This window comes from Oncorhynchus nerka, linkage group LG27 (genome assembly GCF_034236695.1).
Source record: "Oncorhynchus nerka isolate Pitt River linkage group LG27, Oner_Uvic_2.0, whole genome shotgun sequence".
Classification (NCBI taxonomy): domain Eukaryota; kingdom Metazoa; phylum Chordata; class Actinopteri; order Salmoniformes; family Salmonidae; genus Oncorhynchus; species Oncorhynchus nerka.
Genome location: NC_088422.1, coordinates 45,453,537 through 45,597,715, shown reverse-complemented (window position 1 = coordinate 45,597,715; position 144,179 = coordinate 45,453,537). Strand labels below are relative to the sequence as shown.

General features: G+C 41.6%; 5 protein-coding genes and 1 long non-coding RNA gene across 10 annotated transcripts in view; 4 read left to right on the top strand and 2 right to left on the bottom strand.

Annotated features, from left to right (window-relative positions):
• Positions 1 to 10,541, bottom strand: part of oxct1a (3-oxoacid CoA transferase 1a) — a 109,629-nt gene extending 99,088 nt beyond the window's left edge. Inside the window, exons 1-3 of one of the 2 annotated variants that reach the window (XM_029638389.2) lie at positions 10,343 to 10,541; positions 3,924 to 4,032; positions 3,223 to 3,313 (exon numbers count right to left, since the gene is read on the bottom strand). In XM_029638389.2, coding sequence (XP_029494249.2) covers positions 3,223 to 3,313; positions 3,924 to 4,032; positions 10,343 to 10,447 — 305 coding nt within the window. In that variant the 5' untranslated portion in view covers positions 10,448 to 10,541. Of the gene's footprint in view, positions 1 to 3,222; positions 3,314 to 3,923; positions 4,033 to 6,585; positions 6,693 to 10,342 lie in introns of those variants that run through there. The other variant, XM_029638390.2, reaches the window with a different exon arrangement.
• Positions 10,542 to 10,932: 391 nt separating this feature from the next.
• Positions 10,933 to 15,514, top strand: rimoc1 (rab7a interacting mon1-ccz1 complex subunit 1). The gene is made up of 6 exons (XM_029638393.2): positions 10,933 to 11,049; positions 12,186 to 12,295; positions 13,274 to 13,420; positions 13,955 to 14,086; positions 14,208 to 14,322; positions 14,504 to 15,514. The coding sequence occupies exons 1-6, from the start codon at positions 10,956 to 10,958 to the stop codon at positions 14,737 to 14,739; spliced, it is 834 nt and encodes a 277-aa protein (XP_029494253.1). The 5' UTR covers positions 10,933 to 10,955; the 3' UTR covers positions 14,740 to 15,514.
• Positions 15,515 to 15,565: 51 nt separating this feature from the next.
• On the top strand, positions 15,566 to 19,227 carry fbxo4 (F-box protein 4). The gene is made up of 7 exons (XM_029638391.2): positions 15,566 to 15,894; positions 16,792 to 17,036; positions 17,399 to 17,622; positions 17,987 to 18,062; positions 18,193 to 18,365; positions 18,629 to 18,834; positions 18,943 to 19,227. The coding sequence occupies exons 1-7, from the start codon at positions 15,736 to 15,738 to the stop codon at positions 19,024 to 19,026; spliced, it is 1,167 nt and encodes a 388-aa protein (XP_029494251.1). The 5' UTR covers positions 15,566 to 15,735; the 3' UTR covers positions 19,027 to 19,227.
• Positions 19,228 to 38,590: 19,363 nt separating this feature from the next.
• Positions 38,591 to 114,685, top strand: ghra (growth hormone receptor a). Of its 3 annotated transcripts, XM_065011704.1 has the most exons (11): positions 38,591 to 38,923; positions 49,681 to 49,776; positions 51,545 to 51,623; positions 86,751 to 86,883; positions 87,090 to 87,262; positions 102,021 to 102,199; positions 102,518 to 102,671; positions 102,862 to 102,952; positions 103,028 to 103,097; positions 104,724 to 104,956; positions 107,278 to 114,685. In XM_065011704.1, exons 2-11 carry the CDS (start codon positions 49,738 to 49,740, stop codon positions 108,083 to 108,085), a joined length of 1,959 nt encoding a protein of 652 aa, XP_064867776.1. In that variant the 5' UTR covers positions 38,591 to 38,923; positions 49,681 to 49,737; the 3' UTR covers positions 108,086 to 114,685. The 3 variants fall into 3 exon arrangements, with proteins under 3 accessions (XP_064867776.1, XP_029494247.2, XP_064867777.1); XM_029638387.2 differs by lacking the exon at positions 49,681 to 49,776; XM_065011705.1 differs by lacking the exon at positions 49,681 to 49,776 and having other exon boundaries at positions 51,540 to 51,623.
• LOC115111873 (uncharacterized) lies at positions 72,704 to 77,829 on the top strand. Its single transcript, XR_003860848.1, has 2 exons — positions 72,704 to 72,871; positions 76,161 to 77,829. It is a non-coding gene; the product is annotated as an uncharacterized LOC115111873 (long non-coding RNA).
• A 9,010-nt stretch (positions 114,686 to 123,695) lies between the features above and the next one.
• Positions 123,696 to 127,327, bottom strand: selenop (selenoprotein P). Of its 2 annotated transcripts, none has more exons than XM_029638384.2 (5): positions 127,218 to 127,327; positions 126,238 to 126,468; positions 125,862 to 126,074; positions 125,612 to 125,729; positions 123,696 to 125,521 (listed from the first exon to the last, which is right to left on the bottom strand). In XM_029638384.2, the coding sequence occupies exons 2-5, from the start codon at positions 126,438 to 126,440 to the stop codon at positions 124,850 to 124,852; spliced, it is 1,206 nt and encodes a 401-aa protein (XP_029494244.1). In that variant the 5' UTR covers positions 126,441 to 126,468; positions 127,218 to 127,327; the 3' UTR covers positions 123,696 to 124,849. The 2 variants fall into 2 exon arrangements, with proteins under 2 accessions (XP_029494244.1, XP_029494245.1); XM_029638385.2 differs by having other exon boundaries at positions 124,868 to 125,521.
• Between the last annotated feature and the right edge of the window lie 16,852 nt (positions 127,328 to 144,179).

The following is a 144,179-nucleotide window of genomic DNA, read 5'->3' as shown; positions in this document are numbered from 1 at the left end:
ATCCACAGTAAAACAAGTCCTATATCAACATAACCTGAAAGGCTGCTCAGCAAGGAAGAAGCCACTGTTCCAAAATCGCCATAAAAAAGCCAGCCTATGGTTTGCAACTGCACATGGGGACGAAGATAGTACCTTTTGGAGAAATGTCCTCTGGTCTGATGAAACAAAAATAGAAATGTTTGGCCATAAACAGGGCTCCGGGCAGCCGAGCGGAAATGGAGGAAAACTTGCCTCCCTGCGGACCTGGCATCCTTTCACTCCCTCCTCTCTACATTTTCCTCTTCTGTCTCTGCTGCTAAAGCCACTTTCTACCACTCTAAAGTCCAAGCATCTGCCTCTAACCCTAGGAAGCTCTTTGCCACCTTCTCCTCCCTCCTGAATCCTCCTCCCCCTCCCCCCCTCCTCCCTCTCTGCAGATGACTTCGTCAACCATTTTGAAAAGAAGGTCGACGACATCCGATCCTCGTTTGCTAAGTCAAACGACACCGCTGGTTCTGCTCACACTGCCCTACCCTGTGCTCTGACCTCTTTCTCCCCTCTCTCTCCAGATGAAATCTTGCGTCTTGTGACGGCCGGCCGCCCAACAACCTGCCCGCTTGACCCTATTCCCTCCTCTCTTCTCCAGACCATTTCCGGAGACCTTCTCCCTTACCTCACCTCGCTCATCAACTCATCCCTGACCGCTGGCTACGTCCCTTCTGTCTTCAAGAGAGCGAGAGTTGCACCCCTTCTGAAAAAACCTACACTCGATCCCTCCGATGTCAACAACTACAGACCAGTATCCCTTCTTTCTTTTCTCTCCAAAACTCTCGAATGTGCCGTCCTTGGCCAGCTCTCCCGCTATCTCTCTCAGAATGACCTAAAGCTAACTCTCTCTCCTCTGCTCTCATCCTTCTAGACCTATCGGCTGCCTTCGATACTGTGAACCATCAGATCCTCCTCTCCACCCTCTCCGAGTTGGGCATCTCCGGCGCGGCCCACGCTTGGATTGCGTCCTACCTGACAGGTCGCTCCTACCAGGTGGCGTGGCGAGAATCTGTCTCCTCACCACGCGCTCTCACCACTGGCGTCCCCCAGGGCTCTGTTCTAGGCCCTCTCCTATTCTCGCTATACACCAAGTCACTTGGCTCTGTCATAACCTCACATGGTCTCTCCTATCATTGCTATGCAGACGAAACACAATTAATCTTCTCCTTTCCCCCTTCTGATGACCAGGTGGCGAATCGCATCTCTGCATGTCTGGCAGACATATCAGTGTGGATGACGGATCACCACCTCAAGCTGAACCTCGGCAAGACGGAGCTGCTCTTCCTCCCGGGGAAGGACTGCCCGTTCCATGATCTCGCCATCACGGTTGACAACTCCATTGTGTCCTCCTCCCAGAGCGCTAAGAACCTTGGCGTGATCCTGGACAACACCCTGTCGTTCTCAACTAACATCAAGGCGGTGGCCCGTTCTTGTAGGTTCATGCTCTACAACATCCGCAGAGTACGACCCTGCCTCACACAGGAAGCAGCGCAGGTCCTAATCCAGGCACTTGTCATCTCCCGTCTGGATTACTGCAACTCGCTGTTGGCTGGGCTCCCTGCCTGTGCCATTAAACCCCTACAACTCATCCAGAACGCCGCAGCCCGTCTGGTGTTCAACCTTCCCAAGTTCTCTCACGTCACCCCGCTCCTCCGCTCTCTCCACTGGCTTCCAGTTGAAGCTCGCATCCGCTACAAGACCATGGTGCTTGCCTACGGAGCTGTGAGGGGAACGGCACCTCAGTACCTCCAGGCTCTGATCAGGCCCTACACCCAAACAAGGGCACTGCGTTCATCCACCTCTGGCCTGCTCGCCTCCCTACCACTGAGGAAGTACAGTTCCCGCGCAGCCCATTCAAAACTGTTCGCTGCTCTGGCCCCCAATGGTGGAACAAACTCCCTCACGACGCCAGGACAGCGGAGTCAATCACCACCTTCCGGAGACACCTGAAACCCCACCTCTTTCAGGAATACCTAGGATAGGATAAAGTAATCCTTCTCACCCCCCCCCCCCCTTAAAAGATTTAGATGCACTATTGTAAAGTGGCTGGATGTCTTAAGGTGAACGCACCAATTTGTAAGTCGCTCTGGATAAGAGCGTCTGCTAAATGACTTAAATGTAAATGTAAAATAATGACCATTGTTACATTTGGAGGACAAAGGGGGAGGCTTGCAAGCCGAAGAACACCATCCCAACCGTGAAGCATGGGGATGTCAGCATCATGTTGTGGGGGTGCTTTGCTGCAGGAGGGACTGGTGTACTTCACAAAATAGATGGCCCCGTGAAGAATGTAAATGTGGATATATTGAAGCAACATCTCAAGACATCGGTCAGGAAGTTAAAGCTTGTTCACAAATGGGTCTTCCAAATGGACAATGACCCCAAGCATACTTCCAAAGTTGTGGCAAACTGTGGCAAAAGGACAACAAAGTGAAGGTATTGGAGTGGCCATCACAAAGCCCTGATACTCAATCCTATAGAAAATGTGTGGGCAGAACTGAAAAAGCGTGTGCGAACAAGGAGGCCTACAAACCTGACTCAGTTACACCAGCTCTGTCAGGAGGAATGGGCCAAAAGTCACCCAACTTATTGTGGGAAGCTTGTGGAGGCTACCCGAAACGTTTGACCCAAGTTAAACAATGTAAAGGCAATGCTACCAAATACTAATCGACTGTATGTAAACTGACCCACTGGGAATGTGATGAAATAAATAAAAGATGAAATAAATCACTCTCTACTATTATTCTGGCATTTCACATTCTTAAAATGAAGTGACCAAAGACAGGGAATTTATGAGGATTAAATGTCAGAAATTGTGAAAAACTTGGTTTAAATGTATTTGGCTAAGGTGTATGTAAACCTCCGACTTCAACTGAATAAACAATACTGAAATGAGAGGAGAATTTCACCACACTTAAACTAAAATGTAAACAAACAAATGATGTGATGTGAAAATCAATCCAGCCATGGCAGAAATGTACAAAAACGAATTGATCCTGTCCTTTCTCAACTTGGCCATTTATTATTGAAACAAAGAGAGTGGGATTTGAGTGTGTTGAGGATGTCGTGACAACTTTCAAAAGCATGGCCACCACAATGGAATGCACCCACGGTTTTGGGTTGCATGCAGGAACCTGCACATGTGAGCAAACACACATGAAGACACCCACCCCCACTCACTCACTCACTACTTACCCAGCATTGTTGCTGACGGCTGTGAGGCTCTTTACACCAGTCTTTAATAAACTGTTGATAAGGTTCTCTGGGATGCCACACAAACCAAAACCTAGTGAGAGACAAAGAGAATCAATCAATCAATCAATGTTTACAGTCATTTCTATTAAAAAGGAGAGCATGGCCCATTACTATGAAGTGGACACAAGGCAATGTGTGAGTGAGAATTTCCCCTGCTGAAAAAGATAAGCAGCATGCCATGAACTGGTTCATATAACACATTTGCCCATATCCAAGTTTATCTATACCCTTCTCTTACAGCTGTCACTGTAGACTGTTTACCCCTTAACACTTCATAGATTTGAAAGAATTTGATAGGAGTGTAAGCAAAAAACACTCCACCAAGCCTATCAGAGGGCAAGGTGGGGCTATTATAATATTCTTAATACCCTTCTCTTACAGGTAACACTATGAAGTGTTAAGGGGTAAACAGTCTACAGTGACACCTGTAAGAGAAGGGTATTAAGAATATTATAATAGCCCCACCTTGCCCTCTGATAGGCTTGGTGGAGTGTTTTTTGCTTACACTCCTATCAAATTCTTTCAAATCTATGAAGTGTTAAGGGGTAAACAGTCTACAGTGACAGCTGCATTTGTAATGCATCACAGGAAAAAGCCCTTTCAAACCCCACAGTGAAGTCCTGATGGTCTCCTGATATTACCTCCCACTAGGATAGTGGCTCCACTGGGGATGTCCTTCACAGCGTCTATGGGGTCTGTGTAGAACTGGGAGTTTCTCTGGCTGGAGGTGGAATAGGAGCAGCCACACATCTGGGGAACACAGAGGAAATGTCCAAGTTTACTATAGTAAACAAAAACTAAGTCATAGAAGAAAAAAAAGTTAGTAAACTGAGATAAAACAACAAACTATACTGAAACCACTTGAATTACTCTTAAACTAACAAGAAATAATAATACATAGAGGGCAAAAAACCTAATGAGGTTTTCAAGCTACTGAATCTGGTGGTCACATTGAGATTGACTTTCAAATGTAAAAAGGTAGACTCAGCTAAATGACGTTGCTATGAGCAGCTATTGGACGCATTTGAGTGGTAAGACTAAAGCAACCGAATGTTTAAAAAAAGTAGAGGAGTGAAGGCGGGGGAGGTGCATCTGTGACAGCAGGGCCAAAAAAACAACAAATGATTGGTTGCCAATAGAGCCTCCCACAATGCAGGCGATGGCTCCAGGAGCAAGTTGGTGAAGAGCAACTGCTGAAACTTGCAGTTGACTGCAGTCAAAACTTCATGACCTTTGATCACATCAAGTTCACGAAGTTGGCATGGTGGCGCAAGTCTGACCATTTTTATCCGCTGAACGCAACACACTTTGAAAGGCCAACGATAGTCACCGACTTCACAAAAGTGATCCGCTCTAAGGAAGCCATTGAGATGAGCACGATGCAAGACTTTGCTCTCACACAGAGTATCAAGCGCATGTGGATGGTTCGCGCTGCTACAACGTGGTAGCTACAAGACCAGCTACAAAACAGCTGAGAACTTTAGCCTCACAGGAGGTGGGGAACGAACTCAATATACTTGAAAATTACTAAAACCAAATCAACCAGCGTAGTAATTATAAATGGACCTACATTCATATAGTTTCTTGACTGTGTCCAGCTCACTAATAATCACTGAAATGAAAGCTAGAAAGTCAGCGAGCATCAAAAATTCCAAGAACGATGGATTTTTGGGGACAATTTTGACAGGGAGGTAACCAATTGCACCGGGGGCCGCATTCGTACCTCGTTGAAGAAGACCGAATGCTGCCCCTGGTGCAAAATGAGTTTGACCCCCCTAAACAAGGCAATCAGCCCTATAAAATCAGCACTTCACATTGACCGCAGTGAGATAAAAACCCAGGCCTATAGTAAAGAATGTATTCAACTACAGCACAGGAAAGAGAAACAAGAAAGGCAACGGCACAACAAACAAAGTGGACGTGTGGCAAGGAAACAACAAGCTTGAACTGGTGGGATCTTGGGAACTCTGCAATGAAGCAAATTTCTACCGCTGAGACGTGGAGAGCAGACGGAAGCCGTTTAACCTCATCAAGCTTTTTATTTTCAGCCATTATCCCACCACTCGCTCATCCATTAACTCCTCCACTGTAACTAATTATATCCACCGTAACGGACTACTGTAGATGGAAGGCTCACTGGAGGAAATCGGAAGCCTGGTGGATCCGAGACGGTCTCTGACAATACAGAAGTTATTTTTCTTAGCTCTGACATTAACCTCAAGTCCCTGAAGTACAAAATAAAATATTATTCAAGTGTCTGCAATCACCCCCTGAATGTAATTAATTTAGTGGTCCGTAATAACCAGCTTAAGTTGACATCCATTATCCCACCTTCCACGCTACTATGATCCATTGAACTATCGGGCAGGAGTATGATGGATTTCTGTCATTTGACATACATGGCTCGACTTGGCCCTCAGCTCATGTAAAAATGAATGAGATATTATGGCCAATCAAGTGGAAGGAATATGATCCCAGAAGGAAAAAAAACTTTCCAAAATAGGTTTGACTGTAAACCCTGGACCAGCATCTTGTGTTAAAAGGCCCAGTGAAGTCAAAAACGTGACTGTTCTGTGGTTTATAGGTCCACACTATGGAATAATACTGTGAAATTGCATACACCAGGAGGTAAATTAGTTGATAGACCAACAAGAAATATAGTTCCAAGCCTCCCTGTCAATAACAGCTAGATTTTGTTTTTCCAACCCCTATCAGACCACTCCCAGTCGTAATAAAATTACTGCTTGAGAAATTGCTATTTTTTTTTTTTTCCGAACCTTTAAAATTGAAAACAATCACATTAAGGTACTTGATTGTTACCGAGAAACTATTTGTTATCATGGTAAAACAAAAACAGTGGCATTGGGCCTTTAAGGGTATATACCCAGGCTGACCTAGATGGAACCTTTCAGGAAGATAAACGACCATTAGCTTTATTTACTGTTATAACCTACAACACCTTATCTTAGGGTCAGTCTACACACACTGTACTGTGGCACAAATAACACACAGCAGCGACTGCATTACATGTGACTAAAGGAGGTCAAAACACAAACAATACAACACGTTATAGGATTACTGAGAGGCTAACTTCTATTGGTAATGGGATGCACAATAAAATGCATAGAACATGAATGGCATTGTGTCAATGACTGTAATTCCCTAATCATTGTAGTGTATAGCAAAGCACCTCAACTCCTCCACAGAGTTGAGAGCAGACTAGAGTTTTTGAAATGAACCTCCCGACTCCTTCGAGTCGCTATGCAGTCGATACTTCAAAAACATACTTTCTTAAACCCTTACCTTGTTCTTATGTTTGTCCTCGGTTGTTGTGTGCCTTTCTGTTTGCTGAAATCCATACTTTTTAATAAAACCTTAATCAAACACAATACTCGTATCGTCTGACAGCGACTCGATGTAGCCGGAGGTACACTCCGCCCACTCATGTCTCCACACAACTCCGTTGATGTGAAGTGCATCGTTGAGTCTTACTTTGCTATGTAATGTGCTGTACACACTCAAAAATTCCCTTATTCTATAACAGAAATGCAAACATAGACAAGATTAACAATATCCTTATTGGAGAACTGTAGGCATTGCTTTATTTTCTATTCTACTACCGGTAGACTACACCTCAGTTTACAGACTGTTCTGCACTACAGTTTTACGTGCCTCTAATTTTGGCTGTCCTTTTAGTGCACATGGCTTGCAAAGGGTCCGGGGGCACTGGGTTGCAACGCAATGGAAACATTCTTGGGCTTCTGAGTTATACTACATCGGTAGAGGTCAATTCTTTATACAGTCTAGCTGGGGGAGTGTCTTCAATAGGAACTAGCTACTGTACACAATGAACACAGTGGCACTGGCAAAACAAACAATTGGTCACATTGAATTGGAATCCTAAGTCCTTTCTCAACCAAGGTCATGTGAGTGTGTAAGGGTGACAGACTCGTTATAGTAGCTACAACAGTAGCCAGCTAACATGCTGGGAAACATGTATGTGTCCAGTTGCAGGTGGTGCATTTTAATTTAGAAAATGCTATGTTACAAAAAATATATATACAGTACCATTCAAGGGTTTTTGTTTATTCATACTATTTTCTACATTGTAGAATAATACTGAAGACATCAAAAGTATGACATAACATATGGAATCATGTAGTAACCCAAAAACAAAACAAAATATATTTTGGATTTGAGATTCTTCAAAGAATCTCAGTTGAAACCAGGATTCATCCGTGAAGAGCACACTTCTTTAGCATGCCAGTGGCATCCGAAGGTGAGCATTTTCCCACTGAAGTCGGTCACGATGCCGAACTGCAGTCAGGTCAAGACCCTGGTGAGGACGATGAGCACGCAGATGAGATTCCTTGAGATGGTTTCTGACAGTTGGTGCAGAAATTCTTTGGTTGTGCAAACCCAGTTTCATCAGCTGTCCGGGTGGCTGGTCTCAAACGATCCCGCAGGTGAAGAAGCTGAATGTGGAGGTCCTGGGCTGGGGTGGTTACACATGGTCCTTGGTTGTGAGGCCAGTTGGATGTATTGCCAAATTCTCCAAAAACGATGTTGTTAGAGAAATTAACATGGAGTGCTGCACCAGATGACCTGGCCTCCACCATCACCCGACCTCAAACCAATTGAGATGGTTTGGACCGCAGAGTGACGGAAAAGCAGCCAACAACGCTCAGCATATGTGGGAACTCCTTCAAGACTGTTGGAAAAGCATTCCAGGTGAAGCTGGTTGTGAGAATGCCAAGAGTGTGCAAAGCTGTCATCAAGGCATAGGGTGGCTACTTTGAAGAATTTAAAATACTACATGATTCCATATGTGTTATTTCATAATTTTGATGTCTCGTCTTTGGCCACATTCACGTGCCAAACAAAAACAACTTAATGATTAGTTGACAATAGAGCCTCCCACAATACAGGCGATAGCTGCTGGATGAAGTAGGTGAAGATCAAATACAGAAACTTGTAGTCAACTGCAGTCAAAACTTTGACCTTTGATCACATGATTTTTGTCAAGTTCGTGCAATGTAGTCTGACCATTTTTATCCCCATAATGCAACACACTTTGAAAGACAGTGACTAACGATGGTCACCAACTTAACAAAAGTGATCCGCTCGAAAGCACAGTTTTCAAAAATAGAAGGCAATCGGAAGGAGGCAAGATCAAGTGGGACAACTGGCACAACGATTTCTACTAGTTACCACAATCACAGAGTAAAAATTGTCTGTATCGTAAAAATGTTGCTTTTATGGTAGGTTATTCATAAGGTTAGCAGTGTGGTCAAGGTTAGGTTCAAAATCACATTTTAAGATAAGCAACTGTAGAAATAAGCAGGGTTTGTGACTTTGTGCCTGTGCTAACTAGTGACGACCATGCACAACTCCGATATAAAGTGTTTTTCCTCAAAGTTGCTGGGATTTCACGTGTCCTACTTATATCAGTACACTTGTAACAACCTAATTTTTGTTAACCAAATTCGACACTCATTGACCTCCATACAAAAACTCCTTGCTTGGTGTGTGAAACCCCTCCGAAATAACATCAAAATCATGGGCATTCATATGGAGTTGGTCACCCCTTTGCTGCTATAACAGCCTCCACTCTTTTGGGAAGGCCTTCCACTAAATGTTGAAACATTGCTGCGAGGACTTGTTTCCATTCAGCAACAAGAGCATTAGTGAGGTCGTGCACTGATGTTGGGAGATCAGGCCTGGCTTGTAGTGGCGTTCCAATTCATCCCAAAGGTGTTCAATGAGGTTGAGGCCAGGGCCCATGTGCAGGCGAGTCAAGGTCTTGCACGCCGATCTTGACAAACCGTTTCTGTATTGACCTCGCTTTGTGCACTGTTGCCACAAAGTTGGAAACACAGAATCGTCTAGAATGACATTGTATGTTGTAGCATTAAGATTTCCCTGGAACTAAGGGGACTAGCCCAAACCATGAAAAACAGCCCCAGACCGTTATTCCTCATCCACCAAAAATTACAGTTGGCACTATGCATAGCGAAAGGTAGCGTTCTCCTGGCATTCGCCAAACCCAGATTTGTCTGTCAGACTGCCAGATGGTGAAGCGTGATTATCACTCCAGAAAACGCAGTGTCCAGTTGCAGGTGGTAAGTTTGAATTTAGAAAATGCGGTTATAAAAAGAAATCCATTATTTGCTTCATGAAGTAATCCAATGTGTATGCCACCATCTTGTCTATTTCAAATCTTCTCCCGAAAGGATGAGGCGAGAGGGACAATTGGGCCAAAAATCTGTCTAATTTCTTTTCTTTTTTTTTCGCTCACCAAGTAAGGAGTTTTTGTATGGTCAATGAGTGTCGAATTTGGTTATTAACAAAAAATGTAATGGCTTATTTGTCTAATGTGGCTTATTTGATTGAATGGAAGTTTCGTAATGATTAGGTTGTTACAAGTGTACTGATATAAGTAGGACATGTGACATCCCGGCAACTTTGAGGAAAAACACTTTATATCGGAGTTGTGCCTGGTTGTCACTAGTTATCACAGGCACAAAGTCATAAACCCCGCTTATTTCTACAGTTGCTCTTGTTCTACGAACATGTGTCCACATACTTTTGGTCATGTAGTGTAGATGTTTGACCGAATCGAGAACAAAGAAAGAATTGCCAATACCAGCTTAGAAGAAAAATAAGGAGACGTTTTGCATAGGCAAACCTGTAACATCCAGTTATGGATAAAAACATATTTGGTTACATCACATTGTCTGGTGTACAATCTGTAGCTAGGAAATACCTATGATGAATAGCATGAAATGGAAGCATCAAAAATCACCCGCATTTATAAAAGGTATCATCATTACTTGTAGCCTGACATTAGCAACTTCATCCAATATTGTATGGGGCAAGCCTATATTGTAAATGAAAATAATGAATTTGGATTTCAAATTTAGGGGTTAAAATTGAAGGTGCCCTATGTGTCCCAAGCACTAAAGGCAGTCTCCCAATCGCTGTAGCTAGTTAGCTAGCTATATAGTGGTCTATTCGTATTTAGTCTAACGTTATTTCATTGACGCATTTTGATACTGACCTTGAACATGGAATGGGTGATGGAGTTCAAATTGGGTCTGCAGGTAGCATATATATTTTTCAATAATAAATTATCCGCTCTTGACAATACTTTGAGGGCCGCCATGTTTTTGGAGCTAACCACCAGTCTTCAAAATGATGAGCAACGTGGGCTACCGGGCGTTTGTGTTGTGTTGTGTGTGTGTGATCCCAGCTGGTTAAATGACACTGAAACTAGAAGGGTGTACGGGGCGGGGCTAGCGGAGGAGAGACAGAGGCTCGGCGAAGCTCATTACAATTTAACCGTTTCGCTGCTAGCCACTCATGGGTCTAAGTGCTGTGGGCTTTTGTTCTAGCCTAGCCCATATGCTATCAACCGATTTAAAAATAACTATTCATTTTGTTATACATGTTCTTGGCTGGAACAAGCCGTCACTGTGGGTTCCCTAAACCAGCATTGACTGCACTATATAAATGCTATCGCCAAGAACATAATTATATGCAATTAACAGAGTGGACAAATCCATGGATATATTTGGAGCAAACATGTCGTGGATCAAAGTGCCGCAGAAAAATCAAATAAAGACCTTTCATCACGTGAATAATCATAGCGTCACGTGACAGTGTATTTAGTCATGGCGGACGACTGCAGACGACAGGGGTTTGAGCTGGAGAGAAGGATTTTTGAGTTGGACAATAAGTGCGCCAGTCTCAGAACTGAGAAACAAGGTATGTGTACGCAAAGTTACAGTGATCAAGAAAGGTAATGTCGCGTTGATGCACCTCGTTCAGTTGAAAGCTATTTTCCGCTAGCTAGCTAAATTCGCTAGTGCTACCTAATTAATACCATGTACACTTGTCCAATGTCGTAGCTAGCTACTATACTAATCGAACGTAGCTGGCGTAAAAAGACCGCGTTACTTCGTTGGTCACCTTGGTATTGCAACAACCCTAAACCACAGTTATGACAAAGCATACGTTTGCTAGATAACTAGCTAGCTTGGTGGGTTTGCTGGGGTACGTAGCTAACGTGATTTAGCTAGTTAAGTTAGCTTTAGCGAGCAAGCTTGGTAGCTAATTCTGTACTAGGTAACGTTTAGTTAGGTATCGTATAGCTAACAGCGTTAACTTAATGTCGACAAAGATACTGTCGAGCTATGGTCCATTTATGTACTTTTCGACATTCAATGCCTATACTAGTATTGTAGCTAGATTGCACAATGCCCTTTGTAACGTTAGTTTAACTAACAACTTCAACAACCCATCGACTTGCCACAAACAGCGATGTTATCCTGTTCAGATCCGCTGAATCAGGAGAGAAACCGTTAACTATTTGGCCGCAGAAACCGTGCACACCACCCCGTGCCCTACCCAACGTTAGTGGTTCAAGCTGTTTTATAACTAGTCTATTCTTAAATACTGCTATGCTGCATGGATTAACTAGCCTAACACGGTTCACGTATTCCACGTTGTGTAGTTCGTGTTCACGGCCAATTATCCAATTTAAATTACTACCATCTCTGATTTTGACATTAGGCACTGCATACACTACTACTGATTCTGGTGAAATAAAATGGGTGTCGCTAAACTAATGTTTAATATGTGATACGAGTAATAGTTAGTCTCTAGGCTATGACAGTGTAGACTATGTCCACCGTTGTACACACGGTTTTTTACAGACTAACTCAAGGGGGAATTTCCTTACATTCTATGCCACTCTCTGTGAAACGACTTAGTAAAGTCATAGATATGATCGTTCTTTATGATGACTAACACTAATTGATACATTGAACTCTGTAAACATGAGAGGCACTGTTTACATATAGGCCTGTAATATGTCCTTAACATACTTTATTTTCTCCTAGATGATGACTATTTACAGAATGCTTCTGCGATACTAGACAAGTTGAAAAGCTTTTACAGACAAGGGGGAGAGAGTAGCAGTCTGCCTAAACTGCTTCAGGATTACACTCAGGTATTGCAGTTCATTAAATATAATTGTTCTAGATAGATTCTAGACAAAATGTTTTAGGCTAGGTGTAGATTCCAATGTTATTATTCAATTCCCTACATATCTGATAAAGGAAATGGTTACCATTTTGTTTTGGTGAGATATATGGCATGCTCAGGCTGGATCACAAGACTAGCAAATTCCCCCAAATGTCTCTTTGTGTCTGCACAGAATGTTCCACCTGCTGTTTGAAATCGGATGATAGTACTCAATTGTATTAAGTTGTTGTCATCCAATGACATGAGCTTAAATTAGCCTGAAGGTGTGAGAGCGCATACACACTTCTCTGTCCTTGATGCTGGAAGTTTCAACTGACTAGTGTCCTCTCACTATGTTCACACATTTTTAAATGTATTCTTCCTCGCTGCCTAGAAGCAACTCAATCACAGATCTGTTAGTGAATGCAATGTTTTCATCCTTTCACCTGTCAGACCATAGAAGATCAGTGACTACTTTCAAAGATGAAAGGACAGAATGATGGACTTCAAAAAAAAAAGTAGTGGGGCTAGGCCACAAATATGGAAATCAGAAGAGTTCAAAAGATTTGAATGTTAATTTCAAAGTACAGTGAAAAGCTGTGACTTGACACATTTGCTACAGACATTGACAACTTCCAACCCACAGTCTGAGTTAACCACATCATCCCCACCCACCATAACCAACATATGTTGGTGACAAGAGCCAGGTGGAGATGGAGATTTTCTTGCACCCTTCGCCTAATTGATGGAAGAATTGGCCAACAGCTTGTGGACAAATCTAGGCTCTACAAAAAGTCTGCAGTTCACCTGCATTAGAGTTGAAGGTGGCATGTGATACCTGTCAAATGTTAACCAAAAATAAGCACACCAGACCTCAATGGATGAATTGCACAACTATAATTGTCAAATCATATTTGTGTTAAAGTGAAGAATGAGACTAGTGTGTATTGTTCGGTGTGTGTAGGTGATCCTGGACATCACGTTCTATGAGGAGAACAAGCTGGTGGACCAGGAGTTCCCAGAGGACTGCTCGCCATTTAAGATCCAACAGCTGCTGCAGGACCTCACAGAGCCAGAGGTGTTGGCAGGGAGGCTGGCACCGGCCCAAGAGGTGTGTGCAAGAGATTCAGCCCATCATGAAGGGCAATGCAAGTGCCAAGGTCCTCATATGCACATAGAGTATTTTGTTCACTAGTTAGCAATTTGTTATTCTTCAATAACACAAACTCCAAAGCAAATCGTGGGGGAGGAAAATGGTTTTATTCAAAGAGGTCAAATCATACAGGGCGGTAGATGGTCATTCTCCCCTGTCCTCAGTGATGCTCTGTAAGTGGTTCTCTCCAGTGATTATCTCGCAACAGAACAGAGGAACAGCATGTAGTTATAAGACCCATCCCTAGCCTGTGGTTGACCAATTAGAATTCCTTGCAATAATACTAGCCAATGGCCAAATAACAAGTATCCTATTTCAGAAGACAATGTCCTCACATGTCTCTGAACCATTGATCAATAATTCCCTATTGCAGAAATAAACACTTTACATTGATCATTAGTTCTATTCTTGTACTCTGTCTCTGCGTTGTGTATTTATCGTCCAAATATTATTACACACACACTTGTTAACTGACAGCTCTCCCTGTTCCAGGTGCAGTCAGTCTTGGGGCTAGAGGTGTTGGAATGCCTCTACTGGAGACGTGGAGCACTGCTCTACATGTACTGCCACACCCTCCACCAACGCAAGCAGTGGATCAAGAAGAACAAGGCCACTTTCCTCAAGGTAGGGGCACCTCCACTCATTTGGCCAACTTCTAACTTGATATAGCAAGCATGACTTGAATTTCAGTGCTCCTACCACTAGCAGAGTGCCTGTTATTAATTCTCAGTTTGTCTTTTTTCAGTGTCTTCAGGAGGGTGTACGCTACCTGATGAGGATGCTGCAGGTGAGGAACTCTGTGAAGCTCAACGACGGGGTGGTGTTTCATGACTCTGCTACCGCCAACTTCCTGGCTGAAGGTATGCATCATTGGATTGTTATGGCTTGTTTTTAATAGTGTGCCAATGTTGCACATTTGTTTACTTGACATTATCAAGACAACCTTTTTCTTTACTTGATTTATATTACATCCTTGTTTTGTTGACTATTCTTTTTTTCAAGGGATGAGAAATTGTCTGATTTATTTTGTTTTTCCAACAGGCATTTTCTCAGACACACACCTGTTGACGATGATGTACATCGGGGAGATGTGTTTCTGGGCAGTGAAGTACGAGGACTGCAGCGTTGATTCCACAGAACGCAAAGAGGACCGGCTCCACTTCCGGGACATTGGGACACAGATCCTGCACAAATACGTGCTGGCCTGTGAGGGCCCTCTTCAGGGCCAGGGCTGGAACACTGAGAATGCCAAGGAGATCCTTAGTATCTTACAGTGAACTGGGGAGGGCTCTGTGGACAAGTTCCCCATAGGGACTGATATTGGCTCAGATTCTCAAACCCCAAATTGTAATGCTAAGCATTAAGAGAGGGGGAGGGGTAATCTGACCTTAGATCCGTTTCTATGAGGAACTTTTTCCCGTTCTGAAAGGCTCCGGCTGAAATGGGTGGGCAAGGTTGGGGAAGAATGAAGGGGCAAGGGTATGGAGGGATGTTAACAATTTTATTCTCCGTGTCTCCTGAAAGAAGCACTTATCTTCCAGATTCTGGACTGTTGGACAGGCATGTGTTATGCTCTGAGAATGTGGTAGAATAATAATATTAAAAGATTAAGAAAATAACACATTGTTACAAAAATAAAACAAAGATTGTTTGAAGATTAATGATAATCCACCTGGTAATCAGACATCGCACAGCAACTGTTTTTATTTATTTGTTTTTATTTTTAAAATTAATTGCATTTATATAAATATATATATTAAAGTTAAGGTGGGGAATACAGAGTTGGAGACTGATGGATTCATGAACCTTTTCGAGTATGTACAGTTTTGTTTAAGATATCAGCTTTGTAATATGCGACTTCTTTTTCTCACTTATAAAACACAATTTGTTTTGCCCACACTTTGGCACGGAGTAATGTCCCAGTGATGGAAACTTTGATATTTTGATAGTATGCATTTAAATGGAGAATCTCTGTGGTGTTCGTTTTGAAGGAAAATGTTTTTCATTTAATTTTATGTCATTGAAAATAAATACTGTATGTTGGTTTCAAAATGAGTTGTAAAACGTATTGCACTGTATAACTACAATAACCACAATGCACCTCTTTCACGCCAACAACAAGGAAGTGGGCGAACTACCAACTACAAGAAACGTCAGCTTCGTTGTCAACTTCACTTTTCGCAGTACTTAGCACCCTATTTGAGCTTTTATAAATGTTTAGCACATAGAGGACAGCGTAGACGCATTATCATTCTTACCAAATCAAAAGCAAGATGTCAGGGAAAAGTCAGAGCGACGAATCTGTAGTTATACGAAGTCTCAGACATTTCCGAGAGAAGTACTTCAATGCAAGGAAAAACGTCAGTGATCAGGCGCATGCAGCAGAAGTCACCAGTGAAGATGCACCGCCGGGCTTTTTGGACTGTTTACCCGTAAGATACAGGCCTTATAAACGCCATTTGGCTACTCCACAAGATTAGATTTTTTGTTGTTGGGATCAAATCAGAAATGCCATAACATGCTGTGAGTATAGGGCAAGTAACGTGGAATATTTTAATTTATCGGACATTTGATAAATGTACTGGTCATCCTTATGCATTGGGTGGGTAACCTATTAATCAAATGTATTTATATATCACAGTGCTGTACAGACACCCAGCCTAAAACCCCAAACAGCAAGCAATGCAGGTGTAGAAGCACGGTAGCTAGGAAAAACTCCCAAGAAAGGCCAAAACCTAGGAAGAAACCTAGAGAGGAACCAAGCTATGAGGGGTGGCCAGTCCTCTTCTGGCTGTGCTGGGTGGAGATTATAATAGAACATGGCCAAGATGTTAAAATGTTCATAAATGACCAGCATGGTCAAATAATAATAATCACAGTGAACAGGTCAGTGTTCCATAGCCGCAGGCAGAACAGTTTAAACTGGAGCAGCAGCACGGCCAGGTGGACTGGGGACAACAAGGAGTCATCGTGCCAGGTAGTCCTGAGGCATGGTCCTAGGGCGCAGGTCCTCCGAGAGAGAGAGAGAAAGAAAGAATTAGAGAGAGCATACTTAAATTCACACAGGACACCGGATAAGACAGGATAAATACTCCAGCTATACCCGACACATAAACTACTGCAGGATAAATACTGTTTGGCCAGAGCCTTTCTTATTGGACCAGTTCAGGTAGTCCAAGTCCATTTTCTTTCGTTTGGTGGTGCCTATGAATGTTTGGTGAATATGACCCTGATGTGTATCATCAAAACAGTCGTATGCACCATCATCAACCAGCAGATTCAATACTTTCAATACTCTCCTCCTTCTCTCCCCATCTCTCTCACTACAGGTGGACCTACAGTTCCTGATCATGACCCTGCTGTCTCCTGTGGACCTCTGTCGTCTGGGGGCCACTAGTAGCTACTGGAGGGCTATGGTCAGAGACCCCTTACTATGGAGATACTTTCTGGTCAGGGACATGCCTAAATGGCCCTCCATCAACCATGTGACCATGCCCCGGTTAGAGGCCTTACACACCCCTCTGTGTGTGGGGGAGAAGGAGATGGAGGAGCCAGGTCATGACTTCATGACAGAGTAGGTACTGGTCTGAAACTCAGGTATTGGGATGCATGAGGAAGACAAGGATTTACTGTGATATTTGGTAATCTTACATAAGTTGAATGCACTGACTGATGCTCTGGACAAGAGTGTCTGCTAAATGACAAACATGTAAGTAATGAAGCCTTGTCGAATGCATATATAGTTTAGTACCCAGGCTATGGAAAGATTGTGAATGCATTTGGTTGGTAGATTGATTTTCCAGGAGGCCATATAAGTCAGACTTGTCAAGACATTTTGCTTGAGTCATTAGTCGTCCAAATGTATTAGTCACTCACTTCAGCAATGGAACTGTCCCTCCCTGCCTACCTAAGTAATAATTGCCTGTCTCTTCTTAGTTATCTAAAGGGCTACCCAGCCTGCAGACAGCAATGGTTTCCCCAGAGGCCGCCATACAGCGTTGTGACTTCCTTCCTCCAGTCGCTGGTGCCCACCGCCACTGAGCCGCGCTACGCCATGTTTGGCCCCGGCATGGAACAGCTGGATGTCTCCATGGTGACCAAGCTCATGCACACCCCAGATGTGCTCCTTGTAGCAGGGATACCCCAGAGACAGATCAATGGTGGGTTACCCACTGTCCTCTCTGATCCATCCTTTTACAGGGTGAACCTCCTCAAGACTTTCTGTTGCAGGCGAAAGCAAAATCAGAGTTACAATAAACATGTTTATTGTAATCCACAGTTACAATAAACATCCACCATATTGGTGTTACCTGAATTGTATTTTCTTACAATAATCTCAACAGTTGAATGCTGAATAGGTAAGTTAGGTACAGTACATGGTGAACCGTAGTAAAACCATCCGGCACTAGTACTGACCAACCAGAAGCAGTTGCCAAGTTCTGTGCTGTGGTGGGCGGCCCACCTAAAGCCTTTGTTTTTTGGGGGGGCTCACCAACTAAACAAAACCAATGTTGTTTTTTCCAGGTATTGGATCTGGGATTAGTTACGTGTACAAAAACCAGCACAAATTCAACATTCTGACTCTCTACTCAACCAACAGGTTAGTGTTATCACTATTGTCCTCCTATGACTGATAAGGGATGTAGAGTTACCATTCAAGGTATTGCAATGGCGCTCATGTGCATGCGTGTGTGTATGTCTACCATTACCCGTTGTGGTTGTGTGTACAGGGCAGAGAGGGAGAGAGCCCGCATGGAACAGCAGAGTGTCAGCAACAAACTCTTCATCCAGGAGGGAAGGGACCAATCAGGACACCCACATTTTAGCCCCACCCCTCAGGTCCAGGAAGTGTGTCAGGCGGTGGATGGGTTCATCTATGTGGCCAACGCAGAGCCAGGAAGAGGTAATAGCAAGATTCCATTACATTCCTCATACTTGCTTCTATTCCTAGGGCCTTGTTGTCTCCTTGCAGGCTTTTTGGTCATTTAGCAGATGCTTACTCTTTATTCGTGACACAATGTAATCGCGATTTTCTGTATTTCAATCTCATTTTCTATGACTGTATGTGGCATGCCGTGTATTTAGAAATGACGCAGCTGTTTATGGCAACATCTTTACAACTTCCCTGTGAAAATGTCACCATATGATGTGTCTGTCTCCTATTAGGTGATGATGGGGAGGTGGAGTGGGCTCAGATCCAGGCGTTGGTGGACCCTGCCTTAGGCTCATCCTCCAGACCCCTCCTGGTCCTGTCCTGTGTGTCCAGAGAGGAACCAGACCAGATCAGAACCACCAGCTCCAATAGTACCAGAACCCCCTGTGTGGATATGGCTCAGAGACTCTGCCTGCCCATGCTGCCCAACCCCTGGATGGTGAGTCAGTCTCTCTCTGTCTGTCTGGTCTGGTCTGGTCTGGTCTCTGTAGTGTGTCTGTCTTGTCTTTGTGAAATACCCTTTATATTTGGCCATGTCTCTTTCCAGGTTCAGGACACAGTAGCAGAGTCTCTGTCTGGTGTCTTAGATGGGATCTCCTGGCTGCTGGGGTGTTCTGGTCTCAGGCTGTAACTACCTGTCCAAGGAAAAACCTTCAGGACCGAAACAACACACTAAAGAACCGGCACAAATGCTTCTGAAGGAATGTTTTCCCTCTGATGTGCCTTGTTTCAATGAATCACATAAAAAACGTTATTATTGGGTAAATAATACAGTGTATTGTTTTTTGCCAATAGTGGGTTGTACACAAATAAAACATACGTTTTAACTGTAGCTATCAAATCAAATCAAATTTTATATGTCACATACACATGGTTAGCAGATGTTAATGCGAGTGTAGCGAAATGCTTGTGCTTCTAGTTCCGACAATGCAGTGATAACCAACAAGTAATCTAACTAACAATTCCAAAACTACTGTCTTATACACAGTGTAAGGGGATAAGGAATATGTACATAAGGATATATGAATGAGTGATGGTACAGAGCAGCATACAGTAGATGGTATCGAGTACAGTATATACATATGAGATGAGTATGTAGACAAAGTAAACAAAGTGGCATAGTTAAAGTGGCTAGTGATACATGTATCACATAAGGATGCAGTCGATGATGTAGAGTACAGTATATACGTATGCATATGAGATGAATAATGTAGGGTAAGTAACATTATATAAGGTAGCATTGTTTAAAGTGGCTAGTGATATATTTACATAATTTCCCATCAATTCCCATTATTAAAGTGGCTGGAGTTGGGTCAGTGTCAATGACAGTGTGTTGGCAGCAGCCACTCAATGTTAGTGGTGGCTGTTTAACAGTCTGATGGCCTTGAGATAGAAGCTGTTTTTCAGTCTCTCGGTCCCAGCTTTGATGCACCTGTACTGACCTCGCCTTCTGGATGATAGCGGGGTGAACAGGCAGGTAGCTATGGTACTGTAATTAATATTACAAAGATTAATGAATGGTTTTGATATTACTACTACTGTGTACTTTAGAATCGTATTGAATTATATTTTTTGGTACCTTTTTATTTAGGGAAATCATGCAGTTATTCATCTGTTTCTTTCATATAATTGATGGAATTTCATACTACGAAATGTGCATTGTTTTATTTTCTTTAATTATTCATATGGTTATTTACCCCTCTATAAGTTGTTATAAAGGAACTGAAAATACATGCATGTGTATGTACCTCAGTGAAGTGTTGTTTCTTTCAGGACTGTGAGTTTGGAGTACATGTGGAATAGTCCACTGTTTACCAAATGGTGTGCTGTGGCCGATTTTGTTTTCGGTTGTTGTTAAAGACCACGTTTTGTTTATTCATTGTGTCAAAGTAGAATTCCAAACGCTTTTGGTGGGTCACAGCACAGAAACATTGGTGAGCTGAGTGTGTGGAACAGACAGGCATTTGCTCTGTAGTTCATCTTATTTGTCTAAAGTGGCTTCCAACCCTTTTCATTTCTTCCTTTATCTGCACCAATGTATATATATATATATATATATATATATATATATACAGTATATAATTCAAAAGTTTGGGGTCACTTAGAAATGTCCTTGTTTTTGAAAGAAAAGCAATTTTTTTGTCAATTAAAATAATATCAAATTGATCAGAAATACAGTGTAGACATTGTTAATGTTGTAAATGACTATTGTAGCTGGAAATGGCAGATTTTTTAATGGAATATCTACATAGGCATACAGAGGCCCATTATCAGCAACCATCACTCCTGTGTTCCAACGACATTTTATGTTAGCTAATCAAAGTTGATCATTTTTAAAGGCTAATTGATCATTAGAAAACCCTTTTGAAATTATGTTAGCACAGCTGAAAACGGTTGTTTTGATTAAAGAAGGAATAAAACTGGCCTTTAGACTAGTTGAGAATCTGGAGCATCAGCATTGTGGCAAAATGGCTTAAGGACAACAAAGTCAAGGTACTGGAGTGGCCATTACAAAGCCCTTACCTCAATCTATAGAAACTTTGTGGGCAGAACTGAAAAAGCGTGTGCGAGCAAGGAGGCCTACAAACCTGACTCAGTTACACCAGCTCTGTCAGGAGGAATGGGCCAATATTCACCCAACTTATAGTGGGAAGTTTGTGGAAGGCTACCCGAAATGTTTTACCTAAGTTAAACAATTTAACTCAATTAGATTGTTTATGTAAACTTCTAACCCACTGGGAATGTGATGAAAGAAATAAAAGCTGAAATAAATCATTCTCTACTATTATTCTGATATTTCACATTCTTAAAATAAAGTGGTGATCCTAACTGACACAAGACAGGGAATTTTTACGACAATTAAATGTCAGGAATTGTGAAAAACTAAGTTTCAATGTTTCGGGTTGAGGTGTATGTAATCTTCCGATTTCAACTATATTTAGATATGAAGAAGAAAGGGACACCTTTCACCTCTTCCATGTTTTCAGATGAGTGTAGACTGGAAGGAGAGGAGACAAAGAGAGGAAGCCATTTTAAAGTTTTGAGATGCACCCCCTGCCTCAGGTTGCTATACCAGTTCTGGGTGGTTATTTTTCTCTGAGGTCAGCATTGGCACGCTGAAATGAATTCACATCTGTCTGACAGGGGGAGGCGAATGTTCCTGTTTCCATCACCAGGGAGCAGGCCTGCTCCTGCTTCTCAGGGCCAGGGGAAGCCGTGTAGAATGTAGACTAGTTGGAGCTTTTTGTGTGAAAAACAAAACCTAAAATGTCTAAACACAATCAAGAATGAACTGTTTGCTGAAAGATAAAGCATGGATGTTATTGTCTGATACAGTACATTAAGAGCCTGAGCCCCATGAAACCCCTGGCTGGCATAGATTGAAAGAGGTGTATAAGAGAGTTGACTAAATGACCTCTCATAAACCCTGTTCAAATACAGTTCTTTGAAAATGCACCAGATTTGTCTATTTCCTCTAACGTCTCTCTGACGGACCATGCTTTGGTAGGTGACCATGATACTACAGTAGCACCTTTGCTCTGACCTATCCATTCATGTCAGATATGGGCGGACAGGAAACCGAGTGCCTTTTATCATTTTGTTTTATTCATGTCCCTTGTGGACGTAAGCAACTGATTTTCATCCCTCCCTTGCACACACTGTCAACTGTAATAGGATAATGTGCCAAATTCAATGAAGCACTGATGTACTTTAACACCTGTCTTTTGTTCTAGTTCCCTTGGCAACAAAGTGGAGAATCGTCTCCCCAACCTTCTCTTTTCTGCACCCCGTCTCAAAAGGTCGCAAAATTGTAGTAATCATCGTCACGGAAATACAGATTTAGAATGCAGTCATAATTGGTGCAATTTGGGTGCATTAAATCCAGTGTGAATAGAGAAGGGAGATGGCAGCAGCGCTCTCTAGATGGTGAAATCAGACTGGGCGTAATAGAAGAAGAGTGAGGGCTTTACTGTGACAACTGCCCCTTTTATACAGCAGGCTGCTCTAAACAGGATGTACAGTTGAAGTCGAAGGTTTACATACACCTTAGCCAAATACATTTAAACTCAGGTTCTCAAATTTCCTGACATTTACTCCAGGGAGTAAAAACTCCCTGTCTTAGGTCAGTTAGGAACACCACTTCATTTAAAAAATGTGAAATGTCAGAATAATAGTAGGGAGCATGATTTATTTCATCTTTTATTTATTTCATCACATTCCCATTGGGTCAGAAGTTTACATACACTCAATTGGTATTTGGTAGCATTGCCTTTAAATTGTTTAACTTGGGTCAAATGTTTCGGGTAGCCTTCCATAAGCTTCCCACAATAAGTTGGGTGAATTTTGGGCCATTCCTCCTGACAGAGCTGGTATAACTGAGTCAGGTTTGTAGGCCTCCTTGCTCGCACACACATTTTCAGTTCTGCCCACAAACTTTTTATAGGATTGAGGTCAGGGCTTTGTGATGGCCACTCCAATACCTTGACTTTGTTGTCTTTAAGCCATTTTGCCACAGCTTTGGAAGTATGCTTGGGGTCATTGTCCATTTGGAAGACCCATTTGCGACCAAGCTTTAACTTCCTGACTGATGTCTTGAGATGTTGCTTAGATATATCCACATAATTTTGTCTGCCTTTTTTATGGCGGTTTTGGAGCAGTGGCTTCTTCCTTGCTTTAGCGGCCTTTCAGGTTATGTCGATATAGGACTCATTTTACTGTGGATATAGATATGTTTGTACCTGTTTCCTCCAGCATCTTCACAAGGTCCTTTGCTGTTGTTCTGGGATTGATTTGCACTTTTCGCACCAAAGTACGTTCATCTCTAGGAGACAGAACATGTCTCCTCCCTGAGTGGTATGACGTCTGCGTGGTCCCATGGTGTTTATATTTGCTTACTATTGTTTGTACAGATGAACGTGGTACCTTCAGGCATTTGGAAATTGCTCCCAAGTATGAACCAGACTTGTGGAGGTCTACAATTCTTTTTCTGAGGTCTTGGCTGATTTATTTTTCCATGATGTCAAGCAAAGAGGCACTGAGTTTGAAGGTAGACCTTGAAATACATCCACAGGTACACCTCCAATTGACTCAGATTATGTCAGTTAGCCAATCAGAAGCTTCTAAAGCCATGACTTCATTTTTTGGAATTTTCCAACCTGTTTAAAGGCACAGTCAACTTGGTGTATGTAAACTTCTGACCCACTGGAATTGTGATACAGTGAATTATAAGTGAAATAATCTGTCTGTAAACAATTGTTGGAAAAATGACTTGTGTCATGCACAAAGTAGATGTCCTAACTGACTTACCAAAACTCTAGTTTGTTAACAAGACATTTGTGGAGTGGTTGAAAAACGGGTTTTAAGGACTCCAACCTAAGTGTATGTAAACTTCCCGACTTCAACTGTATCTCCCTGCTTCTCCCTCTACTCAGTCACTTAAACACACACGGACACAGTCAGCTGGATGTTTTAGGGGTGTAAATGTAATATTGAATAATATTGAAAATGAAACTTAATTGCCCCTTCTGCCTTTTCTTCAGTTTCAGTAATATTCAATTATATATTGACAACCTCTGTAGGAGGTTGATTTTACACATTTACAAACTCATGAGAGATCCTTAATTTGAAAGTGTGTGTGTGTGTGTGCATACACCTGTGTGGGTGTTCCACCTAGTGTGGGAACCCCCCCCCATTATGCAGGGAATATTAATATAATTTGTTATTACTGTCTGGCGGTCTGCTGGAACCCAGTAGGGGCAGGGTAGTCTTTTTCGCCTCTACCCACAGAGGGAAATGGAGATGGCTTGGATTTGTATGGAATAGGGGTTTAGGGACTGGAGGTTGGACCCAAGGCAGGGACTGAGACTGGAACTAGAGCTGGAGCTAAATCTATACACTTGGAGGGTGGGGCTGGTTCAAGGGTCATGTTCTGGAAGGGGGATGGGTTCCAGATCGACGGCTGCTTCTGGTTTCCTTCCCTCCAGGATATGTGACGTCTTGTGGAAGAAGAGAGAAGAGAAAGAGAGTATTTGTGTGTGTGAGTGATTAAGTGATTGATTGTCTTTCTCTCTTTCCGGGCTTGGTTTGTGTGGCATCCCAGAGAACCATTTAATAAAGACTGGTGTGAAGAGCCTCACAGCCATCAGCAACAATGCTGGATAAGTGTGTGTGTGTGCGTCAGTGTGAACAGTGAACAGAACACTACGCACAAACCAATTTACTTCTTCATGCAGTCAATAGTCAGCTGTTACATGTATACAGAACCTGATGTAATTACACAACTGTTATCAAAAACATTACAATTCAATGCAACCATGTGCTATTGGAGAAACTTGAAGTCCCCTGGTAGGCTGGAATCCCCTGGTGGGATATATTTGTGCTGTATTAGGAGGTGACACAATGTGAACAGTGTTGCACAGCTTAACCAAACACAACCATAGGTTTCTAGGTCAGCTCCTGGAGAGGGTGATTAGTAAAATATAGACAAATAAAGGGTGCACATGAAAGGGAGGGAACAAGGACAGCGAAAGAGCAAAGGTCAATGAGGGAGAGCAGAGAAAGACAGAAAGATGTCATTGCCATGATTGCAAAATATTGAAATGTTCAGTACACGGCATAAGCGACAAGCTGCTCTTAGCTCGTCTCTTTGTCTCTCTTCTCTGAGTAAATAAGATCAGACCAGGCTTACCTCAATTTTTATGTAATGTAGGAAATGTATTGGACAGAGAAGTGTCTCCTGTATAGACTCAATAGTCATATTTGACCCCTTCCTAGTCTAGCTAGATTTCTGTATGAGTATGTTTTCTCAGTATATAATGTAGATACTGTAGTGATGTCAATAATGGTTTGATTAAAGTTTGTTAAAAAAATATATATATATTTTAAAACAGTTACAATCAAATATTGGTGGTTTAAACCCCAAAATTGGCAAAACCCTAAATTCAAAGCTTATGGTTGATTTTGGCATGAGCTGCTTTTTAAAAAATAGTCTCTTTTACCTTGTCTACCACTCATACATGCACATTGAAACGCACACACACACTTCCCAAAGGCACTTTTTCTGAGCGTCTCGGGTAAGGTTCCCTTTTCAATCAAAACTGCGAACTGACAAGCAGAATAAATCACTCTTACCCTGGGAGAGAGCATGTTTGAATATGCTGTTTGTTGTCGCGTGACTATTTATCCCGCACAGACAGCAAACATGGTTTCATTGATTTCATTGAATCCAAAGTGCAAAAAAAACATATTTACCTCACAAATATGCGCATTGAGCATGGGAAATACAGTCTACAGTTGTTGTTTTTTTATGATTATTAAATGTGCTGTGCATATTCTCCAGTTTTTTCTTATATAACATGACTCAAGTCACTTTTATACATATTGCATCTATGAATCTTATTTTACACATCTAAATCCACCATATGTGGAAAACAGAAACAGGTAAAAGTCATCAACCCTTCATTCATCCCTTTCTCTCATTTGTTTTCCCAATCTTTCACTCCTGCACCCGAAGTTTTAGCTTGTGGATTTTTTTCCTTTCTTTTAAATGTTCTATCTTTCCATTCTTTTTTTCCTCCCTGGGTGGCTTCCATAATGAATCACTCTTGCTCTGGGAGATAGGATGTTTGAATATGCTGTTTGTTATTGCCTGGCTATTTATCTCACACAGACTACAAACATGGTTTCATTGATTTTATCGAATCCAATGTGCAAAAAGTCACATTTACCTTACAAATATGCAGTGCACATTGTCCAGTTTTTATTTAATAGGAGCCAAGTTCTCTTTATAAATGAAGCATCTATACATTTTATTTTACAGAACTATATACACTAAATATAAAATACATTTTTTTTAATGACAATAAAGAGAACCCCCTCAGTCACCACCCCTTCATTAATCCCTTTCTCTCATTTGACGTTGGATGGTGTATACCATGTGTATCCCGTACATATGACAAGTACATCTTCAAACTTGATTATGTCAAGCTCCTTTCAAGATAATAATAAAAGTTAGCCATGTAGTAATAACAAAGTAAAAGTGATAGGAAAGTAAATGCAATTCTATTTTGTTTTCACAATGTTTCAGTCTTGCACCATGTTGTTTTAGCTTGGGGGATTTTCTCCTTCTTTTAAATGCTCCATCTTTTTCTTTCTCTCTTCCTCCCTGGGTTCCTTCCTGTACTCACTTTCCACCCCCACCTTCCCTCTTTTCATCAGTGTTAAGTCCTTGATTTATATTCTGTGATAACAGCCAACATTAAAACACAAACAGACTCTTATAAATGAACATTTGCATGATGCATTCAGTGATTAGAGTGGGCGTCTGTTTTAATTGTCTTGTTTTGCCACTGACTGGGGCTCTAACGTTGCTTCTCTGTAGATCCTCCACATCCAAACAGAAGCTACACCAATTCACTTCAATTTTCCCAACTCAGTCCATCCCTCCATAAGTCCCATGTGGGTTTTCTTTATGCGTCTGACTGGGTAAGGAGTCAAGATGCATTGCGCAAATGGCGGGTGAAACCCATTGTCAGACCCGATGTGAGGCTATTAGTCTTCATCAGATATAGACATGTGTTCTCACATCTTCTCGGTCCCATGAGATGAAGTGGACTTGTGTATAGGGTTCACTTCTTTATGACTTACGTCAGTTCTAAGTATGCAAAACCCGGTATATGACTTTTTATGCTTTGATTATTGTCATTTCTAAACAAACACACACACACACACACACACACACACACACACACACACACACACACACTCTTGTCCTTCCCAATGAAAGCATGAATGCCATTAGGTTGTGCCTTTGTGGTACAGTTGAAGTTGGAAGTTTACACACGCTTAGGTTGGAGTCATTAAAGCTCATTTTTCATCCACTCCACAAATTTCTTGTTAACAAACTATAGTTTTGGCAAGTCGGTTAGGACATCTACTTTGTGCATGACACAAGTCATTTTTCCAACAATTGTTTACAGACAGATTATTTCACTTATAATTGACTGTGTTACAATTCCAGTGGATCTGAAGTTTACATACAATAAGTTGACTGTGCCTTTAAACAGCTTGGACAATTCCAGAAAATTATGGCATGGCTTTAGAAGTTTCTGATATGCTAACTGTGGATGTATTTCAAGGCCTACCTTCAAACTCAGTGTCTCTTTCCTGACATCATGGGAAAATTTAAAAAAATCAGCCAAGACCTCAGAAAAAAAATTGTAGACCTCCACAAGTCTGGTTCATCCTTGGGAGCAATTTCCAAATGCGTGAAGGTACCACGTTCATCTGGACAAACAATAGTATGCAAGTATAAACACCATGGGACCACGCAGCCGTTATACCGCTCAGGAAGGAGACGCGTTCTGTCTCCTAGAAATTAACGTACTTTGGTGCGAAAGTGCAAATCAATCCCAGAACAACAGCAAAGGACCTTGTGAAGATGCTGGAGGAAACAGGTACAAAGGTATCTATATCCACAGTAAAACGAGTCCTATATCAACATAACCTGAAAGGCCACTCAGCAAGGAAGAAGCCACTGCTCCAAAAACGTCCATAAAAAAGCCAGACTACGGTTTGCAACTGCACATGGGGACAAAGATGATACTTTTTGGAGAAATGTCCTCTTGTCTGATGAAACAAAAATAGAACTGTTTGGCCATATATACCATTGTTATGTTTGGAGGGAAAAGGGGGAGGCTTGCAAGCTGCAGAACATCATCCCAGCCATGAAGCACGGGGGTGGCAGCATCATGTTGTGGGGGTGCTTTGCTGCAGGAGGGACTGGTGCACTTCATATAATTGATGGCATCATGAGGTATGAAAATGATGTGGATATATTGAAGCAACATCGCAAGACATCAGTCAGGAAGTTAAAACTTTGTTGCAAATGGATCTTCCATATGGACAATGACCCCAAGCATACTTCCAAAGTTGTGGCAAGATGGCTTAAGGACAACAAAGTCAAGGTATTGGAGTGGCCATCACAAAGCCCTGACTTCAATCCTCTAGAAAATGTATGGGCAGAACTGAAAAAGTGTGTGCTAGCAAGGAGGCCTACAAACCTGACTCAGTTACACCAGCTCTGTCAGGAGGAATGAGCCAACATTCACCCAACTTACTGTGGGAAGCTTGTGGAACGCTACCCAAAACGTTTGACCCAAGTCAAAACAATTTAAAGGCAATGCTACCAAATACTAATTGAGTGTATGGAAACTTCTGACCCACTGGGAATGTGATGAAAAAAATAAAGGCTGAAATAAATAATTCTCTTTACTATTATTCGGACATTTCACATTCTTAAAATAAAGTGGTGATCCTAACTGACCTAAGACAGGGAATCTTTACTACCATTAAATGTCAGCAATTGTGAAAAACGGAGTTTAAATGTATTTGGTGTATGTAAACTTCAACTGTACATACCAATTCAGTAGGAGAAGATAGTGGCAGAAAATATCCCATTTGACATGTGTATTCACCACAAAGTATTATTCTATAATTTTCTTAGCCATCATGCAATGCTGTGGGACATCAATCAAATGTAATTATTAGCACAGACATATCACCGAGATAAGACCCAGGAAAGATTGACAGCATCTATGAATCCTAGGCATTCCCAACCTCCAGGCTGTGAATGTGATCCATTTGATCATGTGATGGTAAAGAAATGCTGATTGGTTCAAAATTAATGTGGTCTAAAGGTGACACTCAGAGCCATGGTGATGCTTAGTAAATGTTTTTCTGAATCTCCGGTGTCCAAGCCCTATTTAGATACAGTATGTGTACCCAGAGAAATCACAGGCTACATGATCAACAGTCCCTGTCTGCTTTAAAAGGACAGCAATAGCAACAGCACCTCAACGCTCAAGCTTTAGGACATGCAACTTCAGGACTGCTTATTGCTATAGCAAGGTTGACAGGAATGTTTTATTTGTCTTCATTTTCTTCAACTGACCACAATAACAGTGATTGAGGAATTAACATTGTATAAAATGTTCTAAGTAATTGTAGATTTTTCTCTTTTATTTACAGTAATCCTCAGATCTGATCAGCTACAGACATTGTAGTGATACATGGCCACAGAAAAAGGGTTGTGGTTCATCATCGCATGAAGTAGGCCTATGCAACAACACATCTGCCATACTGATCCTCAACACTGGGGCCCCTCAGTGGTGCGTGCTTAGTCCCCTCCTGTACTCCCTGTTCACCCACGACTGCGTGACCAAACACGACCCCAACACCATCATTAAGTTTGCTGACGACACTACAGTGGTAGGCCTGATTACCGACAGCGATGAGACAGCCTATAAGGAGGAGGTCAGAGACCTGGCAGTGTGGTGACAGGACAACAACCTCTCCCTCAATGTGAGCAAGACAAAGGAGCTGAACGTGGACTACAGGAAAAAGCGGACCGAACAGGCCCCCATTAACATTGACGGGGCTGTAGTGGAGTGGGTCGAGAGTTTCAAGTTCTTTGGTGTCCACATCACCAACAAACTATCATGGCCCAAACACACCAAGACAGTCGTGAAGAGGGCACGACAACACCTTTTCCCCCTCAGAAGACTGAAAAGATTTGGCATGAGACCCAGATCCTCAAAATGTTCTACAGCTGCGCCATCGAGAGCATCCTGACCGTTTGCATCACCACCTAGTATGGCAACTGCTCGGCATCTGACCGTAACGCACTACAGAGGGTAGTGCGTACGTCCCAGTACATCACTAAACTAGCTTCCTGCCATCCAGGACCTACAGTGGGGAGTACAAGTATTTGATACACTGCCGATTTTGCAGGTTTTCCCACTTACAAAGCATGTAGAGGTCTGTAATTTTTTATCATAGGTACTCTTCAACTGTGAGAGATGGAATCTAAAACAAAAATCGAGGAAATCACATTGTATGATTTTTAAGTAATTAATTTGCATTTTATTGCATGACATTAGTATTTGATACATCAGAAAAGCAGAACTTAATATTTGGTACAGAAACCTTTGTTTGCAATTACAGAGATCATACGTTTCCTGTAGTTCTTGACCAGGTTTGCACACACTGCAACAGGGATTTTGGCCCACTCCTCCATACAGACCTTCTCCAGATCCTTCAGGTTTTGGGGCTGTCGCTGGACAGTATGGACTTTCAGCTCCCTCCAAAGATTTTCTATTGGGTTCAGGTCTGGAGACTGGCTAGGCCTCTCCAGGACCTTAAGATGCTTCTTACGGAGCCACTCCTTAGTTGCCCTGGCTGTGTGTTTCGGGTCATGTCATGCTGGAAGACCCAGCCACGACCCATCTTCAATCTTGTTGGCCAAGATCTCGCGATACATGGCCCCATCCATCCTCCCCTCAATACGGTGCAGTCGTCCTGTCCCCTTTGCAGAAAAGCATCCCCAAAGAATGATGTTTCCACCTCCATGCTTCATGGTTGGGATGGTATTCTTGGGGTTGTACTCATCCTTCTTCTTCCTCCAAACACGGTGAGTGGAGTTTAGACCAAAAAGCTCTATTTTCGTCTCATCAGACCACATGACCGTTTCCCATTCCTCCTCTGGATCATCCAGATGGTCATTGGCAAACTTCAGACGGGCCTGGACATGCGCTGGCTTGAGCAGGGGGACCTTGCGTGCGCTGCAGGATTTTAATCCATGACGGCGTAGTGTGTTACTAATGGTTTTCTTTGAGACTGTGGTCCCAGCTCTCTTCAGGTCATTGACCAGGTCCTGCCGTGTAGTTCTGGGCTGATCCCTCACCTTCCTCATGATCATTGATGCCCCACGAGGTGAGATCTTGCATGGAGCCCCAGACCGAGGGTGATTGACCGTCATCTTGAACTTCTTCCATTTTCTAATAATTGCGCCAACAGTTGTTGCCTTCTCACCAAGCTGCTTGCCTATTGTCCTGTAGCCCATCCCAGCCTTGTGCAGGTCTACAATTTTAACCCTGATGTCCTTACACAGCTCTCTGGTCTTGGCCATTGTGGAGAGGTTGGATTCTGTTTGATTGTGTGTGTGGACAGTTGTCTTTTATACAGGTAACAAGTTCAAACAGGTGCAGTTAATACAGGTAATAAGTGGAGAACAGGAGGGATTATTAAAGAAAAACTAACAGGTCTGTGAGAGCTGGAATTCTTACTGGTTGGTAGGTGATGATCAAATACTTAGGTCATGCAATAAGGTCATGCAATAAAATGCTAATTAATTACTTTAAAATAATTTTAAGTAAAGTGATGTTCTGTGATTTTCTGGATTTTGTTTTAGATTCCGTCTCTCACAGTTGAAGTGTACCTATGATAAAAATGACAGACCTCTACATGCTTTGTAAGTAGGAAAACCTGCAAAATCGACAGTGTATCAAATACTTGTTCTCCCCACTGTATATACTAGGCGTTGTCAGAGGAAAGGCCAAAAAATTGTCAGACTCCAGTCACCCAAGTCATAGAGTGTTCTATCTGCTGCCGCACGGCAAGGGGTACCGGAGCGCCAAATCTAGGACCAAAAGGCTCCTAAACAGCTTCTACCCCCAAGCCATAAGAATGCTGAACAACTCATCCAATGGCCACCCGGACTATTTACATTGACCCCCCCATTTGTTTTTACACTGCTGCTACTTGCTGTTTATTATCTATGCATAGTCACTTTACCCTACCTACATGTACGAATGACTTAGACTGACCTGTACCCCCACACATTGACTCGGTACCGGTACCCCCTGTATATTGCCTCGTTATTGCTATTTTATTGTGTTACTTTTTTATAATTTATCATTTTTACTTTCGTTTATTTCGTAAATGTTTTCTCTTTCTTGAACTGCATTGTTGGTTAATAAGGGCTTATAAGTAAGCATTTCACATTAAGTAACTTGTTCTGACAAAGCCTGATTATTTTTTTCATGTCTTGTTCAGCCTTAATGCTATATTTAGTTGTGTGCAATTACTCTTCTTTCATCGCCCACTGTAGCCTATTGAACCTATTCAGCAAGGTCAACAACACTCATTTTGCACTATCTGTTGTTGTGTTGTGGAACATGATGCAGTTTTTCACAGTCATGTTAAGTACCATCTAAAATTGTTGGCCAGAAATCCAATAAAAGGATTGTAAGCAGGGCCCAGAGGACAATACAGAAAAACAGCCAGACTTGCACTTCAGCACAAGAGCGAGGTGGACCCAGGCCATATGAGTCAGCTGTATTGTTCTCATGTCACATTTAATTTACTCTCACCCCCCCCACGATCATTCAGAGGTGAACGAAAAGGGAACAAAACATCAAAATAATATTTTCTTTCTTTTATTTTTTACCCCACCACCCTTCTTTTTTTCTTTTTTTTTACATGGATTTAATGGCCCTCCATCCAGTCAAAGCTCTGGTATACTGTGCTTTTAAATATCACAATTGAAAAGAGGGTTGTTCCACACACCTTATACCCCAAGTGTTTAGAGGAAAAAACGTGTTGGTTTAAACGACCCATTAAATATATTGTGATGGATCATACCAGTGTAGGATTGCAAAACTCCGTTAATTTTCCCACAGTCCCAGGTTTTCCAGAAGTCCTGGTAGGAGGGTTTCGGATTTCCTGCTTATTCCCTCCGTTCAGGGAGTCTTCCAACCAGGTTTTCTGGAAAACCAGGGAATTTTGGGACAGTTGCCAGATCTTTGCAACCCTATATAAGGGTAATAGATTTTCTTTGCCAAATATCACACTGTCTTGAACTCAAAGCAATAGTGTCACGTGTAGCCCCAATCTCTGACCTCACAGAAAAATTCAGTGAATACTCCCAGTTTGAATTGCAAACAGAGAGATGCATTTCTCTAAAACACATTAACAGATGCACTGGGGTCGGGGAGTCCTTCCCCTTTTACACTCAATCCTCCATATTTTGCTACATCGGATCCATCCCGCTCACCTGCACAGCGTTTTATGCACAGCACAGAAAAAGAAAAACAGGGGAAGCAGTAACTTCTGAGCCCTATAGATCTATCCTTCTGCAGCACAATTGATATCAGCAGAGCAATCTGGAGGCAAACATAGAAATGGCACATGGCCAGAAAAACCGGGCTGCTGCCCTCGGCTGCTGAGCACTTTGGATATTACAGGCATTTTCTACCAGCCATAGTTATGCAGGCCGAGGCATGCATGCAAAATGCAGCATGGCAAATTCCACACCAGCAAGCAAATGCCTGGATTGTCAAATTAATAGGGCAAAAGTCGATGCATGCATTGATATATGAGATTTGCATTTTATGTGGGAATTTGGAAGAGAGAGAAAGAAAGATAGTGTTCCAAAAAGGGCTGCAGTATAGTTTGTAGTTTTCACAGTGTAACTATCCCAGCTAGCACATAATGTTCCGAGAACCACATGTTTCTTAGAATGTGGTTGTCCTATGGTTATGTTGCATAAAACATTCCCACAACGTTCTGGGAGGGAAAGGTGCAGCAAAGTTGCTTGGCTTTTTAACATTCTCAGCACATTTCAGGAACTTGACAAAATAACGTTATTTTCTTGGTTTTTCATTACTTTAACAGAAAGTTTCCTAAAAGTTTAACATTGTTATATTTAATTAAAATGTTGGTAATGTTTTAGGAATGTTATCCAACTGGTTTGACATTGGGAATGTTCTCAAATAGTTCAGAGAACGTTAAGAAACAACGTTCTCCCGTGGGAATTGAAATACATCAGCATAACGTTTCGACCAGGTTTCCTCATTGTTCTATTTAAAGTAATGTTCTCAAATTGTTCCGAGAACATTAAGAAACAAAGTTCTTCTGGGGGAATTTCAATAATTCAGCATAATGTTTCCTACAGCCTTTCCTCGTGGTTCTATTTAAAATCATGTTCTCAGAATGTTCAGCGAACGTTAAGAAGCAACATTCTTCTTTGGGAATTTCAGTACTTCAGAATAACGTTTTCTGCAGGTTTGTTCGTGGTTCTATTTAAAGTCATGTTCTCAGAACATTATGAAAACTTTCCATAAGAAAACACAAGAAAACATGAGTAATGTTAAAAAACATTCTAAGAATGTTATAAAAATGTTGTTAAGTGTGTTCAGGAGTGTTGGCCACACCCACTAATTGGCCGCATCTGATCTTAATGAGTGCTTGTATGGGGTCCATACAAGCACTCATTTGAAATGGGGTCCATTTAAAACGACTAAAATGAAAAGCTTTGTATGAGTTTTAAAAAATGACATGCTAACTATATCCTGGTGGTGCAGTGGACTAATTCCATAGATAGGAAACAGAAGATCATAGGTTCAAATCTCACTGATTGATGCCTTGCTACATTAATAAAGAAATGTGTTTGCATGATTATTTTTTCAGCAAATTCATTTCCATGTGTCACTATCTGTGCTTCGAGTATGAAACATTTAACCTAAGCTAGCGGTATTATTAAGTCTGATTGAAACATTCAGTGAAAGTTCAAAAAAACTCAAAATAACCTATTATTTCTGTTCTCAGAACAAAAATAAAACCTCCCAGGAAGATGTTCAGGGGTAAAATGTTCTCAGAACCTCCCTCCAACCCAAAAATATACGTTCTCAGAACAGGCTAAATGTTTACAAATATGTGCCTTGCCGGTAGGCCTATGCCAATGGGCACTGTTACAAAACATCCCCTCTTCAATGTGGTATGTGTGCAAAGAAGTGCTGAGTTTTTTCCTCTCACGAGCAGAGGCAGGGCTTGCAGACTTGAGGCAGTGCAGCCCCGCCCCTACATGATGGCTGTTGGGGTCAGAGGTCATATTCATTGACAGCTGAAATTCAGGGACCACAAACAGCCATCCAGTAGGACCTCCAAGTGATCCCGAACAACCGTTTTTTCAACTTTTATTAAATACTGCAATCTCACATATCAGACAACATTTTCTCTTTCAACCACACCGGAAACAAAATCAGTTTCACTGCATTTGGCAGTGCTTACTCAGAAATTTGGTCACACAGATATTCATCATAGACTGTCTCACAATCTGCAATTTCTAGATGATCCATGATTTTTTACTGTCAGCCTATTCTTCTGAAGGATGACATCAAGGAATGAGGCTACATTCCAAGCTACATTCTTGTTTTTTCTTTTACCTTAATTTATTAATTCAACTTCTGACTTTCAATAGCTCCTTGACCATGTGACCTAGTGACCTTAAACCAACTTTGTATTGTTCACAGGGTAGGGACACACATTGCACAGCCTTTGGTTTTCCCCATAGAGCACAACATTATCAAATCAAATCAAAGTTTATTTGTCACGTGCGCCAAATACAACAGATGAAATGCTTACTTACAGGCTCTAACCAATGGTGCGAGGGGAAAAAGGTATATGTGTGTGTGTGTGTGTGTAGTGCCTTGCGGTCGGAGGCCGAGAAATTGCCATACCAAGTAGTGATGCAACCGGTCAGGATGCTCTCGATGTTGCAGCTGTAGAAACTTTTGAGGATCTCAGGACCCATGCCAAATCATTTTAGTTTCCTGAGGGGGAATAGGCTTTGTCGTGCCCTCTTCACGACTGTCTTGGTGTGTTTGGACCAATCTAGTTTGTTGATGACCAAGGAATTTGAAGCTCTCAACCTGCTCCACTACAGCCCTCTCGATGAGAATGGGGACATGCTCGGTGCTCCTTTTCCTGTAGTCCACAATCATCTCCTTAGTCTTGGTTACGTTGAGGGATAGGTTGTTATTCTGGCACCACCCGGCCAGGTCTCTGACCTCCTCCCTATAGGCTGTCTCGTCGTTGTCGGTGACCAGGCCTACCACTGTTGTGGCGTCAGCAAACTTCTATGGGATCCAAGGATAAAGCGAACAACGATGGTCTTTTAAAGGTTTAATAAGAGGAATTCCTATGTAAGAATGCTGTTCATTGACTATAGCTCAGCATTCAAAACCATAGTACCCTCCAAGCTCATCATTAAGCTCGAGGCCCTGGGTCTGAACCCCGCCCTTTGTAACTGGGTCCTGGACTTTCTGATGGGCCACCCCCAGGTGGTGAAGGTAGGAAACAACACCTCCACTTCACTGATCCTCAACACTGGGGCCCCACAAGGGTGCGTTCTCAGCCCCCTCCTGTACTCCCTGTTCACCCATGACTGCGTGGCCAAGCACGCCTCCAACTCAATCATCAAGTTTGCAGATGACACAACAGTAATAAGCTTGATTACCAGCAATGAAGAGACAGCCTAAATGGAGGAGGTGAAGGCTCTGGGAGGGTGGTGCCAGGAAAATAACCTCTCACTCAACGTCAACAAAGCAAAAATGATGATCGTGGACTTCAGGAAACAGCAGAGGGAGCACCCCCCTATCCACATCGACAGGATCGCAGTGGAGAAGATGGAAAGCTTCAAGTTACTCAGCGTACATATTACTGACAAACTTAAATGTTTCACCCACACAGACAGTGTGGTGAAGAAGGCGCAACAGTGCCTCTTCAACCTCAGGGGACTGAAGAAATGTGTCTTTGCACCTAAAACACTCACACACTTTTACAGATGCACAATTGAGAGCATCCTATCGGGCTGTATCACTGCTTGGTACGGCAACTGCACCGCCCGCAACCACAGGGCTCTCCCGAGGGTGGTGTGGTCTGCCCAACGCAACTACCTGCCCTCCAGGACACCTACAGCACCCGATGTCACAGGAAGGCCAAAAAGATTGTCAAGGACAACAACCACCCGAGCCACTGCCTGTTCACCCCTCTATCATCCAGAAGACGAGGTCAGTGCAGGTCCATCAAATCTGGGACAGAGAGACCGAAAAACAGCTTCTATCTCAAGGCCATCAGACTGTTAAATAGCCATCACTAGCACATAGAGGCTGCTGCCTATATACATAGACTTGAAATCACTGGCCACTTTAATAAATGGAACATTAGTCACTTTGATAATGTTTACATATCTTGCATTACTCATCTCATATCTATATACTGTATTCTATACTATTCTACTGTATCTTAGTCTATACTACTCTGACATTGCTCATCCATATATTTATATATTCTTAATTACAGTCCTTTACTTAGATTTGTGTGTATTGGGTACATGCTGTGAAATTGTTAGATAATCACTTGTTAGATATGCACTGTCGGAGCTAGAAACACAAGAATTTCGCTACACCTGCAATAACATCTGCTAAACACGTGTATGTGACCAATACAATTTGATTTGACACACACACAAACACAGTGATTTACTGATCCTATTGTTGTATATTGTAGGTAGAACCATCTGCAAAGGTTTCTACCTAGCACCAAATGTGGTTCCCCTATATGGACAAGCAGAAGTAGACTATAAATTCTACTTAGCACCTTTTTTCCTAAGAGTGTACAACCATAATCCACTCTCATTAGCCATTCAGTTCCTGTGACGTGTAGTGATGTGTTCATTGTGTTGCTGTAATTATGTTATTTGTCATAGTTTGTTTTGTTAAATAAATTGAATATGTAAATGTATTTGGTATATTTAGTGGTATATTTCTCTTTCAAGTCCTTCTGTAGTTTGAATATAAAAGGTGTTGTTCATCTCTTCTAGTAGTCTGACTCCATAGACTCCAGTAGTTTGTAATGTTGTGATGTCCCATGATTTCCCCCACGGGAATATATCCATCTCTTTTCTTTCTAGTGATCCAAAAACATTGTATTTGATGCCAGTGAACATCCTGATTTATTCAAACAGTTATTGAAGGATGATATAAATAGGTACTAGTGCTGTCAAGCTACAGACTTAAGGTATAATTTCAGACAGAATCAAGTCTGAGTGTTAGTTCATAAGGCATTTTGTGAATGAAATCTGAACTTGTGTAAGGCCTGCAGCTATACTCAGAGCATTTCGTATTATTCTGTACATAAATCCGAGACACTCCATCTAGTATGATATGTTCCGTTTCGTATGGTATGTATTAATTTGTAGATGTCCATCACCCATTTCGTATGATATGTTAAAAATTACAATTCGTAGTATATTTACGAATTTGCTAAACGTACAATTTGATACGAATTTGCAAAACTTTCTTTATGTTTAGTAATTCTAGCTAGGTGGCTAACATTAGCTAGGATAAAGGTTAGGGTTACGTTTAGGAGTTAGGTTAAAGAGTTAGGGTTAGCTTATCTGTAGAAATTCTGACGATTTCAAATGTATCTCACCCTCTTGATTTCACGGAGAAATTTCGTGAACATTTTCCGGACGGGGGCGCTTATTCTCACGCTTTACTGTTGAGAGAGCCCGGAGCTGTAAAAGGAGCACTCACTGTACCTCTATGAATCCCTGTCGTACATGTATTCATCCCAGACGAAATAATATAGCGATAGTGTCAATTTGGTCGTATAGAGGAATCAATCAAAAAAGAATAGCTGTTAGAAGTGATCACTCATAGCTTGAAGTATGGTAATGTTAACATTAGATTGGTTTCTTTATTAAGGCTACATTGCCCGTTGAGGGGGTTAGGCTACATCGTGGAGTTAAAAGGCGTACCAGTTGTGTCTGTCCTGGTTCTGTCAGATGAACAAATCGTAAGAAGTCGACACCACACGCATTTTTCCAGCTGACAACATAGTATTAGGTGAGTATGTGTATATAATACAATTATGCTAGCAATTGTCTGCCTATTATAAAAATGCATTTCATTTGAGATGTTTTCTCAATGCTTTTCGCGGGATGAATCTCGCAGACTGGGACTAGCAAAAAGTTTTGATGAGTCGCTGTTCAACATCAACCATCGTGTTGCTACATGTATTGTAAGGGTGTGCAATTAAATTTTATTGTTCCATATTATTGATTAAAGCTGTTTCTTTCTTTTTTGCGTAAAATATAAAGGAAACGAGTTATTTTCATTATTTTGACTGATCTGCCCTAAGCGATTATGAGGCACATGTGTGTGGTGCACGTTTCTGCGATGTTAGCGTTTGGTATTTATTTGCATGGAAGATGCAGATGAAGGTGGTTAGAGTGTTTCGGTTTCCATAAGAAGTTCAGTAGTTTTAACAAGAAGGTCACGCCTCTGGAATTCACTATTTAAACACGCTTTAATCCATCATTATGCTGTACCATTCTTGCTTCAGTAGTTAAAGATTCTCCATTCCCTAATGATTTCACAGGGCTCCGAGACCGACCCCTGTTGACAGTTTGTGGATGATAGCCTAGTCTAAAATGGCAACGACACAAAATCCAAATGTGAAGTATGGAACTGACCTATTGCATTACAATTCCAAATGCATGGAGTGACCTATTGCAAGCAGGGCGTAAACAAACCATGTCATATTTTTTGTTGTTGTAAAACCATAATTCTTTTTTGGTCACTCAAAGGCTAGGTTTTTGCATGGGAAATATGATGAATGTCCAGGAATAAAAAATAATAATATTAAAGATAATATCATATCACAATAAAAAAAAAGACAATGCATGCAATAGGATACTTCATGCATTTAACACATGTTTTTATTAGGGGTTTACATTAAACAGGCTACAAGCTATGCAATGGCAGTTATGAAAGTATACAATATGCTATGTTCTTTATTGATCAAACTTGAGGTGCAATGTTGTGGGTGCATCTACCTTAGGAATGTGATCCACGGTCTATTTGATCTATTCCTCAATAGTTGAGAATGGAATGTTGGTGTAACATCATGTCTAAATCATTTTGATTCCCGTCTTGTTGGGCAGATGTACCTGATGAACCAACTATATTCATTTGGGGAGAGTTTGAAACACATTGGAAACATTCATGGACATTTAGCAATCTTGCTGTTACTAGCTAATTTGCTCTGGGAGATAAACATTGGGTTGCTAATTTACCTGAAATGCATATGGTAATTTTCTTTGCTGGATCTTTTTAGAATTTTTACCCATTTATGAGTCATAGTTTTGAGTTAGTTGTCTATGATTAATCTCTCCTCAATTCTTCTTCTTCTGATTTTATATGGAGGTTGGCAACCAACTTTAAGATGCATTACCGCCACCAACTGGAGTGTGGAGCTCATCTTTCAATCCCCCCACGTGTATCTGCTCGTAAAAACCAATGAGTAGATGGTAGAGGTGGGACTTGCAGCACGTCAAGTGTCAAATAGAACTAAGTTCTATTTTAGGGCCTGGCTACGCAGGCTCCCGTTGACGCGCGTGTTCAAGCAGTTTGGATGAAATGATTGAATAATAACATGTATGTGTACATTTATTTTGCACCGTTCGCATATTAGGCCTAGCATGTTAGGCCTAGCAAAGGCTGCGCAATATGGCCAAAATATCATATCTCAATATGTTTTCTTATTTTGGACGGTATAGCGGTGTTTCATGGTATTTCATGTTTCAGAATGATAAAAGTTAGAAACTGTTTTTAGGAGTACTAGTGCATGAGCAGCAAAAAAAATCTAAATGGTTTTAATGGTCTTTCTCCATTCTGATTGCTCAACCAAACTAGGACAAAACTGACTGTGAAGTAGTCCAATTTGTACCACTTTTCATTTACCTAGCACTATATCAAAATATTGTTATAGATCTTCATGTAAAAATCCATACCAGTATGTGGATCCATAAATCTTCAAATACGATATATATCGCCCAGCCCTATTCCTAGCCTACACGCAGATGCCACTACACATACACACCCCTGCCTCAGCCATGGGGGTAATATCCATTGGGGAGACTCTTGCAATGGAAACCAATACCACATCTCACATCATTGCCAGGTGGTCATGATAAGGTGAAGGAATTGTGTGTGGTGTGTGTACATTGTTGCATGACCAAGAAAAGTGAGACCACTGGCTGAGTGATACTGTAAATTGTTAACCATATTTATTTTTAATTAGCCTCTCTTTATCAGGAAAAAATAACACAATATTGGAGTGAAAAAAATGCATCTGTTTTAAAAATAGTTGTTTGGAGAGGTGATAAGAGAGGGCTTCCATTATCTCTCTGTTGTTAATCTATGGAGTGGAGGTCTAGTGCCCCCATACTCAACAGGCTGAGTTTGGCTTCAACCCCTGGTATCAATGAACACACATGTGTAGAATTGCAGGAAATTAGCTTTAAAACTGAAAATATTTCTCTCCGCCATCAAGAAGGGTGTGAACTGTTTGAACAGTTTGGGATCGCATGGGTTGCGAGATGGGGGTTGGTTACTACGCCGATAAATGACAATATCTATTCAGGCCTTTGCCTCCTAGGGAGTTTCTGGGACCCTCCCTTCTAAAATAGTTCTTGACTACCCCCGGTCTAGTGCATGGTCATTCACTATTCAGAATCGGGTACGGGTTGAGCAGAAATGAGCTGAATAGAATTATAGCATAGGCTTTACAGACCTCAAACTTTGTTTCCCCATTTTGTAACTACGTCTGAGTGCTCAGTGCAGAGGACAGCAATAGGGACCTTTTTAGAAATTAGTATAGTGAATAGCATTGGACTTCAGAGGCCACTTCCACTGTCTGTCTCTGTAATGGATGGGCGTGCAGGCTCTCTGCCATACGTAATGTACTGCATGTGGCTAAAAACAGAGTTTTATAAATGAGGACAGACGGCTTTTTAAAAGAGACCAGTTCCATCAGCTCTATTTGTAGTGTACGTCCACCCACATAGACCATTACATCTACCTTCTACAAGTCCAGCTCTCTAAAAACCCTTAAATGAACACACAAACACACACACACACACTCCAATCTCAGGCTGCAATGATGGGCCTGTCAATCCCAGTGTTTGTGGGAACAGCAGTAAAGATTGAGAGGAGGGTTCTCTGTTTTATGTTACATTAACCCTAGTCCCCCTGTCTGTCAGTCTGAGTGGTCCTCTGGGTACAAAGTGGGTTGACAAGGGCTTTTAATTTATGTCACTACATTTATAAATACTTGAAATGTGGATTGGTTAGATCTCTACCCAAACAACGCCTTTTACAGATGTTTAAAGAAAGGTGAGAAAAAAGCAGAAAATCAAATTTTATGTATGGCTGGCACAATTAGTGTAAAATAACCATGGTAACCATTTTATGGGGGAGGGGGGGGGACAAACACCTGACTGAAACCGGCCATTCGTGCGGTTTAGTCCTTTTCTGCAGTGACATTGACTCTTAACAACGTGATGAAACTTTGTTGCCTTCTTGCTGAAACAAGCAAGGTGCAGCAGCAGCACACATAGACAGAATGAAATGGGCTTGGAACCACTAACCCTGGCAATTCGACTGGTAAACTCACAAGCACACTCTTAATGGCTGCCTTAATGGCTGCGTTGCAATCATTTCCATGGTAATGTAGAATGTTCAATCAAATGATGTTAACTGATGTGACTCATGTATTGGAAAGTCTTTTTTTGTAATGTCAGTTGTGTTGAATCAACAAATCACAGCACATATCGATGGGTACACTTCCTGCTTTTATTTCCTGCTTTGCGCCTATGGGTACACAACAATGGCCACCAGTCCACCCATTATGCCACCATTGACTTGAATAGGGATGCCTGTTCTATTCATTCTATATCTATGGCAGCACATGCAGTCAGGAGTGGAGGAGAGGAGAAAGTGTGGCAAAAAAAGTATGTATTTATATTATTATTATTATTATTACAGAGACTGTAATACTCATTTGGCTGGCCAATTACTGTCAACCTAGGTAAATAAAAGGTTAAATATTTTATGTGGGTGTTACATTAAATGTATAGCACTCTGATTTTATTGCATTGTATTACATACGGCTAGAACCGGCCCTGTCTTGCTCCAATACAAATGAGTTAGGCCTAACCAGCCTACAATATTAATGTAAAAGCGACATCTAATGTTCTTTCAGTAATACAATGCTAAGAGCAGTGAGAAGTCATAGTGATGTGTTTTAGATGCGAGTATGAACGTAAAAAAAAAACAAAGGATCGAATTCTGGATTGCAGACATTTGGGTCAATGACGTGACGTGCATATTTTGTGGTCTGAATGAAATGTTTTCCAAAATCAACAACCATTTTATACACATTTTATGTTATGTAACTATGCCCCTAATCTTTTATTTAGTCCTAAAATAGTTCATGGTTAAATGTGAACAAAACTGTCACTTTCGGTGCTCTAAAGTCATACAACTGTCCTAAGACAAATGCAACCTATATAAATGTTAATAAAACATCTCAAATCATAACAAAACTGTCAAACGATTATTCTGGCATGAGTTTTTTAAGCGTCTATTGCACTGTCTGTATGGTAAGTACAGTGCCTTGCGAAAGTATTCGGCCCCCTTGAACTTTGCGACCTTTTGCCACATTTCAGGCTTCAAACAAAGATATAAAACTGTATTTTGTGGGACACAATCATGAAGTGGAACGACATTTATTAGATATTTCAAACTTTTTTAACAAATCAAAAACTGAAAAATTGGGCGTGCAAAATTATTCAGCCCCCTTAAGTTAATACTTTGTAGCGCCACCTTTTGCTGCGATTACAGCTGTAAGTCGCTTGGGGTATGTCTCTATCAGTTTTGCACATCGAGAGACTGACATTTTTTCCCATTCCTCCTTGCAAAACAGCTCGAGCTCAGTGAGGTTGGATGGAGAGCATTTGTGAACAGCAGTTTTCAGTTCTTTCCACAGATTCTCGATTGGATTCAGGTCTGGACTTTGACTTGGCCATTCTAACACCTGGATATGTTTATTTTTGAACCATTCCATTGTAGATTTTGCTTTATGTTTTGGATCATTGTCTTGTTGGAAGACAAATCTCCGTCCCAGTCTCAGGTCTTTTGCAGACTCCATCAGGTTTTCTTCCAGAATGGTCCTGTATTTGGCTCCATCCATCTTCCCATCAATTTTAACCATCTTCCCTGTCCCTGCTGAAGAAAAGCAGGCCCAAACCATGATGCTGCCACCACCATGTTTGACAGTGGGGATGGTGTGTTCAGGGTGATGAGCTGTGTTGCTTTTACGCCAAACATAACGTTTTGCATTGTTGCCAAAAAGTTCAATTTTGGTTTCATCTGACCAGAGCACCTTCTTCCACATGTTTGGTGTGTCTCCCAGGTGGCTTGTGGCAAACTTTAAACGACACTTTTTATGGATATCTTTAAGAAATGGCTTTCTTCTTGCCACTCTTCCATAAAGGCCAGATTTGTGCAATATACGACTGATTGTTGTCCTATGGACAGAGTCTCCCACCTCAGCTGTAGATCTCTGCAGTTCATCCAGAGTGATCATGGCCCTCTTGGCTGCATCTCTGATCAGTCTTCTCCTTGTATGAGCTGAAAGTTTAGAGGGACGGCCAGGTCTTGGTAGATTTGCAGTGGTCTGATACTCCTTCCATTTCAATATTATCGCTTGCACAGTGCTCCTTGGGATGTTTAAAGCTTGGGAAATCTTTTTGTATCCAAATCCGGCTTTAAACTTCTTCACAACAGTATCTCGGACCTGGCTGGTATGTTCCTTGTTCTTCATGATGCTCTCTGCGCTTTTAACGGACCTCTGAGACTATCACAGTGCAGGTGCATTTATACGGAGACTTGATTACACACAGGTGGATTGTATTTATCATCATTAGTCATTTAGGTCAACATTGGATCATTTAGAGATCCTCACTGAACTTCTGGAGAGAGTTTGCTGCACTGAAAGTAAAGGGGCTGAATAATTTTGCACGCCCAATTTTTCAGTTTTTGATTTGTTAAAAAAGTTTGAAATATCCAATAAATGTCGTTCCACTTCATGATTGTGTCCCACTTGTTGTTGATTCTTCACAAAAAAATACAGTTTTATATCTTTGTTTGAAGCCTGAAATGTGGCAAAAGGTCGCAAAGTTCAAGGGGGCCGAATACTTTCGCAAGGCACTGTATGTAGCGATCACCATATGTTGTGGAATTTCAGCCCGCTACCGGGTTCCATGCTCAGAGAGGTTAAAGGACTTATATATGGGACTATTACTAGGTCAGTGTTCTGATTAGCGACCAAGTAGACCGTTTATTTTAGGAAGATTGTGCGCACATCCAAGAAGACTGAGGCTCAACAGGAGGATGAGTTGATTCTGCGTGTCGTGACATTATCGGCTAGCCAATCAGTTAGCTAACTAGTTTTGAAGTGGAGCCCATTTTGTCTGGAGAAGTAAAGGAATGGATCCAGCGCTGTAGGAGCTGTATCTACTACGCTTTGTTTCGGGGCAAGCTGGATCATTTGGAGTTCCAATGTGGCAATTGTTTGCTTCCAGAGGATTATACGATTGAAGTGGCTCCCTTGATCAAGCAGGTCACCAGTCTACGTCAGAAACTGGGGAAAATGCAGAGTGGAATGTTTACCTTTTTTCTACGCTGGTGGCTGGAAGGTGTTTGGGCTTGTTGGATGCATCTCCGCCTTCCGTTTGTCGTTGTCTGACTGGCCGGTGTTTGCATGTCATGAGCCGTGGAAGCCGAATACCCTACAAAATCAACCTTGATCAACCTTATATTTTCAAAACCCCAGAAAAATATGTAAGAGGGCTGTTTTCCTCAGATATAAGTGACCATTGTCATATTGAATGTTTCAGGGATGTGCGAATACCTAAATCCAAAACCCGTCTTATCAGAAAGAGGAATTTTAAACACTTCAATGAACAAGTTTTCTCAAATCAAACTTTATTTGTCACATGTGCTGAATACAACAAGTGTAGACTTTACCGTGACATGCTTACTTACAAGCCCTTAACCAACAGTGCAGTTCAAGAAGAAGAAAATATTTACCAAGTAGACAAAAATAAAAAGTAATAATTAAAAGTAACACAATAAGAATAACAATAACGAGGCTCTATACAGGGGGCACCGGTACCGAGTCAGTGTGCAGGGGTACAAGCTAGTTGCAGTAATCTGTAAATGCGTGTTTGGCATTTAAATGTCTCAGTGGTGCCCCCCGCATTGTTTGGGGGATGGGGAGGCCCCACCTTTACTGTACCATCAGACCTCCGTCTGGATCCGAGTACCAAACTGTGCAAGCAGGATTAGGTTTGGCCTGCCAGACTCCTTGGGCCATATCATTTGTGCTAGCTGGGATTGTATGAACGAATACATTGATCACATCTCTGTACTGTAAACAAATAGCTCACCATCAGGACTCTTTTCATTGAGAGAACACATTTTTAACACAATGAGGTCTGGTCTCTGAAGAAGATACCTACACTTCATCTACTGTCCCAGATTCATTGTAGACTTTTAAGTCCATGGTAGGCAAGCTACGTTAAACAAAGTGAAAGTTAGCTTGATGTTAGGGTTTCTGTAAAGAACTGCAATTGTGCCAATCCCTCACCTCCTACCAATAAGTAATTTAAAGTTAATTGCCATTGAACTTCCTCATCTTTCTACTGCAGCCCTCATCCTCAACTCATACAGCCAGCATCCTTAGTGAAACATGCTATACCGATAGACTGGCCGGTAAGGAATATTTGGCCTGGAACTAGCTAATGATAAGAAAGATGTGCCCGTCTAAATGGTTGACTAAGGCCAAATATGAATTTCAAAAATATATTACTTACATGAATGCAAAGACTACCTCTGCTAGTGTCAGCCTAAAGGCGAATGCGAAGAAGGAGATGCACTACATGGCCAAAAGTATGTAGACATCCCTTCAAATGATTAGATTTGGCTATTTTAGCCACACCCGTTGCTGACAGCACACCGCCATGCAATCTCCATAGCCAAACATTGGCAGTAGAATGGCCCGTACTGAAGAGCTCAGTGACTTTCAACGTGGCTCCGTCAAATCTCTGCCCTGCTAGAACGGCCCCTGTCAACTGTAAGTGCTGTTATTCTGAAGTGGAAACTTCTAGGAGCAACAACGGTTCAGCCGCGAAGTGGTAGGCCACACAAGCTCACAGACCGAGACCGCCGAGTGCTGAAGCACGTAGTGTGTAAAAAACGTCTCTACTCGGTTGCGACACTCACTACTGAGTTCCAAACTGCCTCAGGAAGCAACGTCAGCACAGTAACTGTTCGTCGGGAGCTTCATGAAAAAAAAAAACGATCCATTGCTGCTCCTCGCAGAGTCGAATAACGCATATGTGACGATCATTATAACAATGCAGCTAAAGTGTGTTTCTTTCACGCAAAGTCAATAATTAACTCTCCTCCCCCTTATTTAACATTGCTTGTAGGGGATGGAAGCTGCCTGTCACGCCCTGACCTTAGAGATCCTTTTAATTCTCTGTTTGGTTAGGTCAGGGTGTGACTCGGGGGTGGGAATGTCTGTTTTCTATTTCTTTGTTTTTGGCCGTGTGTGGTTCCCAATCAGAGGCAGCTGTCGATCGTTGTCTCTGATTGGGGATCACATATAAGTTGTCATTTTCCTTTTGGGTGTTGTGGGATCTTGTTTTCTGTTTAGTGTCCGTACCTGACAGAACTGTGCGCGTTTGTTTTCACTTTTGTTATTATTATTTTTAAATAAAAGTATCATGAACACTTTCCATGCTGTGCTTTGGTCCACTCTTCCTTCTACCAACGAGAGCCGTTACACTGCCAGTGTGCTAGGCTTGTAATCTTTTAGATTTGGCAAATGTGTGAGTTCGATTCCCCCCTACAGACAAACTTTTTTTTTTTCCTCTCTGAAAATACTATACACTGCTACTCCTCAACAGCATTTGGAGGGCCATGCTTAGGCCTACAAAATGTGCAATAGGGTCAGGGTCACGGAGTCCTGTGCATTTTTGCTGCAACTTCCACTTGGAGTAGTACATGTGCGGCCATAAGCCAGGGAAAATGCAGAGCGCCAAATTCAATTAAATTACTATAAAAATCAAACTTTCATTAAATCACACATGCAAGATAGCAAATTAAAGCTACACTTGTTGTGAATCCAGCCAACATGTCAGATTTCAAAAAGGCTTTTCGGCGAAAGCAAACGATGCTATTATCTGAGGATAGCACCTCCGTAAACAGAGAGAAACCATATTTCAACCCTGCAGGCGCGACACAAAACACAGAAATAAAAATATAATTCATGCCTTACCTTTGATGAGCTTCTTTTGTTGGCACTCCAATATGTCCCATAAACATCACAAATGGTCCTTTTGTTTGATTAATTCCGTCGATATATATCCAAAATGTCCATTTATTTGGCGCGTTTGATCCAGAAAAACACCGGTTCCAACTTGTGACTACAAAATATCTAAAAAATTACCTGTAAACTTTGCAAAACATTTCAAACTACTTTTGTAATACAACTTTAGGTATTTTTGTAACGTAAATAACCGATAAAATTGAAGACCTGGGTGATCTGTGTTCAATCCAGGAGGAAAACAAACTGTAGCTAGCTTTCTGGTCACACGCCTCTATCTAACAGTACACTTTTTATATATATTATATTATATTTCTATATATATATATACACACTAAAGTTTGGGGTCACTTTTTTTGTCCATTAAAATAACATTAAATTGATCAGAAATGCAGTGTAGACATTGTTAATGTTGTAAATTACTATTGTAGCTGGAAACGATTAATTTGTTTTTATTGGAATATTTACATAGGCGTACAGAGGCTCATTATCAGCAACCATCACGCCTGTGTTCCAATGGCACGTTGTGTTAGCTAATCCAAGTTTTTAATTTGAAAAAGGTTAATTGATCATTAGAAAACCCTTTTGCAATTGTTAGCACAGCTGAAAACTGTTGTCATGATTAAAGAAGAAATAAAACTGGCCTTCTTTAGACTAGTTGAGTATCTGGAGCATCTGCATTTGTGGGTTCCATTTTACAGGCTCAAAATGTCCAGAAACAAAGACCTGAAACTAGTCAGTCTATTCTTGTTCTGAGAAATGCGAGAAATTGCCAAGAAACTGAAGATCTCACACAACGCTGTATACAAATCCCTTCACAGAACAGAGCAAACTGTCTCTAACCAGAATAGAGAGTGCCTGCCAGCATGTTTCCGAGGCTAGTTAAGGATGCTAGTATAGGATGCTATATCATGTTTAACAGGTAGGCCAGTTGAGAACAAGTTCACATTTACAACTGCGACCTGGTCAAGATAAAGCAAAGCAGTGTGACAAAAACAACACTGTTACACATGGGATAAACAATAGTACAGTCAATAACACAATAGAAAAATATGTATACTGTGTGTGCAAATCAAGTAAGGAGGTAAGGCTAATGAATAGGCCAATAGTGGCGAAGCAATTTAGCAATTGACACTGGAGTGATATATGTGCAGACGAGGATGTGCAAGTAGAAATACTGGTGTGCAAAAGAGCAGAAAAACAAATATGGGGATGAGGTAGGTAGGCAGTTGGTTGGATAGGCTATTTACAGATGTGCTGTGTACAGCTGCAGCGATCTGTAAGCTGCTCTGACAGCTGACGCTTAAAGTTAGTGAGGGAGCTATAAGCCTCCAACTTCAGTAATTTTTGCAATTCGTTTCAGTCATTGGAAGCAGAGAACTGGAAGGAAAGGCGGCCAAAGGAGGTGTTTGCTTTGGGGATGACCAGTGAAATATACCTGCTGGAGCGCGTACTACAGGTGGGTGTTGCAATGGTGACCAGTGAGCTGAGATATGGCGGAGCTTTATCTAGCAAAGACTTATAGATGACCTCGAGCCAGTGGGTTTGGCGACGAATATGTAGCGAGGACCAGCCAACGAGAGCATACAGGTCGCAGTGGTGGGTAGTATATGGGGCTTTGGTGACAAAACGGATGGCACTGTGATAGACTGCATCCCATTTGCTGAGTAGAGTGTTGGAGGCTATTTTGCAAATGACATTGCCAAAGTTATGGATCGGTAGGATAGTCAGTTTTACGAGGCTATGTTTGGCAGCATTAGTGAAGGAGGCTCTGTTGCGAAATAGGAAGCCAATTTTCGATTTAACTTTGGATTGGAGATGCTTAAAGTGAGTCTGAAAGGAGAGTTTACAGTCTAGCCAGAAACCTAGGTATTTGTAGTTGTCCACATATTCTAAGTCAGAACCGTCCATAGTGATGCTTGTCGGGCGGGCATGTGCGGGCACGATCGGTTGAAGAGCATACATTTTGTTTTACTAGCATTTTAAAAGCAGTTGGAGGCCACGGAAGGAGTGTTGTATGGCGTTGAAGCTCGTTTGGAGGTTTGTTAACACAGTGTCCAAAGAGGGGCCAGATGTATTTATTATCTACCAAAAGGTTAAACTTGTTTTGAATTCTGGTACCGCTGCCCCACACACAAGCTTGTTAGCTTGCTCTTGTCCAGGGCGTTGAGGCAACTCATGTTCAAAGTTCCTCCATATTAACAGCTCCTCAGTAGGTATCTTAGCTGCTAGTTATAATTAGCTATGTAATTCAGTGAAGTAATGATAGGCCTACTCCTAATATCCTAAATGCATTATAATGCGCGCCATATCACGATGCCCAGCACTTCAAGCCAACCCTCCTCCATGTCCACCACTCTCTTTCTCTCTCTCCCCACCCGCAACATTTCTGTCGCAGCTTGCGCCCTATAGTACACTTGTAAACAAGCGTAGCAAGCTGCTCTATCCCCACTGATTGGTTGAGTAATTTAATGATCTAAATGTAAAAACAATGTCAATTTCACAGGTCAAAAAAGGAACAGAAAGTCAACGATGTAAACTGGTACTTTTGTTTTGGTTCTAAGCGGTTCAGAACTTTTATGCTGGTCGGAACAGTGAAACGTAATGAAAACAATAGTGGTTCTGTTCAGAAGGCTCTAAATATGATCACTCTTTTGTGGCTGAGAATTTTCCTCAACAGCAGGAAATGCCAACTTGTCGTATATTCACGGTTTAAAAAGGCTTCTAATGTTTGTAATTTCCACTTTAAAATGTCAGACGTAATTTTCCCTAACGAAAAATGTATCAACCCCATACATTTCCATTAATTATAATCCACATAATTCACATTTCCTGTTGCTACAGGATTATTTTCCTGCTGTAGCAGACTGTCTCAAATGAAGATCTTGCGTCTGTACAATCAATGCATATAGCCTGAGAGAGAACCATTCCATATGCACGCAAGTTATACCTCTGATATTAAGGACACACACACTACACAAACACATGGTCTGACATATCTTATGCAGGTTAATTATGTGTTGTCTGGGGATAGGTTTCACATTGGCCAGCTGAAAATACATGGCAGTCACAGTTTGTGCTAACAGGGCAGAGAAGGGGAGAGAGAGATGGGGAGGGAAAGTGAGAGAGAGCACTGGGTAGAGTTTGGCTTAATATTTTACAAGGAGATGTCATCGATGCTGATTATCCTTCTCTCTCCCCCCCCCTCTCTCTCCACCAAAGTGAAGCCCCCCCCCGTCATGGCATCTCCATCTTTTCTCCTCCTCTTCCCCTCCCTGGGTTGGCTGTCTGCTGTGACATCATCAGGTAGGCTGCTACTACTCGCCTCACACACTCGTGTTTGTCTCATGTCATTTTTTACCACTGTAGAGAGAGAGAGAGAGTGATGTGATAAAACATATGACACTCATATTGTATCTCACTGTTACTGACATTCAGCTCTCACAGTCATCTCTTACACAGTATAACAATACCAATGTTTCTCAACCAGATCTCTTGCTCTCTTTTTGTTTGAAATCTGCAACACGTGAATCAATGTCCTTTCTTGTTTCATTCAATATTGCATAGTACATGGCATTGACGCTTGTTATCAAATGTTATGTCAGACAACAGTTGCAGAGCCCTTCATTTGCACACATTGGAAAAGGTGGGTGGTTGAGCAAACAGCAGCCTTTTCTTTTCTAGCCAGTCAAACCGCATCGGATCAGTAGTGAAGGTGGACTGGGCTGTGACAGGGACAGACAGACAGACAGACAGACACACAGACGGACGGACAGAGGGACATGATGGGTTACATGTTGAACCCCCCCCCCATACAGCCCGGGAAGACATTCATTAAATATATGTTTAATAACCACTGCTACTCTAGGACAAAAAATATGTAAAACCAATTTAAACAAAATAAATCATGTGTGAAAAGAGGGGAACCGCAATTGTTTTGGTATAATAACCATGTAAAATGCCGTGTCTCCTGAATGGTGCAATCTCAGGGACCATATTTCAGGAATGTCCAATTGGCCATATTTTGTTACCACATTGTTTGTTAAACTATGCTCCCAGTCTCTGAGTTCAGCATATGGAGTAACCGAGAGAGCTGGACCCGCAGTGGTGCGACGCACTGGCTGCTGCTCAAATGGACTCTGTCCATTGGAAGTGGGTTAAAGTGAACAGCTCTTGGCCAGTTTGTAGAAACTGTTCCCTCACACAATGGTGGGGTCAATCTGAGTGATCTAGAATGTCTCTCTCTGTGCCTGTCTGGTAGTGGTTTAACAGGACTCACTCCCATAGGGAGTCCTCAATTCTCTCCTCTGCCTTTTCTCCTATTCTCCTCCTTTTCTCCTCCTCTACCCAGAGCCCAAGTTATGAGTCTCTGTTGGCCACCTGTCTTTGGAAGAAGAGAGGAGAGGGATCCCACACAGGAATCTCTCTCCTCTCACACTAGTACATGTAGACTATGGGATGAAACTAAGCCTCACTTTGTTTCTGGACTTTTAGAAAGTTAGATGCGGGTAAGGGTACGCTTCAGGCAGGTGACAGAACCTGTAGAACATGTCATTTGAACCATTTGAAAAGTTCGCTTATTGGCTACGCAACGAGAATCATAACAAGTCTGGTGCTTACTACTGTTCTTTCTTCATTTTCAAATGGTCACTAGTGAGCTCTCTCTGGTTTTGAGTTCTTGACATGCATTACTGAAGTGTTAGGAATATGCAGCACCTTGCAACTGGGGGCACCTAAAATGATGCACAAATAGTTGAATGCTTAGTGTCGGTCGTTAACCTATGGTCCTTAGTTCCCCTGGGAATAGGCTGCCCCCCCCCCCCCCCCTCCCGTAACTGCTGCAAACACTTTTATCGCTTCCAGTTTACAAAAACTACTGATACCATCTAGATAACGACGGGTCCTCAAACAGAGGCTGTGTACCAGATGGCAATTTATACCCTATACTGTAGTGCAGTACTTTTGACCAGAGCCCTATGGGGAATAGGGTGTCATTTGGGACGCTGTCATGGGCTGAGTATTCTCCGGGAACCACAGAGTTCTGTATTCGTTTGATTGGTTGCCAACGACTGCTGTGCTATGGCAAACTGGCCAGTGTTCCTCAACAACCGTGAAACATCTGTACACAAAGAACAGCTGCTGATAGTGGGAGCAAACACACACTCCTAACTTACAGACCCCAGTCTTTCCTTTCAGCAGCCTTCTGAAGTCATGATGATGATGAAGATTTTTTTATTTTACCTTTATTTAACCAGGCAGGTCAGTTAAGAACAAATTCTTATTTTCAATGACGGCCTAGGAACAGTGGGTTAACTGCCTGTTCAGGGGCAGAACGACAGATTTGTACCTTGTCAGCTCGGGGGTTTGAACTTGCAACCTTCCGGTTACTAGTCCAACGCTCTAACCACTAGGCTACGCTGATGATGATGTGCGCGTGCACGTGTGCTTCTAGTCCTAATAAAGGTCCCCGTCATAGTTTTTTTTACCCCAACCTGTAAGAGAAATTATAAGTGCCCACATGAACAAATTCTACAGTTTACTATAGAATCCTACAGTTCTTACTATGGAATTCTATAGTAAACTGTATAATACTATACTACACACTGTATTATCTCTTGATCATGTGTAGAAGTTACTATAGAATGTTGGTGGTATACTGTAGAATGCTACAGTAAATACTACAGTAATTTCTGCAAAAATACTGCAGTCTGCAAAAATACCACTTTTTTATCTACAGTATAGCAAAATACTACAGTTGGCCATAGACCTAAAAATTGTCAAAGACCCCAGCCACCCCAGTAATGGACTGTTCTCTCTACTACCACATGGCAAGCGGTACCGGAGTGCCAAGTCTAGGACAAAAAGGCATCTCAACAGTTTTTACCCCCAAGCCATAAGATTCCTGAACAGGTAATCAAATGGCTACCCAGACTATTTGCACTGTGTGCCCCCCACACCCTCTTGTACGCTGCTGCTACTCTCCGTTTATCATATATGCATAGTCACTTTAACCATATCTACATGTACATACTACCTCAATCAGCCCGACTAACCGATGTCTGTTTGTAGCCTCGCTACCTTAATATTCTCACTACTGTATATAGCCTCGCTACTGTTATTTTTCAGTCATTTTACGGTTGTTTTTATTTCTTTACCTAACTATTGTTCACCTAATACCTTTTTTGCACTATTGGTTAGAGCCTGTAAGTAAGCATTTCACTGTAAGCATTTCACCTGTTGTATTCGGTGCACCTGACAAATAAACTTTGATTTGATTCAATTTGCATATACCCTGCCCATTGCCTCCCCCATATCGCAATTTGTGCCATCAATAATTGGGAAACCTACATGCCAAGTATAGACCAAATGGTGTTACCGACAGGTTCTAGAAAAGAGCAGAAGCGCTGAGCCATTCAGACCCCTGTCCTACCTACAGGTTATGAACAATTTGCTCTAAAGGAGAAAGCTTCCAATTCTATGTCAGTGATGATAATAAAACACAGACACGACAGTAAATATGCAAAAACACTACAGTAAATACTACAGTCTGCAAAAACACTACAGTAAATACTACAGTCTGCAAAAACACTAGAGTAAATACTACAGTCTGCAAAAACACTACAGTAAATACTACAGTATACCACAATCTGTAAAAACATTACATGAATTACTATAGTATATTCTACAGTTCTTTTACTACAGTATTTCTACTATAGTTAACTGTAAATACTACAGTATACTACATTAAATACTACAGTCTGCAAAAACACTACTATAGTATTTTTTTATGTGGGTATGTTTTGTTTAGAAAACTCTAGGGCCTATGTCATGGAAATTCAGTACTGAGAGAGACTTGGTCTCGGTAATTTCTTCAAACAATCATCTTTATTTAATATCAATTAATTATTGCAATAATGAGACCGTCAGCCCACCAGTCTTGACTGACTGTTAGGCTGAGAGTCTATAAAGACCATAAAACACAGCATTAGCAGGACAGAAATATATCTTACTGTTCGTTAAGTAAATAATTGTTACATAGCCAACAAATAAGGTGAATACATCATTTTTCCCTCACACCTATTGCAACCATTGATGGCCACCAGCTGATTCCTCGTTTCAACGGTCAGTACACACTAACATCACCAGCACAGCTGATCTCAATTACAACCAGCATTGGCCACCGATTTACCTCTCCTAATACAGATGTCAGGGTTATCTTTTAGTCCTCATTGCAACCAACATTTGTCAAGACAATTTTGCCCTCAATTTGATCCTGAGGGCGATATATCTCTTTGAAAATCATTCCGTACAACTGAAATAAAGTATTTCCTTTTTTGTGAAAATGAATGGAAAACTAATGTTGGTGTAGCCTACTCATATTATTTTATTTGTTTCCAATTTATGTTATTCACTAAATAGGCTACAACGGTCTTTAAAAGAAGTTTCTGGTATGGCCATTTCTTATCAAGATTGGGTGTAAAATATCCCAGGACTGTCCATATTTGTAACTAAATAAAGTAAAATAGTTTTTATTTGCCATTTTTATGATTATACAGATGACAGAACAGGTAGAGGGCAGAACACACACTGATCCCCTACCAAATCAAACCCATCCCAACCCCCCTCCCCCATTCTCTAACAGAGCCCCACCCCAAAACCAGACTTTAAGCAGGCATGATATACAATGAGTAATTATCAAATGGTAAAAATATAAATAAAGATTACAAATAATTATACAAAATCTAATTTGGGTTGGTTTACTGAGGGTTATAAAGTATATTAATTATAAAGACGTCTGATGTTGAAAAAGAATGATGTTTTTTTAATGAAACCAGTTTGATCTGTGGTGATATTGGAAGGACTGACTCAAAATGGCAGGCAGTCATCTTAGAAACTACCTTTACATTAAAATTCAGTAAAGAAATCGGCCTATATGAACCACACTCGAGGTTTGTTTTCCTTTTTCCAAATAAGTGAAATATATTCTCATCTCATTGTTGAGGGTAAAGAGTTTGAGGAGACTGATTCCTCAAATACGGAAAGCAAGAGAGGAGAGAGTTGATCTGAGAATGTTTTTCAAGAATTTGCTCGGAAATCCGGCAGGTTGAGGAGATTTACCACACGGCATATATTTAATTGCCAACGCAATCTCTCCTGCAGAGCACTGTTCTTCTTATTCAACAGCACTCTCAGGCTCCACTGTAGGAATGCCTAAGAACTCAAAAGGTGTTGATTTAAGGTGGTATTACCAGCGGATTCCGAAGTGTATAATTTTGAGTAAAAGTTATGAAAGCATGAATTGACCCCTAAATGATCAATACATTTGTTACCCAGCTCGTCAGTCATCTCAGGAATGGTTTGATTTGCGGTTCTCTGACGCAGCTGGTGTGCTGGCATTTTCTCCGGTTTCTCTCCGTGTTCGTAGTTTTTGCATCGAGATTTGCTCGTTCGATTTTCAGCTTGTCGAGTTGAAAGAAGAAGATCAAACTCTCCGAAGTGGCAAACGTTGTTTTAGGAAATCTGCAGATGAAGAGTGTGAATATGCCATATACAAATCCAAGATTTGATTTGTAAATTCCCCTAAGCGTTGCATATTGCACTTCTTTAATCCTGCACTGTTGGAAATAAATTGGTCCCTGAGATAAGCCTTTGTTGATACTATTTTAGGAGACATTCCAGAGTTTTGAAATTCCTCCATTTGAGATGATATAAAAGCGACAAAGGTTTCTTCTGATAACAAGAGCGATAATTAGGCTGTGTATTTGGTAGAAGTAGTTTCATAGTAAGCGGAGAATGATCCGTGATAAGTGGCAGAAATCTATTGTCTAGGACAAAGTAGTCTATACGTGAGAAGGTCTTATGAACTGGTGAGAAAAGCATAATACTCCCTAGCTGTGGCATTGCGGAAACACCCACGCATCAGATATGCCATATGTCTTAAGAAATAGCTGAGTTGTGGATACTGTCTTGGATGAAGATGATACTTTAGGAGCGCTACGATCCAGATTGGGCGACATTACCCAATTCATATCACCACCTAGTATTGGGTGGTGTGTGTCTATATTAGGTCATCGAGAAAATACATTTGTGAAGAATGAACTGTTATCCAATTTGGTGCGTAGATGTTAGACAAGAAAACAACAGTCTTCCCACTACAAAAATGAAACAGCCGGCTGAGTCTGCCTCTACAGTTGACATTGCGAACGGTATGTTTTTACTAATTCAAATGGCAGCTCCTTTAGTTTTAGAATGAACGTTGGAATGATATGATTGACCGATCCACCCTCCTTTGAAACCAGAGTGGTCGAAAGTACGGAGATGTCTCCTGGAGAAAGGCGGATATCCACTTTAAGGTGATTTTAAATGAGAGAGCCCTTTTTCGTTTCACTGGGTGACTTAACATTCCAGCTAGCAAAAGTGACAGAGCAACCAGCCGTCCCTCTCGTGATATTAGGCCTAGCCATGTAAAGTCAGGTGGGAAAAGGATAGAGACCAGATTACAATAACAACTGATCCATTAAACATTTGTCCAAACATACAACAACAACAAAAAAGTTGAAGAAAAAGAAAAAAACATAGATATACAATACTCTGAAGTCTGGTATGAAAAAGAAAACCCACCCTGGTCATTTAATAGAATAAGGTAACTGCTAATCCCCACGAAAATATATCCTTACATAATGTTCTTGTAGTGGGGAACAATAAACCTATCGAGTAGAGAGCCCTGCTGAGATGAGATAGTGAAGTTGTGCATAATAATAAATAAATAAGAAATACTTATCTACAATCCAAAACTAGGCTGTTTTTAAAAGAAAGTATAAAACATTTTATAAGTCACATCTTACAGCAATTCCACTAAGTTAGCAGCAACATCTTTAAAGAGATGACATAAAGCACAGTTCTATTATTAGGTTATCTACCCTGGATACGGTACCATCGATAAATAGAAATGACATTAAGCACAGTTCTATTATTAGGTTATCTACACTGGATATGGGTACCATCGATAAATAGAAATGACATAAAGCACAGTTCTATTATTAGGTTATCTACCCTGGATATGGGTACCATCGATAAATAGAAATGAGCAGCTTCATGGTAATAAAATAACACGTTGACACAAAGGGAGAATTGACTCACCAGAACTTAGGCACTTAACGTTACCTAATAATAACAATCTCAACTGATACCACTGGCAACGCTATACAGTATCTACAAAAGAGAGACTGAGTCGGCATTGGTAGACCCATTCGTCCATTACCCTAATTGCCAAATAGATAAACATTCAGCCATTTGCTTCATCTGACCTCTGTAGAACGTTCACCTTTATGAAGGCCATCGCTATATGGGGGTCTTGGAACTCTTTCTCAGAGCCGTTGTATGTTATGTGGCTTTTCCTGCCCGGCTCCATATCATACCGAACGTCGGTCCGTCCACGCAGCAGACTCTTGACATCACCGAAAGAGGCACGGTTATGCTGGGGGGCACAGTCTGGGAAGATGGAGATGGGTGCTCTGTTGCATCGAAGTGGGTCAAATTCTCTGGCACGCCGAAGAGCATCAGTACAATCCTGATACTAGTGTAGTTGAGCCACAATGACGCAAGGTTTTCCGCCAGGCTTTCCGCCAGGCTTTCTTACTTGAGAGCCCTGATGTGAGCGATCTACAAGGACGTCTTTATCCAATTTGAGGGCTTCCATCAATAACTTTGAGACAGATGAAGTAGAACTTGAGCCCGGGTCCTCCGATACCCTGATATTGGATCTTTGCATATAACCTTGTAAATATATGCATTGTTCCTTAAGGCTAGCCACATGGTTTGTTGTGTTGTCTGAGCATGTTGACAAGCCTTGTTCCATGTTGGAGACAGTTTTCTTAACTCTTTTGGGATAGGGGGCAGCATTTTCACTTTTGGATGAATAGCGTGCCCAGAGTGAACTGCCTCCTACTCTGTCGCATATGCTAATATATACATATTTTTATTAGTATTGGATAGAAAACACTCTGAAGTTTCTAAAACTGTTTGAATGATGTATGTGAGTATAACAGAACTTTTTGTTCTATGGCAGGCGAAAACCTGAGAAAAATCCAACCAGGAAGTGGGAAATCTGAGGTTTGTAGTTTTTCAAAGCTTGGCCTACCGAATACACAGTGTCTATGGAGTTAAGTTGCACTTCCTACGGCTTCCACTAGATGTCAACCGTCTTTAGAAACTTGTTTCAGGCTTCTGCTATAAAGGAGGGGCTCATGAGACCTGTTTTGAGTCAGTGGTCTGGCAGAGTGTCTCAGGCTCGTGATGCTCGCTCCCGACAGAGTTAGCTCTCGTTCCAGTGCTTTTCTTCAGACATAGGAATTCTCCGGTTGGAACATTATTGATGGTTTATGTTAAACATCCTAAAGATTGATTCCATACATCGTTTGACTTGTTTCTACGACCTGTAATGGAACGTTTCGAGTTTTTGTCTGGACTAAGTGCTGGCGCCTCATGAAGATGGATTACTGGGCTGAACACGCTAACAAAAAGTGGCTATTTGGACATAAATGATGGACTTTATTGAGCAAATCAGTAATTTATTGTTGAACTGGGATTCCTGGGAGTGCCTTCTGATGAAGATCATCAAAGGTAAGTTAATATTTATATTGTTATTTCTATCTTCTGTTGACTCCAAAATGGTGGATATTTCTCTGACTATGCATATAATTGACAGCTTTGGAAAGAAAACACTCTAACGTTTCCAAAACTGCAAAGATATTATCTGTGAGTGCCACAGAACTGATGCTACAGGCGAAACCAAGATGAAACTTCAAACAGGAAATGAGCAGAATTTTTGAGGCTCTGTTTTCCATTGTCTCCTTATATGGCTGTGAATGCGCCCTGAACGAGCCTACACGTTCTGCCGTTTGCCCAAGGTGTCTGCAGCATTGTGACGTATTTGTAGGCATATCATTGGAAGATTGGCCATAAGAGACTACATTTACCAGGTGTCCGCCCGGTGTCCTTTGTCGAAATTGCTGCGTAATCTCCAAGCTGCACGCATTCATCCATGTGATTCAGGGGAGAGAGGAGACTTCCACTAACGATATATCATCGAAGAGATATGTGAAAAACACCTTGAGGGTTGATTCTAAACAACGTTTACCATGTTTCAGTCGATATTATGGAGTTAATTTTGAAAAAAGTTTGGCGTTTTAATGCTTGAATTTTCGTTTTTTTTTTTGGTAGCCAAACGTGACGCAGAAAACGGAGCGATTTCTCCTGCACAAATAATCTTTCAGGAAAAACTGAACATTTGCTATCTAACTGAGAGTCTCCTCATTGAAAACATCCGAAGTTCTTCAAAGGTAAATTATTTTACTTGAATGCTTTTCTGGTTTTTGTGAAAATGTTGCCTGCTGAATGCTAACGCTAAATGCTATGCTAGCTATCAATACTGTTACACAAATGCTTGTTTTGCTATGGTTGAGAAGCATATTTTGAAAATCTGAGATGACAGTGTTGTTAACAAAAGGCTAAGCTTGAGAGCTAGCATATTGATTTCATTTCATTTGCGATTTTCATGAATAGTTAACGTTGCGTTATGGTAATGGGCTTGAGGCTGTAGTCACGATCCCGGATCCAGGATGGCTCGACGCAAGAAGTTAAATGCAACCGCTATCTTTAATTCTGTGAATAACACTAGTATATTTGATCAATGTTTATTATGAGTATTTCTGCAAAATCCCCGGATGTTTTGGAATCAAAACATTACTGCACATAACGCACCAATGTAAACTGCAATTTTTGGATATAAACATGCACATTATCGAACAAAACATACATGTATTGTGTAACATGATGTCCTATGAGTGTCATTTGATGAAGATCATCAAAGGTTAGTGATTCATTTTATCTATATTTCTGCTTTTTGTGACTCCTATCTTTGGCTGGAAAAATGGCTGTGTTTTGTTTTACTTGGCGGTGATCTAACATAATCATATGTTGTGCTTTCGCTGTAAAGCATTTTTGAAATCGGACACGATGGGTAGTGTCATGTCTTTACTATCATTAAATTGAAGACTTATAGTTTTTTATCAAATATTCTCTGTAATTAGTATTATGAAATCAACTGATTAATCATGTAACTGTAATTCACTAGGAAGTCGGGGCACCAGTGAAAAATATTCAGATTACAAGGTTATAATTTCCTAATATCACCTTTCAGATATTTTCATATCTGATCCATAGTCTTCTGATTTAACCTGTTGCTTCTACTCGGGACGCTTGCGTCCCAACTAGAGCTCTGGAAATGCAAATGCGCTACGCTAAATGCTAATAGTATTAGTTAAAACTCAAAAGTTCATTAAAATACACATGCAGGGTATCGAATTAAAGCTACACTCGTTGTGAATCCAGGCAACAAGTCAGATTTTTAAAATGCTTTTCGGCGAAAGCATGAGAAGCTATTATCTGATAGCATGTAACACCCAAAAAGACCCACAGGGGACGTAAACAAAATAATTAGCATTTCGGCGTTACACAAACCGCACAATAAAATAGAAAACATTCATTACCTTTCACCATCTTCTTTGTTGGCACTCCTAGATGTCCCATAAACACTATTTGGGTCTTTATTTCGATTAAATCGGTCCATATAAAGCCTAGATATCGTTATATGTAGACTGTGTGATAAACGAAAAAAACATTGTTTCAAAACGTAACGTCATTTTTTAAAATTCAAAAAGTCGACGATAAACTTTCACAAAACACTTCGAAATACGTTTGTAATGCAACTTTAGGTATTAGTAAACGTTAATAAGCGATAAAATTCATCAGGAGGCGATGTAAAGATCATTAGCTGTCCGTCTGGAAAAATGTCCGGCTAGAAACTCAACGAAAATATCCGGTCCTAGACCGGATTAGATACGGTGTCCTGTATGTGTTTGACCAAGAAAAAACTCGAAGGGAAATGACAAGACTCTAGACACCCTGTGGAAGCTGTAGGTACTGCAACCTCAGTCAATTAATTGTGGTTCACCTTTATCAATGGGTTCAAGTAGCGCATGGATATATTTTCCCCATTTTCAGTGATCAGTTTTTCCTGTGCTTTTCGATGTAAATGCCGTTCTGGTAAAGCCACAGCAGTGATTTAACCAGTTTTTTAAACGTCTGAGTGTTTTCTATCCACACAGACTAAGCAAATGCATATACTATATTCCTGGCATGAGTAGCAGGGCGCTGAAATGTTGCGCGATTTTTAACAGAATGTTCAAAAAAGTAGAGGGTCGACTGAAGAGGTTAATGAATTATTTACTTTACCTCACGTTAGTCTCATTCCAAACGTCGTAAATTGTTGGTTATCTGCACAAACCCAGTCTTCACTATGAGTCATCCATACATCAATTGTCTTAAATCATTTATTTATTACAAAGTAATTCACAGAAATGCATAAACAATTAGTAAATATGGTTACAAGAAATTATAGGAGAATGAGCCCTAGTGGGCTAAACCGGCATGGCGGCTTGTTAGACAAAAGGGGAAGTGGGGGTCAACTAAAAAGTCACTACAGAGTTAATAATTATAACAATTGAAATGCTAATCCTTTACACATGGACGCTCACTCATTCGTGAACAATTGCAATCAAAATATATATTTACGCTCAGTGTGTCATCTTGATTGCTGGTGAAAAGTTTGTTTCTTTTGTAGAATTGTCCGTCTCTCTGTTGCGGTTAAATGGAATAGTTCAGAGTGACATTCATTAGTTTCATTATAGTGGTGATAATTTCTCAAAGTTGGGTTTTATTCGGAAAAGGGGATGTCCCAGGATGCCTGACCCTAACTGGGCTCAGGGGCGGTCCTCTGATTGAGTTCAAATCAAAAGGGAATTGTGTTTTCCTTCATTAAACAGTCAAATCATACACTGCTCAAAACATCTGAATGAATGAAATATTCTTATTAAATACTTTTTTCTTTACATAGTTGAATGTGCTGTCAACAAAATCACAAAAATTATCAATGGAAATCATATTTATCAACCCATGGAGGTCTGGATTTGGAGTCACACTCAAAATGAAAGTGGAAAACCACACTATAGGCTGATCCAACTTTGATGTAATGTCCTTAAAACAAGTCAAAATGAGGCTCAGTAGTGTGTGTGGCCTCCACGTGCCTGTATGACCTCCCTACAACGCCTGGGCATGCTCTTGATGAGGTGGCGGATGGTCTCCTGAGGGATCTCCTCCCAGACCTGGACTAAAGCATCCGCCAACTCCTGGACAGTCTGTGGTGCAACGTGGCGTTGGTGGATGGAGCGAGACATGATGTCCCAGATGTGCTCAATTGGATTCAGGTCTGGGGAATGGGCAGGCCAGTCCATAGCATCAATGCCTTCCTCTTGCAGGAACTGCTGACACACTCAAGCCACATGAGGTCTAGCATTGTCTTGCATTAGGAGGAACCCAGGGCCAACCGCACCAGCATATGGTCTCACAAGGGATCTGGGAATCTCATCTCGGTACCTAATGGCAGTCAGGCTACCTCTGGCGAGCACATGGAGGTCTGTGCGGCCCCCCAAAGAAATGCCAACCCACACCATGACTGACCCACTGCCAAACCGGTCATGCTGGAGGATGTTGCAGGCAGCAGAACGTTCTCCATGGCGTCTCCAGACTGTCACGTCTGTCACGTGCTCAGTGTGAACCTGCTTTCATCTGTGAAGAGCACAGGGCGCCAGTGGCGAATTTGCCAATCTTGGTGTTCTCTAGCAAATGACAAACGTCCTGCACGGTGTTGGGCTGTACGGACGTCGGGCCCTCATACCTCCCTCATGGAGTCTGTTTCTGACCGTTTGAGCAGACATGCACATTTGTGGCCTGCTGGAGGTCATTTTGCAGGGCTCTGGCAGTGCTCCTCCTGCTCCTCCTTGCACAAAGCCGGAGGTAGCGGTCCTGCTGCTGGGTTGTTGCCCTCCTACGGCCTCCTCCACGTCTCCTGATGTACTGGCCTTTCTCCTGGTAGCGCCTCCATGCTCTGGACACTACGCTGACAGACACAGCAAACCTTCTTGCCACAGCTCGCATTGATGTGCCATTCTGGATGAACTGCAATACCTGAGCCACTTGTGTGGGTTGTAGACTCCGTCTCATGCTACCACTAGAGTGAAAGCACTGCCAGCATTCAAAAGTGACCAAAACATCAGCCAGGAAGCATAGGAACTGAGAAGTGGTCTGTGGTCACCACCTGCAGAACCACTCCTTTATTGGGGGTGTCTTGCTAATTGCCTATAATTTCCACCTGTTGTCTATTCCATTTGCACAACAGCATGTGAAATGTATTGTCAATCAGTGTTGCTTCCTAAGTGAACACTTTGATTTCACAGAAGTGTGATTGACTTGGAGTTACATTGTGTTGTTTAAGTGTTCCCTTTATTTTTTTGGGCAGTGTATTACACAATTTTACAAAGAGTATCATACTCACTCATTCATCTTATACAACAATTAGATGTAAACCTCATATCTGAGGCTATTATATAAACAGCGTTATGGTAATGTGGCCACACCGTCTCCCATGAGCTTCCCTAAATGGTAACAAACGGACCAGTTCGTAGCTGGATTATTCACCGATCTTTTATACTTTCTCCGGAACATGAAATTTGTTCGTACCTCAAGTTCTGTGAGGTGGAAGAAATTCCTTTGTGCTCTATGAAAATGTACTCTGCCTCTTATACTGTGTGGCCATGTGGCAGGGTCTTCTCCTCAGGAATTTACGACCTCTCTTTGACCACAGCAGCCTAGTTGAAGGAGGCAAGGGGGAGGCAGGGATAGGGGGAGGGGCTTGCTATACCCAAAGAGGGCAACGTCATGACAGTAGATTAACGAGAAGTTTATCTTTCATTTGTTGTATTGGACTTGTTAATGTGTGAAAGATACATATTTCAAAAAAAATATTTTAGAATTTCGCGCGCTGCCTTTTCAGCGGAATGTTGTCGAGGGGTTCCGCTAGCTGAACGCCTGCCCTAGAAATGTTAACTGTATCCAGTTCAGTACGAACCATTGCTGTATGCTTTGCAAGTTCATTCTACTGCTTATAACTCCGACTTAATAAAATTAAAGTCCTCACTGAGCGCCTTCTTGAGTTCCGTGAGTATAGATGAAAATGTAAAGTATAATGTATAAAAAAAATGTAATTTAAAGGCTGTGTTTCCTAGTTCTTTTTGGGTCAAAGCGCAAACAAAGTAGTAAATAAATGCAATTTCATCCGGAGCTCGTGACCTACTCCATGGCTTGCTCACAAGTGCCCCCTAAATAAAGTCAATTCTGAGTTATAATCAAAACAAATATCAAATTAAAATGTAGGGTTTTATTTTCATGGCATATGTTGTATTATTTTGCCAACTGACCTGCTAGTTTGTTCTTGTGGGATTTTGGTTGCAAGCAAGTTTTCTTTGATCTCCTGTTTAGTAGCGTTTTACGAAATCTAACGGTAATTCTACCAAAGTGGTTGTTTGTATTTTCTACACTTTAAATGTATTTGCAAGTTCTGTAGGTACTTCCTGGAAATCTCAAGCTACATTTATTTGCGCTAGGAGTGTACACACACACACACTACAATTTCAGAGACCTCAGTCTGAACCCTTTAAAGAGCAGCACTGAGGTGTGTTTACAGTTTGTAGCCGGGTTAAGGAGAAGCAGGGCCCAAAGATGCCGACAAGCAGTTCTGGGAAAGAATGGAAGAAGAACCAGGGGATAACTTTCAAAGGGTGAGAGATGGAGGGATGTATGGTATGAGGGATGCATTTCAACTAGCACCACAACATTGTGAGGATGTTAGGGTAATAAACTTCTAATATGCTACTAGTTAAGGGTATAGTGACCACATTTGAAAATACACAAATGCGGCACAACAGGATGATTTTGCGGGACATTCGTGGGACAGTGTAGCCTAATTAATGCAAAATGTTGGCAGCATTCATGACCTTTTTTTTTTACCAATGAAACATTCAATCTGCATGTCAATCATTTCATCTCAATCAGTTTCATGGGAATATGCATTTAGATCTTCAATGACTTTTCTATGAGGAAATTAGAGCAGATGGTGTCGTCAAACTATACAGCCTTCCTGTATTTTGTTTAAATCCAAACAAATTCTGCCTAGAGGTGTGCGCTGTTGAGTTTTGGCCTCAATATCATTTTTGGGGGGACTATTCAGCTAATCATCCTAAAATCTCAGAGGAAACGACTGCGGTGGTGTTTTTTGGTGTGACAGTTATACTATGCTATTATATTTGATTTTGTTATGTAGAATACAAATGAATCATCGTATGATCTTCCAAGACATGGATTCAGCTTTGCTCTAACTTCACTAAACGAGCACCGTTCTGTGACGTGGTAGAGCAATGCTCCAGTGAGCTCCGGCAGCGCTACATCCCTACTCTCACTGCACCAAACGAGCTAATTGAAGCATCCGTAGCCTACTCTGTTGCCTCACGCCAAATTTGTTCATGCAGAAATGAGAGACCACATGTATGGCTGTTTTTATGCAAATCTGGGAATATTTGGCCAAGGAAACATTTACGTCTCAGGTGACGAAGCGAGACAAGTAACAGAAAATACACTACATGACCAAAAGTATGTGGACACCTGCTTGTCGAACATCTCATTCCAAAATCATGGGCATTAATATGGAGTTGGTCCCCCCTTTGCTGCTACAACAGCCTCCACTCTTCTGGGAAGGCTTCCCACTAGATGTTGGAACATTGCTGCGGGGACTTGTTTCCGTTCAGCCACTAGCATTAGTGAGGTCGGGTGCTGATGTTGGGCGATTAGGCCTGGCTCGCAGTCGGCGTTCCAATTCATCACAAAGGTTTTCGATGGGGTTGAAGTCAGGGCTCTGTGCAGGACAGTCGAGTTCCTCCACACTGAGCTCGACAAACCATTTCTGTATGGACCTCACTTCGTGTATGGGGACATTGTCTTGCTGAAACAGGAAAAGGCCTTCCCCCACAAAGTAGTAAGCACAGAATTGTGTACAATGTCATTGTATGCTGTAGTGTTAAGATTTCCCTTCACTGGAACTAAGTGGTCTAGCCCGAACCATGACCATTTTTCCTCCTCCACCAAACTTTACAGTTGGCACTATGCATTCAGGCAGGTAGCGTTCCCTGGCATCTGCCAAACCCAGATTAGTCCGTTGGCCGGCCAGATGGTGAAGCGTGATTCATCACTCCAGAGAACGTGTTTCCACTGCTCCTCAGTCCAATGGTGGTAAGCTTTACACCACTCCAGGCGACGCTTAGTATTGCGAATGGTGATCTTAGGCTTGTGTGTGGCTGCTCGGCCATGGAAACCCATTTCATAGAGCTCCTGGTGAACAGTTATTGTGCTGACATTGCTTCCATAGGCAGTTTGGAACTCTGTAGGGAGTATTGAAACCTAGGACAGACGATTTTGACACGCTTCAGCACCTGGCGGTCCCGTTCTGTGAGCTTGTGTGGCCTACCACTTCGCGGCTGAGCTATTGCTTCCCCTAGACGTTTCCACTCCACAATAACAGCACATACAGTTGACCCAGGGCAGCTCTAGCAGGGTAGACATTTTACTAACTGACTTTTTGGAGAGGTTTTTGCCCATGTTTGTCTATGGAGATGGCATGGATGTGAGCTTGGTTTTATACACCTATCAGCAACAGGTGTGTGGCTGAAATACCCAACCACTAATTTTGAAGGGGAGAAATGTGATTGCTTGACGATTGGTCTATGACATTGGTCTACTTCTCTTTTTGCGCTGCACATATCAGATCTCAGCAACGATTGGAGAAGTGTTTAACATCACCAGTACCACATCCTTATGATATTTTAATAATGCAACGTGACTGTAGGAGACAAGTCGGGAATGTCTGACTGAAATACGGGACAAATCAACCCTGACATTTTTTTTTTATAATTATTTTTAAAAAGTGACATGTCTTCTCTAAGTATTCAACACGTTTGTTATGGCAAGCTTAAATAAGTTCAGGAGTAAAACATGTGCTTAGCAAGTCACAAAAGTTGATTTTTGAATGATTACCTTATCTCTGTACCCCACACATTATAAGTAAGGTCCCTCAGTCGAACAGTCAATTTCAAACATAGATTCAACCACAAAGACCAGGGAGGTTTTCCAATGCCTCGCGAAGAAGGGCACCTATTGGTAGATGGGTAAAAAAAAGAAATACAGATATTGAATATCCCTTTGAGCATGGTGAAGTTATTAATTACACTTTGGATGGTCTATCAATACACGCAGTCACTACAAAGATATAGGCATCCTTCCTTACTTGCTGGAGAGGAAGGAAACCGTTACAGAGGTTAATTAATGGCTGTGATAGGAGACAAAATTGTAGTTACTCCACAATACTAACTTAATTGACAGAGTGAAATGAAGAAAGTCTGTACAGAACACAACTATGCCAAAACATGCCTCTTGTTTGCAATACGGCACTAAAATGTCACCCCTGCTCCCTCTCTGGCACTCGAGGGCACCAGGCTGCCCTTCATTACGCACACCTGTCACCATTATTACGTGCATCAGCACTCATTGGACTCACCTGGACTCCTTCACCTGGTTGATTGCCCCATCTATATCTGTCTGTTCCTCCGTTGGTTCCTCGTGTCAGCATTATTGTCGTTTACGTTTCCCCTGTCCAGATGCTGTCTGTATTCTGTTTCTGTCCATTGGTTATTAAAGGTTCACTCCCTGTACCTGCTTCTCGTCTCCAGCGTCTCTCCTTACACTAAAGTAATACTTTAAAAAATGTGGCAAAGCAATTCACTTTTTGTGCTGAATACAAAATGTTATGTTTGGGGCAAACTCTCCATATTTTCAAGCATAGTGGTGGCTGCATCATGTTATGGGTATGCTTGTAATCATTAAGGATTGGGGAGTTTCTCAGGATCAAAAAGAAACAGAATGGAGCTAAGCACAGGCAAAGTCCTAGAGGAAAACATGGTTCAGTCTGCTTTCCAACAGACACTGGGAGACAAAATACTTAGGTAAATTATGTATTTCGTTATTTCATTTTCAATAAATTTGCTAACATTTCTCAAAACAAGTTTTCACTTTGTCATTATGGGGTATTGTAGAATAGAAATATGGAATAAGTCAAGTGGTATGAATTCTTTCTGGCACTGTAATTCCATCTAGTTGGCTCGCGGTTTGCTAGGGAGTTGTGGATGGGGATAGGAAGGGCTTAAACTGCTCACTTCACCTCTGAGGATCGCAGATTCAATCGCAGTGCTGGGCACTCGTTAAAATTGTTTCTGTTTTGAACCTTAGCCTTACCTTAACTAGTGGGAATTAATGCCTAAACTTAAGCTTCAAGTTCTTTCTGTTTAATCAGCAAGTTTTTTCCCCCAGTTTTAACAACCTTAACCCTTAACTAATTTCACTTCATCCATAGACTGTTGTGAAAATATTTTATGTTGGCTCATGACCAAAACCCCACACAAAAACTAGTTACCTCTGACATTTAGGGTAGAACCACCTCAGTCAGTCAGTAATATTGGTTGAGTACATGTATGTACTGTATGCCTGTCAGAGCACTGTGCACATTTATGTGTGTGTTTCTGTGTGTGTGGTTGTGTTGAGAGGGGTAACTGTAACCCAACCAACGTATCTATATTTACTCTCAGCAAGTGCTGTGGTTGTGAGGGTATTCCTGTTCAATTTGGCTAATCTGGCTGGGACGGTGAGTCGACCCCGGGTAGACTACGGCTATCATATTTCAAATGAGAATGGGGATAATGGTCCTATGGCTCAATTGAATCAAACTTGCATAGAAGTATTAGCCATGTACAGTTGAAGTCAGAAGTTTACATACACTTAGGTTGGAGTCATTAAAACTCGGTTTTCAACCACTCCACAAATTTCTTGTTAACAAACTTTAGTTTTGGCAATTCGGCTAGGACATCTACTTTGTGCATGACACAAGTCATTTTTCCAACAATTGTTTACAGACAGATTATTTCATTTGTGATTCACTGTATTGTATTCACACAATTCCAGTGGGTCAGAAGTTTACCTACACTAAATTGACTGTGCCTTTAAACAGCTTGGAAAATTCCAGAAAATGAAGTCATGGCTTTAGAAGCTTCTGATAGGCTAATTGACAATATTGTGTCAATTGGAGGTGTACCTGTGGATGTATTTCAAGGCCTGCCTTCAAACTCAGTGACATGGGAAAATCAAAAGAAATCAGCCAAGACCTCAGAAAAAAATGGTTGTCCTCCACAAGTCTGGTTCATCCTTGGGAGCATTTTCCAAACGCCTAAAGCTACCACATTAGTCTGTACAAACCATAGTACACAAGTATAAACACCATGGGACCACGCAGCCGTCATAGAGATGAACGTACTTTGGTGCGAAAAGTGCAAATCAATCCCAGAACAACCGCAAAGGAACTTGTGAAGATGATGTAGGAAACGGGTACAAAAGTATCTATATCCACAGTAAAACTGTGTTGTGGGGGGTCCTTTGCTGCAGGAGGGACTGGTGCACTTCACAAAATAGATGGCGTCATGAGGGAGAAAAATTCTGTGGATATTTTGAAGCAACATCTCAAGACATCAGTCAGGAAGTTAAAGCTTGGTCCTAAATGGGTCTTTCAAATGGACAATGACCCCAAGCATACTTCCAAAGTTGTGACAAAATGGCATTAGGACAACAAAGCCAAGGTATTGGAGTGGCCATACCAAAGCCCTGACCTCAATCCTATAGAAAATTTGTGGGCAGAACTGAAAAGGCGTGTGCGAGCAAGGAGGCCTACAAACCTGACTGTTACACCAGCTCTGTCAGGAGGAATGGGCCAAAATTCACCCAACTTATTGTGGGAGGCTTGTGGAAGGCTACCCAAAACGTTTGACTCAAGTTAATCTTAATGCAATGCTACCAAATACTAATTGAGAGTATGTGAAGTATGGAAATGTGATGAAAGAAATTAATGCCGAAATAATTAATTCTCTCTACTATTATTCTGACATTTCACATTCTTAAAATAAAGTGTTGATCCTAACTGACCTAAGACAGGGACTTTTCACTGGGATTAAATGTCAGGAATTGTGAAATACTGAGTTGAAATGTATTTGGCTAAGGTGTATGTAAACTTGTGACCTCAACTGTAGCTCTTTAACCATGGGCAAATACATTCACCAAATGGTTTGGGGTACTACCGTTAAACCTACCTGATCAATTCCTTTTAACAGCTTAGTGTCCACTTTTCAGAATAAGAAGTTGTGTACGTGCAGATAGTAGTTTGTGAACATAGTGACACAGTGTAAACATTGACAAGTTTGATTGATTTTCAACCTTCGATGGATGCCCAGAGAACCAATGGAGGACTTTTTCTTCTTAGAGGTTTGTTGGTTGTTTTTGTAGAGCTTTTCTTTATGCACACAGGGGTTTGTTTTTTTATGGACATATTGGGAACAAGAGAGATTCATTGTGTGTGTGAGCTGTTTAAAGTGGCAATCAGCAGTTGACACAATACAAATCATTCTCCCTGACACTGTTTCTGTAAAGGGATGGTGCGGGAGAAATATAACCACTCAAATTTATAGGCATATCTATATGCAGGGACTGACCATCCATGACATCAACATTTTAATCATGTTTTGAGGCTGTACACTGTGTGATTTACATTTACTTTGTTTACAAACTTATTTTGGGGTTCTGATAGGGTGCAACTGTGACAGTTTAAACTCACGAGGCATAAGTTATATTCTTCAAGAATCAATAGGTACATATCATTAATTTACAAGTCCAAAAATCAATATAGCAACTAAGGATTGTCCCTTTAAGAGTGGTTGGTAACAAATGTCTTGTATCGAGTTCCAACATTTCCAATGTCCCGAAGCAAGCCGTGTGAATTTATGTGTTGGAGTGTGCGTGTGTGTTGGCACTTACTTTTAACACCTGTTTTACTCTCCTCCTTCTGTGTATCTGGTGTTCAGTGGGTCTCATCTCTCTCGCTCTCTCTATTTCTCTGCCTGCTTCGTTCCTGTCCAGAAAACAGGCTGTCGCCTAACACTGCCCCCTCAGCCTGTCCAACTTATGGACATAGACCTATGGCATATATTATTATTCAACTTCAACTTGCTGATGTATGTACAATCACAGAGACATATTTCAGGTTTCCTTTACAAACATGTACATATTACGTACACAACCCATACCTCATCCTCAGCTTTTCACTTTAAAACAAAGATGGAGCCTCAGTGTGTGAGTTCCAAATACCTTTAATGGAACCCCCAGTGTCACTGTTCCAAAATTGGATTGTTACTCAACAGGACAGTTAACCCGCCCTGCCCTCAAACCAAGTCACGCTGCTTGCCAATTATCTACAGAGTGGTTGCAGTTGCGTAAAAAAATCACCTAGCAACCACACCAGTCGCCATGTTGGGAGACCAGAGTCAGTGTGGTGGAAGTCCTCCAATTGTCCATATAGCTGGCTGGGTTTTGCTACCAACGGAAACTTCGAAAAGATTGCCCATTATTTCGTTTTTCTAAGGACCCAGAAAATGGAGGAAGTGGGAGAACCTATTAAAGTAAGTAAATATATTTTGAAAATGATCGACGTGTTATCAAATCAAATGTTATTTGTCACAAGCGCCGAATAGATGTGTAGACCTTAGCATAAAATGCTTACTTACAAGCCCTTAAACAACAATAAAATAAAAATAAGAGTTAGGAAAATATTTACTAAATAAACGAATGTAAAAATAAATTAAGACAATAAAATAACAATAATGAGCCTATATACAGAGGGCACCGGTACTGAGTCAATGTGCGGGGGTGCAGGTTAGTCAAGGTAATTGAGGTAATATGTACACGTAGGTATGGGTAAAGTGACTATATGCATAGATAATAAACAGCGAGTAGCAGCAGCGTAAAAAAACGGGGGTCAATGCAAATAGTTTGGATAGCCATTTGATGAACTGTTCAGCAGTCTTATGGCTTGGGGGTAGAAGCTGTTAAGGAGCCTTTTGAACTTAGATGTGACGCTATGGTACCACTTGCCGTGCGGTAGAAGAGAGTCTATGACTAGGGTAGTTGGCAATTTTTAAGTCCTCCCCCTGACATCACCTGGTATAGAGGTCCTGGATGGCAGGCAGCTTAGCCCCAGTGATGTACTGGGCTGTACGCTCTACTCTCTGTAGCGCCTTGCGGTCAGAGGCCAAGAAGTTGCCATACTAGGCAGTGATGCAACCAGTCAGGATGCTCTCGATGGTGCAGCTGTAGAACCTTTTAAGGATCTGAGGATATTTTCAGTCTCCTGAGGGGGAATAGGTCGTTGTCGTGCTCTCTTCATGACTTTCTTGGTGTGTTTGGACCATGATAGGTTGTTGGTGATGTGGACTCTCGACTTGCTCCACTACAGGCCTGTTGATGAGAATGGGGGCGTGCTCGGCCCTCCTTTTTCTGTAGTCCACGATCATCTCCTTTGTTTTTATCACGTTGAGGGAGAGGTTGTTGTCCTGGCACCACACTGCTAAGTCTCTGACCTCCTTCCCATAGGCTCTGTCATCGTGGTCGGCTTTTTTTAAAAAAAAGTAGTGATCCTAACTGACCTAAGACAGATACTTTTCACTACGATTAAATGTCAGGGATTGTGAAAAACTGAGTGTTTAAATGTATTTGGCTAACACGGAACCCAAACCGGCTGCGCGAGTGCACCATCGTGCGCCATGGTGCATACATGTATTTTGTCCCCCTACACCAAACACGATCACGACACTCAGGTTAAAATATCAGAACAAACTCTGAACCAATTACATTTGGGAACAGGTCGAAAAGCATTAAACATTTATGGCAATTTAGCTAGTTACCTTGCACTTGCTAGCTAATTTGTCCTATTTAGCTAGATTGCAATTGCTAGCTAATTTGCCCTGGGATATAAACATTAAGTTGTTATTTTACCTGACATGCACAAGGTTCTGTACTCCGACAATTAATCCACACATGAAACGATTCGGTTGACCGTTTTTAGTCATCTATTCTCCTTCCAGGCTTTTTACATCTTTAAATGTATATGGTCATTAGCATCTAAACTTTCATAGTATCACTACACCGACCGGCAACACAGTTCGTCTTTCAATCACCCACGTGGGTATAACCAATGAGGAGATGGCACGAGGGTACCTGCTTCTATAAACCAATGTGGAGATGGGAGAGGCAGGACTTGCAGCGTGAACTGCGTCAGAAATAGAAAGGAGTTCTATTTTAGCCCTTGGCAATGCAGACGCTCGTTGACGCGTGTGAGCAGTGTGGGTGCAATAATTGAATAACATAGATTTCTACATTTATTTTGCGACGCGAGCGGTGTGGTCAGCCTATAAGGTGTATGTAAACTTCCGACTTCAACTTTATATATAACATGTCTTACTGAGCCTTTCCATAAATCAATGCAAGATTCTTAAACTGTCTTCTGACTGTGATTAGAGCAATGTTGATGTGCCAGCAGATTACAGATGGCCTTTGCCGATCGTTCGTTCATCATCTTCATTCATCAGTGAGTCGATGGCTTGAATAGTCTCGCTGGAAATGTAAACATTGGCATGTTTACTAGGTCAGACCCATATGTAATTATTGGCAATATGAGTCTCACTAGTATTGAGTAATGTGCTGTTAAGTGGTGTAGGTCTTATTTATTTAAAGAGCATATTGAAGTTAGAATCAATAGGATTTGAAGCAATAGCCTACCCCTGTGGTCAACAATTTTAGCACTGTTTCGTGCTGCTCTGAGACAAGCAAGGGGACTGGTCTTGATTTTTATTTTCACTGAATCTCCGTTTGGGTATTGGTTAGACTACAATTAGGGTGTAGAAATGTTATGCTCTTAGTACTTTAGCCTACTCCGTACCGTCACGTTGTACAGCGCCATATTTTCCGTTCCATCCTAACAGAAACACTGAGGGTTTTTCGTTTTTCTTGGAATAGAAACACCATAATATTAATCTAATTAATTATGCAACATTTCTTAAAATCAGTCCCATATACTAATGTTCTTACAAAAAAGGTTTTAAATTCTCTAGTGCGGCCACTATTGAAGGCCATCTATCAAATGCTTCTCAAAGATGCCCTCTGGTGGTTAAACTAGCACTAACTAGCATTAATGGTAAAAGCGGCTGACACTGAAATAACGTGCTATAGAATTCTGCCTTCACCATGCAAGCTGTGCTGCAGTACGCTATTTTCAACAATGAAAATTATAAATAAATAAAATGTTTTTATATTTTTTTTCCGCAAAAAACTTGGGGCCAAATTAAGCCACACGCAGCCCGCTAGTTGGGGAGCCCTGTTCTATGTCATGGAAAGAGCTGGTGTTCCTAATGTTTTGTACACTCAGTATATGTATGGAGAATAATGTATTCTGTGTGTATTCCTTTATAACCGCGGACATGCGAGATACTAATTTCATAACCTTTATGGTGTTGTACTCAATTGTGCTTATTTAGCTAGCTATTAGCTCCGTCAGAGAAGTATTAGCTTGTGTTGTTTCCTTTGAAGCTGCCCTGGCCTTATCATGACCGGGGCCTATGTATTAATTTGGCCTGTTTCGCATAACTCTGTTCTGTCCTGCCCTGCCCCCTTGTGGAGCTGTTCCATTACTGTTTCTTACGGTTATATTATTCACAATGATTATTTTTAAAGCAGTGTTATGTGGTCATTGAGAACAGCAATGCTGATCAGACGGACACATATCTTCTTTTACCACTTGGTGGTTTTCCGTGAGCATGCCACAAAGCTGTTCCTCATGTCCGCCTTATCCACTGCCCCCATTTTGCGATTATAGTCAAGCACTCAGTCTGGTTTGATCTTTCACTCTCCCATCAGGTGATCCACCTTCCCTGTGGCTATCTCTTCTCCTGTAGCTCCAAGGCATAGCGATTTGTTCTCCTCCACTATGTTTCTGTCAGAAACAACTTGACGCACTCTGCCTCAGAGGGAGGACGGCAAGTGGCTTTGCGCTTTTAGCTGGGACTCATCAAAGAGAACAGCAGGTTCAGGATGGGTGAAATGGCTGGCAGTGTTCCAGCTACTGCAGACCTGCTGTACTTCACCCACTGTTGGCCTGCCTCCATCACCATCACCATCTTCAGATGGACCTGGGACTTCGTCGGTGGGCAAGGGGTCCTCAGATTCAGCGTTCTTGAAGGTCACAAGTTTGGAGAGCAGCTCCTCACTGTCACTGACATAATCTGATTCCTCACTGTCATACTCCGAATCATTGTCCGAATTTACAAAAATCTCCTGAATTTCCACATTTGTGAGTTGTCTCCTTTTGAAATAGATGTATAATTCTACAGCTTACCGCACTAGCTACATAAACAACAATACAATGGCTCCAAGTGAGTGTCAGGGGTGACGTGATTGGCTGCCGGTGTGGTGATAATGATGATTTGTTTCCCAGATGGTTTGTTTACATAGCAGGTTAGGATAATTAACATGGCAGGTTAGGACAATTAACGCAGCAGGTTAGGTGAATTAATGTAGGATGTTAACCTCGTTATCTTAAGGTTAGGAAAAGGGTTAGGGTTAGGCTTAGCTAAAATGCTACAGTTGTCAACAACTGCCCCTGACGCGACCACTAGACAGAGCTGTTGTAGGCCTAGCTACTCCATCTAACCACAACGGTAAAGATGTAAACAAACCGTTTGTGTCGACAAATCATCAGTATCATAACACCGACATTGGCCACTTTTATCGATAAATCCGTTTCAGGAAATGGTTTTATTTACATGTTTTCAAGTACTGGTCACATCTTGCATTCCAATTTTTGCATAGATTGTAATGCACACATAAGATGTGTGTAAAATACTTTCTTGAAGGTTGTACTGATTATTATCAGCTATTGCTAAGCTATTTGCCGGCTATGTGTGGAGCCATGTTTGATGTCATTCAATGCATTCTGGGTGTCTGTCAGACCAAAGATGTTATACCAAAACAAGGTGAAGGGATGGTTCTCATCTTTAAACTTCCAGAAGTGAATGGCTGGGAAGTGAATGATGCTAGATGAAACACCCCCTTCGCCTTCAAAATTCATACTCAGACCCAACTCAGCTTGTCACCTCGTGCTTTTACACCTGCATTGTTTGCTGTTTGGGGTTTTAGGCTGGGTTTCTGTACAGCACTTTGAGATATCAGCTGATGTACGAAGGGCTATATAAATAAATTTGATTTGATTTGATTTCTTATCTTTGGTTGATGCCGAAAAACGAACATGGCGGGATTACTTTAGACTTTTAGAAACTCAATTATTTTGATATGTGATGAACTGTAAATAGTCATTTATATTAGCTAATTCATATTATGGTTTCTATCAGCTGAGAGTTGACCTAATATGACTGCTTGTGTTAGCTCAATCTTTCCTCAGTTAGCGCTAGGACTGATGTACTGTATCCAATATTTTCCAATTTGGATGAGAATTGTGTTATGTCGTTTCTACTTCTGCGAATGTCTGAAAATTGCATCCAAAAATAAACTGCTCACATTGAGGACATAACGTTGTACAGACTGTTTTATGCAAGAGTGACCAGCTCAAACGCCGACTGTTGCGTCAATCGTAACTATACGTTGAAATGAATTGTTCTAATCACACTGGTTTGAGTGTACGCTGCAGGGACCACTGTAGAATGATCACACCCATGTGTTTGTACACGTCAAAGGGTTAAGAAGGTAAGGCTGTTCAGCCTACACCTTACATTAAGTTGCACAGATACCATGTGACAAATAGACATTATTCATGTGAACATCTCTTTTGACATTCAAACCTATTTTTTATTATTCTGAAAAATATCTGTTTTAGAATTTAGGAACATTTACGCAAACCTTTTCATTGGAGCACTTCCTGTATAACTAATTTGGGATCTCAAGCACCTCCTGATTTTACTAAATGCAATTGAACCCAACCCTGGTGATTAGGTTGTGCAAAGCTGTCATCAAGGCAAAAGGTGGCTACGTTGAAGAATCTCAAATATACAATTATATTTTGATTTGTTTAATGCCTGGTGGTTGCAGTATCATGCTGTGGGGATGTTTTTCAGCAACAGGGACTGGGACACTCGTTAGGTTCGGGGAAAGATGAATGGAGCCAAGTACTGAAAGATTCTTGATGAAAACCTGCTCCAGAGCGCTCAGAACCTCAGACTGGGGTGAAGGTTCACCTTCAAACAGGACAATGACCCTAAGCACACAGCCAAGACAACGCAGGTGTCCTTGAGTGGCCCAGCTAGAGTCCGGAGTTGAACCTGATCAAACATCTCTCAAGAGACTTGAAAATAGCTGTGCAGCAACGTTCCCCATCCAACTTGACAGAGCTTGAGAAGATCTGGAGAGAAGAATGGAGGAAACTCCCTAAATACGTTGCAGTTCTTGAAACAAACTGGTGCCCCTGACACCTACTACCACACAGTGGTGGGAAAAGTACCCAATTGTCATACTTGAGTAAAAGTAAAGATACCTTAATGGAAAATAACTCAAAGGTTAGTCACCCAGTAAAATACTACTTGAGTAAAAGTCTAAAAGTATTTGGTTTAAATATACTGAAGTATCAAAAGTGAATGTACTTGCTAAAATAAACTTTCAGTATCAAAAGTACAAGTGTAAATAATTTCAAATGGCTTATATTAAGCAAAGCAGACAGCACCATTTTCATTTATTTTTTCCTTTTTCCAGATAGCCAGTGGCACACTCCAACACTCAGACATATTTTACAGAAGAAGCACGTGTGTATAGTGAGTCCGCCAGTGTGTTTAATACCAAGGATACAGTCAGCTAAGTGCATGCAATTAGAAAGCTCATAACACATTTTATACTCTTCCCTTGTAGGCATAACCTCCCCAGCTATACATTTTATGACCCCAATGAGATTCCCTCCTTTCCCCTGTGAAATGTCCACGGTCCTCTCTTTGTTTAGCCAGATGTCAGAATCACACCCCGTGCATCTTCTGTTCTGCGCCTGACCCTGCTCTCTGATCCTAGGCAATTTCCTCTGATTAGGTCAACATTTCTAAATTAGCATACACACATTTTCATGGCCTAAACTCCGTTAATACTCACAGTAATCATTCACTAAACAGGATACAAACAAACTGCATGTTACATTTTAATAGGATTTATCACTGCTAAGCATTCAACATGTAATGAGTACTTTTGGGTGTCAGGGAAAATGTATGGAGTAGAAAGTACATTAGTTTCTTTAGAAATGTAGTGAAGTAAAGTTAATTACAGATACCCCAAAAACTACTTAAAGTATTTTTAGTTAAGTACTTTACACCACTACTACCATACCCCATTTAAAGGTACTTAAATATTTTGTCTTGCCCATTCACCCTCTGAATGGGACACATACTAAATCATCCATATCTCAAGGTTTAAAAATCCTTCTTTATCCTGTCTCCTCCCCTACATCTACACTAATTGAAGTGGATTTAACAAGTGACATCAAAATCAAATCAAATCAAATCAAATCAAATTTATTTATATAGCCCTTCGTACATCAGCTGATATCTCAAAGTGCTGTACAGAAACCCAGCCTAAAACCCCAAACAGCAAACAATGCAGGTGTAAAAGCATCAAAAAGGGATCACTCACCTGGATTCACCTGGTCAGTCCGTGTCATGGAAAGAGTAGGTGTTCTTCAGGCTTTGTATACTCTGTACATTTTTTGGGACAATTTTAAATATTTCACATGCATCCTAAAAACTGTATCTAAAAATATATATTTTTTGTTTTTTTCCATATGGATGTAATGTGATTTGTGGATTCAAATAAAGTATTTCAAGTGTGTGTGTGTGCGTGAGTGATGACACAGCAGGATGTAACTCAATTTGCATGGAAATCACATTAAATCGCACTGATTTAGACACTTAAGTGGGAAGAGCAACAAGGTTTGTGAATGGACGTGTTTAAATGGACAGAATGTCCAATACAGCAGAGGGATATTACAGTGGGCTCATTAGAATGGATACAGGGCACTTACTAGCTAAACATTTAAGGCAAAAGAACAGACTGAATGTCCTTTCAAAACAACAGCACACAATATCAACACTAGCATGGGGTTCTGATGAACCTGTGAATTGAATGACAGTAGAAGGATTTTTCGTTCTTGTAAACGTCCTTTGTATGCATATAGAAATGCACACACGCATGCAGAAACACACACACACACACACACACATGCACACTGTGCATAATTGGCTTATCTGCAAGAAAGCAACAGGATGCAGAATGAAAAATGTAGCTGTGTTCTTTGCCCAGGTAACAAACGGTAGCTGAGACGGATCAGAAGGTCATTGCTTTATAGTGAGCTAGATAATATTCTAATCTCTTGCTGCTTCTCCTTGGTAATGGCCTTTTATAGCATTAGGAGAATGTGTCTGCAATGCTACATCATGGTGGATGTAAATCTTACCATGCCTGATTTGGGAACTAGTGAAATTGAAACCACTAGCTAATTATCTGGGAGTAATGTCAATGTCAATGTGATGCTTATGACCTTGACATTTGATGACACACGAGTTGCTAAAGATTCTGAAAGTTGAAAGAATGTTTTGTTGTTGATATGCTCACTCGCTCACCTCTGCCTGTCTCCATCTCTCTGAAGAAATCACTCTGCGTGTTGTTAGCCCAGTGTTAGCTAACTCTCTCACATTACCAAATGAGCTGGAAAGGTGGTGATTCTCAGCATTAGCCCCATATCCCCCAGGCTCTTCAGGGCAATTAGCTAACCGTTTTGCAAGATACCCGCTGATATATCCCTAACGCGCCTTTGCTCTTTTCACACTGCAATTTATTGTGGCTTTGGTGCTCACAGAAAGGCTTTTATTTAGACTTTAGAGGGTTTGTTTTAAGCCTAATGATTGTCGTCTTGTCAGTGAGTCAGGCTCTGTTTCCTAGCTACGCTGTGTGGACTGGTACAGGGAGGAAGACTGTTTTTCAGCCTGATAGCGAGAGAGGAGTGGGGGCACAAATGCACACAGTCTGTAGCATACACAGGCATGCACAACATGTTTGTGTTTCCATTGCTTTAGGAGCATGCTGGTTATATAAGAGTCGTGCCATTCTCCTGCTGAAAGAAGACAAAATTGACGTTCTCATCAGAAGAAACACCTTGTTCTCCATCCAGTCCTTCATGTTCTTCTCCGTTTGTCATACCCAGATGCCCTTCTCTCACAGATGACCTTCTGTCAATGATCAGTTATGAAAAGCCTCTGATATACATCCCCAAACAGGCATAATAAAAAGGGCCCTGAGTCACAAAAGGCCACTGACAAAGACATTTTATATTTTCCCTTTTAAAATCGATCATTTAGGCCTCTGTCAAAAACTCACAGACCAAAGGTTTGAAAAGTCCTCTCAGCAGATGAGCAGAAGACTGTTTATCAGGTGTTGTTCATAACCTTTCACCTCCGATAGACTTTTGGCTTGGAGGCCGGGCAGATGTGTCCAGTTGGTGATAGAATAGTAGAGAACTCCCAGTTAACCTTGACCTCCTGCACATGAAGGTAATTTGGCAGACACTTTGATCCAAAACCACTTACAATGACGTCAAAGATATTTACAACTTCAGCACTAATTCGTCACAATCATTTCACCTAGTACTAGGGCTGGGAATTGCCAGGGACCTCACGATACTATATTATCACGATGCATAGGTGGCGATACGATATGTATTTCGATTCTCACGATTTTACATGTATTGCGATTCAATACTGTGATTTTATTGCGATCCCATGGTCAAAAACGTATTGCTCACCTTACGTCTGCTGCAAAGGGACAAGAGAGAGAAAATGGGAAAATTGGTTTCGATCAGTCATGGAAGTAAATGTGTAAGTAAACTGGCTCCTTATTTAAAAAGAAGACGGAGAACAAGCTATGAAGGAAATATACTGTAGGTTTGGTTAAAGCCGACTGGCGCACAAATAATATTGCGATACTGTCAAAACAATATGATATATTGGCAAAAAGAATATCCTGATATGTAACTGTATCCATTTTGTTTTACCCCCATCACTACCTAGTACACAAGCTCCATACAGTGGAGTACACCTCCTTTTGATGGGAAATGACTGTTTGGCTCAGAGATGTATTTCGTCTTCTATTCGATTTAAAATAAATTAAGTATGCGAAATGCATTGAACTGTAATGTATAGACAAAGCGGTGATTTGACATTCATAAACAATGTACTGTGTAGGCTGCCTGTAAAAATGAAAAAATGTTGAGAGTTATCCATTATACAGTGTTCTTTAATGCACTATTTCCATTCATGCTTAGATTAATTATTTATCTTTGCAGTGATTTCCAAGGCAGGGCAAGGGAAGGCTAATCATTATTCTGTTGTTTTTTTGTGTTGTCTTTGATTTGACGGGAGAAGTTTAAATGCACATCTTTTTTAGTTGGCAGGGTTCTAGGCAGGAGTTAGAGTTGAACTCCTAGTATCTTTAAGCACCATTCCCATAATCAGGCATTTTCTATGTTTTCAAAGTAAAGCAGTACGTATATCTAGGCAGGGGTAGGCCATTCTCCCTGCTGTATGTTTTGGCATCATAGCTTTCAAGGTCTGCAGCAACTCTTTGATTGGGGCAGCTGGAATTCGAGGGGTGAGAGTTAGGGAGGGTTGAGTTAACAGAGGGCAGGGAGCCACACATCGTCCTTGTTGTGAGGGAGAGAGTGGGAGAGAGGAATGCACTGAAATATGAGATATAGGCTTATATTCACATACAGTGGGGCAAAAAAGTATTTAGTCAGCCACCAATTGTGCAAGTTCTCCCACTTACAAAGATGAGAGAGGCCTGTAATTTTCATCATAGGTACACTTCAACTATGACAGACAAAATTAGAAAAATAAATCCAGAAAATCACATTGTAGGATTTTTAATGAATGTATTTGCAAATTATGGTGGAAAATAAGTATTTGGTCACCTACAAACAAGCAAGATTTCTGGCTCTCACAGACCTGTAACTTCTTCTTTAAGAGGCTCCTCTGTCCTCCACTCGTTACCTGTATTAATGGCACCTGTTTGAACTTGTTATCAGTATAAAAGACACCTGTCCACAACCTCAAACAGTCACACTCCAAACTCCACTATGGCCAAGACCAAAGAGCTGTCAAACGACACCAGAAACAAAATTGTAGACCTGCACCAGGCTGGGAAGACTGAATCGGCAATAGGTAAGCAGCTTGGTTTGAAGAAATCAACTGTGGGAGCAATTATTAGGAAATGGAAGACATACAAGACCACTGATCATCTCCCTCGATCTGGGGCTCCACGCAAGATCTCACCCCGTGGGGTCAAAATGATCACAAGAACGGTGAGCAAAATCCCAGAACCACACGGGGGGACCTAGTGAATGACCTGCAGAGAGCTGGGACCAAAGTAACAAAGCCTACCATCAGTAACACACTACGACGCCAGGGACTCAAATCCTGCAGTGTCAGACGTGTCCTCCTGCTTAAGCCAGTACATGTCCAGGCCCGTCTGAAGTTTGCTAGAGAGCATTTGGATGACCCAGAAGAAGATTGGGAGAATGTCACATGGTCAGATGAAACCAAAATATAACTTTTTGGTAAAAACTCAACTCGTCATGTTTGGAGGACAAAGAATGCTGAGTTGCATCCAAAGAACACCATACCTACTGTGAAGCATGGGGGTGGAAACATCATGCTTTGGGGCTCTTTTTCTGCAAAGGGACCAGAACGACTGATCCGTGTAAAGGAATGAATGAATGGGGCCATGTATCGTGAGATTTTGAGTGAAAACCTCCTTCCATCAGCAAGGGCATTGAAGATGAAACGTGACTGGGTCTTTCAGCATGACAATGATCCCAAACACACCGCCCGGGCAACGAAGGAGTGGCTTCGTAAGAAGCATTTCAAGGTCCTGGAGTGGCCTAGCCAGTCTCCAGATCTCAACCCCATAGAACATCTTTGGAGGAAGTTGAAAGTCCGTGTTGCCCAGCAACAGCCCCAAAACATCACTGCTCTAGAGGAGATCTGCATGGAGGAATGGGCCAAAATACCAGCAACAGTGTGTGAAGACTTACAGAAAACGTTTGACCTCTGTCATTGCCAACAAAGGGCATATAACAAAGTATTGATATAAACTTTTGTTATTGACCAAATACTTATTTTCCACCATAATTTGCAAATAAATTCATAAAAAATCCTACAATGTGATTTTCTGGAGTTTTTTTCTTCTCATTTTGTCTGTAATAGTTGAAGTGTACCTATGATGACAATTATATACAGGCCTCTCTCGTCTTTTTAAGTGGGAGAACTTGCACAATTGATGGCTGACTAAATACTTATTTGCCCCACTGTAGACCTATGTTTAACAACCAAATAAACGGAGAAGGAGAGGATGGAGAGGGAGGTAGGCATCCATCTTCTGGCCAGGAGCGATTTTTTTTTTTAGCTCCCTGTCAACCTGCAGTCAGTCAGACTTTGAAACAAGATTTGAGACTATGACAGAGACATTATGAAATAGGTTTTTAGGTGCGTCATATGCTTTCATGATTTAATGTGTTATTCTCTATAACACTCAAAGTCTAGGCTACATTTAACAAACCGCCTCACCCTCCAAGTCTTTACTAAATCCCTTTTTATAAGCCATTCAAACACTACAGACCCATTAGGTAGTGTCGAGAGCCCACTGTAGCTAATACAATGTGTTTGTGTGTATGTATGTGTGTGCGCCTGTGTGTGTGTGCACGGAGGTGCGTGCGAGAGCGCTGAGCAGAAATCAATGGCACCTTCAGTCACTTATTTATGCTAACGCCAAACCCAGAGCCTCTCAAATGGATGACAAACTGACTCGGAGGGAGGATGGGCCGGTGGGTCTGTGGAGGGGGGTAGAGGCAGAGAAAATGGGTCTAATGAGGGGAGAAGGATGGAAGAGAAGTGGCAGTGGAACCACATGGTAAGAAACTGTTAAGGTTACACTCAGGTGCCCTACCAAGCTTTGAAGATTTTCTTAGAAGCCAATTGTCACAAACGTAAAGGTCTATGGATAGGGCTCAATTGAAATGTTTCTTACAGAATAATTATGAAAAGCACATGCATAACGATGGTAGCAGCTGAAAGGGAACAGTTTGGAGATGATGGGAAAATGATCAGACTTAAGTTGAGAACACAACAGTTCACCTGACACAAGACTGAATCGAAACATTACGCTGTTGATTTTATTTGTATTTTCCATTGACTGTACTTTTCACCGCATTTGATGATAACGAAATCAGAAAATACTCTGGATACATTCAGTAACATGATAAGAAAATGTGGGGTAGGTGCAACAAAAGACCAAAAGAATGACAAGGGTTTGAGGGAGAGGACCAACTGGTGTCTGCAAGCGGACACACACCTCTCTAAAGTGTGCCCAGTACCTAAGCAATTTCCAGTCACTTTTATGACTCAAAGAAGAGTCTTCAACTATAAGGTACTTTTTTGAGCTCTCCTAGCTGTGCCGTTGAGGAACTAGAGCAAGCAGTTTTTTTGTTGTAGTTTTTTCGCTTGGAACACAGCCCCCCCCCCCATCACACAATTACTGCAATTCAAAAACGGTCCATTAGAAATCTCAATCTGGGTCAGGTAGGCATGCTTGTTAGGCCTTCACAAGGCAATTCAGAGAAATTCATCTTAATTTGGGTGCGCATAGTCACGAGTGCATTCAGGTGCGTGTGCTGCAGTGAATTTTCTTCACAATAAATAAACAATCTCATTCTGTTCAGAACGTATGACGCCATGTCATCTTGTAACTGTACATCAGACATAGTGATCATAAACGACACTGTATATGAATTGAGTTTTATGATTCGGAAATGTGAATTGCACGTTTGGACTCACGGGTGTTGTGCACGCTTGTATGACATCTAAGCGGTATCTATAATAACCTTCAACATCTCATCTTTCAAAATACATTGAGTGATCTTAATTTACAGAATTTCCATTACTCGACTTCCTGTCGCGCGCGGTGCTCAAGCTCAGAACGTCTGTCAGTCATAACCTGTACAGCGCAGAGCCAGAGCTCTGACATCATATATAGCATGTTACTGTACAGCCACTACATTCCAATGTAGGTTCTTATTCGTGCCCAAATCAGCCATTTGTAACCCATATACTGTAAGGGTATGACTGTAAAGGGCTATATTGCTCGTGTTTTTTACAGTAGCAATGCTCTGCCTGATTGAAATGCACAGAGCACCGCTAGCCCGGGTTTGGACATAGTTCAACCCTATATCAAAGTTTGTTCCACTTCCACACCTCAGAAACCAGAGGCAGATTTATCCTAATGAAAGATTTGATCCACACAACAGATTAATAATTCTTCACATACGGTATCTTTTCTTGTACAGTAGTCTGTGTCATTTTCTAAAAGTATGCTTCTCTGTGATAATTAAAGTGGATCTCTCTTTCTCTCTCTCAGATCCCTTTGTCCATGCTCCTCATTTCACTGGGTGTAAATCCAGGGAGCTCGTGACGTTTAGCTGTTGGTGGAGCGCCGGAAGCTTCCAGAATCTCACGGAACCCGGAGCACTGCAAATGTTCTACTGGAAGAAGTGAGTGAGTGAGTGAGTGAGTGAGTGAGTGAGTGAGTGAGTGAGTGAGTGAGTGAGTGAGTGAGTGAGTGAGTGAGTGAATGGAAAGTAGTGAAAAACGTGATTTAAGTTTTATATGATCTTTTTATCAATGACTCATGTGGACTCGAGAGTCCAAAGACCTCTAAAATGTGTTAGTCCTATCTCTCTCTCTCTCGCTCCCTCAGAACTGATTTGACGAAAGAATGGAGGGAGTGCCCTGACTACTCCTCCTCTGTGAAGAATGAATGTTTCTTCAATAAGAACGACACAGTTATCTGGACGACCTACTGTGTGCGGCTCAGCTCCAAAAGCCAGAACATCACCTACGATGAATTGTGTTTCGAATTGCAGGATATAGGTGAGGGCACAAAAGACATGCTAATATGGACTATTATAGTTAACGACACTTAGTTGATAGCCCTGCTTTATACCAAGTTGCAGAACTTAAGGAACTGAATGGGTCTGATAAACACATTACAAATATAGAGGACTGCTGGACCGGCTCACCTACTTGGGTCAGCAAAGAAATCCCCATTCATTTTCTGGAGGCCACTGATTGTCTTTTAAAAAACACAAATTTGACTGTCTGAAATACACATTTGTCATAAAGTCTTGAGGACTTACTCTTGACGTCAGCAGTGGCAGTTAACTTTGACATGTTTTTGGTTAAATCTACCTGATTGGTTGAGGGGGCTCCCAAACGAATTTAGTTTAGAGTTTAAAAAAATGTATTTAAGTAGGTTGTTTTAAATACATTGTGGACCATTCAAATGGATTTTTGAGACACTAAAAACAATCATAGTCAAACATGGTACAGGTGTCATCTATAATGCATAACATAACCTATACATGTATGCATGAACCAAAAACTAAGTGCAGTAAATAAAAGGACAATTAGGCACATGTAAAGGAACGTCTCCATTGGAGAATATTTATATATTATTTATATATTATTGTTACCTGATAAAATTACACATGTATTATTTTCAGCAAGACCGTTAAAATTATAATTTTGTCTCGACAACTGATGAATTAACAATCATCCCTCATGTCGTTGTATAACCCACAGTAAAAGCAAGGCACAAGCTTCTGTTTCAGTGGAACAAGCCATTTTTTACCAAAAGTACATACCCATTTATCTAAGAGAGTGTTTGTGTATCGACCAGTCTCAATAGTGAGAGGGGCCACTCCATGTCAAAGTTTTGCTTGGATAAAACTGTACGCACATCGGGTTCTGTCCCAAACGTTCGTTTAAAAAGGCAGTACGTGCACAGTTTGTTCATTTCAGGCTTGTTTATCAATTGGTAACACTTTAGTTCATCAAATCAAAGTTTATTGGTTGCGTACACAGATTTGCAGATGTTATTGCAGGTGCAGCGAAATGCTTGTGTTTCTCGCTCCAACAGTGCAGTCATACCTAGCAATAAAAGCAATAACCAAAGAGCTTGTGTGACAGATGTCCTGCGAAGACGAGAAGACTGGTCTCGGCACCAGTGTAACAGATGTTCGTAACAACCTTGCGTTGTGTTTTCAAAGAAGGGCCTGTCCAGCCAGCAGTCCCTGTTGATTGGTGTTTATTCTGACTGACTGACGAGAGACACAAGGAAGTGCAGATGTGCAGGACAACAGCGTGTTGATGGCTGTACAGTAGATTCGTGATTCGTCTGTTAGCATGGAAATAATTGAATTAGTAGGGCCTAATGCAGTTCAAGAGGTGTCACTGCAGTCCCTGGTTCGAATCCAGGCTGCATCGGATCCGACCGTGATTGGGAGTCCCATAGGGTGGCGCACAATTGGCCCAGCTTCATTCTTAACCAATTCGTTCTTAACGGACTTGCCTAGTTAAATAAAGGTTTGAATTTCAAATAAAATAAATTATGCGACCATTACAATTAAAGCATGCTAGCTAACTTACTCTTACAGCCATATACTGTATATATACGGTACATTCGAAAAGTATTCAGACCCCTTGACTTTTTCCACATTTTGTTACGTTACAGCCTTATTCTAAAATGGATCAAATATTTTTTTTAACCTAATTAATCTAGACACACTACCCCATAATGACGACGTGAAAACATTTTTTAGAAATGTTAGCAAATGTATTACAAATAAAAAGTGAAATACCTTATTTACATAACTATTCAGACCCTTTGCTATGAAATTAGGTGCATCCTGTTTTCATTGATCATCCTAGAGATGTTTCTGCAACTTGATTGGAGTCCACCTGTGGTAAATGCAAATGATTGGACATGATTTGGAAAGGCACACCTGTCTATTTAAGGTCCCACAGTTGACAGTGCCAGAGCAAAAACCAAGCCATGAGATCGAAGGAATTGTCCGTAGAGTTCCGAGACTGGATTGGGTTGAGGCTCAAATCTGGGGAAGGGTACCAAAAAATATATGCAGCATTTAAGGTCCCCCAGAACACAGTTCCCTCCATCATTCTTAAATGGAAGTTTGGAACCACCAAGACTCTTCCTAGAGCTGGCCAACCAGCCAAACTGAGCAATCGTAGGAGAAGAGCTTTAGTGAGGGAGGTGACCAAGAACCCGATGGTCACTCTGACAGCGCTCCAGAGTTCCTTACAGAAGGACAACCATCTCAGCAGAACTCCACCAATCAGGCCTTTAGACTAGAGTGGCAAGACCGAAGCCACTCTTCAGTAAAGACACATAAAGGTGCCAAAAGACACCTAAAGGACTCTGAACATGAGAAACATGATTCTCTGGTCTGATAAAACCAAGATTGAACTCTTTGGCCTGAATGCCAAGTGTCACATCTGGAGGAAACCTGGCACCATCCCTACAGGGAAGCATGGTGGTGGCAGCATCATGATGTGGGGATGTTTTATAGCGGCATGGACTGGGAGACTAGTCAGGATCGAGGGAAAGATGAAAGGAGCAAAGTACAGAGAGCTCCTTGATGAAACCTGGTCCAGAGCGCTCAACACCTCAGACTGGGGCGAAGGTTCACTTTCCAATAGGGCAACGACCCTAAGCACAAAGTCAAGACAACTCAGGAGGGGCTTCAGGACAAGTCTCTGAATGTCCTTGAGTGGCCCAGCCAGAGCCCATACTTGAGCCCGATCAAGCATCTCTGGAGAGAAAATAGCTGTGCAGCGGCGCTCCCCATCCAACCTGACAGAGCTTGAGAAGATCCGCAGAGAAGAATGGGAGAAATTCCCCAAATACAGGTGTGCTAAGCTTGTAGCGTCATACCCAATAAGACTCAAGGCTGTAATCGCTGCCAAAGGTGCTTCAACAAAGTAAATAGCAAAGTGTCTTGTAAGTAAGCATTTCACTGTAAAGTCTACACCTGCTGTATTCGGCACGTGACAAATAAAATTAGATTTGATTTTGTTTTATTTAACCAGGTAGGCCAGTTGAGAACAAGTTCTCATTTACAACTGTGACCTGGCCAAGATAAAGCAAAGCAGTGCGACACAAACAACACAGTTACACATGGGATAAACAATAGTACAGTCAATAACACAATAGAAAAGTCTATATACAGTGTGTGCAAATGTAGTAAGATTTCTGGGGGGTAAAGCAATAAATAGGCCATAGTGGCAAAATAATTGCAATTTAGCAATTAAACACTGGAGTGATAGCTGTGCAGAAGATGAATGTGCAAGTAGAGATACTTGGGTGCAAAGGAGCAATTTGGATTGGAGATGCTTAATGTGACTCTCGAAGTAGAGTTTACAGTCTAGACAGACACCTAGGTATTTGTAGTTGTCCACATTAGAGGTCGACCGATTATGATTTTTCAACGCCGATACCAATACAGATTATTGGAGGACCAAAAACCCGATACCGATTAATCGGTCGATTTAAAAAAATATATATATATATATATATATATATATTAAAAATAAAAATAAAACATGTATTTGTCATAAATAAAATTACAACTACTGAATTAACACTTCTTTCAACTTAATATAATACATCAATAAAATCAATTTAGCCTCAAGTAGATAATGAAACATGTTCAATTTGGTTTGAATAATGCATAAACAAAGTGTTAGAGAAGAACGTAAAAGTGCAATATGTGCCATGTAAGAAAGCTAACGTTCCAGTTCCTTGCTCAGAACATGAGAACATATGAAAGCTTGTGGTTCCTTTTAACATGAGTCTTCAATATTCCCAGGTAATAAGTTTTAGGTTGTAGTTATTATAGGACTATTTCCCTCTATACCATTTGTATTTCATTAACCTTTGACTATTGGATGTTCTTATAGGCACTTTAGTACTGCCAGTGTAACAGTATAGCTTCCGTCCCTCTCCTCGCTCCTCCCTGGGCTCGAACCAGCAACACAACGACAACAGCCACCTCAGAGCGAGTGAAGTTTGAAACGCTATTAGCGCGCGCTAACTGGCCAGCCATTTCACTTCGGTCACACCAGCCTCATCTAGGTATGATAGGTTTGAAGTCATAAACAGCGCAATGCTTGACTCACAACGAAGAGCTGCTGGCAAAACGCACAAAAGTGCTGTTTGAATGAATGTTTACGCGCCTGCTTTTGCCTACCACCGCTCAGTCAGATACTTAGATACTTGTATGCTTGTATGCTCAGTCAGATTATATGCAACACAGGACACACTAGATAATATCTAGTAATATCATCAACCATGTGTAGTTAACTAGTGATTATGATTGATTGTTTTTTATAAGATATGTTTAATGCTAGCTAGCAACTTACCTTGGCTTACTGCATTTGCGTAACAGGCAGTCTCCTTGTGGAGTGCAACGAGAGAGAGGCAGGTCGTTATTGCGTTGGACTAGTTAACTGTAAGGGTGCAAGATTGGATCCCCCGAGCTGACAAGGTGAAAATCTGTCTTTCTGACCCTGAACGAGGCAGTTAACCCACCGTTCCTTGGCCTTCATTGAAAATAAGATTGTGTTCTTAACTGACTTGCCTAGTTAAATAAAGATTCAATAAAGGTGTAAAAAAATAAAATAAAAAAATTAATTGGCGCCCAAAAATACAGATTTCCGATTGTTATGAAAAAACTTGAAATCTGCACTAATTAATCGGCCATTAATCGGTCGACCTCTAGTCCACATATTCTAAGTCAGAACCGTCCAGAGTAGTGATGCTGGACAGGCGGGCAGGTGTGGGCAGTGATCGGTTGAAAAGCATGCATTTAGTTTTACTTGCATTTAAGAGCAGTTGGAGGCCACGGAAGGAGAGTTGTATGGCATTGAAACTCGTCTGGAGGTTAGTTAACACAGTGTCCAAAGAAGGGCCAGAAGTATACAGAATGGTGTTGTCTGCGTAGAGGTGGATCAGAGAATCACCAGCAGCGAGAGCGACATCATTGATGTATACAGAGAAGAGTGTCGGCCCGAGAATTTAACCCTGTGGCACCCCCATAGAGACTGCCCTCTGCAGGATAACAGGCCCTCCGATTTGACACACTGAACTCTATCAGTGGTTGGTGAACCAGGTGAGGCAATCATTTGAGAAACCAAGGCTGTTGAATCTGCCAATAAGAATGCAGTGATTGACAGAGTCGAAAGCCTTGGCCAGGTCGATGAAGACGGCTGCACAGTACTGTCTTTTATCGATGGTGGTTATGATATTGTTTAGGCCCTTGAGCGTGGCTGAGGTGCGCCCATGATCAGCTCAGAAACCAGATTGCATAGCGGAGAGGGTACAGTGGGTTTTAAAATGGTCGGTGATCTGTTTGTTAACTTGGCATTCAAAGACTTTAGAAAGGCAGGGTAGGATAGATATAGCTCTGTAGCAATTTGGGTCTGGAGTGTCTCCCCCTTTGAAGAGGGGGATGACCGCGGCAGCTTTCCAATCTTTAGGGATCTCAGACGATACGAAAGAGAGGTTGAACAGGCTAGTAATAGGGGTTGCAACAATTTCGGCGGATCATTTTAGAAAGAGAGGGTCCAGATTGTCTAGCCCAGCTGATTTGTAGGGGTCCAGATTTTGCAGCTCTTTCAGAACATCAGCTATCTGGATTCAAGTGAAGGAGAAATGGAGAGGCTTGGGCAAGTTGCTGTGGGGGGTGCAGAGCTGTTGACCGGCGTAGGGGTATTCAGGTGGAAAACATGGCCAGCAGTAGAAAAATGCTTATTGAAATTCTCAATTATCGTAGATTTATCAGTGGTGACAGTGTGTCCCAGCCTCAGTGCAGTGGGTAGCTGGGAGGAGGTGCTCTTATTCTCCATGGACTTTACATTGTCCCAGAACGAGTTTGTGCTACAGGATGCAAATTTCTGTTTGAAAAAGCTAGCCTTTGCTTTCCTAACTGCCTGTGTATATTGGTTCCTAACTCCTCTGAAAAGTAGCATATCTCTGGGGCTATTCGATGCTAATCCAGTACGCCACAGGATGTTTTTGTGCTGGTCAAGGGCAATGAGGTCTGGAGTGTACCAGGGGCTATATCTGTTCTTAGTTCTAAATTGACATGAATACTTAAGTAAATGTGATATACATATATCTTTTTTTTATAAATTACCAAAAAGCTGTTTTGCTTCGTCATTGTGGGGTAAAGTGTGTAGATTAAGGGGGGGGGGGGGACTATTTAATTTATTTTATAATAAGGCTGTAACGTAACAAAATGTGGATAACGTCAAGGGGTCTGAATACTTTTCCAATGTACTATAAATGAGCTTCTGCCACTCCAACTACATCCAGCCCAAGGTGCTGTAAACAATGAGAACGGGCCTTGTGATCAGCGCTGTACATTCTAGAACCCACATGTGACCTAACATCGGGGAGCGGCGTGTAGAATTCACAACCCGCCCTCCCCTGACAGCGAGCTTCTCTGTGCCCATTTCCTTTATGATGTCTTGGAAACTAGACTCAGTAGCTCGCTGCTGGTGGCATGATTAATGTACACCCTCTTGTACACCTTTGTTTTTAGGAGCGTAGCGTTTTTGTCCGTTACAGATTTCTTGTGTTCATTTTTTTGTTGTGTTGGTCGATTTTATTTGAATGGTATAACACTTTACTTGACACCCAGCGTCATAACACGTAACGACACGGTCAAAACCATGTCATAATATGTCATAACACGTAAGGACACGGTCAAAACCGTGTCATAATATGTCATAATATGTCAAAACCATGTCATAATTTGTCATAACACGGTCAAAACCATGTCATAATATGTCATAACACGTAAGGACACGGTCAAAACCATGTCATAATATGTCATAACACGTAAGGACACGGTCAAAACCATGTCATAATATGTCATAACACGTAAGGACACGGTCAAAACCATGTCATAATATGTCATAACACGTAACGACACGGTCAAAACCATGTCATAATATGTCATAACACGTAAACGGTCAAAACCATGTCATAATATGTCATAACACGTAACGACACGGTCAAAACCATGTCATAATATGTCATACGGTCAAAACCATGTCATAATATGTCATAACACGTAACGACACGGTCAAAACCATGTCATGTAATATGTCATCAAAACCATGTCATAATATGTCATAAACGTAAGGACACGGTCAAAACCATGTCATAATATGTCATAACACGTAAGGACACGGTCAAAACCATGTCATAATATGTCATAACACGTAACGACACGGTCAAAACCATGTCATAATATGTCATATGTCATAAACACGGTCAAAACCATGTCATAATATGTCATAACACGTAAGGACACGGTCAAAACCATGTCATAATATGTCATAACACGTAAGGACACGGTCAAAACCATGTCATAATATGTCATAAACGTAACACGTAAGGACACGGTCAAAATGTCCATGTCATAATATGTCATAATATGAACGACACGGTCAAAACCATGTCATAATATGTCATAACACGTAACGACACGGTCAAAACCATGTCATAATATGTCATAACACGTAACGACACGGTCAAAACCATGTCATAATATGTCATAACACGTAACGACACGGTCAAAACCATGTCATAATATGTCATAACACGTAACGACACGGTCAAAACCATGTCATAATATGTCATAACACGTAACGACACGGTCAAAACCATGTCATAATATGTCATAACAGCAAACATAACTTGTCATAATCTGTTGTTATATGATCATAACACTGTCGTAACATATATTTAGACCTGGTGTGACATATATTGTTTTATTTTATGGCTGGTTATGGCACCTACACAAGAGTGCCAAAACCCACTACCTACCACACATGGCAAAACATTCCATCACACCATAGCTTAGGTGTCAACAGTATGTTTATGTTATATTAAAAAAAGGTTTTAATTGACTGTGTTAAATGATCATTGTAATTGCGCACACATTGATGTATAACATGCACCTACCACAATGCTCTATTGCTGATGACTGGGATGAATGCAGGAGCAGATTTCAGGAGCGGGACAAGACCGTCTCTTTTTGACTCATGACTGATATAAGGGCATTTATACAATGGGTGGGTCTAATCGTGAATGCTGATTTTGTTAAAAGCGCATTCCAGACGGTGTTGATCATAATGCTTCTTGACAGTGTCATAAAGTGTTTTGTTAGTCCAAGGAAAGTGACACAAGATGGTCATAATGCTTCTTGACAATGTCATAAAGTGTTTTGTTAGTCCAAGGAAAGTGACACAGGATGGTCATAATGCTTCTTGACAATGTCATAAAGTGTATTTTCTACAAGTTATTTAAAATATGATGGGAAAAGCATGACTGTAAAGTATGCATTACAACAAAAACAAAGGATAGAGACAAACTTTCAAGTTAAAGTAAAGTTCTTGGCAGGGAAAAACTGGAACTGTGCATTCGGCAGGTAGCATTCCCCTGGCATCCGCCGCCAAACGCAGATTCGTCCGTCGGAATGCCAGATGGTGAAGCGTGATTCATCACTCCAGAGAACTCTTTTCCACTGCTCCATAGTCCAATGGCGGCGAGCTTTACACCACTCCAGTCGATGCTTGGCATTGTGCATGGTGATCTTAGGCTTGTGTGCGGCTGCTCGGACATGGAAACCCTTTTCATTAAGCTCCCGACAAACAGTTATTTTGCTGACGTTGCTTCGAGGCAGTTTGGAACTCGTTAGTGAGTGTTGCAACCCGAGGACAGACAATTTTTACACGCTATACCCTTCAGCACTCTGCCATCCTGTTCTGTGAGCTTGTGTGGCCTACCACTTCACAGCTGAGCCGTTTTTGCTCCTAGACGTTTCCACTTCACAATAACAGCACTTACAGTTCACCGGGACAGCTCTAGCAGGGCAGAAATTTGACTAAGTGGCTTGTTGGAAAGGTGGCATCCTATGATGGTGCTACGTTGAAAGTCACTGAGATTTCCAGCACGGGCCATTCTACTGCCAATGTTTGTCTTTGGTGATTTCATGGCTGTGTGCTTGATTTTATACACCTGTCACCAATGGGTGTGGCTGAAATAGCCCGAATCCACTAATTTGAAGGGGTGTCCACATACTTTTGTATTGCTAGCTTAAACGGACAGATTTTTATGGGAGTTGTTTTATTATGCTAATTAAGATTATTTGTGCATATTTTTGTTTTAAGACATTTATAATAGCTTTAGCTTCCTTGTGTTTAGGACAGATTCATTTGGCAATAATAACTCCTGGTCTGTCGTTGTGTGATTGTTTTCTTTCTGAAGTCACACACATTATGACCTTCAATTTCGGCTCATGTTTTAATAACACAGTTCAGTGTTCAGGCTGACTTTGTTTTCTTTGTATGTGTCAGCGGACGCACAGGGAGTATATTCTAGAACTTTCAGTTGGGTACCTAGATCACTAACCTCGGAGTCTGATAGAAACACTGAGGGAAGAGGGTTGTTATTTCAAGTCCGCTTCTAGGTTAGTGACTTGGTCGAGCAAATCCTCAAAGTGTTTTTTTAAGCTCCTCTCGAATAAGCTCAATTTTCTCTCTGATGTCAGCGGCCACTTTTGTCAGTGATGGTATCCTCCGAACTTTGAATGCTTGTGGAGAGTCTACATTCATCATTCTCAATTTCTTGTCATTTGTGGTTGTTGTGTCATCGCACACAGCTTGTTTGCATTCGAAAAGAGGGACTTTGCTAAGCCATTAATAGTAGTTAACAGTGTCCATTGATGATAGTGCCTTCTGGCCCGGGGGAGTTTTAAGATCCCAGATGCTTGTTCGGAATGTTAAAATACATCGCTTGTCTTTCGTATCAGTGATAAATAATACTTTTTTAAAAAGGTTAAATTACTACACACCTTATCTCCATATTACACTGCTTGTTTACAGAAGACATAGGCTAATTAGCTATCATGCGTGCTCCGAAACACCTGTAAGTGTAACTGGGGTGGAAGTGTAGTTTGTCAACTTGAGGCACACACAGCTTATGGATCTGTGCAAAACTGAGTGACTTTTTTTATTTGAAAGATTCTTTCTCGCTGATATGGAAGGTAAGGGGCATATCAGCATATGTTTTAGAAAACTGTTTCGTAAGCGATGATTACTGACGTTTCTAAACGTTAAAACCCAGCGTCGGAATCGTAGTTCACATGCAGCCAGCCGTGGGCGAGGCTAAGCGCTGAAAACCCTACGGATAATAAGGGTTTTCGAGAGCTAGGACTTCGCTTGCGGTTTGCTGGCTTAGTAGCTTACTTGTTTAAAAACAATAAACTGGCTCCATGCAAAAAAGCTTAGACTTTATGTAAAAGCTTTGGAGATTTTTGCTAATTATGTCATTTAAATGTAAAAACTGTTAAAATATTTGTCATGGGGGCGAGGGGTTCATTACTGAGGATGGGAGTAAGCTAATTGGTTGAAATCAAAACCTGCAAACACACTGGGTTCCCAGGACAAGGGGCAGGTTTCTAGGAAGGCCTATCTGGCCAATCATCACTTTCAGCCAGAAACAGCAGAAAAACAGCAATGTCCTGTTACATGTTGGTAAATATCAGACCATACCAATACACTGTTAGCCGGTCCCACAGTTTGGAAAAGTATTCAGGCCCCTTGGGTCTGAATACTTTTGTAAATAAGGTATTTTCGTTTAAAGAAAAATCCATTTTAGAACAAGGCTGTAACTTAACAACATGTGGAAAAGGCAAGGGGTCTGAATACTTAACGAATGCACTGTAATTTGGACCTCCGTGGGTCTGTGCTATCCCTAACAATGGGAATATGTATCCATATTAGAGACACAGTAGGAAAAATAATGAAATGTTACAAATGCACGGCAACATCTGCCTCCATCCCTTCCCCCTCCAAGGGCAGAAGACGACTATCAGCATGTGAGACCGACAATAGCCGAGGGATGTAGGACATTTTTACCAGACACCAGTTGTTCCAAGAAGAATAAAAACAGGGATGGACAGAAGGAGAAGGGGGGATAATGATCAGTCAGAACAGAAATTATGAAAATGTTTGACCACAGCAGGTGTTGTTATTAAGGGAGGTTTCACGCCAAGTGACTAGTGGACACTGGTACACTGGCAGGGACACACGTTTCAGACATGCTCTTCTGATGTAAGGTGGACGGTGTGATAGACATGGTCTATAGCAGGGTTCCCCAACTGTCGGCCTGCGGGCCAAATTCGGCCCACGGGTGATTTTATTTGGCCCCCCAAGTAAAAAATGTAATGAATTTAGAAGTTTCGTTGTTGGATATAAAATACTGTAACGTCACCAGGAAATCAGCTCAGTGATTGATTCAGGAAATCTGTTCCCAAGTATTCCCATGCATAAATATAGACACATACAGTCCCTTCAGAAAGTATTCATACCCCTTGACTTATTCCACATTTTGTTGTATTACAGCCTGAATTAAAAATGGATTCACTTTTTCTTTTTCCTCCCCCATCTACACACAATACCTCATAATGGCAAAGTGAAAACATGTTTTTAGAAAATGTTGCTAATTTATTGAAAATGAAATACAGAAATATTTCATTACATACGTATACACACCCCTGAGTCAATACTTTGTAGAAGCACCTTTGGCAGCGATTACAGCTGTCTTTCTGGGTAAGTTTCTAAGAGCTTTCCACACCTGGATTGTGCAACATTAATATTATTATTTTCAAAATTCTTCAAGCTCTGTCAAATTGGGTGTTGATCATTGCTAGACAACCATTTTCAGAACTTGCCATAGATTTTCAAGTTGATTTAGGTACAAATGGTAACTCGGCCACTCAGGAACATTCACTTCAATCTTCTTGCTAAGCAACCAGAGTAGATTTGGCCTGTTTTAGGTTATTGTCCAGCTTAAAGGTGAATTCATCTCCCAGTGTCTGGTGGAAAGCAGACTGAACCAGGTTTTCCTCTAGGATTTTGCCTGTGCTTAGCTCCATTCTATTTATGTTTTATCCTGAAAACCTCCTCAGTCCTTAATGATTACAAGAATACCCATAACATGATGCAGCCACCACTATGCTTGAAAATGTGGAGAGTGGTATTCAGTAATGTGTTCTATTGGATTTGCACCAACCATAAAACTTTGTATTCAGGAAAATAGAAGTGAATTGTTTGAATGTATTACTTTAGTGCCTTGTTGCAAACAGGATGCATGTTTTGGAATATTTTTATTCTGTACAGGCTTCCATCTTTTCACTCTTATCAATTAGGTTAGTATTGTGGAGTAACTACAATGTTGTTGATTCATCCTCAGTTTTCTCCTATCACAACCATTGGCCTCATGTTGAAATCCCTGAGTGGTTTCCTCCCTCTCCAGCAACCGAGTTAGGAAGGATGTCTGTATCTTTGTAGTGACTGGGTGTATTGATACACCATCCAAAGTGAAATTAATAACTTCACCCTGCTCAAAGGGATATTCAAGGACTGCTTTTTTAAATTGATACACATTTACCTTCTTTGCGAGACATTGGAAAACTTCCTTGGTTGTTGTGGTTGGATCTATGTTTTAAATTATAATTGTGTGTGTGGGGTACAGAGATGAGAGAGTCATTCAAAAATCATGTTAAACACTATTATTGCACACAGAGTGAGCCGAGATGGGGGCGACCTCGGGGCTTTAAAAAAAAAGTATATTTAATAATGCATTGCAGGCATCATCACCGCTTCTGCATGCTGGCATAGAGAGGTAGAGCAGAGGCATTTGCACACATGGGGATTTGTTTTTTTTAAGCCTAGGGTCCGCAATTTTTTTTGCCTTTTTATAAATGCATTTCATGCAATTCTACATCTTTTTAGATGTATGGAGACTTTAGAATAATCTCTTTTATTACTCACAAAAGATTGAAATGATAACACTGACAAACTGAGAATCTGAGATCAATAGAAACGACTGTGTCTTGAATCCATCAATAGCCTATGCTTAGGTGTGTGGAGACACACATGTCGTATAATATGAGGAGGAAATTATAGTCCTGAGAAAGCTTTCTCACCCAATGATGTGCAGCTCACTCACCAAAGATTGCTGATGCGCTCGTGCCAAAAGCCTATCTCTCTCGTTTTACTGTTCGCTCAATAGGCCTATTTTGAAGTTGAGAACATATTTGGTAGTCTACGGACAGATTACTCTTCTCTTTTCAGCATAATCTATTTTGCGTCCCAACAATTTGTTTTCCCACAATTCTATTTGAAATATTTGCGAAAGGCCTGTTTTGGGCACATGCTGTTCACTGACAGATTTGCCACGTGTTCCAGACTGTAGGCATGCCTTGTGATTGGGCTACACACAATCCACAGCTACTGTAGGCTATATATATTTATTAAAAGCTATTGATTCTCTGTAACGAAATTATAGGCTGACTCCTGGTCTTTCTTTCTGAACAGACAACAAGAGTTCTGTATCTTTGGCAAATGTATTTACATTTATCAGGGGTGCTGTGGCACCTCCAGCACCCTTCTCGCGGCTGTGATTCTATAAGGAAATAAATGAAGTGCAACGCTGGAGAAATGAGAGTTGGCTCATGTCTATCAGAGCAGAAAGAAGAAGAAAGTAAATGTCATTCTAGTTCTGTGAGAGATACAGGATCTTCTCTCTCTCTCTCACCACAGCAATGGCCATGTGTTGGTCTACAGTCAACATTGTGTGCAAACCGTAAACCCGGGCCGGCCCAACAATCAATTCTTAGAATATCAGGCACGTTTTCACTTTACATTTTTTACGGGGCAGGAAGATAAAGAGGAGGCAACTTGAATTAACTCTGATTTTATTTACATTGCAAACAGTGAAAATAATGTTTCATGCCATGAGAGGTATAGGATCCTAGCAAATGGGTCCCGGGATGAAACAGCCCAATATCGAGAGGTGCCGGATCCTGTTCCGGCAGGATCCGGCACAAATTAAGCGCTGGCGTAGGCCATGCAGTGACAAAAAAAAATCAAAATTTTATCCATTTTAAATTCAGGCTGTAACACAACAACAACAAAAAGGCAAGGGGTGTGAATACTTTCAAAAGGCACGGTATGTTATCGTATGCCAATGTAATACATTATTATGTTTTGTGAACTACTATATCTGTTTGGGCTTCTTGCCAAAATGATTTGTTATTATCTTGACCATCCTCTCAAGAAAAAAATGACCAATGGCTGAATGCAGTTTGGAACCTCTAGTCTATAGACTGTGAAACTCTGGTCCTGGGAGTCCCAGGGAGTACACACTTTTGCTCCAGCCCAACTCGAAAACACATGATTAAACTAATTGAGGTCTATATTGAAAACCATGATATATTGGTTCACTGGTCCACTTCTTTCTAGTCAGTGGATAATGCATGAGGAGAAAGAAGCCATTTTAGACTAAGATACACCCAAAGTCCTGTCACTAGTAACTAGTCATTCATATAGGGGAGAGTAGGGTAAATGAAGACATTTATTACCTTCAGCATCTTGTTGTTTAGGGAAATATAGTATTCTTTCTAACAAAGATATCTACATTTATTTCAGGATTTTGTGTATCCCTGGAAATAATCTGAATTCATGTAAACATTACAGTTTTGAAAACATAGCTTGGAGTATGGGTTAGTTGAGCCGTGGGACAGGCTAAGTTAAGCCGCTTACACATTTCTGTATTTAATTCAATATTAATGCTACCTTTTTACAACCATGTCTATTTTTATTTCCCAAAGACAATTCATCACAATCACAATAGTTTTTATGCGTTTTAATCATTTTAAGCACTCCCTTACTGACCTTTGGCCTCTGACAGTGCACCCTGATCCCCCGGTGGCCCTGAACTGGACGCTGTTGAACGTCAGCCGGTCGGGCCTGAACTATGACATCATGGCGAGCTGGGAACCCCCGCCCTCGGCTGACGTATCCGTTGGATGGTTGACACTGGTGTACGAACTCCAGTTCAGGAGGAGGAACAGCTCACACTGGAAAGTGGTGAGTCACACACAGGCACACTCACACCCATACCCTGACTGCACATCCGGGCTATTACCCAGCGGCCTCTGCAGTTTTGAGTGCTAGACCACACTGAAACTCTGTCGACACCATAACAAGAAGAGAGATCCTGTTGTTGACTGCCTCAATCAACGACAGAGCCAAGTTTGTGTTTGTGGCATAGAAGAGTGTTTATGGAATAAAACGTAATTTAATGTATAAGAGGGAGACATAAACCTTTTATTTGAACATTTTGTAGCTTTCGATCGTATTCCTCTCTTACAAAAGTGTTTTCCTTTGTCTCCCGCTCTCTTTCAGTTGGAGCATGAGTTTGGCACTCAGAAGTCAATCTACGGCCTTAGTACAGGAGAGGAGTATGAGGTGCGCGTGCACTGCTCAATGAGGGCCTTCAATAACTTTGGGGAGTTCAGTGATGCCATCTTTGTCCATGTGTCAGAGATTCCCAGTAAAGGTGAGAGGTCAGGGCAGCACGGGTTGGGGTAGAGAGGAGGGACAGTGTTGTTTACACAAAGAACAAACATAGCTGCCATCTTGCGCAAGGAAGACACTTATCCGGGATAGGGTAGGATTACCACATAATGCTAATAGTTAAATCATTGTTATTTATTGATTTGGTGATGATGATGATGATCCTGTTCCAGAGTCCACGTTCACTGTGACTCTGGTCCTGATCTTCGGGGCTGTGGGAGTGGCCATTTTCCTCATGCTCATCATCTTCTCTCAGCAGCAGAGGTGAGGACAAACAAACAAACACAAATGCACACACACTTCTGTCATCTTCATCTCCTCTCTCCCTCTTCTTCTCAGACTTATGGTGATTCTTCTGCCTCCTGTTCCTGCACCCAAAATCAAAGGGATTGACACAGAACTGCTTAAGGTAAGACTAAAAACACTGTGTGCATGCATGTGTGTGTGCGCGTGCATTTTGTCTTGTGAGTAGGTGAGTAAGAACACTATATACACAAAAGCATGTGGACACCCCTTCAAATTAGTGGATTCAGCTATTTCAGCCACACCTGTTGCTGACAGGTGTATACAATTGAGCACACTGCCATGCAATCTCCATAGACAAACATTAGCAGTAGAATGGCCTTACTGAAGAGCTCAGTGACTTTCAACGTGGCACCGTCATAGATTCAGTTCGTCAAATTTCTGCCCTGCTAGAAAAGTGTATGTGCTGTTATTGTAAAGTGGAAACGTCTAGGAGCAACAACGGCTCAGCCGCGAAGTGGTAGGCCACACAAGCTCACCGAATGGGACCGCCGAGGGCTGAAGCGCATAGCGAGTAAAAATTGCCTGTCCTCAGTTGCAACACTCACTACCGAGTTCCAAACTGCCTCAGGAAGCAATGTCAGCACAAGAACTGTTTGTCGGGAGCTTCATGAAATGGGTTTCCATGCAGCCGCACACGCACACAAGCCTAAGATCACCATGCGCAATGCCAAGCGTCGACTGGACTGGTGTAAAGCTCGCCACCATTGGACTCTGGAGCAGTAGAAACGCATTCTCTGGACTGATGAATACGACGGACGAATCTGGGTTTGGCGGATGCCAGGAGAACGCTACCTGCCCCAATGCACAGTGCCAACTGTAAAGTTTGGATGAGGAGGAATAATGGTCTGGGGCTGTTTTTCATGGTCCAGGCTACGCCCCTTAGTTCCAGTTAAAGGAAATCTTAACGCTACAGCATACAATTACATTGTAGACGATTCTGTGTTTTCAACTTTGTGGCAACAGTTTGGGAAGGCCCTTTCCTGTTTCAGCATGACAATGCCCCCGGGCACAAAGCCAGGTCCATACTGAAATGGTTTGTCGATTGGTGTGGAAGAACTTGATTGGCCTGCATAGAACCCTGACCTCAACCCCATCGAATACCTTTAGGATGAATTGGAACGCCGACTGCAAGCCAGACCTAATCACCCAACATCAGTGCCCGACCTCACTAATGCTCTTGATGCTGAATGGAAGCAAGTTCCAACATCTAGTGGAAAGCCTTCCCAGAAGAGTGGAGGCTGTTATAGCATCAAAGGTGGAGACCAACTCCATATTAATGCCCATGATTTTGGAATGATGGGTTCGACAAGCAGATGTCCACACACTTTTGGTCATGTAGTGTATTTAGTATGTGAAAACAAGTTTGTTATGGCTCAGACAGAGCGCAATACAGATGATTATTCATTTAAATCTCAGGCTCTTGTCTAAGTGTCCCTATGAACAGTAGATAACACATTGTAATAGGCTGGGAATTGACATGATCAGGGCACGCTCAAAGAAATAGAATCTAGATTCTATTTCTATGGGCAAGCTATACTGATACAATAGGCTTTGTTTGAACAAAAAAAATTGGGGCTTGGCAGTGAAATGTGGTACAAGATGATTGAAGGGCTTGCAGTACTTGAATTCAGAGCTTAGACATGTAAGTACCTCTGTCTCAAACCCATACCCTCCTCACAAACACTCTCTGCCTCTATCTCTCCCTCTGCCTCATCCACGCCCTATCCAGAAGCGAAAGCTGAATGAGCTGAACTTCCTCCTGAGTGTTGGTGGCATGGGGGGTCTCCACCCCTACCCCCCTGACCTGTACCAGGACGAGCCCTGGATTGAGTTCACCGAGCTGGACGCAGACGAGCCTGAGCCTGGGGAGAAGGAGGACAACCAGAGCTCGGACACACAGAGACTGCTGAGCCTGGGTCACAACAACCACTGCACAAACCATGGCTGCTCTCACACCCTCAGGTATGGATAGGTTTGCAAAGCTACTGGTCATTTACCAAAGTTACCGGAATAATCCATGGTAATTTTGGTAATTTATACTTTTTTTTGGTGTTCATACAGTATATACAGTAGTATTCATTTTGTATGTCTGTGTCATATTGTCCATGAGTTTCCAGTAGATAGACCATATGGTTCAAGAGAAAATAGCCTAATTAATGATCTAATCAACAATGGCATTATTTTCAATTAACTCTGCAACTCTATCAACTATTAACTCTTTTGACAACTGCCAACAGTCTGGCGCCAAAACATTTGCAAAAAATATGACATATTGACATAGTAAAATAAATGAGTGTGTCAAAATAAAAATTTATATTTAATGCTGAAACCAGATTGCGAATTAAACCGTGACATTCGGGGGGGGGGGGGTCTCTTTTGGGTGCGCGTGCATAGATGTATTTTTTGGGGACCTAATACTAAAGATGTATTTTAAATGTAAAAATGTATTACCTTTTAATGTGGCATAAACCAGTCATAATGTTTTCATCTGATTGTCAAACAAATCACTTCAAAAAGTAGGCTATCTGTGCATGTTTGTCCATTCCAAAATAATTACCGTATCCATACAATGCATATAATAGGCCTACATGCATATAATAGGCCTACATAAGTTGAATCAAAACACGTTTAGACCCTATTCGTGAGTTGTCCATAATTCATCAGTTCATAATCAATGGCAATTGCAGAATGTCATTAGGTACACTTTTTGGTGTTTTGTAAACAGATGTCTATTTTTGATCATCAAATGGGGCGAGTGTACATGCAGTTTGGATGCTGGAATTCTTTTGGACTGGACAAACATGCACAGGTAGTCTATTTTCTGTAGTGATTTGGTAGACAATCAGATGACAACATCATGACTGGTTGTGTTCATTCCACGTTAAAAGGTCATTCATTTTTAGGCTTACATTAAAGCTGCAATATGTAACTTTTGGGGATGACCCTCTGAATTCACGTAGAAATGTGTGTTATAGGTCTGTCGTTCTCATTGAAAGCCAGTCTAAGAAGCTGTAGATGTATTCTATGTGCGCTATTCTATGCTTCCCATTCTTAAGTTTCATTTTTGCATTTTTTACTTTCAGTTTTGTACATCAGCTTCAAACATCTGAAAATATAATATTGTTGGTTATGGAAAATATATTTCACAGCGGTTTACATGGTGCAATGTTTCTTTACACGATTCTTGCTTGTTTTGTCAGAAAAACTGAAATTAGGCGAACTATTCGAACTTTTGCAACCAGGAAAGTTCTGCATAGTGCATCTTTAATTGATGCATCTTGCTTACAAATTGACCTATTTTGTAGCCTGAAAAGCCGGGACAGCTGAAATGTGGCTTAAACTGTACCAGGAAAAACTAGATGGTCAATTTACATGACTAGGCTTCATCGTGTATTACCGTGAATTTCAAACAGGCCTACCGGCAGCCAGTAAAAATAAATTGGTGGGTAATCTCTGATTGCCGGTGGAGGTGAAAAAAGTAACACTCCCTATACTTTCACTGCATTTTTCTGGGGGGAAAAAGTGAGTAAATTGCATTTACTTGCGTTTACTCATCACTGGGCCTACACCACTGCTGGTAGCCCACCCTCTTAGCCGAGGCAATTTTACACACATGAACACATACAGAACAGGTAGCCGACATTCAATATAATAGTTGAATGAAAACATGTTTACACACTATTTCATCACCGATCGTGTGACACAAAACACGTCTTTCTTTCCTGACATGAATGACATTTATTGGTGTTATTTGTCATTATTAAGCATTTAACAATTGACTTCGAACATTGAACATTAAACCCTGTACGAATCCTGGATCTTGTAGATCTCGGAAAATGCACTAAGTGTAACTATGCCTACGTAACATTGAATTATGTTTTGCCGTTAAAACATGTGCACACTAATCCAAAATAATGTATGCTTCTAACCGAAAGAGTCAACTGTAGGCCTACTGTCATCAACGTATACTTGTTGGATGGATTGGATGCTCATTCGTGTCTAGCTGTAGGCTGCTGTACATTAGGAGAGTGTAGACTGGAGCCTCTTATGGAGGCATGAAGCAGCTCTTACAGTAGCGATGACAACTGGAATGGTAACTCTCTGTCCTCCTTTCTCTCTCTCTTTCGCTCTCTCTCTCTCTCTCTCTCTCTCTTCTCCTCTCTTTCTCTCTCTCTCTCTCTCTCTCTCTCTCTTTCCTCCTTTTCTCTCTCTCTCTCTCTCTCTCTCTCTCTCTCTCTCTCTCTCTCTCTCTCTGTCTCTCTCTCTCTCTCTCGCTCTCTCAGCATCCCTGATAATGACTATGATCCAGAGCTGCCTGACCAGGAGACCCTAATGTTGATGGCTGCCCTCCTGTCCAGCCAACCTGAAAAAGTTGAACCCTGCCTGGGGAACCAGCGGAGCCACTCCAACCCCCCGGCTCTAGAGGTGCTGGATGTCCCATGCCCAAGGCTCCAAGCTCCAGAGCGAGGGGAGAGGCCCCTGGTCCAGACCCAGCTGGGAGGCCCTCATAGCTGGGTCAACATAAACTTCTATGCCCAGGTCAGCGATGTAATGCCCGCTGGAGGGGTGGTGCTCTCACCAGGCCAGCAGGTCAGAGCCCCAGAGAATGCTATAACAACAGAGGAGGATAAGAAGAAGATTGGGAAGATGGAAGGAGGAGAGGAGGAGAGTGAAGAGGAGGAGGAGGAGGAGAGAATAAATAAGAAATTGCCGTCTCAGCTGCTGGTGGTGGATCCTGAGGCTGGGGGCTACACGACAGAGAGTAGTGGCCGGCAAATCAGTACCCCTGACCCCTCCTCACCTGGGGAGGTTTACCACGCCTTCCCCCCACCTCCCCCCTATCTCCTGCATACCACCCCCCTAGGGGACTACCAGTCCCTGTACATCCTTCCCAACTCCCCTGCTCAGTTCCTGCCCCCTGTTTTGGACTACACTGTGGTTCAAGATGTTGACTCCCAGCATAGCCTTCTCCTCAACCCTCCTTCCCCACAGGGGACCCCCTCCTGCCCCCCACAACCACCCTCCAAGCCCCTGCCCACAATGCCCATAGGGTACCTCACCCCGGACCTGTTAGGCAACCTCTTGCCTTAAAGAAAAAAACACCACCCAGGAGGCCTTGGGGCATAGAGGTCAGAGTTCACAGGCCAGGAAGTCAGTAATCATCCCAGAAAGACAGTCTTGTTCTACCTGAAACCAAATATGTTACGGGACAGACAGGCACGATGTTTGTTTGAGAGGGTGATGGAAGGGAAGCTGGGAAAGAGAAACGTTTCGATGTTGTGTTTGGGTTTTATATAAGTGATACTGGAACTTGAGGAAAGAGTAAATTGGCCTTTCTGGTTTGACAGAGCTTAAAGGAAGACTTGTGTTGAACAAATCTTACAGTGCTCTGTCTGACTAAGACCGAGACACCCAAAAACCCACAGTCTGAAACCTTTAAATGCACAGATTTCTAATATAACGTTACACACAGATAAACTTATGCACCACAAATACGCAGACAGACAAGCTCAGACATGATTCTAGTTGTATGTTATCTGATACCTTTAAGTATCTATCATTTGACTGATTAAGTGCTATGTAAACATTTTCCTTGCAGACACACCCAGTCCCACCTTAATGTTTCCTACTATGATCTATTATAGAAATGTCAGAGAGAAGTGAGTAAAGAAACAAGCTCACATATGTCATATAACATATAGATATTTAATACTGTAGCATATTGGCTTAAGTCTTAACTATACTGTAGATGGATCAAGTAACAGAATGTAATGGAGAATAACAAGCACATTTATACAATCACACACACGCACACACATTTACATCATCGTTATCGCCGCATTAATTGACAGAACACTTAAGTGTGCTGTTTTGTCAAACTTACCGCTACAATGAGCGCAAAGTGACTATCGGTGACTATTGTCGTTCATTTAGCACTCGTTATTTTGCTTAGTAGCACATTTTCATGCTGATATTTAGCTTTGAATTCTTGCAGCAGAATCATTGAATCTTTACCAGACTGAGGTCACAGTATTGAACACAGCCATTAGACAACCTGTCTGTACTCAATGTGAAAACTCACTCTGATTACCATAATAAATAGAGGTCAAGGCAGCTCATAACAGCGAACATGTTTCACTTGTGTAATGAGACATTAACAAGCACAGACTGGAGTCTCACAATACAGGAAAGACTGCTTTTGTATGTTCTACTTACTTTGCCTTCATTTTAATTGCAGGGACAATAACTGAAAATGTGTAAAGAGGTACTTAGGATATGTCTTTCTCTCTGTGTTTCTGCTGTTCTCAATGCAGTTGCAATGCCAATGTTAATGTGCTGTCGCTTGAGCTTTATGATAGTGGAATGAGCCTCTTTTGATGTAGTGAAACGTACTTAGACACTCAGGGTTTTCTATATGCACCCAACTTTGCAAACATGCCCAAGCAAGCACACACACACACACACACACACACACACACGCAAGCACATACATACACACCATTTCAAAACGTGGAAAAGACCGTATCCACTTTTCTTTTGAGCTGACATATACACACGCACACACATTGTTGTAAAAAAAAAAGAAACTGGTGGTGAATTGGAAATGTACTAGTTTGTGTATCTGATCTGCATTAGTCATTGACAAGACGCTCCGTAGACACAGCAGATTATACATGTATCATCAGAAGAAAGATCATCTTCATCCCGAAGAGAAACCATCCGATCCAGTGGTTGGGTGAGCAGCTGGAGTATGTGTTTGGTGTTGGACATTGTACAGTGTAGTCATACTTGTTCATAGGCAATGGAGCGCTTTAAAGGTGGATGTGAACTTTTCAGGGCCATCATTATTGGAGAGTCTTGTCTCTGTGTATGACTGTGGCATTCTGTCAGATCCATTCAGCGTATACACTCTTAGGGGGAAAAAGGGTTCTTCGGCTGTCCCCATAGGAAAACACTTTGGTTCCAGGTAGAACTACTAGAACTACTTCTACTTGTTTTAAAAAAATGTTTATTTAACTAGGCAAGTCAGTTAAGAACAAATTATTTTTTACAATGACGCCCTACTCCGGCTAAAGCTGGACGACGCTGGGCCAATTGTGCGCCGCCCTACGGGACTCCCAATCCCGGCCGGATTCAAACCAGGGACTGCAGTGACGCCTCTTGCACTGAGATGCAATGCCTTAGACCGCTGCGCCACCCGGGAGCCGCTGTGCCACCTTGGAACCGAAAGGTTTCTACCTAGAACCAAAATTGGTTCTTCAAAGGGTTCTTCTATGGGGACAGCAGAAGAACCCTTGTAGGTTCTAGATAACACCTTTTTTTCCCCCCTAAGACTGTACAAACTGCATCACAAGGACTGAAAGCCTATCTGTAAGTGCAGAATATCTGTTACTATTTTGTGGTGTTCCCTACAGGAGCTCTTTGACCGTTACGATTCGTAAATATGAAACATATATTATGCCGGCACGTTAAGAATGTTCAGTTCAGAGTTCAACATGGACAATATCACTTTTCAGTTGTCTATTCAACAATTCATGAATGATGATAAGTGTTTTTAAACGGATAATATCACAACACAACCTGTTCAAGTGTGCCATTCTCTGGCATGCTTATTCTCTCTCGCTCTCTTCTCTTAAGTGAACTGCTGCTGCCGCCATTGCTGCCGTTGCTGATGAGACCAGCATGCAAACATTGAAACAGAAATCTACAAGTGCCGTAACAACTATGTGTGTTGAATTTTGTTTTGTTACTAATCAGAAATGTTGCTGTTAGGTACATTTCCCCGCCTGCATTCAGCCTTACCACGGGCTTATACATTAGGGTGCAACTTCACACAAGGTTGAGATCGAAATGCGTTGTCTCCAACAGACTTCATTCAATGTTGTGTAGTAGAATATGACAAAAGTGTCAGCTCTATACATTGCATTTCTATCTGCAGCATTCTAAAACTTTGCAACAAACTGAATAAGCCAGAGGTGCCTTTGTGTATATACAGTATAAGGAAAGAGATATCAGATTATTTCAATATTTAAGTACTCATCTAACATTTGTGACCGGCCGGCTCAAACCAGTCTTATTTAGCAAAATTTGAAATTGTCTTAGCTAACATTCGGCTATAACTAGCCAAGAAAATGGCTCTGAGATACGAAATATTAAGATCATCCACATAACGTGAGCTAGCGAGCCAGCCAGCTAATGTTAGCTAGCTAACAGCACACTTTAACTTGAAATAAAACCACTTTCTGTCAAAATAGAAACGTGTAATATCTGAAAATGTAGCTAGCTAGACTAACTTATAATGTAGCTAGCTAGACCGTATACATCATGATTCATGGATGGACCCATCTCCTGTCGGATGCCATGGTTGCCCTTAGTTTGAAGATGTAATCCGGAGACAGGTGGTTTCTCCAGCTCCTTAGCTATCATACTCGAATTCCACTCATTTCAAAACTCAGTCCTCCAGAAAGTGGAGCGCAACAGTTATGCAGTTTTACTACTCGATACATTAAAACAAAAGCCGTGTTAGACAGGATTACCTAGACATACTGACCAGCTCAAATAGACAGAAGCTTGCTATATGGCAGACCAATCCAAACTCATCTCTCGGCATTTCCACTCATTATCTCAGCCAATCATGGCTAGCGAGAAGGTTGCTCACGTTTTCTGTGGCTAAACCAACTAGGCTCGTAATTTAACAACTTATTTGTATTTACAGATGGCATACAAGTTTGTTATTAAGGCATATGAAAGTTCATACTGTATGTTCGAGAATTTTTTTTTTTTGGATTCAAAAAACGGCTCTCCTATGAAGTAGTGACCTGTGACATACGCCTAGTTTCCTGAAACGAGTCACATTTATGGATGTTTGAAAAGTTACAGATATAGGAAGAGAGAACGGAGAACAACTCTATTCAAGCTTACGAGACATCTGTTTACCATTTGTGCAGTGGTGGAAAAAAGTACATGATCATACTTGAGTAAAAGTAAAGATACCTTAAAAGAAAATTACTCAAGTGAAAGTCACCCACTAAAATATTACTTGAGTAGAAGTCTAAAGGTATCTAGTTTAAATGTACTTATGTACGGTGGTGGAAAAAGTTCTCAATTGTCATACTTGAGTAAAAGTACAAAGTAAAAGTAAATGCTATACATGAAATTCCTTATATTAATAAAACCAGATGGCACAATTTTCTTATTTTTTAAATGTATTTACGGACAGACAGGGGCACACTCCAACACTCACATAATTTACAAATGCAGTATTGGTGTCTAATTATTCTACCAGATCAGAGGCAGTAGGGATGACAACGTGTTATATTGATAGGTGCGTAAATTGGACCATATTGCTCTCCTGCTAAGCATTCGACATGAAACGAGTACTTTTGCGTATCAGGGAAAATGTGTGGGAGTAAAAAGTAAATACACTATATGACCAAAGGTAGGTGGACACCTGTTATATATCCATATTTTGTTTTTCCCTGTCCATATTTTGAATTTCAGACTAAATCAAGTATCTGTGAATTATCTATCATGAATGCATAGCAGAATCTGTTTTTACATTGTAAACTCCTAAGCCTTCTCACTGTCAACTGCGTTTATTTTCAGCAAACTTAACATGTGTAATATTTGTATGAACATAACAAGATTCAACAACTGAGACATAAACTGAACAAGTTCCACAGACATGTGACTAACAGATTTGGAATAATGTGTCCCTGAACAAGGGGGGGAGGTCAAAATCAAAAGTAACAGTCTGTATCTAGTGTGGCCACCAGCTGCGTTAAGTACTGCATTGCATCTCCTTCTCTTTGACTGCACCATATGTGGCAGTTCTTACTGTGAGATATTACCCCACTCTTCCACCAAGGCACCTGCAAGTTTCCAGACATTTCTCGGGGGAATGGCCCTAGCCTTCACCCTCCGATCCAACAGGTCCCAGACGTGCGCAATGGGATTGAGAACCAGGCTCTTCGCTGGCCATGGCAGAACACTGACATTCCTGTCTCGCAGGAAATCACACACAGGACGAGCAGTATGGCTGGTGGCATTGTCATGCTGGAGGGTCATGTCAGGAAGGCTACCACATGAGGGAGGAGGATGTCTTCCCTGTAATGCACAGCATTGAGATTGCCTGCAATGACAACAAGCTTAGTCCGATGATGCTGTGACACACCGCCCCAGACCATGACACACCCTCCACCTCCAAATCGGTCCCGCTCCAGAGTACAGGCCTCGGTGTAACGCTCATTCCTTGGACGATAAATGCGAATCCGACCATCACCCCTGGTGAGACAAAACCACGACTCGTCAGTGAAGAGCACTTTTTGCCAGTCCTGTCTGGTCCAGCGACGGTGGGTTTGTGCCCATAGGTGACGTTGTTGCCGGTGATGTCTGGTGAGGACCTGCCTTACAACAGGCCTACAAGCCCTCAGTCCAGCCTCTCTCAGCATATTGTAGACAATCTAAGCACTGATGGAGGGATTGTGCATTTCTGGTGTAACTCGGGCAGTTGTTGTTGCCATCCTGTACCTGTCCTGCAGGTGTGATGTTTGGATGTACCGATCCTGTGCAGGTGTTGTTACACGTGGCCTGCCACTGCGAGAACGATCAGCTGTCCGTCCTGTCTCCCTGTAGCGCTGTCTTCTCACAGTACGAACATTGCAATTTATTGTCCTGGCCACATCTGCAGTCTTCATGCCTCCTTGCAGCATGCCTAAGGCACGTTCACACAGATGAGCAGGGACCCTGGGCATCTTTCTTTTGATGTTTTTCAGAGTCAGTAGAAAGGCCTCTTTAGTGTCCTAAGATTTTCATAACTGGGACTTTAATTGCCTACCGTCTAAGTGTTAGTGTCTTAACGACCGTTCCACAGGTGCATGTTCATTAATTGTTTATGGTTCATTGAACAAGCATGGGAAACAGTGTTTAAACCCTTTACAATGAAGATCTGTGAAGTTATTTGGATTATCTTTAAAAGACAGGATCCTGAAAAAGGGATGTTTCAATTTTTGCTGAGTTTATAAGAATTGGACAGGGAGAAACCTATCAATAAGCTTCAATGACATTCTTTACAATATTGCCTTGATATTCACCAGAAAGATAAGATAATGTGTGTGTTGATCAGCCTATAAGAAACATTCCTACAGAGTATTTTGTATATGGTCATACAGTATAGATACAGTAGTACAAGTATTCTTTCAAGACATAAGCCAATATCTTGCTGTAACTAAACCCTATATTGTATTTTGCTTTTCTACAATCCCATGTCATTTGTGCCAAAGACATCTTAACATTTTCATATGTTGACATTAAAAGAGAGATGAGGAAGGGGGCTATAGTGACTTAAATCATTACGCGGATTCTGTTGCGAAACGTTTCTTAAACGGTTTCTTAAAATGGTAGCAAACGGGGAGGGATTTACCTCAGTTTGTCCATTATAAACTCTAGTTTTAGTTGCAAAACGTTCCACTGGCTCAGGTTTTGTTTGTTTGCTTGACGTTGATTGGCTAGTGATGATATTGGCTATACAGCATGCTTGACATCATTTGACAGGATCTGGTTCAAGGGGCTTGATGTTCGACGGGTTTCTCATGCTTAAGTTGGTGTGTTCTGAATTGTGTTCCTCTTTTGTTTCATGTTCAATATCTTTCAAAAAGGTACACAATAAATATATATTATCTTTGTCAGTTACGTATTTGTACATTGTCATTTCTCACAATACCTACAATGTGTGAACAACATGGAGAAGTACCTGTTTAGATACAAAGATGTAAGTCCTGAATGTATGGACCAATAAACCTTCTGATGCAGAATGAAGTAGGAGCATCATTTAACTTAGCTAAGGCCTGAATGTATTGACTAATAAACCTTCTGTGGCAGAATGAAATAATATATTTCACACTTTAGGTTGAGTTCTCAATGTACTGTGACGGTGCAAGGAGTAAAGAAAGAGAGAGAGAGTGTGTGTGTGTTTGTGTGTGTACTTATGAGAGTGTGTGCATTTGTCCATGCATCTGTGTGTGTCTCTCTCCGTGACTAAGTGGACCAGGAAGCGTCCTGGAAGCAGCCCTGTGTCGTGGGGAAAGCAGATCGGCCAATTAGACAAAGCCTGTGTACTCTGCTGCACAGTGTGGGGCTGATTCGATCAGAGAGCCAGCCTCTCACAGCTCTGCGTCTCTGGACATTGCAGGTAATTACCCATAAGTCACTACTCCCCCCTGTATTGGATCTTCAGGCCAATTACGCCCACGCTAGCTGCCCACCCTGCCCTCGTTTATTGCTTCTGCTCGCTTGTTCCACCTTTTTAGAAGAGCATTCTCAATGGTCATTCAGCTCCATTACAGGGATGAGTTGCTTTAGCGATGGTTCTGGAGGCTGGAAGATGCTTTTTATAGGTGGAAGAGGATGCCTTGACCCCATTACGTAACTCATTAAGTATATGTGCTGTGAACAGGCCAAACTTAGGCCTCAGAGGTAAGGCACTGGTTGTTGTGATACGTGCTACAGTGTTAACATGAGGAAAGAAAGAGAAGAAACACTGGTCACATTTATTGGTTTATTCGTTCCCCATGAGCTTTTTCCAAACTATTCATTCTGGGGTCCACACAAAAACACAAAACACTATGAGTAACAAAACACTGATACACTGATAGACAAGTACAGTCACGCACATTTTAAATACGATATACAAACAATACAACTAAAGAATGTGTGTGATAGTGTGTCTGCGTGCGTTTGCGTGTGTGTGTCATTTCACAGTCTCTATTGTGCCAAGGTCATTTTGCTGTTTGTTTCTGAAAACTTGTTGCAAATGAGTCACCCATGATTCACCAAATTATATTTTGAAAGGGGAAGCAAAGTACTTTAAGCATATGTTTAGTTTCAGTCATCTCCATCTCCTCTAACCGAAGCTAATTGTATGGATTTTTTTCTATTAATAATGTCAAAATACCAGCCGTACAGAAAGACTCATGTGAAGGCGAAATTACAGAGGAGGAACTTCTTGACGCAATTAAAGCCTTTAAATCCGGGAAAACTCCAGGGCTGGATGGCGTACGAGTTGAGATATACCAAAACTTTTTTTGAAATACTCAGAGGGCCGTTATTAGCATGTTTTAACCACTTCTATGTACATGGTAGATTATCAGACACTCAACAAGAAGGTCTGATTTTCATTATTACTGAAACAAGTGTTGTCACACTTCAGTATTGTGATGCAAAAAATTCAAGCAAAATGTATAGCGCGTAGAATTAAAAAGGTTTTGTCGGACATTATTAATTCTAATCAGACAGGTTTTTTTTGCATGCACAATACATTAGAGATAATGTAAGGCAAGTACTGGAAACAATATAACACTATGACAAAACTGGGAAACAAGGCCTGCTATGCATAACTGACTTAGAAAAGGCTTTTGATAAATTACGCCTGGAGTTTATATATAAATGCCTGGAACATTTCAATTTTGGAGAATGTATTATAATATGGGTTAAAATCATGTATAGTAACCCTAGGTATAAAATAGTAAATAATGGCTACTTCTCAGAAAGTTTTAAACTGTCAAGAGCAGTAAAACAAGGTTGTCCACTATCAGCACATCTATTTACTACGGCCATCAAAATTTTAGCTATTAAAATTAGATCCAACAATAATATCAAGGGATTAGAAATCCAGGCCCTAAAAACAAAGGTGTCATTGTACGCTGATTATTGTTTTTTTTAATCCACAACTTGGATCCCTCCACAGCCTCAGAGGATCTAGATACTTTTTCTAACCTCTCTGGATTACAACCAAATGATGATATGTGTACTATATTACGAATTGATCACATTTTTTAAATTTATTTTTTAAACTTTTACATGGTTACCAATTTGAACGACATCTATTGCAAGGTAAATCAATGTTAAAGTTTACATAGCTGGCCATATATGGATGTTAAAATGTACTTTATGGGTTGGTTAAGTAAGTCTTCTAACCCATCACTTTCTACTACATATGATTAAATGATATACCTTAAAAACTAAAGTGTATTAGAATTCCAGTCATTCCAATAAATGTTATACCCCTTGATCTTCAAGAATAGGATTTGGAAGTATAGATTAGCCAAATTGTTTAACCCAAAACTAAGCACTTATTAGCCAGCACTATTCTGTTGTTTATGATTTTGTTGTCATGGAGGACTGATTGGGCTCATTGATTCAAGTTGACAAATAAATGCTGCACTCATGGAATGACATGCTTTGAGCACTACTGAAAAGTGGTATTTACACGTGAAAAATGAATATCATAAGCTGCATTTGCTACAGGCCTATTGTTTACCTTTTTGTTGGTGATACTTTGATATCTTGATAATATGCAGCCGTTTAAAGGACAAATCCACAGATGAAACAATAACAAAACGGTCGTCCTGCCTCTGTTTTGGTAAAAAGCTGAGGAATGGGCCTGGAGAAATGTAACCACTCTCAGATTAAGACAGAGCTATGAATGCAATTACTGACCATCCATGATTTAAAAATTATTGTTTTGACCATGTTATGAGGCTGTACAGTGTTTGTTTACATTTACAATGTTTACAAACATTGGGGGGAAACAAGTTTATATTTTTGGTTCTCATGGAGTGTGACAGTTGAACTCATGAGGCATTTATAATTTATATTCTTCAAGAATCAATGGATATATACACTACCGTTCATACATTACATTTACATTTACATTTAAGTCATTTAGCAGACGCTCTTATCCAGAGCGACTTACAAATTGGTGCGTTCACCTTAAGACATCCAGTGGAACAGCCACTTTACAATAGTGCATCTAAATCTTTTAAGGGGGGGGTGAGAAGGATTACTTTATCCTATCCTAGGTATTCCTGAAAGAGGTGGGGTTTCAGGTGTCTCCGGAAGGTGGTGATTGACTCCGCTGTCCTGGCGTCGTGAGGGAGTTTGTTCCACCATTGGGGGGCCAGAGCAGCGAACAGTTTTGACTGGGCTGCGCGGGAACTGTACTTCCTCAGTGGTAGGGAGGCGAGCAGGCCAGAGGTGGATGAACGCAGTGCCCTTGTTTGGGTGTAGGGCCTGATCAGAGCCTGGAGGTACTGAGGTGCCGTTCCCCTCACAGCTCCGTAGGCAAGCACCATGGTCTTGTAGCGGATACGAGCTTCAACTGGAAGCCAGTGGAGAGAGCGGAGGAGCGGGGTGACGTGAGAGAACTTGGGAAGGTTGAACACCAGACGGGCTGCGGCGTTCTGGATGAGTTGTAGGGGTTTAATGGCACAGGCAGGGAGCCCAGCCAACAGCGAGTTGCAGTAATCCAGACGGGAGATGACAAGTGCCTGGATTAGGACCTGCGCTGCTTCCTGTGTGAGGCAGGGTCGTACTCTGCGGATGTTGTAGAGCATGAACCTACAAGAACGGGCCACCGCCTTGATGTTAGTTGAGAACGACAGGGTGTTGTCCAGGATCACGCCAAGGTTCTTAGTGCTCTGGGAGGAGGACACAATGGAGTTGTCAACCGTGATGGCGAGATCATGGAATGGGCAGTCCTTCCCCGGGAGGAAGAGCAGCTCCGTCTTGCCGAGGTTCAGCTTGAGGTGGTGATCCGTCATCCACACTGATATGTCTGCCAGACATGCAGAGATGCGATTCGCCACCTGGTCATCAGAAGGGGGAAAGGAGAAGATTAATTGTGTGTCGTCTGCATAGCAATGATAGGAGAGACCATGTGAGGTTATGACAGAGCCAAGTGACTTGGTGTATAGGGAGAATAGGAGAGGGCCTAGAACAGAGCCCCTCATAAGTTTAGGGGCACTTAGAAATGTCCTTGTTTTAGAAAGAAAATCACATTTGTCCCATTAAAATAACAGAAAATTGATCAGAAATACAGTGTTGCCATTGTTAATGTTGTAAATTACTATTGTAACTGGAAATATCTACAGTTGAAGTCGGAGGTTTACATACACCTTAGCCAAATACATTTAAACTGTTTTTCACAATTCCTGACATTACATTCTTGTAAAAATTCCCTGTTTTAGGTCAGTTAGGATCACCACTTTATTTTAAGAATGTGAAATGTCAGAATAATAGTAGAGAGAATTATTTATTTCAACTTTTATTTCTTTCATCACATTCCCCAGTAGTTCAAAAGTTTACATACACTCAATTAGTATTTGGTAGCATTGCCTTAAATTGTTTGACTTGGGTCAAATATTTCAGGTAGCCTTCCCCAAGCTTCCTACAATAAGTTGGGTGAATTTTGTCCCATTCCTCCTGACAGAGCTGGTGTAACTGAATAAGGATTGTAGGCCTCTTTGCTCGCACACGCTTTTTCAGTTCTACCCACAAATGTTCTATAGGATTGAGGTCATGGCTTTGTGATGGCCACTCCAATACCTTGACCTTGTTGTCCTTAAGCCATTTTGCCACAACTGTGAAGTATGCTTGGGGTCATGGAGTGGTTGAAAAACAAGTTTTAATGACTCTAACAAAAGTGTATGTAAACGTCCAACTTCAACTGTGTGTGTGTGTGTGTGTGTGTGTGTGTGTGTGTGTGTGTGTGAGTGTGTGAGTGTGAGTGTGAGTGTGTGTGGATATAGCAACTACAGATTGCCCCTTTTAAGTATATCAAAAGTGTGCAAGCTTCCATTTGGTGTCCATTAGGCATATGGATTTTTTTTTCATTAGCATCAATTAGATTGAGCAATAAAATCCCCAATTTATTCCATAGGCTTGGATCCGCACTATGCAGCTGTTGCAAGAGCACATTTTTCACTGGCTGTCCACTGGTTTCAAAAACAATGATTGATAGTCAAATTAACTTTGAATTCAACCATTATTGGGTTCAAATACACATTTAGATTTGTGAACTGCCAACCACAATCCGTAAAGCGAAATAGCAAAATGAGAGCAGCAGTGTGATTCACATCAATGCACTATGTAGATATCAATAATAAGTGATATCCGTATCGCCGTAGAGTAAACCACTGCTGTCATCCTTACCTCCAAGCGTTTATTCAAGTTGGATAATCTTTGGATGCCGACAGCAGTCGCACGATTGTGGGAATGGCTTGAGACATGGCTTGGACTGACGCCTACAAAAGCCTATTCCTGCTCTTTTCCCGTGATCAATCAAACACACTTGGTGTGTCATCATAGTGGCCTCTGATTTGAATGTCATTGAGAAAACAGAGAAGTGTCAAGTATAATTTTTTTGCAAACATCCTTTCTGAGTTTAAAAGTAATTCTCGAAGTAATCATCTAGTTTTCAAAAGTATCTGTAATCTGATTACAATATTTTTGCTGGTAACGTAACGGATTACAGTTACCGTTTTTTGTAATCCCTTACATGTAATTAATTACATGTAATCCGTTACTCCCCAACCCTGTTGATGGGTTAGAATCGATTTTCCAGCTCTGCAACACTAACTTGACCGAATTCAAAATAGCATTGTTACTGTATATCTTGTATACACAAATATGATGATTCAATGTTGGCATTTCACTTCTGAGTTCTACTAGTGAAATAGTAATTGGAATGATTGGCAATATCTGAAGGTTTTGTTATAAGTGATCCCATCAACTTTTCTGCCCATAATATAATTGAAGGTACTGCAAAGTCTTTTCCCATTGTGTTTTGTCGTTTATCTTGGTTTGGTAATATAATTTAATATTTTTTGTTAAGTTTAGTCACAAAATCCCAACGGGCCAGTAAAATGTCAAAATGTCTAAATTGATTGTTTGCCAACTCTTTTACCTAATTTCTTTGAACCATACAATTTTTCAATGAATTGTCAATCCAGGGGGCATCAAACAGTTATCTTAATTAACAGGTACATGCTTGTCAACAATTGGCATTACTCATTTGTATTCAAACGTCCAGTGCTATATCTGGATTCAATTCCTCGTACACATCAGACCAGCATACATTTTTTACATCTTCGACAAGAAGATATAAGATCTCTTATAAATTACTTTAGGCCCAACCTTGAGCACTTTGGCTTTCCTTGTTATTGCCACAATGTTCACAATGGTCACTACAGCCAATGGGAACTGATATTGCTTTGGAGCAAAGCTCTCTAGAGTTAGTGAAGATATGATCAATCAGTCAGGCACTTGTGAGTGTCAGTTGGTATATCTGCGTGTGTGTGTGTGTGTTTGAAACTTTCTTTCCATTGAACATGCCATACAAATAAAGGCATTTTAATTAATTATACGAAGAGTGCCTTGGTCCGCCTTTCTTTTTGCTGCATGTGTGTGACGTTGTGCTGAAGCTACTGACTCAGAAGCTTGGCTCTCTCACTCCTCCCAAGCTTTTGGGAGGAGGCGTGGACATTGAGCTTGTCGTAGCAGATGTAGGAAATGTCCCCACGCTCTATGGCAGCTTGCATAGCTGGGATAGGTTACTTCTGCCTCTTGCACACATCTTCAGAGAAGTCCTCTTTGAGGAAGATGTTGGTTCCTCTCAAGTTTTTGGCAATCTCCAGAACAGCCATTTTGTCCTCGAACCTTGACCACTATCGGTCTGAGTCTGTCACATTTGGTCACACAAAGGTAACCTACTGGTCACAGTAAAAAGGTCTGTTTTGATTGTTTGATTTGCTATGTGAATGACTAGCTATGTGAATTCAGTGACGGTGACTCTCAAGGGCCTTACCTGAGAAAATCTTGGATCAGCTAAAAGATTTAAAACATATTTTTTTTAAATATGCCGTTGAAGTCGGAAGTTTACATACACTTACGTAGCTAAACTAAGGATTTCAGTATATCATCAATCTTATTAACACAACTATTATTAGCGTTCTGCAGCAATATTATGCCTACTATATAGACACCAATGGAGGCCGCTCAGGGGAGGACGGCTCATAGTAATGGCTGGACTAGCTGGAAATTTTAATTTTTTACTTTTATTTAACTAGACAAGTTAAGAACAAATTATTATTTACAATAGCGGCCTACCGCAGCCCAACCCTCACGATGCTGGGCCAATTGTGCACTGCCCTATGGGCAGCAAAAGTACCTTTTGCGTCACTTTGATATTTTAATTAGAAGTTGTCCACCAATATTGCATTTTAAAGGCTTGTTATAATAAATGAAGTTCCCTATAATATAGACCATACTGAGAACGTTTTATATGAGGAATTTTGGCACTTTAGCAAGCCTTTAAACATTTTGTCATGTCCCTCCGTCAACCCTGTATCACTTTAGGAAGATTTTAACCCACTTAATCCCAAAATGTATCCAAGTTCACCCTCATCGTGAAGCCCTAGTTATTTTGTTGCTTTGACAAAGTCATTTCTGAAGAAAATTATTTATTGAATGTGATTAATGATTCATTTACGTCTGTCCCTCATTAAGGTCAACCCTGTTACGTGAAACTATTCAACCCTGTTATGGTGAAACTATTCCTTTTAAAATATTTTAACATTTAATAGTAAAAAAGCAGGTCAGCTGGTTCTACTCTTTTTGGACATTTTTTGGTGTTTTGTGGTGTGAAACTGAGTGGGTAGATTGGAAAATGTCAACCTTGTTACCCATAGACAGGCTAGAATTGTTTTTATAATTTCAATTTTTTGGTGAATCTTGATTCAATTGCCACTCCCGGTCGTACACCTCAAGCTTCCATTCCCCCGGTCACAAGTAGATTTATGGCTGATTTAAGAAGAAATTGTCAACCCTGTTACTTTATTTGGCACTTACTATAGTATTTTTTTTTAAATCAGTTAACCTCTTATGAAGTTGAACATGAACATTCTGTCAGAAAGAGCACAAATTAAGTCTTTTCAACCAGGCACTGAATTGGTGGAATGACCCAACTGACATTTTGAAGCAATTTTCCTCCCTGGAATTTATTTTGTGATATCAGTATTCTGCGCAAAGGAAAAGTAACACTGACTCTTAACCTGTATTCTGATAAGAAGAACTAGTCTACAGGCTGCACCTACAAAATGATTCACTCTGGCAGGAGAGCTCTAGAACCTTTTACAGATCTCCTCTTCTATCTGGTGGTGGTTGTTCTGAATTGCAGGCAAAGTTTTTTTCAATGTAGAATAATAAAGTCGCTTGTGTGCTTTAATGTACTGTTAAAACCATGCATCAAACTTTACACACAAACTACTTAAAAGTTGCCCGTGATTATTACAACGATACATTTTTGGGGTCTCACTTTATTTGGATCGTCCAGATTTTCCATCTGTAGATGGTCATACTATATGTTGATAAGCAACTGCTTGCTAAGGTGACGGTTAGGTTTTGAATAAGGGTTAGGGTAAGGGTTAATGTTTAGGGTTAGGATCAGGGTTAAGTTTAGGGTTAGAGCTAGGGTTAGTTGAAATGTTACTGATAGTCTGTTGAGGATGTACAGATGGACTATCCAAATTAAAGTGTTACCCATTTCCGTGGTCATATCACTCCCACTACTTGACTAACATGTGAGTCACGTGTTGAAGTGCCAGACACGTGTAGGCAACGTGTCAAATTCTTTGACAGTGTAAACACTCCAAAAAGCTTCTCAAATGATTGACTGAAAATATTACGCAAATCACTGCTTGTTTTGTTTGCATTTCAACAAATCAATCTAAAGATCAGTCTGTCTGTCAGGTGACAGGCCAGAGATTAACATGGCTTATAAAAGGCGAAATATTCCCTTGTCTCCCTCCGTACACTCACACACACACACACACACACAGAGTAGATAAACAAGACAACATTGCAATATGAGTGCATCAACCATCTTTATTCGTCGTTTCTTACACGCTACACCACCTAACAGTCAGAATGAACGTGTTCTGTACAAAGCATCAGGTGTTCTAGGTGACAGTTGTCTTCCGCTAGAGCCCTTCATTAAGTACAGAATGGATTCAAACAATCGTTCAATCTTTTCTGTTTACCCACCTCTCATTCTAGACGGTTTATTTTGCTAGTTAAAAAGTGTTTCCGATAATTTGTTAGTTGGAAAAAAAAGTGTTCACTATTTTGTTAGTTGAAAACAGTTCACTCCGTTTTGCTCATTCACAAAGAGTGCATTATACATATGTGCAATATTGCCAAACTAAAATAACTCAGTGACTAACTAAACACACATCCTCACAGCTGTAAGCAATGCATACTAACGCATACTAACGTACTAACGTTATCTACATAACACACTACTGCTCCAAAACACCTGAGAGTTAATTCAATTGCAAAAGTAAAATGTTAGTGAGATCCCAATTTTTTTGGAGGCCTAATAAAAAAGAAATCTGAACTATCAATAATGTATTTGAACCAAATTGGTTTTTGCTAACGCTGAGTATAACAACTTTGGTTCAGGTCTATCTCTCCCAGCCATCATGCCAGTTTGTTCAGCATAGGCAACTACTACTACATACTCCTTCCAAAGCTCTCGATATTTTGAACTTTAGGGGGTGGTCATATAAGTCCCTCCCGTTCCCCTCTCCCCAGCCGGACATCAGACAGACGCCACTAGAGCGTAGTTTCTGCGCCTGCCTTCACTGTGGATGGAGGGAGCAAAACAGAGCAGGAGAAACGTTAAAATAATCACCCCATACACTCCTGGGAGGGTGACACCAACACACTGACAGAAGGAGATGGTGGAGGACACCCACCTTGCCGTCTTACCATCACTATGGTCACATCTCAAATGCAATCCTTTTCCCCATATCATAATGGGTTTAGGCTTGGCATTCACCTACCACACCCAATGTGTGTCCTCCCATCTCTCTCTGTCAAGGGTGGCTTCACGGTCCCAGGGTAATACTAGTTGGTAAGATGTTATAAGAGCGGTTCGCCCCGGGTGTTTGTCTCACAGATGTTAATCTGAGGCCTATAAGGTATAGCAAGGTAACTGTCACAGAGCCATGGCCCTGCTTACAGCAGCCCTCACCCTCAGCTCTCAACACCCGGGGGTCAGGCTCACATGACTGGCTGAGGCTGCTGTCAGTCAGCGAGGGACGAGCGTCACTGTCAGGTCTCCCTGAGGCCCATCAGTCCCTGTCACTGTCAGGAGGCGGGCAGCGCCTCATCACAGTGTCAGAGCCCGATTGGCTCGTTGCTCACCCCATCGCCAAACAGCCTCCGTCAGTGTCAGCATCAGCTGGCCTTGGAAGAGGGACTTAGATCAGACCCCTCCTTCCACTGTCAGCTGTGCTCCGCCTTTCACCTGGACCTCCCCTTCACTCAGGGATTCTGCATAATATGGCCTCGCTGCCCTTCCTGGGGCATCTGGCCCAGTTGCACCGCCTGCTGACCCATATGCTCCTGACCAATGTGCAACTGGCCATGTTGGAGCCCCTCAGTGTCATGTTGGTGCTGCTGCTCGGCCCCATGATCACGACCGTGACCGCGCCCCATCCCCCTCTCACCATGGTGATCGTGACCATGGCGGTTGCCATTGTGACCATGGCGGTTGCCATTGTGACCGTGACCATGGTGATGATGGCCGTGTCCACCATGAGTTGTCTCCCTTCCTGTGACTGGCTTCTCCTCTCCCTCAGGCCTCGCCTCTACTGTCCTGTTGCACTCTGCTGGGATCTCCTTGCTCTGTGTGGGGGAAAAGAGGGGTCTTGGTTTGATTTCCATAACTCAGAGCTAATTCTCACATACAAACACGCCCAGTGTGTGTGTGTGTACCTCATACGTGCAGTCCCCACAGACGCGTGTGCAGTAGGTCTCCTTGATGGCGTTCTCTACATAGGGAGTATCCAGGATGGAGTAGGGCAGGGAGATATGGTAGGTCAGACGACCACATCTGGGTGAGAGACAGAGAGAGAAGAAAGCGAGAGAAGGATAATTGTTAGGGGAACAGACAGCATGATGAGCACGGTTTGTATTTCTGAAAAGACTGACCACAGACAGACAGAGACCACAGTCTGGAGCTGACCTGTCATAGATGAGGAAGTCATCCTTCTCTCCGGCCAGGGTCTGCCACACGTCTTCCTGTTTGGGCTGCTGTTTGTATAGCGTGATGTTCTCAGACAGTTTCTGCCTCAGCAGGGTGTGTAGGCGCTGGGCCTGCTCCCCCTGGTGGTTCACCACCATATAGGTCACATTCTCCAGACCCTGACCCTCCAGCTTCAGGCGCAGCCCATCCAATCTGCTCAGAGGAACAACAGGGAAGTGAAACATGAGGATATGGAGAGATGGTCAAAAGTAATCACAAAATAACAAAAAGACCAGGCATAACAACCACACTCCATTATAGGTAGGAAAGTGGCTAAGGGTCCAAAATGGAACCGAGCCCTATCTGGTTCACTTACAAGGATGCCTGCACCAAGCAGAACAATCAACTGGCCTGGAGTAGGGCCACCACCGTGACCTGGCCCATGACCTCCTTCATAGGCTCCACCTCCCCAATGCTCCAACCAGGTGGAGGCTTACAGCGGGTCCCTTCCCCCTCACTCTCTGTTCCGCCCCCAGGGAGCAGGCAGAGAGCCAGGAGCAGGCTTAGTCCCGCCCACATCACGGTGCTGCACCGCAGGCTTGATCTGCTGAGGGGGTGGATGAGAGATATATATATATATATAAAGCAAGTCAGGTAGGAGTCTGCTCAGGTAATGAGGACAGGGTTTGTAGAGTAGTTCAATGCCATGTCACAATTTTCTGTGTCCCAATACTGTGCCTGGTAGTAGATAGTTGGACACAAGATAGTTAAAGATCAACTCAATTTTGGCTTGCGTCCCAATCTTCCTAAATTTCGTCTCTTTACCTCAGTCATTCCCTTATCAGACGTATTAATTAAAAGCAATGCTGCCTGGAAATCAGTTGTATCAATGGCATTAAAAAAGAGACAAAGAAATGTGTTTATTTGCTGACATGAAAAGAAATTAGGGATTAGTATGAAATGTTTTACATTTGTAGACTTTTATTATAGGGATAGATATTGTTGTTGTTCATTTAGAAATTATAATTGCACAACCAAAGGCATACTGATGAACGGCAGAAAAATAAAGGTTCGGTGAGGCTGGGTAAGTGCAGAAAGTTCTCTTTCCCTCTCTGCGTATTCAGATTTTAGAAACACACAATTGACAATCAACTGGAAATGATCAAATACAGCCTATATGCCATATGGAGACAACACAAGCAAAATAACAAAGCTAAAGAAGTAGCAAAACACTTTGTCTCAATTTGTTCAAGTGATCGGGTGTCACAGGGTTATATACGTCCAAAAGAGAGTGAGTTAATTCAGCTCGGTCTTAACATGCACAAAAAGTTAGGACATTATTTTGCAGTCACTTACTGTCTAGTAAAAAGTCCCTCAGTCGGCTCAGCTCGGTCTAGCAGTAGCTTCTGGAAGAACAACAACCCTCAACTCTCTGCTCTCCCTTTTATGCTAGCAGTGTTGTTTTCCTGCCTGCCCGAAAGGAGGACAAAGTTCAACAAGGGGTCTGTGCAGATTCCTGCACTACAGCAGTTTAATAAGTTACTTTTTTGTAATACCATCATACTGTAGTTAATAGTTTATGGTCATCACATTTGAATTGAAAAGTGTTTATGAAGGGAGTACACAGAACACATGGAAAGTAATCTCGGCCACCAGCCAGCTATCTTGTCTGTCGAACTTTCTGGTTTCACAGCGCCTCTGAACCGGACTTGATTGAAAGTCAAGTCAAAGCGCGAGCAACTCGAGCGTGTGAAAGGGTTACATGGAAAGAAAGTGAACTCTCTCGTGACAGCTTTATAGTTGTCTGTTGTCTGCCATTGCATTAGGAAAATAAAGACATGACTAAAACGTAATTGCCCAATATTTTCCCCTTAATTCGATTTTTGCACTACTGCATGATCACCTCTGTCTCATTCATTGGCCTGAAACAGAATGGTTAAACAACTAAACATTCTGACTATCTGTTTTTCTCTGGAGGGGAAAAGTGAAAAAAGGGAGTGAGGGGAGAGAGTGGGGGTTGGCCAGTGTCCAGCACGTTATGCAGGCCAACACAAATGCATCTGCTGATTGCCTAACTGGACACAGACACAAAACAGAGAACTCTAACACAGAGGAGAAAGTGTGTGTGTGTGTTTGTATTAAAGTGAGGAGAGTACACAGGTAAAATGGAAAAAAACATGTATGGACTTGCTGCCCGTGAAAGCTACACTGTGTTGTAAATAAATGCAAGACAAACCCCAAAGTTGTCCTATGAATGGTCTGGCAGCATGCACAGAGAAAGGCAATGACGAAGAGGTTTTAGCAACCAAAAGGCTTATCTTCGAGCACAGTCACCTAAAAGTAATAATTTCTATAGTGTTTGAGAGATAAGCAGCACACCTGGTTAAAATGGTATGCACATGTTCAGTGCATGATATTGGAAATATGTATCTGATTGGATGAGCATAGTTTTATTGGCAGGCCCTCATTGGTTGTTTGCCAAGGTATTCTAGTGTGCTTCCTTTGAGCGGGTTAGGATGGACTCAGCTTGAAACCGGCTATGTTGTATCTGCTGTCATGTTGGAAATAAACCTCTTTGGGATGTTAATGCTTTATACTATTGAGTTTCTCTTTGCAATAACTACAAATAACCCTGCTTCCTTTAACAAGGGATGCAACAGAGGTAATGGAGTTTTTGTCCGAAGGGGAACAGAGCGAGCAAGAAAGCGTTAGCTCCATCGACACAGTCTGTGTAGAAAAGCTAGCACCGAAGATGGCGTTCGGCAAGGCCGAGGATTTTCACTTTGAGGAAAGTTTAGAAGCCTATTTGGAAAGGTTGGAACAGTATTTTGAAGCTAATGGGCTCAAGTCTAAAGCCATTTTCTGACGATTGTTGGCAGAAAGACTCACAATTTGTTAATGGACTTATGTGCGCCACAGAACCAAGTAAAAAAATGCTGTTGAAAAGATTAATTTCATTGCTGAAAGATGCAAGTTTCATGCAAGGAGTTAACTGAGAGAGAGTCGATAAGTGAGTACTTAGTTTTCTTAAACTAGCTATCAGCCACATTCGGTCACTTTCTTGAAGAGTCATTACGTGATAGATTAAAAGTGCATAGCGTTAAAAGTGCATAGCTGTTAAAAGTGCATAGCTGAGAGACCGTTTACTGAACGTAGCTCGCACAAAAAGGAGTAACATTAGCACTTGCTGTGGATATGCAATTTTTCTTTTGAAATAACGAAGAAAAGTGCACAGCAGTTTTCACAAAATACTTTTAAAGCAAATGCAGTCGAGAAGAAAAGCATTGCCAAGAAAACGGAAGCAACAGGTAAACCATGTTACCATTGCGCTGGAAAAGGGCACAACCCAGAATAGTGCCACTACAAAGATTTTGAGAGTCGGGATTGCAAGAAGAAAGGACACATAGCCAGGGCATGCCGCTCGCGTCAAGTGGGAAACAATGACACGAAGCAAGCGAATTGGAACAAGCATCTGGATGCTACTGAAAGAGAAGCCTACTTACTGCAACTGTAGGAAGACGAGAGCAACAATGTCATTTCCGGTCACAAACTTGTAGACTTGTTTAAGTGCTGCTGTGCGGTTTGTTGCTAACCTTACAGTTTTTACTTTTTAATGACCGTTTTATATATACGTGTCCCCCGTCCCCCCCCGCTCAACTTTTTTCATTAAACTTTTTCACACCGGACGTGATTGGTCAGGACCTCCACCAACCGAAGCTAAGTAGTAACATTAACATTATGCCTTCTAATTGCAGTCACTGTACTCATAATATACAGGAGAACGATCGCCTTATGGCAAGGATAGCTGTGCTGCAAGCCCAGCTTCAGACGCAATCACTCGGCAAGGGTAATTTAAGTGTAGGAAAGGATGAAACAGCATCTGTGCCACCAATAAGTACAGATAGTAGTATAAATCCCCTCGCACAGTCCCCAGAGCCGGACAATTTTCTCATGACTTCTGGAGGAAACTGCTGTAGGAATTGCTCAACCAGTGTCTCTAATTCCGCCGACAGAAACTTTCAACCGGTTCTCCCCACTATGCAACAGGTCGGAGTCAGAGGCCGAGCCTTCCCTGGTCTCTCCTCCTCCCGTTACGGGGTCTGAGTCGCCGAAGACTCCCACCATTAGCTCTGACATTGAAAACCCTAGTCATTGGCAACTCCATTACCCACAGTATTAGACTTAAAACAAATCATCCAGAGATCATATGCTGTTTACAAAGGGGCTTCCGATGTTAAGGCTAATCTGGAGATGGCTAAGGCTAAAACTGGCGAGTGTAGAGAGTATAGGGATATTGTTATCCACGTCAGCACCAGCGATGTTAGGATGAAACAGTCCGAGGTCACCAAGCGCAACATAGCTTCAGCGTGTAAATCAGCTGGAAAGATGTGTCGGCATCTAATAATTGTCTCTGGCCCCTTCCAAGTTAGGGGGAGTGTTGAGCTCCACAGCAGAGTCACACAACTCAATCGCTGGTTGAAAACTGTTTTCTGCCCCTCCCAAAAGATAGAATTTGTAGATAATTGGCCCTCTTTCTGGGACCAATCCTGGCCTACTGAGGAGTGACGGACTCCATCCTAGCTGGAGGGGTGCTCTCCTAGCTCCACAATGAGATATGGTGCAGGCCAGGCAGCAGGCTGTTAGCCAGCCTGACAGTTTAGTGGAGTCTGCCACTAGCACAGTCAGTGTGGCCAGCTCAGCTATCCCCATTGAGACAGTGTCTGTGCCTCGATCTAAGTTGGGCAAAACTTAACATGGTGGTGTTTGCCTTAGCAATCTCACTGGAACAAAGGCCTCCTGAATTCCTGTCATTATTGAAAGAGATTGTGATATCTCACATCTCAAAATAGGGCTACTTAATATTAGATCCCTCACTTCCAAGGCAGTTATAGTCAATGAACTAATCACTGATCATAATCTTGATGTGATTGGCCTGACTGAAACATGGCTTAAGCCTGACGAATTTACTGTGTTAAATGAGGCCTCATCTCCTGGTTAGATTAGTGACCATATCCCCCCGCGCATCCTGCAAAGGCGGAGGTGTTGCTAACATTCACAATAGCAAATGTCAATTTACGCAAAAAAAAGCGACTGCATTTTTGTCTTTTGAGTTTCTAGTCATGAAATCTATACTGCCTACTCAATCACTTTTTATAGCTACTGTTTACAGGCCTCCTGGGCCATATACAGCGTTCCTCACTGAGTTCCCTGAATTCCTATCAGACCTTGTAGTCATGGCAGATAATATTCTAATTTTTGGTGACTTTAATATTCACATGGAAAAGTCCACAGACCCACTCCAAAAGGCTTTCAGAGCCATCATCAACTCAGTGGGCTTTGTCCAACATGTCTCTGGACATAGTCACTGCCACAGTCATACTCTGGACCTAGTTTTTCCTGTGGAATAAATGTTGTGGATCTTGTTTTTTTTTCTCATAATCCTGGACTATCGGACCACCATTTTATTACGTTTGCAATTGCAACAAATAATCTGCTCAGACCCCAACCAAGGATCATCAAAAGCCATGCTATAAATTCTCGGACAACCCAAAGATTCCTAGATGCCCTCCCGACTCCCTCCATCTACCCGAGGACGTCAGAGTACAAAAATCAGTTAACCACTTAACTGAGGAACTCAATTTAACCTTGCGTAATACCCTAGATGCAGTCGCACCCCTAAAAACAAAAAACATTTGTCATAAGATACTAGCTCCCTGGTATACAGAAAATACCCGAGCTCTGAAGCAAGCTTCCAGAAAGTCGGAGCAGAAATTGCGCCACACCAAAGGGGAAGTCTTCCGACTAGTTTGGAAAGACAATACCATGCAGTATCGAAGAGCCCTCACTGCTGCGCGATCATCCTATTTTTCCAACTTAATTGAGGAAAATAAGAACAATCCTAAATGTATTTTTGATACTGTTGCAAAGTTAACTAGAAAGCAGCATTCCCCAAGAGAGATGGCTTTCACTTCAGCAGTGATAAATTCATGAACTTCTTTGACGAAAAGACCATAATCATTAGAAAGCAAATTACGGACTCCTCTTTAAATCTGCGTATTTCTCCAAAGCTCAGTTGTCCTGAGTCTGCACAACACTGCCACGACCTAGGATCAAGGGAGACACTCAAGTTTTTTAATACTATATCTCTTGACACATTGATGAAAATAATCATGGCCTCTAAACCTTCAAGCTGCATACTAAACCCTATTCCAACTAAACTACTGAAAGAGCTGCTTCCTGTGCTTGGCCCTCCTATTTTGAACATAATAAATGGTTCTCTATCCACCGGATGTGTACCAAACTCACGAAAAGTGGCAGTAATAGCCACTCCTGAAAAAGCCAAACCTTGACCCAGAAAATATTTTAAAAACTATCGGCCTATATGGAATCTCCCATTCCTCGCAAACGTTTTTGAAAAAGCTGTTGCGCTGCAACTCACTGCCTTCCTGTAGACAGAAAAATGTATACGAAACTTTTCAGTCTGGTTTTAGACCCCATCATAGCACTGAGACTGCACTTGTGAAGGTGGTAAATTACATTTTAATGGCGTCAGACCGAAGCTCTGCGTCAGTCCTCGCGCTCCTAGACTTTAGTGCTGCTTTTGATACCATCGCCCACCACATTCTTTTGGAGAGATTGGAAACCCAAATTAGTCAAGACGGACAAGTTCTGGCCTGGTTTAGATCTTATCTGTCGGAAAGATATCAGTTTGTGTCTGTAGATGGTTTGTCCTCTGACAAATCAACTGTAAATTTCGGTGTTCCTCGAGGCTCCGTTTTAGGACCACTTGTTTTCACTATATATTTTACCTCTTGGTGATGTCATTCAGAAACATAATGTTAACTTTCACTGCTATGCAGACGACACACAGCTGTACATTTTGATTGCCCTCCCTGGAAGCCTGTGTTTCAGACATAAGGAATTGGATGGCGGCAAATGTTCTACTTTTAAACTCAGACAAAATAGAGATGCTAGTTCAAGGTTCCAAGAAACAAAGAGATCTTCTGTTGAATCTGACGATTAATCTTGATGCTTGTACAGTTGTCTCAAATAAAACTGGGAAGGACCTCGGCGTTACTCTGGACCCTGATCTCTCTTTTGACGAATATATCAAGACCATTTCAAGGACAGCTTTTTTCCATCTACGTAACATTGCAAAAATCAGAAACTTTCTTTCTCCCCCAAAATTAATCCATTCTTTTGTCACTTCTAGGTTAGACTACTGCAATGCTCTACTTTCCGGCTACCCGGATAAAGCACTAAATAAACTTCAGTTAGTGCTAAACACAGCTGCTAGAATCTTGACTACAACCAAAAAATGTGATCATATTACTCCAGTGCTAGCCTCACTACACTGGCTTCCTGTTAAGGCTAGGGCTGATTTCAAAGTTTTACTGCTAACCTACAAAGCATTACATGGGCTTACTCCTACCTATCTTTCTGATTTGGTCTTGCCGTACATACCTACATGTACGCTATGGTCACAAGACACAGGCCTTCTTACTGTCCCTAGAATGTCTAAGCAAACAGTTGGAGGCAGGGCTTTCTCCGATAGAGCAACATTTTTATGGAATGGTCTGCCTATCCATGTGAGGAGATGCAGACTCGGTCTCGACCTTTAAGTCTTTATTGAAGACTCATCTCTTCAGTAGGTCATATGATTGAGTGTGGTCTGGCTCTATTACAGGGGCTGAGTCACTGGCTTACTGGTGATCTTCCATGCCATCCCTAGGAGGGGTGCGCCACTTGAGTGGGTTGAGTCACTGACGTGATCTTCCTGTTCGGGTTGGCGCCCCCTTGGGTTCGTGCCATGGGGGAGATCTTCATGAGCTATACTCGGCCTTGTCTCCGGATAGTAAGTTGGTGGTTGAAGATATTCCTCTAGTGGTGTGGGGGCTGTGCTTTGGCAAAGTGGGTGGGGTTATATCCTTCCTGTTTGGCCCTGTCCGGGAGTATCGTCAGACGGGGCCACAGTGTCTCCTGATCCCTCCTGTCTCAGCCTCCAGTATTTATGCTGCAATAGTTTGTGTCGGGGGGCTAGGGTCAGTCTGCTATATCTGGAGTATTTCTCCTGTCTTATCCGGTGTCCTGTGTGAATTTAAGTATGCTCTCTCTCTCGGAGGAGGAGGACCTGAGCCCTAGGACCATGCCTCAGGACTACCTGGCCCGATGACTCCTTGCTGTCCCCAGTCCATCTGGCTGCTGCTCCAGTTTCAACTGTTCTGCCTGCGGCTATGGAAACCTGACCTGTTCACCGGACGTGCTACCTTGTCCAAGACATGCTGTTTTCAACTCTCTAGAGACAGCAGGAGCGGTAGATACTCTGAATGATAGGCTATGAAAAGCCAACTGACATTTACTCTTGAGGTGCTGACCTGTTGCACCCTCTACACTGTGATTATTATTTGACCCTGCTGGTCATCTATGAACATTTGAACATCTTGGTTCTGTTATAATCTCCACCCGGCACAGCCAGAAGACGACTGGCCACGCCTCATAGCCTGGTTCCTCTCTAGGTTCTGGCTTTTCTAGGGAGTTTTTCCTAGCCACCGTGCTTCTACACCTGCATTGCTTGCTGTTTGGTGTTTTAGGCTGGGTTTCTGTACAGCATTTTGTGACATCAGCTGATGTAAGAAGGGCTTCATACATTTGATTGATTGATTGATTAGCACCAGGCCAACGCACACCAGCGAGAGAGCGGACAAGAATGTCATCGCAACAGAGACGAGCATTGCGTCGCACTCAAGTGCCAGAGTGATGAGCATTACATCTCAAATGAGAGCCAGACGTCTGATAAAAGGGAGATCAGCCATTTTCTTCACTGAATATGAGACGGGTAACGTAAATGGAACTGAACTGTTTACATTAGATACAGGAAAAGACATGACTAAACCGTACTGTGCGTATGTAAGGGTAGATGATGTGAGACTCAAAATGGAAGTTGATACAGGTGCAGCAGTTTCTGTGATATCAGAGAGGTTGTACAACCGCACGTTCAAAAAGGCGAAAGCCCTGCAAACTGTTAAAAAAAACATATAGTAAACAGTCACTAGTTCTAAGAGGGAAAATCTCAGTCAACGTCAAGTGTAATGGGAGCACAAAAAATGATAGACTTGCTGGAAATGGTCCTGCCCTGCTGAGTAGAGACTGGATCAGTCAGTTGAAGCTAGACTGGTCACATGTACACAGAGTAACAGCTGTAGAGACATTAGAGGGTTTGTGTGAAAAATATTCCTCTGTGTTTCAGCCAGAGTTGGGAATGCTAAAAGGCATCACAGCCAAGATACATGTAACTAAGGGGGCGGCACCTACGTTCTGCAAGCCTCGCCCAGTGCCGTATGCACTAACAGAAGCTGTTGGAAAAACAGCTAGTCACGTTGGAGTCAGAAGGGTTTCTTACTCCAGTGAGTGGGCTGCTCCAAATTGTGTGTATACCAAAAACAGAAAATACTGTGAGAATATTAGCAGATTACAAGGTAACTATCAATCTGTGGCTGGAAGTACTCAAGACTTGTTCACAAAGCTGACAGGGGGACAGGAGAAGTTCACAAAGCTGACAGAGGGTGAGAAGTTCACAAAGCTGGATTTTTCATCAGGCATACCAGCAAGTACAGTTAGCTTCAAGCACTATCTCACCATTAATATGCATAAGGGGTTGTTTAAGGTCAACAGGCGTCCTTATGGTGTCGCCTGTGGATCAGATACTACAAGGTATAGATGGGGTAATCTGCTATATTGATGATATACTTATCACAGTGCGTGACACATTTGAGCACATGAGAAATCTTGATGTGCTAAAAAGACTGAAAGTGCAATCAAGGTTAAAAGAGAGAAATTGTATTTCTTCCAGAACAGCATAGCCTATCTAGGTCCTGTGATAGATGCAGAGGGAATACACCCCATGAAACAGAAAACTGAAGCTATTGAGAAGGCTCCCATTCCTACAAACACCACTGAGCTCAGGTCTTTTCTTTCGTTACTTAACTATTATGGCAAATTCATTCAAAATCTGTCTATCATAGTAAAGCCTATGACCGCTCTACTGCAGAAAGGTGTCAAATGGAAATGGGCACAGAAAAGCCAAAGTGCTTTCGAGGAAGCTAAGAGACATCTACTTACTAGCCAGGTGTTAGTTCACTGCAACCTGGAGCTTCCGCTCATACTAGCCTGTGATGCTTCACTGGTAGGTCTTCTGGATGAGCATTTTCTTGTTTGCTTATGGCTGTATAGAGTGGGTTGAGTGTGGTCTTAGTGCCAGCATCGGTCTGTGGTGGTAAATAGACGGCTACGAATAATATATACTCAGCAAAAAAAGAAACGTCCTCTCACTGTCAACTGCGTTTATTTTCAGCAAACTTAACGTGTAAATATTTGTATGAACATAACAAGATTCAACAACTGAGACAAACTGAACAATTTCCACAGAACAGAAATGGAATGTGTCCCTGAACAAAGGAGGGGGGCAAAATCAAAAGTAACAGTCAGTATCTGGCGTTGCCACCAGCAAAGTACTGCAGTGCATCTCCTCCTTATGGACTGCACCAGATTTGCCAGTTCTTGCTGTGAGATGTTACCCCACTCTTCCATCAAAGCATCTGCAAGTTCCCGGACATTTCTGGGGGGGAATGGCCCTAACCCCTCTGATCCAACAGGTCCCAGACGTGCTCTTTGGGATTGAGATCCGGCCTTGTCGCTGGCCATGGCAGAACACTGACATTCCGGTCTTGCAGGAAATCACACACAGAACGAGTAGTATGGCTGGTGGTGGAGGGAAACTCCCTCTCTCTCTCTGCTCTTCAGTAACAACCAAAGGAATGCCTTTGCAGCCAAAACTATAACACCCAAACAGTTAATATTGGAACAATAATTCTAAGACAGGAATGTTAAGAATGGTCAGTGGGAATAATCATGTCATATTGCTTTTCATTTTGTGAGGTTATTAAAAACTGTATGAACCAAATACTGTAACTTAGGAAGGAAACCCCCTTCGGCTTTCAAGTTTCCATCCAATATGATGTTAATGCAATGTGAAGAAAGATTAAACTATTTCTGTTATGATAGGAATGTGATTTTGGTTTTCTAATGAGAATGGTTTTTCATGACCGTTGCACATCAACTAAGCCACGCCCCGAATGAGGCCAGAAGAGCGTGTCAGTGTGACGCAACCACCCTTTCCGACCAGAGTGCTTAAAAGGACTTGCTAAGAATTAACATCTTCAGACCAGCAGACGTGAAGTGTTAGCTAAACATTACAAATGGCTGAAACTCCCAGACCTGAAAGCGTGCAGCTGTGGCTACTCGTTGAAATGGTTAGAAACTCTTAAACGCTCAACATTTAGGTGAAGATGATAACCTCTCTAAACCAAAACCTTGACAGTCTGCAGTTGTGCATGTAAAGGGGTAGAACTTTGACCACCTACCCAAGGAAGAAAAGAGGCGAGAAGCTCACCTCAGACTATCGCTGGTGCATCATTGAAGGCACGGACAACTAAGGACATTGTGACCTCTGGTGGACAACTCGAGCCTTACACCCATCAAGCCCTTCCCATAGAAGGATTGATTGGTTGCAACAGAGAGACGAACAAAGACATCTACACATAAATACATTACATTTCTTACCCAGACAGGCGGTGGTTCATGTGCAAGGTATATGATTAATGTGAGAATAGTTATAGAATATATACACGATAAATGTCCCTTTATCTCTTTCCCCACCCGCTCTCCATTGTGTAAATAGCCGTCATATGTTATCAGTCCACTAGGGACTTTTGTCTCATGTAAGTGTGTATGTGAATTCTGTGTTATTATTTAGTTAGTAAATACGTAATAAAATCAAATGCATTTACTGGAAGAACTGTGCAGATGCAGAGTTTGAAAACAGAATTACGGTAAAATCTCAGTTTTTCATGCAACCATGTTTTCCAAAGACTTAAATATCTGCTCCGAATTAAGATTCAAAGATGTCTGTAGAGAAAATGGGGTGCCAGCTTTGACATGACATGTTGAGTTAAAAAAAAAAAAAAAAGATTTTGGTGAAGTGGATTTACACACGGTAACAGAATTACGGAAACGGAATTACATTGTGGGTCCCTGATCATTTTGGAATGGCAGAGTCAGCCAATCAGCCAATCTTTTTTGTTCAATGCTACGTGCCATTCCATAATGGCTGTTGTGGCTACTGCTTTCTAGAATGAGGATGAAAACTGCAGTTTTCCAGAAAAGCTAGCAGTCATTCAATCTTCTCGTGTAACGGTTGGGATAATGGAACAATTGGGAGTACAACGCATTTCTCATCCCTCTATTGGGTACCTTTTTCTCTTGCCGCCTCCGCTGTGTCTTAATCTACACAGGAAACATGTCTGACCCTAGTCCAGCTGTAAGCAATCTGCTGGTTAACATTGCTTGAGAGATACACCAGCTGTGTTCTTTATGACAAGACAATTCTGAAATCTTTCTGGTGACCTTTAAAAATGACTGTGGATTCATTACTGTGGATTCATTCATTCATCTACATTGGTGGCCATTTTGAATTCAGCTTCCTGGTGAAAATATTTAATTAGTTCTTCTTTTATCTGTCAGATACCAGCTTTTATGGCAGCCATTTAAAAAAAACTCACTTCCAGGTTAAGTTTGAATGGTTTTGACCTGGTGGTTTACAGCTATGACCGGATGTGACTTTTGTTGTCACAGGTTAGGAGAACTTACCCAGCAGGTTAGGAGAATTAACATAGCCGGTTAGGAGAGTTAGGTTAATGTTAAGATTAAGGAAAGGGTTAGCTAAAATGTTCTCCTAACCGGCTATGAAAAGTCACTTTCAGTCAGATGTACTCCATCTAGGCACAACCAATTTGTTACAAACCTACGGAATGTTTGTACCAAATGTAATGCTTCTATCCACAACCTGCCCAAGGACTGCAGTTTAAAAAATTTGCCAGCTGGCTGAAACCAGCACTTTTACTGAAACGTTGATTAATATGCACTGTCCCTGTAAAAATAAACTCAAGAAAATGCTGAGGCCCCAGACCAGCTTGTAGTCCTAAAAAACAGAAATGAGTAAGCATTTTCTACCTCTGGTTCATTGGCCATTGCTATGGGCAGGTTGGCATTTATTGTCACAAATCTTGCCCTGGCGGCAGCTTTGTCGAGTGTCTCTAAGCAGGCACAGCCACAAAGTCATAAAATATGATTTTAAACCTAACCTTAACCACACTGCTAACCCTAATGCATAAGCCTAACCTTAAATTAAGACCAAAAAGCTCATTTTTGTTTTTATGAATTTTTAAGATAACACGTTTTGACAGCTGGCCCATCTAGCAGAAATCGCTTAGTTCTGGCTCCAGGGCAAGATTCATGACAATAAACATCAACCTGCTTTAAGCAGGAAATTCATGAGTAAAGAACGGTGTTTTGGGATATACTGCACACCAAAAATAACGTGAGGTTAACACAGGCTTAGGAGATATACGTTTTGTTCTATGAGAATATCAGTCTGTTAACATGATTATGAAGCCTGTATGTGCTTATTTTGATGACATAGACAAATTCACAAAAAGTGATGTTAGCCGATGAAGATTCTCATACAGTAGAACAAACATAAGATAAGATATCCTACGCCTGTGTTTACAACATGTGTTATTTTCAGCATTTATACCAAAAACCATACCCAAAAAAACATGAATTTCCCCATAAGCTTTGGCCAAGGAGCCATGGCGGAGTTAGCCTCCGTTAATGCCTACAAAAAGACACCATTACTATTCCTCGCTACAGAGCTCATCAGCTTGTAGCCCTAAAAGCAGAAATTAGTTAACATTTTCCACTTCTGGTTCAATGGGGAAAATAATTTTGAGTTTTGGGATATATACAGAAAACAAGGTCGGAGGTTAACACAGGTTTAGGAGATCTACGTTTTATTCTATGATATAATAGGTTAATGTGGGGTAACTAGCCCCCCAGGCTAACTTTCCACACTGTAATTCTCACAGAAACCACTTACTGTGACAATAAGCCTCATACAAACTTGGACCCAGGAGCAGAGAAACACAGCAGGCAGAGGTGAGCACAAACATCCAGAACATTTACTGCTGCTTAACCAGCAAAAACAACAACACACTGCCACATGAATCACTAAACAAAACAAGAGACCTGTGCAACCGGCCCAGTTCACAGAGGACCTAAATAGTCATACACCAGATGAACCCAATAAGCCAGGGGAGGCTCACCTGGACACTAGAAAACATAAGGATGCCCTCCGGTGGCACCCTCAGGGAGTACACTCAAAGGTGACCTCTGACCTGTGACACTTACTGTATGTCATACAAAAAAATGTCAAACACTATTCCTGCCTTCCACTACTCTTGATTATCTAAACATGTTAAGTTACTCTGAGGTAAGTTGATCTAATATTTAGGCATTTATTAAAAGTGTTATATATAATCCCATTAAGTTAGATCTATAAATGTTTTATACATATACCATTAGCTGAGCCTAAAGATAAATAATCCACTTGTTTAGAAAACAAAATGTAATATGTTTTTAATAAAGCAGTCAAATTGAAGCTGAGTGTGTTGGGGGCAGAAGCTGAGTGTGTTGCCCCCCCCCCCCCCCCCTGAATTTGTATTTTCCAAATCATGTCCAAATCGTCTACAAGTTATATAGCATTTAGATCATTTAGGATGATTTGGACATGATTTGGTGGGAAAATTAAAAGAGGGACCTTAGATCAAAACATCATCATAGTGAGGGTATTAATAGTGAGATGTGCAATGCCATTGTGTTTCAATATTTGATTGATTTAATTCAAATAAGACCTAGACTTTAGCTTTGAAAAGTGAATTACTCAAAAATGTCCAAACAAAATGTATAAAATAGATTTTAACACACAAATCTTTGGGGTCAAGTTACCAAACTTAGCTTTTTTGTGTCAGCAATTGAACACCGTTCTTAGGGGGGATGGTTATCATGACCTTTATGAATTATGAAGCCTTTAATTCCTCAAAATAAGTAATTTACTAACTGTCAGAGATATTGAACTACAATATTATTCTGTGTCAACCACAGACCTTTGGTGTTATCCAACACCCCTCCTTGGCTTTGTCAGCCACACTACTATCCACACCACCCTCCTCAATTCCCCCACAACCTCCCTCCCAGGCTAGTTTTAGATACCCCCCCCCCCCCTACTCCCATCCCCAGGACAGGACTGGGACACTCCTACCCCCCAATGGCATCCCCAACCCTGCAACAGGAGAGACACCAAGACCGCCTGTGCACACCCAGAATGGAGCATTGGCAACAACCCTGGTCCCCTGCAGCAGCTCCCCTCCTTTGGCGGGAGCTTCATCCGGGTGTACTGAGCTCTGCCAACACTGCTCTCCTAGTTCTCGCTCCAGCCCCTGCATCCAGAAACTTGAGGGAGGTCTAACAATGTTCAGTCTGCTCCGCTCTCACATAGTTCTCAAGGGACCTTGGAAATGTCTCCACTCACTCTACAAATCGCTGCAGATGACCCTATGCCTGTTAGATCTTATGGGAATGAGCTTAATACCTGCTCTGACTTTAAATCTCGTAGAGGCTTGGTCTAATGCACCGAAATGTGCTAAGTATATATATTTTTAATTATACGATTTACATGCGTGTGCAGGACTCATGTCCTGAGATTCTGGTTCTCTTGGAAACATGGTTAAATGGTTCTGTCTCTGATAAAGACATTGAAGTCAATTATTATAGTGTATTTAGATTGCTAAAATATTAGAATCCTTGATGAATTCTCAGCAAATATATTTTTTCTTTTTTAAATGCATTCTAAATGTACACCAGTCGGGTTTTAGACCAGGTCATAGCACTGTCTCTGCTGCATCCCTAGTTATAAATGTATGGATAAAAGGCAACATTGTGCTACCCTCTTCATTGACCTGTCAAAGGATTTCGATACTGTTGATCACTCACTACTAATTCAGAGGTTTTATTCAATTGGCCTAGACCAGGCTGCATGTAACTGGTTTAAATATTACTTGACAGATAGAACTCAATGTACTGTATAGCTACTGATGGTGTTAAATCAGGTTTCCTGGATATTACGAAAGGTGTCCTGCAGCGGTTAATTCTGGGTACTGAACTTTGTACTGTTTACATTGACAATATCGACTTCTCTGTCAAAATATGTAACCTGCATTTGTATGCCGATGATACTGTTGTGTATGCTATTGCCCCCATGGTTGAACAGGCTCTAGCTGAACTACGGTCTGCCTTCATTATGTTACAGAAAAACTTTATTAACCTGAAATGAGTATTGAATGCAGGTAAAACTATTTGTTCTTTAGAGCGCATACAAATACGTCTGATGATTTTAAGCATATGTACATTGGAGGGTGTCCATGTTGATCGTGTCCATGCTTATAAATATCTGGGCATCTGGATAGTTGAAAAGCTGTCTTTTAAAAAGCATATTGATGAGTTGGTTAATAAAAATGGACTTCTTCGGTAGAAATAGGTCCTGCCTTTCGCTAAACTGTAGAAAGTAGATTATTCCGTCGATGTTCCTACCGGTCCTAGACTATGGCGACATCTATACGAACGCAGCTGCCACTTCATTAAAGCCGTTAGATGCAGTTAATCATAGAGCACTGCACTTTATTACGGGCAACAATTTTTGTACTAATCACTGCATTCTCTACCAGAAAGTTTGTTGCCACTTTTTGATGTCATGTAGGATAATATATTGTTATGTTTCCATTTATAAAACCCTTTTACAAAAAGGTCCCACTGTACCTAACATCATGACTAAACTTTAGACATATGTGTTACCACACCCGGCATCAGGGATGGCTAACTCTGGAAATACCAGAGTCTCTACTGAGTTAGGCAAATCAACTTTTAGTTTCATTGCACCTTTTTTTTGTGGAACAATCTTCAAAATGTTCTCAAATTGTATGTTCTGGTGCCTCTATGGAAATTCTGCAGGCAGTCACTGAGTCTGAGGTGCTTAAGGAGCTCCTTAAACTTGACCCCCCAAAAACATCTGGGTCAGATGGTTTAGACCCTTTCTTCTTCAAGGTTGCTGCCCCCATCATCGCCAAGCCTCTCTCTCTTTCTGGGGAGGTTCCCATTGCTTGGAAGGCAGCCACAGTTCATCTTTTATTTAAAGGGGAGATCAAGCTGATCCTAACTGTTATAACTGTTATAGGCCTATTTCTATTTTTCCCTGTTTATCAAAAGTGTTGGAAAAACAGGTCAATAATCAACTGATTGGCTTTCTTGATGTCTATAGTATTCTCTTTGGTATGCAATCTGGTTTTCGCTCAGGTTATGGATGTGTCACTGCAACATTAAAGGTCCTCAAAGATGTCACCATTGCCCTTGATTGTAAGCAATATTGTGCTGCTATTTTTATTGACTTGGCCAAAGCTTTTGATACAGTAGACCATTCCATTCTTGTGGGCCGGCTAATGAGTATTGGTGTCTCTGAGGGGTCTTTGGCCTGGTTTGCTAACTACCTCTCTCAAAGAGTGCAGTCTTTAAAGTCAGAAAATCTGCTGTCTAGGCCAATGCCTGTCACCAAGACAGTACACCAACCAAGGCTTGATCCTAGGCCCCACGCTCTTCTCAAAATACATCAACAACATAGCTCAGGCAGTAGGAAGCTCTCTCATCCATTTATATGCAGATGATACAGTCTTATACGCAGCTGGCCCCTCCCTCTGAGGGTTTAGAGGTTGAGGTAGTCACCTCATACAAGTACTTGGGAGAATGGCTAGACGGTGCACTTTTCTTCTCAGCACATATCAAAGCTGCAGGCTAAAGTTAAATCTAGACTTGGTTTCCTCTATCGTAATCGCTCCTCTTTCACCCCAGCTGCCAAACTAACCCTGATTCAGATGACCATCCAACCCATGCTAGATTACGGAGACATAAATTATAGATTGGCAGGTAAGGGGTCAGATTTGCCACCAATGCTCCTTATAGGACACATCACTGCACTTTATACTCCTCCGTAAACTGGTCATCTCTGTATACCTGTCGCAATACCCACTGGTTGATGATTATTTATAAAAACCCTCTTAGGCCTCATTCCCCCCTATTTGAGATATCTACTGCAGCCCTCATCCTCCACCCGTTCTGCAATTCACATTCTGTTAACAGTCCCCAAAGCACACACATCCCTGGGTCGCGACTGGAAAGAGCTTGCAACAAACACTCAAACTGGACAGTTTCATCTCAATCTCTTCCTTCAAAGACTCGAACATGGACACTCTTACTGACAATCGTGGCTGCTTTGTGTGATGTATTGTTGTCTCTACCTTCTTGGCCTTTGTGTTGTTG

Bases quoted from the DNA above. Each gene is read 5' to 3' on its own strand.
- rimoc1 (XM_029638393.2), top strand. From the start codon at position 10,956: ATGGCGGACGACTGCAGACGACAGGGGTTTGAGCTGGAGAGAAGGATT. The intron at 11,050-12,185 runs GTATGTGTACGC...ATTTTCTCCTAG, and splicing joins TCTCAGAACTGAGAAACAAG to ATGATGACTATTTACAGAAT. The intron at 14,087-14,207 runs GTAGGGGCACCT...GTCTTTTTTCAG, and splicing joins ACAAGGCCACTTTCCTCAAG to TGTCTTCAGGAGGGTGTACG.
- fbxo4 (XM_029638391.2), top strand. From the start codon at position 15,736: ATGTCAGGGAAAAGTCAGAGCGACGAATCTGTAGTTATACGAAGTCTC. The intron at 18,063-18,192 runs GTTAGTGTTATC...TTGTGTGTACAG, and splicing joins ACTCTCTACTCAACCAACAG to GGCAGAGAGGGAGAGAGCCC. The intron at 18,835-18,942 runs GTGAGTCAGTCT...GTCTCTTTCCAG, and splicing joins TGCTGCCCAACCCCTGGATG to GTTCAGGACACAGTAGCAGA.
- ghra (XM_065011704.1), top strand. From the start codon at position 49,738: ATGACCAGTGAAATATACCTGCTGGAGCGCGTACTACAG. The intron at 86,884-87,089 runs GTGAGTGAGTGA...TCGCTCCCTCAG, and splicing joins CAAATGTTCTACTGGAAGAA to AACTGATTTGACGAAAGAAT. The intron at 102,672-102,861 runs GTGAGAGGTCAG...ATCCTGTTCCAG, and splicing joins GTCAGAGATTCCCAGTAAAG to AGTCCACGTTCACTGTGACT.